Source organism: Clarias gariepinus, chromosome 22, assembly GCF_024256425.1.
Source record: "Clarias gariepinus isolate MV-2021 ecotype Netherlands chromosome 22, CGAR_prim_01v2, whole genome shotgun sequence".
Classification (NCBI taxonomy): domain Eukaryota; kingdom Metazoa; phylum Chordata; class Actinopteri; order Siluriformes; family Clariidae; genus Clarias; species Clarias gariepinus.
The window spans coordinates 4338475-4482653 of NC_071121.1; the positions used below are offsets into that span (position 1 = coordinate 4338475).

Consider the following 144179-nt stretch of genomic DNA (forward strand, 5'->3'; position numbering starts at 1 on the left):
TTTTTTTTCTCAAGGTCCAAATTTTATGTTTGTGTTAGTGTTTGGCTGTAAGTCTATAAAAATAAGCAGTTAAAATTTTTCCACAGCATTTCAATGATAATTTTTGTCAGTTTTCAATGTCAACTATGTGAAACGTTTAGTGAATCTTAATTTGCACACTGCTGGGCTGTAAATGAATGTGAAAGGACTCTGGTTGCTCTGTCACATTGGGCTCTCGGTTCGGGTATTTTACTCGCCCTCACCTCAGACTGCTGCGGATATGCTTGCTTTAACGATGAGTGTTTTATCTCATGATGGAAACCTGCAGTTTTGGATCACAGCAGTTTTGGGACATATGAGACAAACTGGTTTAAATTTAATTCCTGCAGGAAGAATAAACATATATTGATCCGTCCGTTCATCTATAAAGGTTCAGTTTTCATTGGGTACTTGCCTTTTTTGGAGTAAGCCATGCTGGGTCTCACTTTCATTTCTCTTTTTCAGCACACTCTGTCTATACACGATAAACTATTGTGTTTCAATAGTGGTTCAATTGAGTGATTGGAGTCACTTAACAAAAGGTTTTTAAGCAACATAAAAACAATGCAGTGAAGCTTTTGCTTTTCAGTGCACCAGGTTTGCTTCAGGGTAATAAAAACTCATACGTTTTTGTAATATTTTTCACATTCTTTTTGTTTTTGCATGGAAGCTTTCCTTTAGCAATGAATTGACCTCAGTTTGTCATTTATCTAAAACAAATAAAAGATTTTCAATTATACATTTTTGAATTATGTTTAGAATTCCCATAGTTTTTTCTGATGGAGTATTTACATTAAAATGCAACCAAAACCAATAAAAACAAAGCCAAAGGATTTAAACAATGTGATATTGAACAATTGTTTAACATTTGAACAACAGGATTGTTTGGATTCATTGGTTCAATATGATTACAGCGTTTGTTTAGAATTGACATTCATTAACAGCTTTAATGGATTCCATGACGTCACAGAGTTAAAGACAGACTCCAGTGATGTAATGGCGTCACACTGGGTGGCAGAGAAACAGTGACCTCACAGTGTACTATAGTTTACTTAATAGCCACATGAGTTACTTACCTCCTTAATTTGTACATTTGTGCACTGCCTATGGTGGCCTAGATACATTATAGCCTATCTTTAGAATTTAGACTTCTAAGGGATATTACACCATAAGATTTAAGAAAGTGTGCATATCCTGTGTTTAAGTAAGGGTAAAGATTATATAGGACAAATATTACTCAAGTACAAGTAGGAGTCCTCCATTTACACGTGTACTTTCAGTAAAAGTGCAAAACGTTCAAACATTTCACATCGCATTCTGATTTCCTTATACGTTATTAGGCGTGTCTCAAGGGAAAGGGCGAGTCACACAATTATGGTTAACAGTCAGCAGGTGATGAAATTCTCTTGTCAAATTCTACATGTCATGGAGAAATGGAGTGAAGTAGAAGTACAAATATTTGCTGTTGTATGTAGTGGGGAAAACGTAAGAACGATAATCTAATAAAACTAATTAATTGAATTACTGGTGTTTAGTTCAGTTTTAAAGTTGTTAAATAAGGCTAAGGTCTAAAACGACTCAAGTCGTACGAGTTACGATGCAACTTTTTATTATTTTAAGGGTTCAAGGTGTTAAAATTGTAAAAAAAAAAAAAAAAATTGGAAAATATCAGGATTTTATATATACAATCATGCCATTTACTGAATTATTATATTAACTGAATCAGCACCTAGGTATTGTAATAATAATCCATATACAAATGCACTACAGTAGATTAGGATATGAAATAAGAACTTTTACTACTTATTTGTTTTGCATTAAGTGTCCAACAGGGGGCATTAATTCTACAGCTCCCAATGGCAAGAGAAGTGCACTTCATTGTGTATGACAATACATACTGTACATCCTTTTGTGTAGTGCACTTTGTCTTGTAAGGAGCCATTAAGGACACAGCCCTAATTCCCCCATACAAGTGCACTTACAGTACATTAGGGTTAAAATACTAATACTAATTTCCAGATCCTTATAGAAGTGCACTACCTACAATATACTAGGGCATGAAACAAGGGCTTTCTGACACTTTTTAGTACACTCTATGTCCACTTGGAAGCAATACAGGATACAGCCCATGCATTCCTATATTAGGGTGCAGAATACACTCTACATGGTGCACCAAGTGAGAGCAATTCGGGAGTCACTTCCTTATTCCCTAGATGAGTGCACTCCATAGGGTGGAACATAATGCATCCTGGGGAACAGGAGGGTGCATTTGGGAGTCAGCCCACACAGGATGGGAGCAGACTCTAGGAAGTGACGTGTCAGAGCCGGACAGAGGAAGTGTGTGTGTGTGTGTGTTTGGGTGTATGAGAGAGAGAGGGAGTATGTGTATGAGTGAGTGAGTGTATGAGTGGTGCTTGGACGGAGGAAACTTTTTTCTCTCCCCAGGATCAGATTGGGATTTGGGATTAGAGCGCTTTGTTTCCAGCTGTGAGCGCGTGAATGCGCGTTTCGGGGCGGCGGCGGCGGTGGTGGCGGAGGCGCGAGTCGGATCTTCTTGTGTCTGCCCGGTTTGGTGTGTCTCTGCTCGGCTGACATGGGGAAGGAGCAGGAGCTGCTGGAGGCGGCGCGGACCGGGAACGTGGCCGCCGTGGAGAAGCTGCTGAGCGGCAAGAGAGCGACGTCCGGAGGGAGCAGCGGCAGCGGCGGCGGAGGAGGAGGGGGGTTTGGAATCGGAGGAGGCGCGGGACACGGCGCGAGCGGCGGCGGACACAGCGCGAGCGCTCACGCGCTCTCCAGCTTACTCAGGTAGCAAACGCGATTAGCCTGGAAGCTAATATGAAAGGGAGCGGCTAATCTAATCTCATATCATCTCATCTAATCTCAGACACATTCTTAATTATTTCATAAAATATGGAATGTGTTTACCCAGGAAACCAATATAGATATTTAAATATGAATATATATACATATATATAAAAAAAACAAGTTTTAGTATTTGTTTACTAACTAGGTTTATCCTAGATTTATTTTTAATCTTTTAAATATTTCATTTAACAACATTACAACATGCTTTTTTTATTTTTATTTTTTACTCCCTTCACAGTTTAAGGAATCAAAATTCCTTAAAGTTTCATCTCAACTCCCAATCATATCATGTTCGATAAGGATCTATTCATCAAAAACAAACAAAACAATATGTTATGTAAAGTTTTTTATTTTTAGCCTTCATTTTACCCGAGAAATACAGCGGAATCTTGTCATATGAATTTAATTTGTTCTTAAGGTGAAAATTTGCAGTCGTATTGCGCTTAGAAATGTTGTAAATGCAGATAATTGGTTCCAGCCACCCAAAACTAAAATAATACAGGTATAAAAAAAAATGAAAGAGAGATAAAAACTAGGGGAAAATCAATAAGCTTTTGAACGCGTAACGAAGGCGACGTCAGTGTCGTGGTTTGACTTTTTTTTAGTGTAAGGAAGCAAAATTCCTGAAAGTTTTATCTCAACTCTCGATACCGTGTAACATCGCAATATTTCAGTCACAGGAATTCAGTTAACGTTAATTAAGCGTTAGTGATTCTGTCGTATCATGTTCAATAAAGATTTATTGATCAAAAACAAGTAAAACTAAATATTTTAACAACTTATTTTTAGTCATTATTTTATCCCATTTTGTAAACTTTTGTGGCTTTTGACTGATGCAAAAATGAACATAATATGAATGGTAAATAATAAATACTAGAAAGAAAACTCAGTGGTTTATCGATTAAATCTGATTGTCGAGACAATAAGAGAAGATTTGTGGTTTTCTGTTAAAATTTAACGAGTGTAAGAGGTTTTGGATTTCACAGAGGAAAGGCGATAGTTTAGGAAGTGATCTAAAAAGTTTACACTTAAGAATGTAGAATTTGGCTATAAACTTTTTTTTGTTGACAGTGTATTCAAATGATTTGTTACTATGTCGAAAAATAAATATTTAAACATAAAAATATTAGATTCTTAAATAAAATAATAATATATATATAATTTTCAAGTTGCCGCCAAAAAAAGATTGTACCGGAATCTGAATTACTGAAACTTGTATTAGAACTTTCGATACACTGTAACATCGCGATATTTCCATCCCAGGAATTCAATTACAGATAGTTAACTGTTAGCGGTCTTGTCGTATCATGTCTAGAGAGAGCTGATTGGTACTTAGTGCTTCCACATTAATCACTGCTTTACAGCCAATCAGGGGCGTATGTGAGCTCAGGCAAGCGGAAGGAGCGGTTAGCGCCGTCCTCCGAGTGTGTAACGCCGCCCCCAACAGTGAGTGAGTGAGCAGTTCGAAAAGAAAAGAACAGATTACGCATGAAGAGTAGTTTTGCAGAGACGAATGTACCGTATATCGCTCGATTTGTGAAAGGTTTCAGTAAGGAAACATTAATATCGCATTTGTAATAGGAGTTTTTTACTTCCCAAAGTCATCAGAACTGGAATTTTTTTTTTCTGATGTCTTTATTCTTTTTAAAGTGACAAACTGAGTATTTTATTAATCTTCAGGAAAATACACATAATTACAGGTTTATATCTGTTACATTAGAGGTAATGATGGGTCTTATGGATGTCTCAGGACTTTAAACATAACTATAAATTAGGGCAGCAGAAAAAAACATTGCGATCACATTTGATGCATATTGCGATCGAAAATTAAACTGCGATATTTAACTATTAAATGCATTTTGTGTTCAAACATTCATCTATACTAACATGAAATAATTGGACAAATGACCTCATTAGGAGGATGTTTGCCGAAGTTTATTTATCAACTTTAAATTATAAACAAACGTTAAATAAATTTTGCGCTTAAATAATTACGTAGGTCCATATGCGATTTTTTTTATTTATTTATTTTACGTGATTGTGCAGCACTACTATAAATGGATAAAAGTAACACTTATTTGTTTTATCATTAATTCAAATGTAAGTGTTTGGAAACTTGCATTGGTATAAGAGTAATTAATCACTTTGAGCTCGAGGCACATCACACCACACGGTTTTGCACCATCATGAAATTTTTTTTTTTTAAACGGCAACATGTTTTATGTTGTTCCAAAAAAAAAAGCAAGCCGGCACAAACTCTCAAAATCAAGACAGTTAAAACGAATCATTTAATTTACCATGATTAACCGCATAAAAATCTGAATCACAGTATGGACCTTTGTGATTATTTAATAGGAAAGGGCTACAAGTTATTACAAGTAATATACACATAGTCGGGTATTAAATATGAAGTTTGTCAGTAATTTAAGTACCTGATTATTATTTATTTTATAAAATTTTTAAATAAAATTTTCTAGCCAATTACCACTTCTCATCAGGGAGGCTGTTGTGAAGGCTGTTACACGTTTCCTTTGAGACACTGCTTGAACTGCTTGTTAACGCACCATCGGGAACGGGGTAACACCCTCCGAGGATAGTGCTATCCACTTCATCCGCTTGCGTGAACTCGACGACCCCATGATTGGCTAGAGACGTGATTGATCCCGCCTCTCTGAGAGAGCTCGGCCAATCAGATCTCTCCAGACTCCAAGGGTTCAAACTTGCTCAATCTCCGGATGATAGAACGAACTCGTTACCTCAGCGCTGTTTAATTTATTTAAAATACTTTTGAGTAATAAATAATTGTTAAACATTCTCAGAAAAACAGTCTCAGAAAAATGTTTGAATCCAAAATTCAAGAACGCTTAATAATTAAATATTGCAGTTTAAATCGCAGTTGCAGTTTGTATCAAAATAATCTCGATGTGATTTATTTTGATCAAATCAAATGCAGCCTTAATTCAGTTACCACCGAAGAAATGGCGCCATACAAACGTAGGATGAGCCGCTCCGTCTGTGAACAGCTGTAAACCTTAAGCACATCAGCTGAAGAAGAATTTAGCGCTCACTTCTTCTTCTTCGTCTTCTTCTTCTTCTTATTATTATTAATATTATTTATTATTCAGTGTTTTTTCTGGCATCAACTCAAAATGAATCCCACTTCCTCTTTTTTTTTTTAGTCTTTACCCCGATTGCTCATTTCATGCTCCCAGCTTTTCTGTGCACTTTACCTTTTATGGAGATTTGTAGGCGTCGCCAAATATAAACGCATTCCTGTTTAAAGAACTCGCTTTTTCACGCACTGATCATACAGGAAATTAACACATGCAAGCAAATATATATATAAAAAAGTGTTTTTATATTCTGAAAATCTGTTTTTTTTACACAAACGTTTCCTCAGTGCTGATAAACGAGGACAAGTGTCACCTAATTCGCAGAAGCTCGAGTACAGCGTAAGGAACTGATTTTCCCCTGTGGTATGCAGTATTTCGCTTCCTCTCCCCGTTCTCTCTATTATACCGAGACGTTTTCGGAGATTTTGCGCAGGCGCCGTGTGCTGACACTTGCATGTTTTTCTCAGATTTTGCCGACACAGAATTATGAATAAAATTGCAAATATGAGAAGAATGCGTGCTTGGTGAACAAGACTTGAAATGGTAATCTTCATGCACAGTATATTTTTGACAGGATTGAAACAATTTGCAGCAAAAGGAGCAAAAAAAAAAAACATCTTTTAAAAAGTTTTCTAATAATATCGTTTTAGACGATAAGTCACACCTGCGTCCTGACAATAATCGAGCTGGACTCTGCGTTAGCGTTATGTGAACCCGGTTATGTGGTCCGACCGCACGCTTTTAGACCAATTTGCGTCCCGGTTGTGGCTTCTGCATGGAAAAATGCGAACGGTCAGGTATCGCTTAGTCTCGTACAGTTTCAGATTAATTCAGGCTCAAAATGGTGCCTGGACATTTAGTTTTATTTAGAGCCGTGAGGTTTTTGGATTTAAATGTATTAAATCAGGTTTATTAAAGTTCTACGTTGTTGTCGTGAAACGAACAAACACAGACGCTTATTGTCAAGATTTTAGTTTTTGACGCTATAGTGTACGTGCGTCTGGACTTCCTCGACACGACTCTGCGCTTCTGATCAAACAAATTCTAAGAACATTCTTAGACGTGTAAATAAAAAGTTTAGGATCAAAGAGAAGCGGCTCTCTCTGATAAGCCGCTGATTCTGGAACTAGGTTTCAGGACTGGTTTTTGGAATTATGTTTGCGGTTCTAGAGTTGGTCCAATCAGAGACATGCTGTGGAAGTTTAAGGAGGGTGGAGGACGGTTTGCGTTCACTCGCAAGGTACAATTATTGATGATGATGATGATGATGAAGAAAATATAAATAAATAACAAAAACCAACTTGTATAGATGTTTGTATTAATGGTAATGATAGTCGGGAACCTGTATATGAACCGTATAAGGATATACAGTACGGATAGAGACTTTAAAAACAATAATACTAAGAGTAATAATAATAATTTATTGGGGCTCTGGGTTGCTGATCAGAGTGTTCAGCCTCACCACCATCTGGTCCCAGGACAAGACCCTTAACCTTACACCCTATACAACCCAGCCGATGCATGCACTACCGGTTCCAAGCCCGGTTAGAGAATTAGGGGTGCCAGGACCCGAAGGGCACCCGGCGTAAAACCCGCACTAGATCTCACCGCATGATCAAATGATCCGGCATGGTCGATTCCTAGGATAAAAGTGACCAAGCTGAATTAAACAAATTGATGATGATGATGATTATTATTATTTGTTTTAACATAGTCCTGACTTGTATATAAAATCTGGTTCGTACGTAAAACAATGGACAAAGCCGTGGCCTTAGAAGAAGTGTGTTAAAAACCCGTTTGACTAAACGCATCTCTGGTCCTGGAGGCTTGTTTGCGTCCTGACTATCATTTTCATGGCGACATTTTGAACCCAAATATAAATCAAAGATCTAATGTTAGAGGGAAAAGACCAGTCTAACCCGTCTTTAATCTTTTGACTTTTGACTCTAATTTTATATTTATTATAATGCAGATTATTTTGCCACATACTGCAAGAGCCATTTAAACTTAACAATTAAATTTACCATTTGCTGTTCACACTCACTCATAAGGATGAAAAGCAAATGATGACACCACAAGTATTTTTTCCAGTTTTGTGTTTTTATACGTTTTTTTTTTTTTAAATCCTGCTTTCACCACACGGCATGCGTGAACCTCTTGTTTCTTCAACATTTTTGTCATTCAGCAAAAATTTAATTAATATTTTAAACTCACACACACACACACACACACACACACACACACAACATGCTCAGGATACTTCAGTCTACTCGTTCAGAGAGAGAGAGAGAGAGAGAGAGAGGCGGTGAGGAAATGACGCGGGTCGCAGTCACAGCTCCTGTACCGAGAAGCCCAGATTCTGTGATTTCAAGTCTGGGGATTTTTGAGGAATCTCAGCTAGACATGAAAGTAGTGAGAAGCAGCGGCACGAGGAACTCGCCTGGGTATAAATACAGCGGGTAATAAGTCAAATATTAACAAGTATTTAAAAAAAAGAAAAAAAAAAGTCATGGATGAGGTAAGCGTCTGATTGTACGTCGTGACTAACTGAGGGTGACGCAGTGACACACTGATCACATGACCATATTATTAACCATTTATTAAACAAATTATGAAATAAATCAAAACAGGTTACATCATGGCAGTAATTTTAGTGTTTGACATCAGTGTAGTCATTTTTGCTGTAAGGAACTGCATGCATGCGTGCGTGTGTGAGAGAGAGAGAGAGAGAGAGAGGCTGATGAGGTTCATTAAGGACCACAACTCGTGTAATAAACAGTGTTAAACATGATCACAAATGTAACACTCTTCTAGATTTAATGTCTGTCTCTCTGCCCATCTCTGTCTGTCTGTCTGTTTGCCAAACTACTGTCTCTCTGCCGGTCTCACTCTGCTTCTCTGCCCGGCTCTGTCTGTCTGTCTGTCTGTTTCTTTGCTCATCTCTCTCCACCTGCCTGTCTTGCTGCCTGTCGGCCTCTCTGCCTCTCAGCCCGTCTGTCTGTCTGTCTGCCTGCCTCTCAGCTCGTCTGTCTGTCTGCCTCTCAGCCCGTCTGTCTGTCCGTCTGCCTGCCTCTCAGCTCGTCTGTCTGTCTGCCTCTCAGCCCGTCTGTCTGTCTGTCTGTCTGCCTGCCTCTCAGCTCGTCTGTCTGTCTGCCTCTCAGCCCGTCTGTCTGCCTCTCAGCCTGTCTGTCTGTCTGCCTGCCTCTCAGCTCGTCTGTCTGTCTGCCTCTCAGCCCGTCTGTCTGTCTGTCTGCCTGCCTCTCAGCTCGTCTGTCTGTCTGCCTCTCAGCCCGTCTGTCTGTCTGTCTGTCTGCCTGCCTCTCAGCTCGTCTGTCTGTCTGCCTCTCAGCCCGTCTGTCTGCCTCTCAGCCTGTCTGTCTGTCTGTCTGTCTGCCTGCCTCTCAGCCCGTCTGTCTGTCTGTCTGCCTGCCTCTCAGCCCGTCTGTCTGTCTGTCTGTCTGCCTCTCAGCCCGTCTGTCTGTCTGTCTGTCTGCCTCCCTCTCAGCCCGTCTGTCTGTCTGTCTGCCTCTCAGCCCGTCTGTCTGTCTGTCTGTCTGTCTGCCTCTCAGCCTGTCTGTCTGTCTGCCTGCCTCTCAGCCCGTCTGTCTGTCTGCCTCCCTCTTAGCCCGTCTGTCTGTCTGTCTGCCTCTCAGCCCGTCTGTCTGCCTCTCAGCCCGTCTGTCTGCCTCTCAGCCCGTCTGTCTGCCTCTCAGCCCGTCTGTCTGCCTCTCAGCCCGTCTGTCTGCCTCTCAGCCCGTCTGTCTGCCTGCCTCTCAGCCCGTCTGTCTGTCTATCTGCCTCTCAGCCCGCCTGTCTGCCTGCCTCTCAGCCTGTCTGTCTGTCTATCTGCCTCTTAGCCCGTCTGTCTGTCTATCTGCCTCTCAGCCTCTCAGCCCGCCTGTCTGCCTCTTAGCCTCTCAGCCCGTCTGTCTCTCAGCCCGTCTGTCTCTCAGCCCGTCTGTCTCTCAGCCCGTCTGTCTGTCTGTCTCTCAGCCCGTCTGTCTGTCTGTCTGTCTCTCAGCCCGTCTGTCTGTCTGTCTGCCTCTCAGCCCGTCTGTCTGTCTGTCTGCCTCTCAGCCCGTCTGTCTGTCTGTCTGCCTCTCAGCCCGTCTGTCTGTCTGCCTCTCAGCCCATCTGACTGCCGTCTGCCTCTCTGCATATCTCTTTCTGTCTGCCTGTTTGCCTCTCTGCCCGTATCGCTGCTTGTCTGCCTTTCAGCCCATTTCACTGTCTAACTGCCTCTCTGCTCGTCTCTCTCACTGTCTGCCTCTCTCTGTCTGCCTCTCTGCAAATGTCTCTGACTGTATCTTCTGCCCGTCTCAGACTCTATAGAGCAGCAGATAATCAACTCTTTGACACACGTGCACGCGCGAGCTAGCTGGCTAAAGGGGCCGTTACTCTTGATTGGATTAATGAATTGCAAATCTAGTTCTGAGGCGTTACACAATCTCGTTTAAGAGTTGGAACAGGTAGAGGATGACAACAACAACAATAACATCAACAATAACAGCAGCAGGAGGGTTTTAATTTATCCTTTTAATCCGTTATCGGAGGATGGAGGTATGTATGGAGGAGTGGGCTGCATGAGGGAGCAGCACCAGGACAAATTATTCAGAGTAAATCCAGGTCTCCTCAGTCACTCTAACAGTATAAACGATAAACACTATGAGTAACACAGCGACGCATTTTATAGCTTCATACACCTGTTGGGGCCACACCTACTGTTTCTTAAACTCTGATGAACAGGATTACGGGATGGACTGTCTGATTCGGAGACGTGATCTCGCACCATGTCTCTTAAACTCTGACGCAACACCCAACGTTTTTTTTTTTTTGCCCAGATCGTGTCTGAGTCTGATGAGCTCGGCATGCCGCTGTGCCGCTCCGGTTTCTTAATTCTTCTTATCAGGAATATGAGGCGCTCTTTGTGTTTTTATGTTTTTTTTTTTGTTCCTCACTCCTTTGCGGCGCGCAGCGCACTTTCATGTCCGGACTTGCCGAATTGTTGTGCAAGACCTGAGCGCAGAGTTAAAAGTACATCCCAAGGAATGTGTTTCATTCCATCGTGCTAAATAACAAACTCCAACATGCTGCGTGATCAGAAACTCCTCCACAGGTGCATTGTGGGTAAACAAAACAAACAGACTGAAATAGAAGCGTGGAGGAATAATTGGAGGGTGGAGATGCTGACACGGGCCGGACATGGCCTCGAATCTGCGTAGGTCACTTTGAAATGAGTGAGCTTGTAAATAAGAAGCTTGTTTATCAAATTAACATAACGACCTGATTGTGATTTATGGCAGGAAGAGGAAGTGTTTATAAAACACTGGATTGTTTTGTCCCTCAGCTCATTAACGTACACCGCCCAGGTTTTAACCACAGGACGGGCACGCCACCGTGACTGAAATAAAGCCAGTAAAATTAAAGATCCCGTATTTAACTTCTTTTAAACATTTTTTTGTGTTTATGTAAATGAGCTGGTGCTGAGCCAAGGCCATCTAAAGATCAACAGCAAGCGGAGGGGGGGGGGTGCTCTTCTTATATGAGGTCACAATAGGGTGTAAATGTAATTAGCTTGTTTACGCTGCCGAAAGGCGGCACAGTGACTTAGTGCTTTTCTTTGGTTTGGTGATTCACATATCGCGACACTGCCTCCAAAATCGATCTTTTTAAAAACTGATGAACCGGTCGGTCCTCCATAACCAGAATATCGCCTGGTTTTCAGTTTGATTGGCCGTGAATGGATATAAACGATTCTGTTCCGAGTGGCGCAATAATAAAACTTATTCGCTTACTCTTAGCCCGTCTGTCTATCTGCCTCTCAGCCCATCTGTCTGTCTGTCTGTCTGCCTCTCAGCCTGTATGTCTGTCTGTCAATAATAAAACATAAAAAAAAATAGAACTATGGAAAATATAGAAAGAATTTTAGCTGTAATAAATGTGGAACTTATATTATTTACAAACACTCACTCACTCTCACTCATCGTCTATACCGACCACTTTGGGTCGCAGGAAGCTGGAGCCCATCCCAGGAGACTTGGGGCACGAGGCGGGGTACATACTGGACAGGGTGCCTATCCATCGCAGGGCACACACACACACACTCATTCACACAGTATGGGCGATTTGTGATCACCAATTAGCATAATCTGCATGTCTTTGGACTGTGGGAGGAAACCGGGGTACCCGGAGGAAACCCACCAAGCACGTGGAGAACATGCAAATTCCATGCACACAGAGATGTGAACCGAGTCTGGCAGGGAATCGAACCAGGACCCTGGAGGTGCAAGGCGACAGTGCTACCATGCAAGACATTGTGCAGAATAATGTGCAAAGTTTAAAGTTCCGTGGTGTGCAAAATGTGCGAATGTGCGTTCATCTGTAATGTGTAATGTGCATCACGATGGGTTGTGCGATTGTTTTGTGTGAGAAAGAAGATTGGAGTCTCTTTAGGGGCGTGGCTCAGCACTAGCTCATTTACATAGACACTAAAACAGCGTGTTTGAAGAAGGAGCGAGTGGATTACAGTATAAAAGTATCAAAAACTACATTTGTGCCGGATGGCGTGTGGGCGGACCAAAATACCAAAATAAGAAAAATAAAAAAAAAAAACTAAAATTTTATTAAAGTCTCCTTTAATATAGATGACACAATTAAATTACGTTTTAATTTAATAAAGTGTCCGCTCTGATACAACCGTAGATAAAAATATCTAGATTTGTAAGCGTTGGCGTAACGACGTGTCACGTGACCGTGAGTGTAAGCACGCGCTCGGTACGTCATCATATCTTTGGTTTTTATCCTCTCTTCTTCAGCCACACCACAGACTTTACACCCCGTAACCTAAATATCTGGTGCGAGTTACAGAGCTGCATAAAATACCGTATCAGATAACTGATTAACGCTGGTGTAAACTGAAAGAGGAAGCTGTGTGAAGAGGAATTGGGAAATGTCCTCTTTTAACAGTTATAAATTAAACCACTGAAAGAAAAAAGCCGCTTAAATTGTTTTGGGAAATAATTATGTTGATTGTTATTTAATTCCGGCCCGGTGTCGAACAGATCATTTTCACCCTGACGCGGAACGAGACCCGAATAACATCTGCTGCAGGAACCCGGTCGAGTTTACTCCAGTGTACGACGTCACCCTGAGTGTTGTGTTTTTGACCCCGTGGTGTTCTGAGAACCTCTGACCCGTGTTGTGTAAATCAGTGTGGAAATGATGAGCGGGTGAAGTGCATGAGGCGCTCTGTGTCCAGCTCCGACGGGAAGTGGTTAGTACTCGGTTGATTAATTATTTCAGAATTTCCTGTTTTTTTTTTCTTTTTTTTTTCAGCTGTGGTGAGTTAAACCTTGTGTGTTTCAGACATCTGAAGTGCATCAGACGTACAACGAGCACGTACAAGCGCATGAACACACGCACATATAAACACAGACATATCCAGAGAGATATGCAGGTAGATATACATTTAGAAAGACAGACAGACAGCTTCGCTAACAGGCAGACAATCAATAAGACATGCAGCGCTGTCCGAAAGATGGACAGAAAGACCGGTGGGCACGCTATCGAAAAGACAGACAGACGGGCGTGCTGTCGGAAAGACGGATAGACTGACAGATGGGGGTGCTGTCGAAAAGACGGACAGACGGGCGAGCATGCTGTCGGAAAAGATGCACAGACAGACAGACAGACAGACAGACGGGTGTTCTGTCGGAAATACCGATAGACAGTCAGATGGGCACGCTGTCAGAAAGGCGGCTAGACAGACAGACGGGCACGCCATCTGTAAGATTGACAGGTGGGTGCGCTGTCGAAAAATACGGACAGACAGACAGACGGGCGGGCGTGCTTTTGGAAAGACAGACAGACGGATAGACATAATGTCAGAAAGACAGACAGACGGACATGCGTTTGGAAGACAGACAAGTATTTTGCTGAGCAGACAGACGTTCTGCCAGACTGACGGGGCTTATCAGAGTAAACGCTGATTAACAGTGAGATTTAAGATTCACATTCTGAAGTGCACTTTTATTCTAACGTTAATGACTCACACAGGATATGATGCTCTGTACTCGAGGTCCATTTTGTCCCCTCTGGTCTCCCACATTCAGCCTCAGCATCCTGTTTTGCCTTTTTTTTTTTCTGTCACAATTTCCTGTCTGTAAAAATGTGTCTGGACTTAGACGTCTGTTAGACGTTTTGCCGCCATTCTCTCTCTTTCTCCTTCTCTCTCTCTTTCTCTCAGTTTCTCTCTCTCTTTCTCTCAGTTTCTCTCTCTCAGTTTCTCTCTCTCTCTCTTTCTCTCAGTTTCTCTCTCTCTCTTTCTTTCTCTGTCTCTCTCGCTCTCTCAGGCTCTCTCTCGCTCTCTCAGGCTTTCTCTCGCTCTCTCAGGCTCTCTCTTTGTCTCTCTCTCTCTTTCTCTGTCTTTCTCTCTCTCTCTCTCTCTGTCTCTCTCTGTCTCTCTCTCGCTCTCTCTCTTTCTGTCTTTCTCTCTCTTTCTCTCTTTCTCTCTCTCTCTCTCTCTCTCTCTGTGCAGTTTTTATTGTATTACTAAGGATTTGATTACGACCTTTAAAGTTGCCCGGCAGGACAGACTGCACAGCGAGCGCCTCGTTTGTATACAGAATCTGTGTAAAATGTGTGTATACGTGTACTCGTCTCGCACGCTTTTGGTGTCTCCCTGCCAGAAACCTGGATGTTTTGAGAAGGGCGTGAGCCAGGGAGCGAGCGAGCGAGTGAAACCTGTTGGGTGTGTGTTTTACAGTGGAAGAAATCCTGAAACTCAAACACGCATCTAATCATCACTGGTGATTTGGAGTTGAGCATATAGTATGTAGTGTGTGTCGCATTCTGTCCACATGTGTGTGTGTGTGTGTGTGTGTGAGATAAACATGCGCTTCTTGAAGGCATGGTCTTATGGTGAATCTTTAGCATGTGGGCAGAGTCATGTGTGAAAATTCACAGCTCTGTGTCTGTGCGTGTGTGTGTGTGTGTGTGTGTGCTTGTGTGTGCGTGCGTATGTTTACTCAGAAGTTCAGAAATAAAACTTGGTCCATTCTTGCCTGAGAAGATAATGCTGAATCATCGTGTCTGAGGAGTGAATTCACCTCGCTTTACTGAGGTTTCTGTGTTAAAGCTTTAAAAACACACACACACTAAAATCGTGCAGATTTCTTTTTCTCTTCAGCCCAAATTTCACCGACAGGAAGTGTGTTTTTGGTTAGCGATGGCACGCGTACATTCAGCGATTCCTGATTTTCTTGTTCCTCAGCCCGTCACCCACCCGCTGTTTTCAAAGCCAGACCTCGGAGGCCCCTTTTTTCCTGCCTGCGCACTTCAAACAGTTCTCTTACGTTTTCACCCTCGTAAAGCCCTTATGCTAACTCGCTGCTTTTTGACCTTTTCTTCTGCTCGCTGGCGTAATTCAGCACCGGTGCGGATGTCGTCGACTTGTCCGGGGCAGCAGTTGAAGTGAAAATGGACCTGGACTGTTTTAATTTGATGTAACTTGGGATCTGATTAGGGAGGAAAAAAATGTCCCTCTTTTGTACTATAAGGCCTGGTGTGATGTAGAAAATTTAAAGGCCACCTTTTATGCGTCTCCAGTGTGCATGAACAAACAAAAAATGTGAGAAACATACATTCCCTAAAGCCCGATTCGGACGGGACTAGTTTTACAGGGGGTCGTTAGGGAAATTTCTGTTTCACAGACGTACTTTGTGATTTTAATCCCGTCTGAATCTGCCATGTCTGTCTTTCTCTCACGCGACCTCTGTAAAAATTCCAGAGCAAATGACCTACTGTTTTTCAGCAAACTCGGCGGTTCTCTAAGAAATCTAATCTCGTACGAATGCAAATGTCTTTGAACGCGTTTTCTTTTGTGTTTTGGTCAACGTGAACTACCGTACTATCTCTAGCGCACCGGTATTCAAGTTTGCGCACCAATAATGGATGTAGAATCCACACATCCCGGACATGTGGTCTTGTGCAACGCCCACATGTAAAACACAGACATGTTAGTCCCGTCTAAATGCATTGACAGACGTCGTGTAAAAAAAAAAATTCTAACTCGAACGTTGTTTGGAAAACTAGCCCCGTTCGAATAAGGCTTAAGGCATATATTTTTTTCAGGTTTAAACAAACAAGTTTAAGACGTTTCCCTCTAATACAGTATGACCTCATAAAAGAAGAGCCCCTCCCCCGGCATGTTGCTCAGCCCTGCTGTTCTGTGCAGGGGCGTGTCTCTGGAGTAGCTCATTTACATGGACACAGAAATGGCACATTCGGAGAAGGAGTGAAGTATAAGAAAGTTTGTGATGTAAAAAAACAACTTTATTTTTGTGCTACTTCAGCTTGATCGTTAACACACACTCGAATTTTGAGGGAGCTCTGAGACCTGTGTTAACTTGTTTAAAAATAAAAAAAAATAGTAATAGTTAAAAATAGTTCCCCAGTTGTTGGTACGATGCCACTTACTAGGCTGGAGTGTGGAGCAGAAGAGATTGACGGGTACAAAATCAACTGGCTTTTCTGATCAGCCTTTGGCACGTCCGTCTCTTGATAGCAAACCACTAAAGAAGAGAACATTGGCCACAATAGACTGATAGAAGAGCACGAAGAAGTCTTTCAGTCTTATCAGTCTAGTCCAATCCGTTTTTCAGGTAGACCCCCGTGTCCCTGTTGTCCATTCATGGGGACTGGCTGGACAGGTTACCTAACAAACTGGAAATTCACCCCCAGGTCCTTGCTGATGTTTGCAGCTGCGGGTGTTTGTTCACCATCCTCCTATATCTGGAATGATCTCCATAATAAACACACCTTACAATAGACGAGTCAACAACTTCTGCATCTGGCATTTTGGGACGGTCACTTGAGGATGAGTGCTTGGCTCCAGCACGTTTTAGTCAAATAGTCCGCGATTCAGAAGATCAGCAGATATCAAACCTCGTTCCCCAGTCGGAGAGGCAGGAACATATTGAAAACACTTGAAGAAACAAAAGATCTTGATCATGGCTCTGGTTGTGTCTCAGTTAAAGTGAGCTAAGTGAAGAAGTAAAAGTCTGGTTGTGTATCAAGCTTGAGTAAGCTTTGTTGAGTAAAAGTTTGGGAGAACTCGATGTGTTGCTGTGCTTAAGTGTGCTGGAGTTGCGTAAAGAAAGAGTTGTTTAATGAAACTGCACAAGCTGTTGATCTGAGCTTAGAAAAAAAATTATATATATTTTATATTAACTGTTTATTGATATAAATTTCTAGAGTTTTTTTTAATATGTAAGGAAAATGTAGTTTTGCTGTTAACTGGAAACTGGAAACTGCGACCTTGTCTGTTCTCCTTTTAAAACTGAAGACCAGGGACGACCCGATACGATACCATCGCGATACCCAGGTGCCGATTTCATTTGTATTGCGTCACAATATTAAAAAGGTCCCAATTTTATACCTTTATTTTTTTTTTTCAGATTTTTTTTTTTACAACTCTAAACAAACTTACCAAATAATTGTGTCTTACCACACAGAATGCTGTACTGCCCACCGGTTTGTGACTAGTCTAGAGTGCTCCACCTGTAGGATTATAGAGGAACTGCAACATTTGATCACCTCAAATCAAACGTATTTAATTAAATAAAAAAAATCTATCGTCACAAAAAAAAGAGATTTTGGAGTCAGTGTTTCGACACAAAAAAGAATGTGACTGAAACAATCCCCCCCATCTCTATTACACAGTAATTGGTTGTTTTATATATTTGAATGAAACAACCTACATACTTGCAGTTACTCATCATTTAATCCATTTAAAAAATAAAGAGAGCAGTTTTGTTCACGTTTATTCTCACGTAACCCCCTTTTTCTGGACGTCTTATAGTAACACTTCCTTTATCTAGTCTTCTTATTTGAGTGTCCGTACTCGAACAGAAACTCGGGCTCCGTCCTAAACACTATAATCATTATTAGAGAAGTCATAAAGTGGTTTGGAATGTATGCCCGTGATGGTTTTACACTTGTGTGCTGATCTGATTTCTGTATTTATTACCCATAATGCACTCAGCATTGTCTACTTGTATTGAGTCAATTTAGGAATGTAACATTCATACGTAGAATAATCTGCAAAAGGATTGTTTGTGTTTTCTGCTGCACTGATCTCATATGCGAACCGATGATTAGCATGTGATTACTTGGTGAATAAGTCGCTAATTGTTCTACATCCAAAACTGCACTTTTTTTTCTTTTTTCCTTTTAAGGTTCCTTTCTGACATTTTCTTGGAAGCTGAACTCTAGAGCTTTTAGGATGCAGCCCTTTTTTTTCTTTTTTTTTTTTTTTTTAGATAAGAGTCATATGTTCTCGTTTAACACTTCCTGCGTTGGAGCCGTGTCACTGACCGATTAAACTATCTCTTTGTTCAGCATGTGTTTTATGCTATTGCTTACTTCCTGTGTTTTGCTTGTTGGTCTTCCTGATGTGGATCCTACATCTGGATCTGAAGCAAAATCAAGCTTTTAAATTAAAAGTATAATTAGTAATAGCAGTAATAATAATAATAATAATAATAATACAATAAAGAGGCAAGCATGTATGTGACTGGGCTTGTAGAGTTGGTGAGTGTCTTAACCAGAGATGAGTCTGTGGTTTCTCACACTGTTTCTCTTACACACATACAAACACACATACACAATAGGCTGGAAAATAAAAGGGCAGATTCGTTTGGTTTTTCAGCAGCAGCTCATCGTTCGGCAGGAGGTGTGGATTTCAATGTTGTAAAAATCCTAGTGGTTCAGCGTTCCAAAGTGATTTATGTATTTGAGTTTAACCATCTGTGTGTTTGGGGTCTGCTAATCTAATGTGAAAGAATATCACGCTATTAATACATGACTAAAAAACACACAGCCTGGTGGTGAAAATGAATGAAGACATGCATATTGCAAGCTGTTTTTGCAAACTAGAATGCTGGTTAAAAAGATAAATATGCATTTTTTGCTGTGCACATTGGGCAACGGATATATATTTGTCATTTCCTTGGCAGTTATTTACAGGGTCAGGGTCCCAACCCGAAACCCTATTGTATCTGATCAATTTGGGGATTGATGGACTTTTTTCAAGGGTCCAACAGTGGCAAACTCGGTGGTGTTGGGGCTTGAACCTCGGATGGTTGGTTGATTGGTTAATTGTTTGGTTGGTTGATTGATTGATTTATTCGGGTAGATAAAGCTATAGAGAAATAGGTTTGTGGGTAGATGGATATCTTAGAGACTTTTTCCAGGTATAAAGATAAGGATGAGTGGATTTAGAGAGACATATGGTTACAAATATGTTGAGCTGGTTGGATGAATGGAAGTATCAAAGTGTTGATAAAAAAATAGATGGAAAGATATAGATACTGAATGCAGAGATATGCGGTAAATACAAATATATAGAGAGAACAAGACAGATACAGATATATAGAAAGATAAATTTGATATATATAGACAGATACAAATGAAGTGAAATAGAGATGGATGGATCGATTGATGGATTGATGGAGGAAAGGATATCTAGATACAGATCGAGATGGATGGATGGCTAGATATAGATATAGCTATATAGAAAAGGATGGATAGATAAATAGATATCAATAGATATAGATATAGAGATGGATGAATGGGTATAAAAACAAAAAGGAAACAAAATAAGTTCTTTCTTAAGTCATAAGTTCCAATCATATATCTGGTTAAGTAGTAATGCTGCCCGTAGAAATTCTGCTAGTTCTCAGAGAATAAACATGGCGTCGGTGTCAGTGTCCGTCTTCGTGTCCGTGTCAGCACTCTGTCCCCTGCTGTCCCTGTCTACAGTTTTTAGGTTTGGTTATCACTAAAAGAAGCAGCCGGACAGGCAGTAAGTCCCACAGCGCCGGTCGACCCAGTTCTTCCAAAAATAGTTTGGTGTGTGTGTGCATGCGCGCATGTGTGTGTGTGCGCGCCTGCTACTTGAATGGCCAGAAATGTCAGGAAATGCTGCAACAAGCCACAATGTAGAACAACTAGATTAAATGCACGCACTGAACTTCAAAACGTATTTGATCAGCACACTATGGACATTTTTCAAGACGTGGTCCATGTCTGGACTGGAGTGTCTCTCTTTTAGCAAAGATGTTTAGGTGGATTAGTGATGCCATAGTCATACTGTATACTGTGTGTTCTCGCTCCACCTAGAACATAGTAAATTTGACATGGGTCAGTTGGTCTAAAAGCGCGAGAAACGACGGACAGAGAGGAAGAGAGAGAGAGAGAAGAAACGTTTGGAGGATGAAGAGGCTGTGATGAGTAGAAGAAAAGCAGTCTCAAAGAGGCAGTGAGTCAGATCTGCACGGATAAACTCAGCTAGACTGCTAGTTAATTCAGGACTAATTAACAGTTAGCACATACGATAAGGTAATGTAACACTCTACACGCCTGAAAGCGGATACAGGAATGCTAATGTTTGCAGTGCACCATGGGAAAATTTCTTGTAAGCTGCACCCTTCATTGGTCTTGATTCCTCTGTAGGGGGATATTAGGGATTAGAGTCTTCTTTCAGTGTGCACTTCAGTGTATACACACACACGCACGACTGGCTGTGTGCTTTCTCTATGTCAAGAAGATATTTCAGGAAATCTTTAAATGAAAGTGTTCCTGCATCACTTTTGCTTTCTTTCTCTCTTTCAGTCTCCTTGTCACTCTTTTATCTGTCTCTCTTTTCCTTTTTTCTTTTTCTCCCTCCATATTCCTTGTTATTTCTCATTAACACAGCATCACAGTGAATATGTCTCAATTGTGGCACCACAGCTTAGTCGCCATGGCGATACCAGTGCATGGGTCAACGAGGTTGGGATATTAAAGCAAGGATGTGGATGATGTCATTACACCATTACACGAGAGAGAGAGAAAAGGAGAGATGGATTCCTTTTTTCCTCCCTTCTCAGCTCATCTCATTTTTCATCTTTTTCTCTTTCGCTGCGTTACTTTTTCCTTCATCGTCTTCCCTTTCTCTGTACTTTTCCTCTCTTCGCATCCGTCTTCATACAAGCATAATTCTTTTTTTTTTTTTCTTTCTGTCTGATTAACCTTGTTCTCCTTTCCTCATTCTCCTTTCTGTAAGCTAGGCCACTAGCATTAGCAGTTATCATTTATGAATGCAAGTTGGAAATCATGCCATCTCATGCCAACTCTTGGTAGCATTTAGGGTTATATAGATTGGAAATATAATTATTTTAGGAATCCTGCATGATCAGCTCATGTAAGATAGCCACTCAGAGTTAGCACTGAGCATTATAGATAAAATAATTGATAATTTAATAAATATAACCTGAAAAATCCTGTTGGCTTAGCTGATGGGAGGTGGCTAACTTTTATTAGCACATTTTTGAATATTTCTTAAATGTAAATTAAAAATCTTCTCAGAAATCCTGTCAAACTACCAGCTATGTTGTATTTGCAGTGATGATTTTGAACACTTATGAATGTACTCAAAAAATTGTGGGAATGTATGAATCTGGAAATCCTGTCAGGAAATGTGTCAGGTTAGCTTGTATAAGATAACTGTGTATTGTAAGCAGTAAATATTATAAATATTTAAGAATATAAAATAAAAATCCTGTCAGGATACCTAGTTAAAGTTTACTACATTAAAGCTAACAGTGAGCATTATTAACATTAATGAATTTAGCCTGAAGAATCAGTTTAGCTGATGTAAACTAGTTAACTAGCATCAGCAGTGAAAATATAAACTGTCAGGTTATATAATGTAAGATAGAAAACTAGCATTAGCAATGAGAATTGTAGACATTCATAAATAAAACAGAAAAATCCAGGAATAAGTTGGAAATCCTGTCAAGTTATCAAATGTAAGAGTGCTAACTAGTGTTAGCAGTGGGAACTTATGAGCATTTATTAAATATAAGATGGAATTCCTCTCAGAAATCATTTCAGCTTAGCTTGTTTAAGCTAACTATGTAATTGTTAATGGTGAGGGTTATAAATCTGTATGTATTTAACATAAAAATCCTGTCAGGATGCCTGATTAAAGTTGACTATCTACAGTTAACAGTGAGCATTGTGAACATTTTAATGACTATAACTTAAATGTCCTGTCAGTATAGCTGATGTAAGCTGGTATTAGCAAAGAAATTTCTCGAGAAAACAAGAAAATCCAGGAGTAAGTCAGAAATCCTATCAAAGTAAGAAATGTTAAGAGAGCTAACTAATGTTAGCGATGACAATTATAAGCATTCATGTAGGCCTATATAATCTGGAAATCCTCAAAGAGTTCATAGCAGGTTAGCTAGTTTAAGCTAACTACATATCATAAGCGATAGGGATTTATAAATGTTTATGTATATAACAAAAAAATCGTATTATTATACCTAAATAAAGTTTGCTATCTAAAGTTAGTAGTATGGATTATAATCTTTTATCAGTATAATCTGAAAATTCTGTCAGAAATCACATCTTATAGCTTGTATACATTTGCTGTGTAGCATTAGCACAGGAAATGAAATTGTTTATAAATTTAAGGTTAAAATTCTGTCAGGTTTGTACATGTAGGCCAGGGGTTCTTAAACATTTTCTGTCATTCCCCATTTAAGGGGAGGGCGAATTTTTTAAGCCCAACTTGTCAACAAAATGATAAGACACAAAACACACATGGGTCTTTCCTCTGCCCCCACCATCCCCACAATGAATCCAAGCGCAAGATAGACTTCATCATATTTTCTTTTTGGTTGATTAGGCTGATAGTGCTGAATCGCCTGCTTCTTTGTGGTTCATGTAAGAAATTTATCCATTGACGTTATTATGCCCATTACGTACGCTACTGACCCGGTTTGTGATCGCGCTAAAGTTAGTTTTATATTTGCATATTCAGCTTCAAAAGCTGCGTTAATAAACCGGCAAATAAGATACCCACATATATTTCCTCTCTAAATTGTCCTTAAACTGCACCGCCTTTTTCTTGATTAAGCGCTTAAATTATACATGTTTAAAAGCATAAACACCAAATTTCTTTACAGCGCAGCGATTGATTTAGGGATGATCGCAAAATGCCGCACACCAACAAAAAGCGTAGAACGATATTGATCTTCCCTTTTGTTCAGCGCCTGAAGGATCAAAAAGCAACTTTTTTGCCACACTGGAAACTAACTGATGGTATTTAAATTTACTTGTATTAATGATCAATTTCCTCGTGTGTGATTGTTTAGTTTTAGGTGTACGCTCTTCAGTGTCAATAAAGAAAAACATGAGTTAAAATAGGTACTTTTCTATTATTTTCCACTAATTCCCTCCCGTTCATTGCGCCCCACCTGTCGCGTTGTATTCCCCACTAGTGGGCCGCGCCCCACACTTTAAGAACCACTGATGTAAGCTTCCTATGTCTGTGTTTTTACATTGAAGATTATAAACAATGTTCATGAATAAAATTCTCTCTGGTCAGCGCATGAACGCTAACTGTTAGCAACTGTGAAATGACTAATATCTAAGGAACTAATGTGCTGTGTTTGTCTCCGCAGTATTTGGAGGGTCCCTAATGTGAACTGTGTGGACAGTAACGGATACACACCTCTCCACCACGCAGCGCTAAACGGACACAGGTGAGTGCGGTATAGAGCACTGGGGTGAGACGGGGCAGTTTATTGTTTATTTCCTGCAGTATGTATATACGTGTCGTTTAACCCCTTTTGCGTTGAATGTCCTTAATTTTCTGGCTGTCTCTTTGTTTTTTGTTTTTTTTTCGTTGTCTGACTTTTTGTATATTTGTCTCTGTTTTATTTCATTCTCTATCTGTTTTTTTCCTCATTTCTGTCTTTTTGTCTCTTTGCTTTTTCCTCGTGTCTTTTTGTCTCATTCCCCCTTTGTCTTTCTTTTTTTTTCTTTTGTCTTTTTCCACATTTGTCCCTTTGTCTTTTCCTTGTCTGTTTATTTATTTTTTGGGGGGTTCTCCCTTGGTCTGTCTCTGTTTCCTTGCTTGTCCTTTTTAAAAAAAAATATTTTTCCTTGTCGGTCTCTCTTATTCCTTCCTTGACTCTGTCTGTATCTTTGTCCCCATGTTTTTTTTTATTCTGTCTCTGTCTTTCTGTCTGTCTTTTTCTCTGTCTCTTTACCCTTTTCCTTGTCTTTTTACTTATTTGCCTTGTCCTTTGTCTGTCTCTTTGTTCTCTTGTCTCTTTCTCTCTGTCTTTTTGTCTCTGCTTTTTCCTTGTCTTCATTTGTCTATTTATCTGTATCTTTGTCTGTTTGTCATTTTCCTTGTCTGTCTGTCTGTCTGTCGGTCAGTGAGGTGGTGGAGTTGTTGTTGAAGAACGATGCTGTTACTAACGTAGCGGATTATAAAGGCTGTTATCCGCTTCACCTCGCTGCATGGAAAGGAGATCAGCGCATCGTCCGGCTGCTCATCCACAAGGGGACGTCATATCCCAAACTCAATGAACAGGTTTGTTTCAGTGCATCTTGTCTCACCTGTCTATTTATCGTCTAATCTGTCTGTTTGTTTCTATCTCCGTTTCTTGGTTGATCTTTGTCTCTTCTTCCTTGTCTGTCCCACTGTCAAACCATGAGTTTGCCTGTAAATCCCAAGCCAGAAAAAATTATACCAGAATAAGCAAGAAGAATCTGATGTTCTTTCTGTCTTTCAAACTGTGGATCAGTAAAACTTTTACTACATCTCAATTTCTCTGTAAATCCAAAGCTGGAAAAAAACATTTCTAAACAAACAAGAGGGAACTGATTTATGTTTTCTGTCCTCCTGTCCGTCCTTACTTTTTTTCTCACGCTGTTTGTTTTCATCTTTGTCAGGCTGCTGCTTTTTTCTTTCTGTCTCATGGTCAAATTATCAGTCAGTCTGTATAAATAAACAAACAGAGAGGAATTTATTTCTGAACAGACTGAGGGAATCTGAATTTCTTTCTCTCGCTGTCTATACATCTATTTCTGTCTGTCTCATTGTCTCTCTCTCTCTCTCTCTCTCCTAAACTGTCTATCAGTCTCACTTGCATACAATTTGTCTGTCTAAATAATCCCGGAATAAAACAGGTGGATCTGTGGTCTTTCACGCAATCAGTCATTCCTGGACAGATGGGAAGAATCTGTCTGTCTGTCGGCTTTTTCCAACCTAAAGCAAATCATTTTTGAGCAGAGGGGAAGAATACGATTATCTGTATCCCTCGGTAAAGCTCACGGTCTGTCTTGTCTGTCTTGTTGTCTGTCTCGCTTTGTTGGCCCTGTCCAAATCAGAGAAGTGTCTCGTCCAGGAGGCGTGTACAAGAGTGCGAGAGTCTGTATCTGTGTTTGTGGTGCTCATAGCGTTGGAATGTGTTACGATACTATCTTCAGGCTGCCGTGCATCTCTATCTTACTGTCATCATTCATTTTCCACATTAATTATTATATACTTTTATTTAAAATGACTCAAAATGAAATAAACCTCAGCATCAGATTGCTCTTTAGTTAAACAGATTTGAACACTCATTTCATTTTAAGCCATTTTCCACCTTGTAGTGTTTCTTTGCTTCTTGGTTCATGATGTCATCTTGATGTTTATTAATCCTTTGTGTGTGTGCGTGTGTAAGACGTTTGACTTCATCTCCATCCTGTTCTTTTCCTCCCCCAGACTCTAGACCACAGAGAATTCAAACGCTGTGGCCCGTTTGACCCCTATATTAATGCCAAGGTGTGTACCCAAGCTCTGCCTGACCTCTGCCCTCTCTGCATGCATGCTCTCTCTTTCACTTGGCCTTGCTTGAGTAGTTGTGTCTGCTGCTTGAGCTCTGATTTACTCTTTCTCTGCCATCCAGTGAGATGCCATTACGTCACTGGAGTCTGACTTAATAACTCTGTGGAGATAATTAAAGCTGTTGTGAATGTGAGTTATAAACAAACGTCGTGAAAAGGCGGTAACTCGTCGCACTCTGGACTTCCATGCATTTTTGTTTCATAGCGCCAAGCGCTGCTGTGTGCTCAGGAGACGGGGGTTAGCTAACTTGCGTGGCGACACTTTCACAAAGGATATCTGTAGTAGATATTTCACACCATAATGGCAAAAAAAAACGCATACGTCTTTGCTCTTGAAAGGCTAACAAGCTTAACAAGAGGCACTGACCTCTTGTTTTCCTCTTCTGGAAAAACTTTCCGCTAGATTTTAAGAATCGTAATCAGGCGCTGAGGATAAGATGTTAAAGATCATGTTGTTTAATTCCTGTGGCTTTATTTTTATTATTTTTGGTTGCATTTTCAATTCTAAATGATTTTGATTAAAACATTTTAAATGACAAACCTTTTATTTAAAGTTATAAATGATGTATCAAGTTACACTTGCAGTACCGTGTGGCCTACACCTTCTGGAACGCTGTGGTAAATGATCTAAAATTGAGGAAATAACAAAAAAAAATATATCACAGTGTTTGCAGGAAATTAAAAAGCACTTGTACATTCGGCAAATACTCGCATTTTACGAGAATATCTTGCATTTTGAGAGAGGGGTTTTCCCTCCAGTTTTAATTGTAGCTGATTCACAGTCTCTCTATTAGCGCATTCTCCCATCAAGGCGACAACTACCAACCAGGAAGGGCGGAGACTATCACTTGCTATTCTCTGTGACATCTGCTGCTCACGCGACACGCTCAGAGAAAAGAGATCCTCCCTTTTCGCTTGTGTGAGCTCTCACACACCCATTATTAGCGAGTGTCGCTAGAATTGATGCGAGAGTGCGAGAGAATACAGCCAATGGCTTCTGTAGACTCGAATTAGAATTGAACTCGTAACTTAATCTCTAAGATTTCCATAGGGCGAAATCTCTAACATTGCATCTCTCAGAAAGAGTATCGCATCATCTTCTTACTTAAAAAAAAGTTTGAAAAAGACGGGAAGAAAGAAAAAAAAAGATGATCACTTTATATGAGAGATGACATTTAAACAATGAACAACACAAGGTATGCAGGGATTTTAGTGTTTATCAGATAGTAGCTTTTAATGCTTTTAAAGCTACTTGAAAAACTGTTACCTTTAACTTTAGGGCTGTTGAGTTGAATCGAGTTGGAAATCACAACATTTGAAATTAATTGAATCGACAGATTGCTCACATGTATAAAAAGACAAAACTTACAAGGAATTGAGTCTAAACCCATATATGCAGGACAGCAGGTAAAAAAACGAATCCAGTACGATGGTACCTCGCCTCACGAATTTTCACCCTAAAAACTAAAATATTGCTAAAAATTTTTGTTTTTTTGCCTCCTCTTGTTGGCTGAGTCACACGCCCATACGTTCAAAACTTGTTTGCGTCAATACAAAGTTTCTTTTTTTTCTTTTTCCTTTTTTTTTTTTTGCAATTTGTGTAAGATTTAGTGAAGACTGAGCACCTGGTGTCCCACAAATGTTATGTTATAAAGGACGGTAGGAAGAAGAAAACGTAGCCACTTTGAGTTGTTTGTAAAGCTGCCGTGCCAAGAGGAATCATAAATTAAGGTTAAGCGTTTATTGTCTATTTATTTCATATTTTACTTCATTTGTATGTCTAAATGTTTAAAATTGTTTTTATAAGCCAAAATATGATCTTTGGAAATTGGTAAAAACTGAAAACTAAATAAGAAATTCACAGCTGATCTTGAGTGACAGGTGTCTCGTCCAATCAGTTTTTTCTTCGCAAACCCCACCTACCTCTTTTGGTCTGTTGATTTTTACCACTGATTGGACGAGACACCTGTCACTCAAAATATACAAGATGTACCGCAGCCTCACGGACGTTTAAATGCCGTGAGCGTGCAGTATTTCTTGCATAGCTTGAGTGACAGATGTCTTGTCCAATCAGTGATAAGTTATTAAAGATAACTTCACTCGCAAACTACACCTACCTTTTCTGGTTGGACTGAACTGTCATTGTCTTTTCTGATTTGTTAGTTTATTGTTGAATTTATTATGTTTTTTTCGGTTTCGTTATTTTGTTATCGTTTTTTTTTTTTTTTTTAATTTATTTTGCTTTTCAGTTTAGTTTTTTTTCCGCACTTCCCGGCCGCCGTACGAATGCATTCACTGTTCTGTTTTTAAAAAGGTGTTTAATACATGTAGTGAAGACTTGATACTGAAGTGACTCTGTGTCAGTATTCAGACCTTACACATAACTGTACAAAGGAGTTATGAGTCTAAAAGTTACATGAAAGTCACACACACACTCACACATGCACACAAAGTCAGTTATTCTAACCTTCAAGGTAAGCCTATTTATCATTCACAATATGTTACGCTAAAGTGTGTTGTGAGTTATAAATACACTCAGTGGAATGTTACTCGACATCTGCATTTAATAAATAACTATAACCGCTGTTCAAAAATTAATACTATCGTCACCTGAAGTCCATCTAATGTTTTTTTTTTTTTGTTTGTTTTTTTGAACCACCAAGACTTGACTCTGGAACGAGTGGTCCTTTTTAATGTTTAAAGCTATAAATGAAATGAACCCAATCCATACATTATTCATGCTTGAATATGTTTAGTGCACTTTGTCTCTGCTTACACACACACACAAATGCACACAATCGCTGGAAGGCAGGAAGCTTTTCCATATTTCTGTCTGTGTGCATCACCATCATCACAAAGTGTGTGCAATGTGGCTGAAGGAAACTAGAGAAAGTGTGTGTGTGTGTGTGAGTTTTCTGCTTCTTAATTGAGAGAGGTGGGGTGTAGCTATGGCAACGGTGTCACGGCTCACACGATCAAATAAAGAGAGATTGAAGTCAGAGGAAGATAAGGCGAGAAATAAAGGGAGAGATGATTTGTTTACGTGTGAGTATGTATGTACGTGTGTGTGTGTGTGTGTGTGTGTGTGCGCATTCACTGCCGCTTTCCCTTAGGCTTAAGGTGATGACATAAAACACAGCCTCTGTTCCCCAGAGGGAACTCGTGTTGATGATGTAAGAGGTCCATAGTTACAAAGCAGAGGTCAGTTGTCGGAGTGTGTGAGCATCCTGTGTGTATATAAATATATACACACACACATACACACACCGGTATTGCAGATGTTTGAAGCAGAACATCGAGAAAGAAAGAAAAAAGGCTTTCTTCTGTAGGGTCTGAAAATCTTGCTCCCCAGGTACTTTTGATCCATTTATTGGGCGCTTTTTGATGACATCATACTCAAACCGTCGTGTCGGTTCTTGCCGCTTGATGGGTATCATGGGATTCTTCTTCTCGCACCTCTCATGCTGCGACATGCTCGTTCTCACATATACACTCGTTTTCTCACATCCATTGTCACACATATACAACACACAAACACTCTCACTAAGGAAATCAAATATTGTACTAAAACTAGCTCTTTATTATTTCTTTAATCTCCGTCAGAGGTCAGTCCAAACAATCAGTGTCATGTGATGTCTGTTGATCTGTCATGTGGTCTTACAGTAACTCAACTATTTCGTCATGGTGTCCCTGTACATACCGTACGTGCACACACTCAGGGTGAACGTATGAGGAAGATGGAGTGAGTCAGTGGGAGTGTGTGTGTGTGTGTGTGTCCAGGCACAGAGATATGATGTCATTATTTTATACAGTATAATACGATGCAGCGATGCTTTTATCTTCAGAGATCAGATGACCGAACACAGGACGGACGAAGCGATGAGAAAAAGGGATCTGAAGCGTCTTGAGAAACCGTCTCAAAATCATAAACGCCGATTGATTGATTATGTAGAAATTATTTGTGCCGTTTATTTACAGTAAGCAAAGCACAATAAAAACAGGGTTTTGTTCTACTCAGCCTTGAACATGTCTTGGTGATCCAGTTAGAGCAGCTCCCTCTCGTGGGTAATTGCATGGACATCAAGCTGTGCAGATGATGATGTTACTACAAGGGGCGTTCAATTCAAACTGGGACTTTTGATTGTGTAGAATAACAGAACACAGTCTTGAGCGTAAAAATGTCTTTATTTCTCTATTTAATCCCCTGATACACTTTTCCTGGTGTTTAACTGGTGCATTAAGGTGGGAAGTATCCTTAGTACGAAAGAGCCACAATCACACCGCCTGTCTGATTCGCGTCCGAAACGCCGGCCTCCCAGGAATTCCTTTAATGGCCGAAACATGTGGAAATGGCTTGGTGCGAGGTCAGGACTCTACAGGAGTTGTGTGGGAATAACTTCCAGACAAATTCCTGTAAAGGAGTTCCTGGGAGGCCAGCGTTTCAGACTTAAAGCAGACATGAACATTTACAGATCATGGCTCTGACGTACTGAGAGAACCTTCTAACTTACAGTCAAAATAAGTTTTATTTATAAGTTCCTGTCTCTTTAAATTCAGTTCCATTTTATTTGTACAGCTCTTTTAACAATGGTTATTGTCGCAAAGCAGCTTTACACAATCAAAAGAAAATTATGGAAATCTGTAAGAAATGTGAAGAATACTGTATGTGCGTATCAGAATGGTCAGATCGTCCCTGATGAACGAGCCAAAAGCGATGGTGGGATGGAAAAACTTACTGACATGGCATGAGGAAGAAACCTTGAGTGGAACCAGACTCAACAGGGAACCCATCCTCATTGGGGTGATGACGGATAGGGAAGATTGATCTGCACTCATACTGTGTGTTAGGACTCTGGAGGTGTTTAAGTTTCTTGGTCTCGGGTAGAATGTAGGAAATTCCAGTCCTGTGGTACACGAGTCCTCAGAGAACAGCTGTCTGCACCAGCCGAGGCCAGGACCGTCTTCATGGTAAGGTGGAACCGTCCCCAGTCACCACACGCATCCCAGGCAGACCACACAAGGACACCATGAGACGAGATCTCCAATCAGGACGAGTCAGAGGGGGCGGTTTATTTCTTACAACATCTCCGCGCTCGGTTTTTGCTATGGATTCGGGTCTCGTATCACGTGATCGTGTGGACTTGAAAATTCCTAGTCAGGTTGAAAATCGATTGGAGAAGTTAGGAGAGTCCAAACTAAGACTGAGTCTGATTTCAAACCACCTTTGGATGTGGTTCAGATGGAATTTGTTTATTTTTGTTTTTTTGCTGTTCAGACCACATAATTAGCAGTGTGATTTTATAACAATGGTTGTTTACAGAATGAAAAAAAAAATTATCCAAATGAGTTTGAAAAGTATTAGGTAATGTGTGTAAATTATAATTCCAATCTGGATCTGCCAGAAATGGGATTGGGGCTGGCGGTGTGAACAAGGCATAGTGCCTTTGTTGTGTTAGACATGTATAACTGCTTCTCTTGCATCATTATGAGTCACTTTGTTTGTGTGTGTGTGTGTTTGTGTCTGTGTGTACTGTAGTTTCAGCTAAAGACATTTGTGTGTAGAAGGTGTTTATTGCTCGTTTCAGGTGTGTTGTGCTTGAAGAGTGAGAATAAAATCCCGGACTGAATGAGATTTTGGATTGGGAAATTCCACAGAAGTATTTTGCAACCGTGTTCTATTACCGTATACCGTATGGTATTGTGTTGTCGAAACATCGCTGCTCTCTTCTCTTAGTGTGTGGGTGTGAGTCATTGCTGGCATTCCTTATCTTGGAAGTGGGCTGGGTAAATTGCACTTTGGCCTTATGGGTTGATTAAGACTGTACACACACACAGAGGTGTTTGTGTCGCTTTTATTGAATCAGTTGTATGGTTAATAAATTCAATGAATTAATGATTAACTTGTAAGAGAGTCTGCTTCTTTGACTTTTTTTTTCATCCGATTGTTTTTTTTTTTTTAAATCAAAAAAATTTTTGTACAAATGTTTGAAAACACGTCATTGATTTAACATTATTATTATTATTAATGATTAGAAACTGCACTGTTTGTCTGGTACTTTCCCTTTTCTCCTCTGCTGTCGGTCTCTGTTTCTTTCTCTGCTACATGGGGTTTAAGGAACTCTCTCTCTCTCTCTCTGTCTCTGTCTCTCTCTCTCTGTCTCTCTCTCTCTCTCTCTCTCTGTCTCTCTGTTGGTCATCGCTCATGGTGTGCGCTGATCTGGTGACGGGATAGATCGAACACGGTGGTGTATAAGCCCGAGTTACATCCTCTGATCTCTGTCCTGGGGTTGGTGCCTTTTTAAGAACCGTCTCAGCGTTTATGTATCATCTTGACCTCATGGGTGTCTGCTAACAAATGATGTAGCCTAAAAAAAGCAGTACAGAGACATAATTATAGCTAACGGTCACCTGCGGGACTGTAGTCTTTTAATTTTGCTGCATTAACCTTTTCAGTCTGTGTGTAGGTTTGTCTTGTTAGCTTTAGTAGTTATAGCTAACGTTCAGTCCGTCTGTGGGAATTCTATAGTGTCATGAGTGTTCTCTCATGGTTCCCCATCAGGCACCAACTCTGGAACGGTGAAGAAGGGCTTACAGAAGATTAGCGAGAACCAAAGAACTTTATTCTTGTCTTTATATCCCCCATCTCTCTCTCTCTCTCTCTCTCTTTCCCTCTCATACATGTGTATCTGTAGAACAACGACAACGAGACGGCTCTGCACTGCGCGGCGCAGTACGGACACTCTGAAGTGGTGCGCGTGTTGTTGGAGGAACTGACCGACCCCACCATGAGGAACAACCGCTTCGAGACGCCGCTGGACCTCGCCGCGCTCTACGGTCGCCTCGAGGTCGTCAAGCTGCTGCTGTGCGCTCACCCCAACCTGCTCAACACAAATACGCACACCCTTACACACACACCGCTTCACCTCGCCGCACGCAACGGACACCTGCCGGTTGTAGAGGTGCTGCTCGGCGCCGGAATGGACATCAACTACCAGGTGGGTCAGACGTCAGGTCTTGGTTTTTGTTTTTCACGCGTAAGGTAAGTACAGTGTTACTGTAACCAATCAGAGCGCAGTTCCCATGCGGAGTGGAGTGGAGTGCATCTCGCACCCCCTTAGTACCTCTGTAACCCATTCGAGTGGTCTTCCCAACCCCATTTCCACTGTAACCAATGGAACCTCAATTATTTTACCATTTGGTAAAATTTTTCTGTTAAACATTTTACAAATGTTGATTGGTCTCAAATTTCCAAATTCTATTTAAAATATACCTCTTTTTCTGAAAATACTCATTTTGCTGTTGGTGCAATACCACCACCTACTGGACTGGAGTGTGGAGCAAAGGACTGGCACGAAGGAAAATTAAATGGCATGTCTTATGCAAAGTATTAAACAATCAATAACACAAGTAACCCAGTATTTCAATGTTTTTTAGATACTTTTAGTAGCTTTAGACGGATCAAACATTAAGATCAAACATTAAGATCAAACATGAAATTTCAATGCCCAAAACTCAACCTTTATCTACAGTCTACCCATGGACTCGCAGCTCTAGTTAACCAGTCGGTGGCCCTAACCCTAACCCATTCTCACCAATCAGACTGAAAATCCCACACCCAATCCCACTCTCACCAATCAGATTGCAAATCTCACTCCCAAACACGACTCCAAGCAGTCAGATTGCAAATCCCATCCCCTAATATCACACTAACCAATCAAACTGCCAATCCTGCTCCCTAAAAACCAATCGGATTGCAGATCTCACCCCCAATACAACCCTAACCAGTCAGATTTTAAATCCCGCCCCTAATACCACTTCAACCAATCAAACTGCAAATCCCACCACCTAATACCACTCTAACCAATTAAAACTCAAAATTTCACCCCCAAACATAAATTTAACCAATCAGATGGCAAATCCCACACCCCAGTACCACTCACACCAATCCACCAGTACCCACTCCCTAATATCAATTTTTTAAACAGATTGCAAAGGCCACACCCTAATACCAATCTAACCAATCGAGCTGCAAATACTAAAAAGAAGAGCTGAAGAGCTTTCTCCATCAAGGGTGGAGCAACAGGAATTTGGAATGGTTGAATACACTGTAGAAGTATTTTGGAGAATGGAGTGAGAGGATATGGAATAAAATATTTGATAATAGCGGATTTCAACTGAAAGGAGGATGAGGGAGATCCAGACCAGAAGGTGGCGGTAATGCAACTTATTGGATGCCAACCATCGTACAACACAAGGAACGAACAAACCAAGATTGCAAATCCCACCCCCTAAATATTATTCTAACCCGTCAGAATGCAAACCCCACCCCCTGATACCCCTCTAACCAATCAGATTGCAAAACCCACCCCCTTATACCACTTTTAACCAATCTGATTGCTAACCCCACCCCCTAATACCCCTCTAACCAATTGGATTGCAAACCCCACACCCTAATACCATTTCTAATCTGATTGCAGTTGTCACCTTTAACACCACTGTAACCAATCAGATGGCAAATCCCACCCCCAAAACCCTAGCTTGATATTACAACCTGCCGCTGCTTCCCAACAGAATGGCTAACAACATTAAACAATACGCCACCATTTAGTGCTCTTGATGGCAGATTTCCAACCCGAAGATAAAAAGCTATTCAGAGTTATTTTTGTGAGGGTTTCTAACAGATATATGGCGAATAACCGAGATGTTGATGTTGATCGCCTCTCCAGTGCCCCTGGATTGTCCTGTGTGGTAGCCTCACTGCCACTCACCCCTGTGGTGTCTCATTAATATGTCTTTATGCTCCACATACTCAGACCGCTGTCGTGTCTCTGTCATGGTTACACTTGACTTATTTGTGTGTGTGTGTGTGTGTGTGTGTGTGTGTAGACGGAGAAAGGCAGTGCCCTTCATGAAGCTGCTCTTTTTGGAAAGACAGAAGTGGTACAGAAGCTGCTCAGTGCAGGTAAAAAAACAAACAACACATCACGTTATCTCTTTTCATCACGTAGTGTTTTTTTCTTGTGCTCTACCGCCTCCTGCTGGTCAAAGCTTTAACTTGCACAAAGTTTTCCGTTACTTCGACAACTAATAACCATGTGGCTCCACACGCATACAGGACACCCACTGTTGCCCAGAATAACACCAACAAAGTTGATATGTGGCTCACATACGTGGGTCATTCAAGTCAAACCGGGACTTTTGATTGTGTAGAATAACAGACTCACAGTAATGAGAGTTAACAACCCACTTTATTTCTCTTTATAATCCGCTGCTACACTGATGCACTTTCACTTGTGCTTGGATACCATCAAGGTAGAAAGTTTTCCCAGTACGCCAGAGCCATGATCGGACTGACTGCTTCACATCTGAAACGCCGGCCTCCCAGGAACTCCAAAACATACGGAAATGCCTTAGAGCGAGGTCGGGACTGTAAGCGGGACGTGTCAATAACTTCTAGCCATGGTCCTGTAATGTGCAAGTGGTGTTTGCACCCTTCAAAAGTTTTACTGTGGCTAAGAGTCTGATCACCGTACTGTGCTTGATGTCTTCTGTGAATCTCAATCTGTTTCACACCTTCATTCGCCAGAAATTTCATCACAAGTCCTGGTTTGATTTTATCACATTTACCACATGTTATTATTGACCTGCTGCTTTGTCAGGGTTTCCTGTAAACCCAGAGCATTCCTTATTTACCGTGACAGGAAGCATAGTCGCTGTATCATGCAAAACATTAAAAGTGTAAAACAGGGAAAAGAGCAGACGGCGGGTTCCCTTATATGGATGCATTAAGGTTTCTGGACTCATCACACATTAAAACTTTCTTCTACACTCCTCTTTTCTCGTAATTTTTTCAGTTTGTCCTGGTTTACTGGCGGTTCTTAAGCATCCTTGCTAGCTTTTAAAAAAAAATCAGAACCTCTGGTCCTGTCTCACCTGTCTCAGGTATCAACGCGAACATTGTGGACAACAAGAACCGCACGCCACTGGACATCGTGAAGGAAATGCCGTCTCAGAAAAGCCGCCAGATCGCTGCTCTCATCCAGGGTAAGTCTTCGTGTGTGTGTGTGTGTGTATAATAAAGTGACGTAAGCAACTTAATCCATTTCTGAATATCTAACTCGCTGTGCTCCAAATATTCCAGCTTGTTTGGATGTTTTGTAGCTCTTATTCTTAAGTTTACTTGTTTTATCTTTTGTGTGTGTGTGTGTGTTGTAGCTCATATGAGCGGGCAGCCTCCCGATCTCCCACCGCCTCCAGCACCACCTCCCCAGGAGAACCTAAGAAGGGGTCAAGGTCAGGAGGCAAAATGAGCACCTTATAACTTCTAATACTTTGAGTTAGTGTATGCACAAACAAAAGGTCACCGTTTCTGTAGTATGCTGAGTGGAATTGTGTGTGTGTTTGTAGATGCGTGTGTAGATGTGTGTGAGGAGAGCCCGTATGAAGCGCTGTTCGAGGCCTCATCGTGTCACTCGTTGGACAGTCTGGCCAGCGGGAAATCGTCAGATCGAGACTCGGGGAGACCGGACAGTGAAGCGGGCAGAGTGAGTAGTCGTGTTGGTGGATACTTTTGACTTTTACTTCACTACATCCTTACAACAAATATCTCTGCTTTCTGCTAAACTGTAGATCTGCATGGTGTTGTGTTTAGTTCTGTGTAGCATTTGAAGCAGGAACCTTCTAAACACCTGATGACTATTAGGCGGAATTATGTGATTTGCCTTCCCTTTGTGAAATTCTTAATCACGTAGCAGGTGTTTGAAATCAGAAGCGGAGACTCTTGCATGTTCACGGTCTGGGAGGACACAGATACAGGGAGAGAGAGAAATTATTATTATTTTATTTTTATTTTTTTAACTATGATTTTAAAGTGAGCTAGTAAATTTGAGGGTGAGTTCTTTTGTACCTTTTCTACTTTTAGTACAAATGTAAATGGAAGACATCTGTTTTTGCATTAAGGTGGCATGGTTGTTTAGTGCTTAGGTTTTGAATAAGATTCAGAGGAATATGTTTATTAAAAAACAAAAAATTGTTTTTGGCTTAAATAAAGCAAGTAGGCTGTGCAGTTCCAGGCTTGTCCACTAGATGGAGACATACACAGCTTTAAAGAATGTTTTCTCATATTTGGTTAGTTTAAATGAAATCATTTAAAATCTTTGTAATATTCTAATTTATTGATCTTTAACATTGTCAAGTGTCACAAAAAGGAAAATAGGAAGGGGTAAATACTTTTTCACAGCACTGTAGATAGACTGAATGAATCACTTTTCATAAGTCACTTGATACAGTACATGTTTATTTGCCATTGCACATGACACTTTGACACTTTAAAACATTTTAATGCCACCTTAAAACATTTTAAAATTTTATATATATATTTCCACCCCATGTTCCTATATTCTATATTTTGTGACATTTTTACATGCCCTTATTTGTACAGTTTGTTTATTTTACTAAGTTACATTTATTTTCCTTTGTATTTTATTTCTTTTTATTAATATTTATTCCTTATTTTCTTTTTAAGGTCACCCCCCCCCCCCCCCCGCCTCCCTCCCAAAAAAAATATTACCAAGTATTTAGTTTCATATTTCTAAACAAATTCCGCTAATAATTTACTCCAACTACACAGGATGCTGTGTTGTCTGTTAATGTGTGAATAGGTTAGGATCTTAAAGGAACTGCAACGTTTTACCGCCTCAAATGCAAGTATATATCAATTAAAAATTTATTTAAAAAAAAATCGCCTTTAAAGTCAGTTTCGTGATGCATGAAATGCCACAAAAAAATGTTGAGATACGTAACTGAATAAATGTTATCCTCATCTCTACTGTCTGAACATTCGTGTATGAACCTTCACGTTCTCCATTCTTGTGCTGCTACCGTTAGTTATTTCATGCTCTGGCGTCAGCGTTCAGGGTGTCTCTGAGCTGTCAATTTTCCTTCTGTCTAACTTTCCCATGGTCCAAAGTTTATGCGCTATGGATGTGCGAGGTGCTCAACACCACATTGCTACTACAATTGCATTTATTCCAGCAAATGTCAAATACGTTTCTGTTAAAACATTAAAAAAACTTTGTGTCGTATTTTAAAACTCCTTTTATATGAGAGGAATGAAGGGCGGTTCTGCCACCAGCTTATGTTGGTTAATATATGGATGTCTCAGAACGGTGCTTTGAAGCTCGACTGGATGTTAAACAGACTGTGGTCTGTAATTTCTGTGTGTAAGTGTGTTTTTGAGGAAAAGAGAAGTAACCTTATAAACCGAGCCACAGAGTTATAAATAGAAAAGAGCTGAGCAGACGCGTGACTGTAACATACTGCATGTGTAATGCAGGGAATGTAAGCATGAGTATACAGTGAATTTAAACTGTGTGTGTGTGTGTGTGTGTGTTACAGTCGTTCGTGAAAGACCGTCCTCCCCCTCCGTCCCACTCTGGAGGAGCAGCGCACGAGGAAGACCTCAGTTCTGAGGTAAACGATACAGAGTTTCTTAATTTCCTTATTATAAAACGTTCCAGCCAATCAGACGCAGTCACGGACAGACACTCAGCTGGAGGGATGGACGGAGCGTACGAGCGGGAAGGCGTTTCATTTTCATTCATGCTTTTGTTATTATTAATACCTGACATTATCACAAAACGTGTAGCTTGTTTTTGCTCCCGCTCTCTCACTCGGAGCCGCGTTGAGCTGCAGTGATGTTTATGAGGCACGGGATGGTGAGGTTAAGCAGACTCCACAGTGTTTGTGTTAACTTAAACACAGTGTCCGGTTGTTTACTTCAGTATCGTCATGATCAGTGGAGTCTCATGTCATTTATTTTATAGCCACGCCCACAGGAATACAGAACGCGCCAGGCAGGGCAATGATTTGTCGATCTACCTGTCGGAGGCTCTGTGTCTCTGTCTCTCTTTCTGTCTTTCACTCGATCTTTGTTCCTTCTCTTTTCTGTCTGTGTATTTTCTGTCTCTGTGTGAGTCTCTTTCACCCTCATCCTCTCTTTTTGTCTTTCTGCATGTCTCTCTCCCTCTCTCTCCCTGTCTCTGTGGCTTCTTCCTCACACTTTTTCTGTCTCTCTGTTTACTTGTGTCTCACTGTTTCTCTCTCTCTCCCTCCCTCTCTCTCTTATCCTTCCTCCCCTTTCCTTTGTAGGCGGTCTACACCAGCAGTAGTTTGGATGAGAGACTGGAAGAAGACGAGGATCATACGTATGAAACGCTGCACACAGCACGGACCAAACTCCCCACTGACACACGTACAGGTAAAGCACACACACACACGCACGCACTATCCGAATGATGACACACTCAAATTTAAATTCACTGGTCTACCCCTAGTCTACTGATGGTCCATCCATTCATCCCTTTTGTCTTACGCCTTCCCTTTTGTTACGCATCCCTTCACTTCTTAATCATGATGTTTGTTCATCTTGTTGTTTTTCTGTGTAGATAAGGATTCTTCTGTCAAGTCTTCCAACCACCTCTTACCTCAGGTAACACCTCCAAAACATTCCAGTTTAATAAGGGCAGTTTCTTCTGGGCAGTGGAGTTAAGGGGTCGGTTCAGGAGCCGCGGTTGGGGTTAAAGGGTGTGGATAGGGTTTAGGGGTTATTGTTCGGATAGGGTTTAGGCATTAAGGATAGTAGTATGGGTACAGTGTAGAGGATAAGATTGGGTTGTGGCAAAAGGTTAGAGGAAGGGTTTGAGTGGCTGCCGGCATTCCCACCAAAGGATGGTATGGGGTTAGAGGCAGGATTTTAGGGTGGTGGTAGTGATTAGAATTAGTGTTTAGCGCTTGTAGTATGGTTTGGGGTTTGATTGTAGTGTGAGGCAAGGTTTTGAGGTTATAGGATGAGGTAAAGGCAAGGTTTAAGGACTGTGGTAGGGGTTAGAGTTGGTGTTTAGGGGCTGTGGTAGATGCAAGGTTTATGGGTTGTAGTATGAGATAAAGGCAGGGGCTAGAGGTTGTAGTATGAGGTGAAGGCAGGGTTTAAGGACTGTGGTAGGGGTTAGTATTTAGGGGCTGTGGTAGATGCAAGGTTTAGGGGTTGTAGTATGAGATAAAGGCAGGGGCTAGAGGTTGTAGTATGAGGTAAAGGCAGGGTTTAGGGGTTGTCGTATGAGGTAAAGGCAGGGTTTGTAGGTTGTAGTATGAGGTAAAGGCAGGGTTTGTAGGTTGTAGTATGAGGTAAAGGCAGGGTTTGTAGGTTGTAGTATGAAGTAAAGGCAGGGTTTAGAGGTTGTAATTTGAGGCAAAGGCAGGGTTTAGGGGTTGGGATGGTAGTAGTGGTTGGGGGGAGGGTTTAGGGTTTAAGATAGTGGAAGGGTTTAAGTTGGTGAATTTAGGGGTGGTAGTAGGATATAGGGGTAGGGTTTTGGGTTTGGAATGGAAATGCAGTACGATTGTATTAAGTGTGTTTGTGTGTGAGTGTGTGTGAGTAATCCCTCTTTGTCTTGATATTAAAGCAGTGGAAGACCACCACTCCTGGTGAAGTTCGACCACCAGGTTCAAACGCACACGCACTGAAGCCTCCAGGCAGCACGCTGCCATCTTCTGAAGGTAAGTGTGTATACGTGCGTCTGTGTGTACTGTATATTTGTGTGTGAGTGATGACTGACTGGCTGAATGCACAACTTAATATGACTAAACACGCCCATAAGCTTATAAATACACACACACACACACACACACATCAATCAGAGTGAACAATCATTATGATAATCAAAGCCATTTACACACTCTTTATAGCTCTGTGTGTGTGTGTGTGTGTGTGTAGGAGGTAGGTGTGTCCACTTTATCTGAATGGATCAGTCTCACAGGACACATTAGTACACCCCTCCACCTCCTGTCACTAAACTAACAACTGTATTAAAACACACATGTATACACACACACACACACACACACACACACACACTTCTCAAACCCTCTATTCCAAATGCCTGGCAGGCTGCACATGCTGTATGAGCTGTAATAACACTCTGCAGCTGCCACACACACACACACACACACACACACACACACACACACACACACACACACACACACACACAGAGCAGGGTGTAAACCAAATGCAAATGTCTGGGCAGTGTGTTAGTGCGCCTCACCATTTTCCTGACAGAAAGCTTCAAGGAAACAGGCACGTGTGTGTGTGTGTGTATATACAGGTGTGTATTATATATTTATATATGTTTCTGTTTTTAATATATTTATTTAATTATAAATTACTTCTCCGTGTCTGTGGCTGTGTCAGTAATCACATTCTGCACTTCTTCAGCAGTAGGCAGCCTGTAGTAATGAAGTGAGGATGTGGTTTGAGACAGGACCGTATATAAGCAAGTGATCGCTGCTGTAGATTTGCTAGCTTACACCACCTGCACTACTTTTTCAAGGCTGCTAGCTAATATGTGGTTTGGGGCACAGCCTATAACCATATGTTTTCCAAGTGCTTCATACAGATGGGATGTAGCTACAAATGGAGGTCCATGTGTTGATGTTTACTCAAGAGGTTGGATGTGCAAACCAAACCGCATGCTGTTCACTATTCACTACTGTGTGTATCTAGGTCTCGCTTTATTGTTTACGTGTGTGTTGTTTTCCCAGAAATCTATTTGTTTAGGCTAAAAAGCATCAGCTAACATAACGTAATAATGAACACATGCTTATTTTAGGTAGCTTCAGTGCTATAATACAGAGTTAATTAATTAAATTGCTATTATTTGGCAAAATAGGGTTGTATGATTTGACAAAAAAAACAAAAAAAAAACACGTGCGATTACAGGGTAGTCCCTGACTTATGAACATTCAAGTTATGGATCAGACCGCAGTTCTACTTTGGTTCAATTACGGAAGTAGCTCAAGTGTATTGTGCAAAAAAATAGACACTTCAGTGCACCAGATACCAATATTTACAATCATATGCAATATTTTCAGTGTGTAAGTGAATGTATAAAATGTAAATAACGAGTTCCGGCCTTTCAATGAATTACTCCGGGAGCACGATGATAGAAAATGTCTTTCATGTAAAGCTGTCCTGATAGTGAATAATCCTAATTTTGGAAAATGCTCAACAAGACATTGTTTACAGTCCAACGCAGTGGAAAACAGCTCTGAGACAAAATGGCATCTGTTTAAACACGCAGTAAACAAAGTTACATTCGTGATTTGTGAGATTACGTCATTGTTGGCCATTTAAAAAGGCTTGTATGCGGCTCATGATGGCAGTGTGTGGAAAGGGGACAGATTTAGTCAAGTGGATCGGTCTGCTTTACATTGTATATTTATGTCAAAGGTGTACAAGACTCAGTTTGTCAGACTTGAGAACAAATCCGACCTACGAACAGAACGCGTTTATAAGTCAGGGACTTGCTGTACTAAATAAAACCAGGCCTATCCCTGAGAGTGCTCCTTCAGTTATTCTCAACAACTCTTAATATCTCTATAATTTAAACAAAAGACAATAACAACAGGCCTTCTTCCTCTGACGAAGTGGTGTGTACTGAGGCAGACGGTGTATTGAGAGCGTATTGAATTTGCTTGGCATAAAGTAGAACACTCTCTGTACTGCGGTTAAAGGCGCTAGTGATGTCACCAGTGAAGAATATTGTATTTCAATTGCAAAATATATTTTGACTTTTAAATGTAATGGCTTCTAAAAGGCAGCACGAATTGTAAACACAGAGATTTATGGAAGAAACGTGTCATGTGACGCAACATCCAACTCTATCAATGCAAATGGTGTTTTGTCTTGTATCTGGTTTCAAAATATATATCAGTACACCTCAAACACTCTCTTTTTACCACTTAGTCGTAGGTTAAGGGTCTTTCTTAAGAGCTCTACAGGGACAGTTTGTTGGTGCAGGGGTTTAAACCCCATGACCCTCTAGTCAGTAATCCAAAGCTTTAACCGTTCTAGTGTTGCACAGTAAAATTTAGCATCCATCCATGTTAGTTAATGCTTGCTAAGTAATTCATTAATTAATTTACATGAAGAACAGGCTATGTATCTATGCGAACAAGCATTCTGTACTCTAAACGGCGATAAAACATTTGCAGTAACATTGCGTTAAGTCCCTGGTACAGTGCATTATTACAGTAATAAACCAAAGACCCATCTAGGTATTTTGAATATCGCAGGCCAGCCACTGGCAGCATCTCTCCAGACGTCGTTCCACCTTCTCTCGGCTTAGATAGATCTGTCATGAACATGTTTCCGTGGTCTCTTTTGCTATACACGTAAAATTCTAAGTATACAGTATGTCCCAAAAGTCAGGAGAAATCAGCACTTTTACACTATAGTTTGTTTTAAATGTATTTTATTTTTACATTGTCTGAAAAAATGATTATAGAAAAAAGGAAAGTGTTCAAATAATTCCCATGGCTCAATCAGGAAGCTCAACATCTCTTCCTGGGACACCCTGTATTTGCATGACCAAAGTAGCTCTGCTAAGGATTCATTATAATGCTAGTGTTCTGGTGTCTCAGTATACAGGTGGGGAAAAACAACAAAAAAAAAAAACTAGCCTCTGTGGTGAGTTGACCAGCGTGCTCTTTCCTGCCACACTCAGACCGCAGCATCATGCTCTTGGATTGCGTTATAAATTATGCCGTGACACATTCCTGACCGCAACAACGTGTGAAATCTTCCTCGTGAACCTAGAAGAGACGCAGGGTATGTTTTGACTTCGATACGCGAGTACGCGATACAACCCCCACCTGGCAAGTGCGAGATATGACACTGGGATGTTCTGGTTAGTCGTAAACCGGCTAATCCACAAGAGGGCAGAGGGACAGAGATCTGAAATGCCTCCTGATGAGGATCAGATGATTTTAAACACCACAGAGGGACAGTTTAGACAGTTTTCTGTTTTACATTTTAAATGGGATTCTGGTTAACTTGTGATGATCTTAAATAAGATCTAATCTCTTTGAAAGAGATCAGATGTTCAGGATTCGATAGAGATCTGGAAAGCCACAGAATCTGTGCGATTAGCAAGCTAGATAACTAGTTAAAATTAACTAATGAATCATGGATGATTGCTATGATAACGTTGGAAAACGATGCTGCAGATCAAGACTCTCAGACTGATGATACATGGCCAAGAAAAAAGCTCACACACTTTTCATTGAACCCCGTTTTGCTTTAATTATGACCGTGGCATCGTTTCAAGCAGCTTATGCAATGTCACAACATTTATTTCCGTCCAAAGTGGCATTAATTTCTGCCCAAGATTGTGCATCGATGGTGGGAAGGCCAGACCGCTACGATTTAGGTCGTCAACTGACTTCATTTTTTGCCAATGAAATGTTGCTGAGTCTAGAACTGAACAACAGAAGCAAAAACCACCCTAGATCAAAACACCGTCTCCACAGGCCTGTACAGTGGACACTAGACGTGATTAATTGCGTTGCTTCATCTGCTCCTCTTCTTGCCATGAGACATCCATCACTCTGGAATAGGGTCGATCTGTACTCATCAGGTCACATGACCTTTTTTCATTGCTCCAAAGTCTAATATTTATACCGAGCAAACTAAAGCCTTTCTTTTCCCCAATTAGACTCACTGAGAAATGTTTTACTTAAGGCTACACATCTGTTTAGTCTCAATCCCTTTAGTTCTTACTTCCACTGTTAAACATTGCCGTGAATTCTACTGTTGTTTTTTTCTACGATTTAATTTCACCAATCGTTAAGGTGATCTCCTATCTGACCACATTCTTTCTTGAAAATGATTTATAAAAATGATGGTGCACCACTATTCTTCTTGTTTTCTGCTCTTTACTCAATTTCAGTAGTTTCATAATTTTCCTTGGTGGTTTTCTTTGTGTAATGTAGGACCATAATTTGACCCTTCTGAAGCAGAGAAACATCTTTGCCACGACCACAGGATACATCTTCTGTCATAGTTGTTTTTACTGCATCATTTAGGGTTAAATAACTTGTTGCAGCTGAAATATTAATCACCATAGTTATTATCCAGTAAAAGGCTTTTAAAAATTTGCTTAGTTATGTTCAGGTGGTGACTTTTTTGTCATGTTAAGCTAGCTGAAAAGTAAAAGTAGGTAAATTTAGTGTTGTTAGCCTGGTAGGGATTTCATAAGCACATGAGGAAAATGAAGATGATGTTGATATACAGGTTGTCCCCTACTTACGAACGAGTTCCATACCGGGAGCATGTTTGTAAGTCTGATTTGTTCTCAAGTCTGACAAAATGTGTCTTGTACAGCTTTGACACGAATATACAATGTAAAGCTACCAATCCACTTGATTAATTCTCTGTCCCCTTTCCAAACACTGCCATCATGTGGCCAAAAAAACATAACTGCGACTAAGGAAATGAATCTAACACGTAACTGTTGTCTCTTCGCCTCTAAGTCGTGAGGGGAATCCTGGACACTATTTTGTCTCGGAGCTGTTTTCTACTGTGTTGAAAGGATTTTCCAAAATTGGGATTATTCACTGTCGAGACAGCTTTACAGGACAGACATTTTCGATCATCGTGCTCCCAGACTGATTTATTGAAACTGGTAAGGCCGACTCATTTCTTCCGGCCCTCCACGCGCATACACACACACAAGCACGCAATATACTGGATTTTATACATTCACTTACACACTGAAAATATTGTATATAATTGTAAATGTTATCTGGTGCACTGCAGTGTCTATTTTTTTACAATACACGTGAGCTAACTCTGCAATCGAACTGGAAGGAGAAACGTGCTCGTGTTCGTAACTCGAATGTTTCTAAGTCAGGGACTATCTACATAATGTAGAACGATGAGTTAAAATTTTTTACATTATAAATGTCATTGTCAGCTTACAATATCATAACGCCAGTCAGGAGCGTCACTTAAACTTGCATTTGGTGGAAGAGTGTGTTTATTATTACCTCAGAGGGGTGTGTAGAATTTACTGAGTAACTGGGCGCCAAAAAAAACCCAGAGTCTTCCATGTAGACGTTTTTTAATTTGCTGGAAATTTGGAACGGTTAAGTACATACACCGGGAAAGGTATGAAAGAGAAAAAGAGCAAGTAAAAAAGTATTTCACAGGTTTCTAAAGGCGACAAGACCTAGAAAAGTAAGACGAGGTAGATAAAGACCAGAAGGTGGCGATATTGCAGAATAGCGGATGCCATCCATCTGTAAACTCCAACAAGAACAAATAAAACCCAGAATAATGACGTGAGCGTGGTGTGTGGTGGTGTGTTTTAGTTCTTCACAAGGGTTTGGGTGGACCCCTGACTGCATGACTTCATGTAACTATAAACACACCCACGCACTTTTTCCTTTACACACACTCACTTGGTTTTTCAGTGGCTGCGTCCCAAATCACAAACAAACATTTAAAGTACGACTAAATCGCTGAAATCTAAAGTTTTATAATATGACAGTTGATTAATATGCGATTTGGGACACAGCCGATAACGTGATGCAGCAAGTGTGCGATTCTGCTGAGGTTCTTTAAAGCTTGTTGCTATGGTAACAAGTACAGCAGTGCTGTAAGTGCTTAAAAGTTAAACAGGATATGCACTACTATAGACGTTAGTGTACGTTGTAATTTGGGATGCAGCCCACGAGTACGAGGTGTTAGAGGCTCAAGATAAGAGACGCAATGAGTGTGTGGGATAAATGAGTTGACTTCCGGACCCTCCGTGGCTTGATGACGATGATGTCATCTAGCTCCTCCCATTCGGGACGTTGAAGAGGCCGGCGCTGTAACGTTGCGTTCGTCCACTGGACACAGCACGCGTCTGTTGATTTAGTGCAGAGGTTAGAGGTTGGCTGTGACATCAGTGCCTGTTACCAAACACCATGACCTTCTCACACACACACTCACACACACACACGCGCGCACACTTCACTTCCAGCCACTTCAGCATGTGTTATGGCTCTCTGCCCTGCTGCCTGGTGTGTGTCCAAGGTACAGAGCTGAGCTAGAGTTAGGTGTGTGTGTGTGTGTGGAGTGTTAAACGTAGAGAATGGCTCCTCGAGGACGGTGCTCTGTTTAAGGTAAGAGAATGAACAAGGGACTCACAGGAATAGAAAAATGCATAGATCGATAAAAAGAGAGCTTAAAAGATGGATAGAGAGAGAGACAGGTTACTACAAAGAGAGACAGATGAATTGAGAGAGAGAGGAAAATCAGTAGACAGACAGACAAGTAATAGAAAGACATGTTGAAAGAGAGACAGACTTTAATAGAATGACAAATAAATATTTAAAGAGACGGATTAATAAAAAGAGAAAGAGAGACGGAAGGGGAAGGGGAAGGAGACGGATTTATAGAAAGAGAGACAGTTTTTAGTAAAGAGAGACAGAGGGTTATTAAAGATTGTATAAAAAAAGGGTGGTTAGTCTGAGAGAGACAGATGTTGGTTCTGAGAGAGACAGAGAAGTTGGTTCCCCAAGAACAAGTCTCATACTACAAGAATGCCAGCTGTGTCCAGCTGTCCCTCTCTCTCTCTCTCTCGCTTTCTCTCTTTCTTTCTGTTGCGCTCTTTCTTTGTCTTACTCTTCGTCTTATTCTCCCTTATTCCAAACTGCAGACAATAGCAGATCTGTTCCACAGGGACGTGGGTGGATTCCTGTTAGCTGGTGTAGATATAGCATTCTGTAACATTCTTTCTCTCTGTCTTTCCCTCTCTCTCTCTCTCATGCTTCCGTCCTCCTCGTCTCCGTACCAGAGAGCTCAGCCGTGCCCGAGCAGTTCACCGGTCTTCTTCACGGATCTTCGCCCGTCGTCGACTCTCGGGAAGGACCGGAGCCTCCGCGGGTGCCCTCTGATCCCGCGGCCCCCAAGTGCCAGCTGTCGGTTTCCATGGCAGCCGTCCGTACGGACCCGGACCCCAAGGCCATCTACGCAACCGTGAACAAGGAGACGCGCGACTCGCCGAGCCGGACCCGTCCCGGGGACCTGAAGCTCTCCCGCAGCCTGTCCAAATCCGACTCGGACCTGTTGTCGACTCCGCCCACCGAAGAGGAGGTGGGGCTGAGCGGGCGCAGCGAATCTGTGTCCAACTGCAGCGCCGCCAAAAGGAGGATGGAGAAATCGCCGTCGTTCACGTCCGAGTGGGACGAGGTAAGTTAAATTCTCCAGGACGTCACTGAATCAGTGTCTCTAAAATATCTAGACCCTGCATCGCCTGTGTGTGTCGTGCGTCCACTAATGTTCTCTTTATAGGGTTTTAATATATATATATATATATATTTTATACATACTCCAGCATGGTTGTTTTTCCCTAAATCTTAAAACTGTCTCAGTGAAGGAGGTGTGGCCACTGTCACGAGTGTTAGTGAGAGGAGGCGTGGCCTCTGTGTGACACGCTCTGTGAAGGATGTGTGGCCTGTACCTCAGTCTAGATGGAGGCGTGGCCTCTGTTTTGAAGAGAAGGAGGCGTGGTTTCTGTGTCTCAGTTAAGAAGGGCGTGGCTACTGACTGCTTCTCAATGAAGGAGGCGTGGGCTCAGTCTGCTTCTCGGTGAAGGAGGCGTGGCCTCTGACTGCTTCTCGGTGAAGGAGGTGTGGCATCTAAGTTCTTGTCAGTAAAGGAAGTGTGGCCTGTTCCTTAGTCTACTCGGAGGAGGTGTGGTCTCTGACGGCTTCTCAGTAAAGGAGGCGTGGCCTCTGCCTTAGTCTCCATGAAGGGGGTGTGGCCTCTTACTCATTGTCAGTAAAAGGGGCGTGGTTGTTTTCTGTCTCCTGTCTTATGCCAATGTGTCTTATTATCAGTTTGTCAGTTTTCTTGGTCATGACTGGCTGGTTTGCTTAGAGACAGTGTGTGTGTGTGTGTGTGTGTGTGAGAGAGAGAGAGAGTGAGTGTGTGTGTGTGTGTGTGTGTGTGTGTGTGTGTGTGAAAGAAAGACAAAGCCTGCTTATGCTAATTAAGCACTTTTTCTTAGGGAAAAAAAGGGAGGGCACACACACACACACACACACACACACACACACACACACACACAGGGACATGTGGAGGCTGATATTCAGAGTGTAAAAGCTGAAGGTGAAGGAGTGTGTTCTCTGTTCCCTCACTACACCTTAATGATGGCTGCCGTCAGATCTGCGTTTGTGAGTATCTCCTTCACTGAGACAACACACACACACACACACACACATACACACACACACACACTACCCAGGTGGTGCGGTGCCAGAGGGCCAGTTAGCTCACTCGCACTGTTTACTTGCTCAGTGCGACTTCCTTAGAGACTGAGGTGGGCTGTGGTTTGGGACAGAGCCACACAACAGGTGTCAGGTGTAGTGCAGTACGTGTGTGTGTGTGTGTGTGTGTATTTGGAAGCTTCATGCGTAACAAGTTGGGTTCCCGAACCGTGTGCACTACAGACGCTACAATCTGCACTACAGCCGGCTGTGGTTTGGGACAGAACCTGCGATGGAGGTTTGGATAAAAATACAGAAGCTATAGTTTTACTTCATTTTGTAGATGCTGTTTTGTATTTGTTACTGTGTGTGTGTGTGTGTGTGTGTGTGTGTGTGTGTGTGTGTGTGTGTGTGTGTGTGTAAGGGAGAAAGAAAATGCCTCTTGACGTCTCTTTTGTTTCCAGAACCTGGCACACACGCACGCACACACACACACACACTTATTCTCTGCCCACGTCTACTGGAGCGCCTCAATCTCTCTTTCAAAAGCACACACACACACACACACACACACACACACACACACACACACACACGGCTACTCTTTAGCTGTTGACCTGTGAACTCTTTCTTGACCTTTGACCTCTTGATTGTTTGAGCCTGACTACATGGCGAGGCCTCGGTGGTTCCTCCTCTCCGTCTGTCTCTGAAAATCGCGAGTTTTCCTCCTTTGACGTTTTCCGTCCTTTTTTTCCTCTTTCTTTCCTCCCTCGTTTTTCGCTCCTTTTTATTAACACATTTTCTTGATTTTGCCTTCTTGATTGCTTTCAGTCTTTCCTCTTTGCCCTTCTCACTTTCTTTTATTTTTATTTTCCTTTCTTCCTGACTTCTTGTTGTTCTGTCTCCTTTTCTCATATTTAATTTTGTAATCTTCCTGACTTCCTTCTTCTTTTGCTTTAATTCTTTTCTCTCCAGTCCTTCTTTCTACCAACTTAAAAAAAAAAAATCTTTCTTTATTCTCTCCTCCCCTTTTTTCCTTTTATATAAAATTTTATTTTGTTAATTTGTTTCCCTTCCTTCTTTTCCTTCATCTTATCCTTCCTTTTTTTCTTTTTATTCTTTCTTCTTTACTTTCCTTTTTTGTTTACGTCCCTTTTCCTTCTTTTCCTCCAACATCATTTTGTTATTTTTCTGTTTCCTTCTTTCTGTTTTTTTGTCTCCAGTTCTTTCTAAAATTCTTATTTTTAAATGTAGTTTTTCCAAAACTTTTCCTTCCTCTCATTTTCCTTATTTTTTGCTTTTCTCGTTTCCCCATTTAATTTAATTTAGTTTTTCTTCTCTCTTTACTCATTCTTTACATCCAAATCCTTTTTGATATTTTTAGTTTTTTCGCTTTCCTTCCTCTTGTTCATTCTTCTCCTCTTTTTTTAATTAAAAATACACTTTGGTTATCCTTCCTTCTTTACTTCCTTTTATCCTTTACTTCTCTTTGTTGAGGTTTACTATTCTATTTCGTTACTTTTCTTCGTTATTTTTTCTTGTTTTATTTTTTAATGATTTTTGTTTTTCATTTCCCTCCCTTTCTCATCCATTTTGTAAATTTTTGCTTTCCTTTTCTCCTTCCTCCCTTTTCACATTTTTTACCTACACATCCCTGATTTTGATATTTTGATTTCTTTCCTTTATTCCTTCCTTTTTTTTTATACTTCCTTGTTTACTTCCCTTTTCCTTCTCTTTCTTTTTCTCCAACTCCATTTTTGTTACTTGTCTTTCCTTCCTTCCTTTTTTACTTCTTCTTTTGTTTCCATTCTTGCCTTCCTTCTTTCCTTTCCTCCCTACATCCCTCGCTCCTTATTTTCTCCCTCACTTCCGTTTAGTTACTCGTTAGATTTTCTTCCATCACCCATTTTGTAACCGTTTAGCTTTCTCCCGTTTCCTCCTTTTACGTTCATGTGAAAGTTGATTTTGTCCCAGCAGAGACCGAGACGCTACTCGTCCGATTGGCGGAGACACTCGTCCTCACACAACAACGTAAGGTTATTCCTGTCTCTCTCTCTCTCTCTCCTCTGCTGCCTCGCTCTACCTCTGTGCCTCTGAGCTCAGATCATGTGACCTGACGCATGGACGGGTGAAGGGCTGACGTTTCTCAGTAGGAGTGAATATTCAGACCTGCCTCTGAATATTGTTGAACGTGAACATCACTTCCTGGTTTCATCACTTCCTGGTTTCCTTGAGATGGCTGAACTGCTTATAAATAAATAATCATGAGGTGTGCTGATGATCTGCAGCGTTACAGTCGTGTATTCAGATCAGGTCCAGCGTTCCTGTTGTCTTCGGAACAAAACATCGTCCAGCTGTGAGCGCCGAATATCACGCGGGACCCGCAGTAACGTCCTCATCTTCTCAAAAGAGGAGTGAGGGCGTGTGATCACGTACATCTACAGTATAGATCTATCCATCTGTCCATTTCTGTGTTCTGTTATTTTTTTTCTCTCTGTTTTTGTATTACTTTAGTGCTTTAATCATGTCTTTCTTTGCCTTTATTTGTTTGTTTATTTAAACCTCCTCTGTCTGATTAAAAAAAATAATAATTATCACTTTAGAAGGGTCAAATTATTGGGTGGCATCATTTTCATACTAGACACCACACTGTGTGTGTGTGTGTGTGTGTGTGTAATCAAAGGTAAAGGTGACTAAATGAAAAGTGTGCAATGCCTTTTTTTTTTTTTGATCAGGCAGCGTATTTTTATGTCCTTCAGTCTGTCCCTGTTTTACTCTGTCCTCCTTCTGTCCGTGCCTCCTTCCATCTATCCCTCATGTACTTTGTTCCTCCTTCAGTCTGTCCATCCTTTACTCTGTCCCTCATTTATTTTGTCCCTCCTTTACTCTGTCCCTCCTTCAGTCTATCCCTATTTTACTCTGTCTCTACTTCACGCTGTCCTCACTTGACACTGTCTCTCCTTTAATCTGGCCCTTCTTAGGTCTGTCCATTTTTTCCTCTCCCTCCTTCAGTCTGTCTATCTTTTATCTTGTCCCTCCTTAAATCTATTTTTTTCTGTCCCTTGTTTACTCTGTCTTCCCTTCAGTCTGTCCCTCCTTTACTATCTCCCTCCTTTAGTCCATCCCTGTTTTACTGTCTTCACTTCATGTTGTCCTTCCTTTACTCTGTCTTTTATTTAGTCTGTCCCTCCCTCGGTCTGTCCATTTTTTTTCTCTACCTCCTTTATTTTGTCCATCTTTTACCCTGTCCCTCCTTTGGTCTGTCTATTTTTTCCTCTCCCTCCTTTAGTCTGTCCATCTTCTACCCTGTCCCTCCTTTAGTCTGTCCATTTCTGTTCTTTCCCTTCTTCAGTCTGTCCATCTTTTACCCTGTCCCTTTTTCAAGCTGTCCCTCCTTTACTCTCTCTCCTTCCGTCTGTCCCTCCTTTACTCTCTCTCCTTCCGTCTGTCCCTCCTTTAGTCTGTCTGTTTTTCTCTCCCTTCTTTACTCTCTCCCCTTTAATCTGTCCAATTTTTCTTTTAGTCTGTCTCCCCTTCAGTCTGTCTCTCCTTTTGCTCTGTCTCTACTCTCTCCCCGTTCCTCTCTTTCCCCCTTCAGAGCTGGAATAAACCATTGTGGATTATTAGCGGGAGGATCTGTTGTCTTCTCTCTCTCTCTCTCTCTCTCTCTGAAGCTGAAATGACTTTTCCCTGAATGCGCGTAGCTGCTCATGTCTGGCTGTGCTGCTTTAGCATGTGGGGTTTTAGCATGCAGCTAATACCGATGAAAAGATTGATGATTCTGAGAAATATGCCATTACACCAGCAGCTCTTTCCTCGGGCAGCTCGTGTTTCCTGATTGTCAGACGCTGAAGACGGATCCTCCGCTCATTAACGAGCAGCGCGTTGATTTGCCAGTCGGATCACGTCCTCGCCCGCGTGTCCCGTCCGCTCAGCGCCGAGTCTCACCTTATTGAATAAGCCTGAGATCTGATGCTATTCCTGTCGTCTGGTTCTCTGCGTTTCAGATCGAGAAGATCATGACGCTGATCGGAGCGGGGATCGACTTCTCCAAAGAGCAGGAGAGCGGCCTGGCAGGTAACGTCACCTTCTGACGAGGCTGATTTTACTCGACTTTCTCTCTTATAAATAAATAAATCTGTGGCTTTGTTACGTCACACTGCTGCTGGCGGGAACGTGAGTCACATTGATGGCTTTGCTTTTTTTTTGTGCATGTCCTTTGTGCCAGTGCAAAAACAAGGTCATTAATGCTTGTTTGTTTTTGGGTTTTTTTTACTTTAGGGGAAAAAACAAAAGGGCGTGGCCTAAGTCATGTACATGAACTTAGAACCATGTAGACATGTGGAGAAGCGGAGACATTTTGGTGTCCTGCATTTCCATTTTTAGCCACAAAGCCTGTGCTTTTAGCTCAATTTTTTTTTTAAGAATTAAACTGGCATGAATATTCTTCCACATGCAAATTTTAAATCATAAATGCGCATTTTAAATACGTGAATATAAAATTGGCTTGCTTGTTTCGGGTCAATATTGTTCCCAAAGTGCACAAGTTACTGATTTGGGGGCGGGGTTACGTATGGGCGTAGCTACGATTATATAAATTAAGTAGCTGTTGTGGATTTAAAGAATGATGGAGTAGCTATTGTAGCTTTTAGGTTCAATAAATACGGAACACTCCAAACCCCGTGAGCAAATTAGTCTCACACCCCGTTCATTACACACACTTCCATCAGCCTCAAAACATCGCGAGCATTATTATTAGAAAATCGTATGCATTAGAAGCCATTAGAAGTGTTCCTTAAGTGCCTCAGCTTTATTACGCTCATATTAAACTTTAATCTGGTGCCTCATCTCATCTCAGTCATTGTGAGTACATTTTTTTTTTCTTCTCTCAAGGTGTCGGGATGATATCGGATCAGTCGGTGGGTGACTGGCTGGAGCGCGCGGGACTGCCGCAGTACGAGAGTAAACTGCTGCTAAACGGCTTCGACGATCTGAGATTCATGGTAAGAGAAACACACACGTACAGTTTCATATTTTATAGCTTTTTACACAAAAATGTATGTAATACTACATGTACATCTTGGAGCATTCAACAAGCCACTGATGTGCTACTGGGTGTCGCAACAACTTCGTACTAGCTAGCCCAGTCTTACGCTAGTTAGGCACTAACTTTTTTTTTTTTTCTTTGTTTTGATTATAAGTCTACGGACCTCCTTAAGGGACATAGGTGACAAAGAAATGCAAAAAAAAATTGAGAGAAAAAAGAAAAGAAAAAATTTAAAAAAGAAAAAAAATCTGTGAAAAACAGGACATGAGACGCAAAAAATAACTAGTTTTAAAAATAAATTCTTTTTTTTTTTTTCAACTAATTCCCTCCACCCATGTACCATTGAAGGCTCCGTATAAGTCAAAGCAAGAAAGTTATAATTAAAAGTAGAGCTGAGAATTATTTAAACTTTCCTTAGTTGTACAGATAACCTCCAAATTGTGTCAAATGTCCAGAAAAGCGTTGGCGAAAATCAGAGCCTCCTGGAAAAGTTTACACAGTCAAATGAAGTGAGAAGGCTTTTTATAAACACTCCATGCATCACTTAAGATCCTGAGGGGCGGAGCCTTGTGAACGTGTGGGAATGGCTGAGATCATGGACTAAGAAAAAGAAACATAATTGAACCGTTAAACCAGCCTGTTTTTTAGGGGAGGGAAAAGTAATTCTGTGCTTTTCTCCAACACCGCTTATACACTTCTCACATTAGAACAGATTTTCGCGTTGCTCTTCCTCTCCTGCGTATTTTCACACCCAGATAGATATCGGCCCAGGGAGCTCTGAGGCCGTGATCACACTCGGGATTCGGGAACGTATCAGAGTACACTGAAACCTTAAATCTGGCACGTTTGTGTAGTGTCGAACCCACGGCGCTGAACTGATCTTGTCCCCTGAACTGCTCGGCCATAGCGGATAAAGAGAGAGGTCATTCTTGGTGAGGAGTGTGAAGGGCGACTCTGGTCCTCATTGTGAAAACGACTAGGTGCCATCTGCTGTATCAGAGTACGGAGTGTACTCGGATACGGAGGAACGCTGCTAATGTGAAAGATCAGGAAGCAATCAAACCTGGTTTGGTCCGAGCTGAGGGCGAGTGAAATACCCGAACTGAGAGTGCAGTAGGACCGAGCAACCAGAGTGAGGCCTTTCAACGTTCATTTAATGAAGATTCACTAAATAGTGATTACCGATTGTGGTTTGTGTTTTATACAAATGGTGGAAGAGGTGGAAAGTAACTAATTACATTTTACTCGCGTTACTGTGGTTGGGTAGGGTTTTTTTTGTGTATTTATTTATTTTTTTTAAGTAGTTTTTAAAATTTGTCATTTTACTTTTACTTAAGTATGTTTTGTTTGATGTATTGTACTTCGCAACATTTGAAATCTAGGCCCTCCCCTAGTGTGTGTGAGAAGGAGAGAACGGAGTATGAGCTCAGGTGTGCTGTACCCCCCCTTCCCTCGAAACGCTTTATTCTTTTACCCTTTTTTAAGCGACCACTTCGATGTTCAAGCACTAGAAAGGCCACGACTTTAGTGTTCCTTCAATTAAAAACAACTAGGTTGAGATTTATATCCATGTGTCTTTTTTTTAACTACACTAGAATCCCCCACCCCACTCGCAGAAAATTTTTAATTTTTAAGTAGATTTTTTTTAAACGGTCACTTTACTTGTAATTTAGTAGAATTTCACTAAAGTAACACTTTTTACACGATTTTACTTGAGTACAAAATTTTATTACTCTTCAGCACGGTGGCGTATTGGTTAGCACTGTGGCCTTGCACCACCAGGGTCGGGGTTTGAAACACACACTACCGTTCAAAAGTTTGGGGTCACTTGCAAATTTCTTTGTTTTTGTTTAGTGATTTATTTTCTACATTCTACAACAATACTGGGGATTTCAAAAACTATAAAATAACACATATGGAATTAGGTAATTACGTAACAACAACAACAACAACAGTTGGTTGTTATTTTAAGACACAGAGGTCAGCCTTTCTGTAATAGTTCTTGCAAGAACAGTATTGTCAAGTGCATTCGCAAAATCCGTCAAGCACCATAATGAAACCGGCTCTCATGAAGGCCGTCCCAGGAGGGCGAGACCAAAACCTACCTCTGCTGCAGACGAGAAGTTCATTTAGAGTTATCAGCCTGAAAAATGGCCAATTAACAACCAGCACCTCAGATTAGAGGCGTTATGAAGTCTTTACAGAGCAGAAGTAGCAGAAACATCTCACCATTAACTGTTCAAAGGAGATTAATGCATTTTTTGGACGCCTTCGGCATTCCTCTCCTACAATGTGGAAAGAACTAAAAATCAGGAACCATCATGGAGTTAGAAAGTGACCCTTTTGAACGGTAGTGTGTGTATGTATGTATGTATGTATATATATATTTTTTAATCACTGAAAATTGACAGTAAATATCATTAAAATGCCATGGAAATTTTAAATAGCATTTTTTTAAAAATAGCCTTACAATGACTGCGTATATAGAGATCTAATTCCTTACACGAAGATAAAATTGAACCTCAGCTCTGGGGGGAGAAATAACACTTTTGACTGGACCTCTCCCTAATGGTCCCGGGCCAGCATTATGAAAAGAATCATGGAAGGAAGACCGTGTTGGCCTACGCCCTTCCCTTCCCGATTATTAGCTGTCGATGATGTGGGAGCAGGACGTGTGGGAGTTGGGCTTCATTAAATTAGGGAAGAAAATCAGAGAGAATATTTAATGTAGCTCGAGTTAGAGCCTCTGAAGAAGAAAAAGCCGCCCTTTCCAGAAACACTTTGTTTTCTTCTCCGAGCTTCTAATCAGAGCTGCCTGGTGGTTCATCTGCGGTTTAATTAGTGTCGAAGATTTCAGCGGGAATCTGGATTAAAATAGACTCGTAAACAAATGAGTCATGAAAAACAAAACGGGGAATTCTAATTGTGTGTGTGTGTTGTGTGTGTGTAGGGGAGTAATGTGATGGAGGAGCAAGATCTGAAGGAGATCGGGATCGCAGATGCGACTCACAGGAGGAAGCTGCTAAACGCTGCTCGCACACTGCCAAAGGTATCACACTTACACACACACACACACACAAGATTATAATCTTCTCAAAAGTCCACAGAGCCACCTCTAATTAAACCCCGTTTTAAATTCAACACTCGCTCGAACAAAATACCCGTAGTAGATACAGAAAGACGATGTGTGTGTCTCTCTCTGAAGGTTAGAAGCTGTGACTGCAGTGTGTCCCTGTCCTCCTGGTTGGACTCACTGGGTCTGAACGAATACCTGCACAGCTTCCTGCAAAGTGGATACAACACCATCGAGGCGGTGAGGAACCTGTGGGAGCTCGAGATAGTCAACGTGAGTAAACCACACACACACACACACACTATACAGTGATGATATCTGGGTTTGAGGTCAAAACGGTAATCAGATACCATTAGATCAGAATTTGAGCTGATTTTCCGATTACTGAGGTTTCAGTAAATATTTCATGAGGTATTTCTGCCCCCTAGTGGCGTAACAGAGCTAGTTCTCTTTTTTTTTTTTTTCTCCCCGCCTTTTAATTCAGGTTCATTCCATGATGTGTGTTTTTAATAAGAAAAAAAAAAAAAACAATCTAAATTTATTTCCTGGACCTGAATGGAACTTTTCCGGAGTGGAAAACTGCCAAAAGTATCTGCACACCTGACCAATGGCACCCATCCTGTATGCCTCTGTTGAAGACTCGAGTCAGCTAGCTCAGTTTAGCGTTCCGAGGATAACACACAACTGTTCATACATATATGTTTGTGTGTGTGTGTAGGTGCTAAAGGTCACCCTGTTGGGACACAGAAAGCGGATTATTGCATCATTAACTGAGCGGATGTACGACGAGCCACCAGTGAAACCACCCCGACTCTCTCAAATCAGAGTGAGATTTACACACACACACACACACACACACACACACTGAATTTCTATATAATAAACACCTTTCTTCTACAAATGTCTGATTGTTTGCTTTGCTTCGCTTCGTGGACGTCAGTATCCTGATCCCACGCCTCAGACGTCATCGTCTAGTCCGTGTCACGCAGACTCGTACGCACATCGCTTGATGGATCCAGCCGGGGATTCTGGGAGAATAAAGGGGGTGGAGTCAGACTACGACCTATCAATCAAATTCAGAGCACAGGTACACACACACACACACACACACACACACACACACACACACACACACACACACAGACTGGTTTATTGTCTTATAAGGTGTGGGAACGGGACTTGTGGTTAATCACACGTTAGTTCCTCAAAATTCTGCGGAAATTGTCACGGTTAAAAAAAATAATTAATTAAAGCTAATTCTAGGGTTGAAAATTTTCCACACATTACTTAACCAAAAGTTAACCATCAAAAATGGATTAAGTTATTAACTATAAAGCACATTTTTTTTCTTAGTCTGTTTTATTTAAACCAATTTAAATGATTGAAGCTATTATTTATTAGCTTAATTTATTTAAGCCGATAAATGAAGACCAAACAGTAAATAATAATAATAATAATAATATTATAAGACAGTAAGGCTGTCAAAAATCCTGTGGTTCTCTCTCTCCTTTTGTTAAAAAACGTGACCGCTAACAATACTGCACTTGTTATTGCGCATCGCCTGAGATACAAGTATATGGTTTACAAGTTAATAGATATTAGAGCTACAAAGAAACATTATGCAAAACATTGTTGGTTAATACATTTTAATCAGTTCTAATCTTAACGGCAGTTAATTGACTTATGATTAATCATTAAACTCCCCCTTTTTTTAATATGATAAAATCATCTCACACAAATGTTAGTTCCTAAATATTCTGTGTAGGTAAAGTCCTCAACGTTAGTTTTTAAAAACAAAAAGATTAAGCTAATTTTATGGTTAAAAACGTTCCCACATTTTTTAAAACCAGAAGTTAACCCCTTAAACATGGATTAATTATAAGTTGAAGCTCAAATAGTGAATAAAAATGAATAATTAAATAAAACTGGCAAAAAATCCTGCTTTCTCTTTTCTGTCCTCATTCAAAAAATGTGACTGCTAAAAATACTGCATTCGATATTGCGCGTAGCCCGAGATACAAGTATATGGTACACAAACTAATAAATGTTTGAGCTACAGAGAAACATTATGCAAAACTTTGAGTTTGTTGATTAATACATTTTAATCTGTTCATTTCCTAACAGCAGTTAATTGACTAATGATTAATCATTAATATCTCTCGTGCTTCACTATGAAAATCCTGATCATAGCTAAAAAGTTTTCCTGTTGTCGTGGCCATATTCTTCCACACATATGTGTTCAACTACTGCGTCAAAATCGTGGAAGAAAATAAACTAGTTTTTTTAAAAATATAATATATAAAATAAAATGGAGTATAAAAAGAAAATTGAATAAAGAATGTAAAATATGAAATAAGCATATAATAAAAATAATACAAATGTAGAAAATCTTTAGCAAATAATAAAATAGAATTGAAATGAAAAAAAAAGCAATGTCTAGACATGAGCAGAACAATGTGCAAAGTTTCAGGTGTGCAAAATTTAGACTGTGTGTGTGTGTGTTTTAGGAGAGGTATGAGGATCAGCGTGCAGAGTCGAGGTTGACCCTGCGCCCCCCGAGTCAGGCAGCTCCGTGTGCTCCTGTGCAGAACTGGCATCACAAACCAGAGAAACTTATATTCGAGTCCTGCGGTTACGAGGCCAATGTAGGTCACACACACACACACACACATTTCACACACTATATCGGTCCCTTATCTGCTATTTCACTCTTGATGAATCAAGATGATATTGATGTTCAAGGCTGATTTATGCTTTGGTGTCAAGTCTATGCTTGCATCAAGTTCAAAACTTAAAAAAAAATCTTTACAACGTTAAATCATTCATCTTCATGTCAGTTTTTTCTCTTTCTCAAAAGGTTCATTTTGAACTTGGATATTCTTTAGCTTTGTGAATCATCCTTGAGATCTTAGTGTCTGATGTTCAAAGGTTTTTTTTTTTGTTAGTAAATATGAAGCGTACTGTATAAAAAAGAAAACAAAGTCCTGGCTTTATCACTTAAACAGATGAAACGTACAGAAGGTCTCTGTGGATGAAGGCTCCTGCCAGTGCAGTGAAATGTAAAAAAAAAAAAGAACATGTTCAGCCATTTGAAAGCTCTCTCTTCACCTAAAACCACACTGCCAACTAGTGGTTCAGTGGTGTAATTGCAGCACAACAGGTATAAACACTCGCAATGCACAAGACTCGACAAAGAAACATAAATCACGCTTAGAACCGTAAGACCAGGTGGACAGACTGTTAAACAGACAGATAGATAGATGGATAGAAAAAAAATGGACATGCAGACACCAAGATAGACAATGTCCATAAGTTTTTTTCTCCCTTTGCAAGTGTTTTTGTAAAACGAAACTATATTATAGCAACCCAGAAAAAAAAATATGTAAACAAAGTTTATTATTTAATTAATGTTAAAAAAAACAGACTGATGCATGTCCGTGTCCAACTGAACAAGAAGGGCTTGAATGAACGAACAATAACAAAAAAAACGATAAATATTTTCACATAATTATTCTTATCTGCATGTAAGAATCTTTCCCCGAGAAAATGACCTCGTGGTATAAATCAACACGAAGCGCTTCAGCTTTTTTTTTCTCTTTTTTTTTTTTTTTTTAATAATAATCATCACGGCTTGTTTTTTTGCTTTTTGTGTCCAACGTTGAACAATTATTTGACCACAAATATTGAGTGAAATAACGCTGCTCATTGCACATTTGCTTTGTAAAAGGCAGTTAGTATATATTTAACGAGTATATATTTGTGCTGTTGTTTTTCACGCTAAGGACGTGTCATAAAGGTACCTGGGACGTGTGTTTGCTCTCTCTGATTCTCTAATCACTCTCTCTTTCTGTGTGTGTGTGTAGTATTTGGGTTCCATGCTCATTAAGGAGCTGAGAGGAACAGAGTCCACACAGGACGCCTGCGCTAAGATGAGGGTAAGAGCATCCACCCTTCTTCTAAATGTCGGATTGAAAGACTCTCGTCTTTGAGTGGGACAGAGCGGCGTGTCTTTAATTTGTCATGAATCTACAGACTTTGTCTTGACCATTCGTTGCCTTGTGTTTGTCTCTGTGCAGAGGTCTACAGAGCAGATGAGGAAGGTTCCTACTATTGTCCTGTCCATCACATATAAAGGAGTCAAGTTCATCGACGCTTCTAATAAGGTCTGTCTCTCTCTCTCTCTGTTTCTCTTTCCTTCGCTTTTAATATCGTGTCACAGTCAGGAAAACGATTGAGTCCGAGTATGAATGTAATGTTTGTGTGTGTGTGTGTAGAACATCATAGCGGAACACGAGATCAGGAACATCTCCTGTGCGGCTCAGGATCCAGACGATTTGTGTACGTTCGCCTACATCACCAAAGACCTGCAGACTGACCACCATTACTGTCACGTCTTCAGCACGGTGGATGTGGTGAGAGACAAGTGCATGGACACATACATAATTGGAAATCCCATATTTTATTATTTAACAAAAGGTATCCAAGCATTCACAGGGTGTATGTGACTGACCAAGTTTTAATACTATAAGAAAACAATTTCTACCCGAACAAGATTTAAAAAACTTATTCTGCAAGACACAACCAGAAAAACTTCCAAAGTGCACCTAAAGTATCTAAAGTGAAATCTTGTTCTTCTGGCCAAGACCTTGCTATAATGTGATAGTAATTTATTTTTATCTATTATATTAAAGAAGATATCCATTTTTACTTTCCAACAACTCTCGAAATCACTTCAATTAGAACATAATATAATATTGGTTCGAATAAACCAGCTTAATATTTGATATGAAACTTGCCATGAAATAGCCCGAGAAACTAATATGGTAATAAATCCTAATACAAACGCACCATTTTAATGTCTGAGTAAATAAGCTCCTGCTAAGCCACGCCCCTAAAGACCAGCAGGGCCGACGTATCTTCTTATATGAGGTCACATTAGTGGGGAAATCTAATTGTTTTTTTTAAAACCTAAAATAGGGAAGAAGGGCAACATTCCAGGATTCCCTCGCCCCGCAATGTGTCCACACACACTGGAGATCCAGTCTGACTCAAAAAATGTTGCATAATAGGTCTTCTTTTGAGCACTTGTCGTTTTCCCTGTGCAGAATCTGACGTACGAGATCATCCTGACTCTGGGCCAGGCGTTTGAAGTGGCCTATCAGCTCGCTCTCCAGGCTCAGAGGACCAATCAGAAGCAGAAGCAAAGTTTAGCAGCAGGGACGGAGTCAGAGAGCAACGCCAAGAGTAGCAGACCAGTGCCTAAACCACGCGGAGGGGCGCAAAAGCCGGGGGTGAGTACGGACACGGTGGGGGCACGAATAAGCACACACTCTTCTTACTCTACAGTTCCAGTTTTGACTCCAAAATCATAATTTTTTTACATTTATAATAGAGATGAACTGGTTGACCCACTGACCAGGAGTGTCTGGTTTCCAGTTTGATCGGTTAAAATGTCGCTATTTACTTCATCATCCTACAGGTGGCGCTCTCTAAATAATTTACCCATTTTCATCCCGTGTGGTAGGAGTGAATTATTGGCTATAAGTTTGTGTAAGAATAATAATTATAGCGGATAAGAGAGATGCACGCGGTTTAGTTGAACATTAAACTCTTGTATTGTTTAAATGCTGCGTCTATAAGGTTATAAAGGTTTCAAACTGTACCATCAATTTGGGATATTTATAAAATCATGATATTTCTAAAATCCTGATTCCAGCTCTGACTTCTCACCATCCTTTCACCACAAAATATTTTTCTACATTCTAGAACAGTACTAGAGATTTCATAACGACCAGTCAGTTGTTATTTTAAGACACAAAGGTCAGCTGTTCTGGGACAGTTCCTACAAGAACAGTATTGTGTCAAGTGCACTTGCCAAACCCATCAAGCTCCATGATGAAACTGGATCTCATGAAGACCTTTTCAGGAAAACAAGACCAAAACGTTACCTCCGCTGCAGAGGAGACTTTCATTTAGAGTCACCAGCCTCAGAAATCACCAATTAACAACCTGCACCTCATATTAGAGCCGTTATGAAGCTTTACAGAGCAGAAGTAGCAGATACATCTTAAAATCAACTGTTAAAAGGAGATATTGTGTCTATAGGATAAACGACTTCAGCGTTGTTTTACAGTGTAGAAATAAAAGGAAAAAATTAGTAACGACCATGGAGGTGAAAGTTGAGTCCAAACCTGATGGTAGAAGTTTTCTGGTCTTATTCTCATTAACATCATGTCAAAAAAGTGATGTTAATGACGGAGCCGTGGTGTAACAGTATTTAAAGCTGGGTTATTTAATGACGCTGCGGTTAGTGTAGGAACATGTTGAACGGACAAGAGTTTGTCCTATCAATCAATCAATGTGGGCGGAGCTCATAAGTAATGAATTGTTTCTCAGTTGTCTAACAGCAGTGTGTGTGTGTGTGTGTTGTAGGTGGAGTCTGCAGATGACCCTTCATGGCTTGTCGAGCCCAAAGAACCCAAACACACTGTCAGCACCAAGTACGAGACCCCCATCTACTGAACACACACACACGCTTCCCTTTCTCTGATTCCTGGGTGCCTTCACTCTGACTGCTTTCCATATAAATCGCTCTTTCTCTCTCGCTGTGCTGTACATGTAATCTGCAATATGCACACAAAAAAAAAGAAACTCCGCCCACATACACACACTTAATATATACGTTCATACAAATGCTCTGACCGGCGCTCTCTCTCTCTCTCTCTCCCTTCTCCTCTTCGGTGCTGCGCCTGTGTGAGTAGCGGGCGTCGGCCACGGTGAGGCTCTTTGGGCGGGGTCTGCTGCCCGTCTTCTTGCATCCGAACACGGAAAATGTGACTGCCAAACCAAATACAAAATAATAATCAAAGCGACAAGTCGTCACCACAGCCAAGGACGTGGATTTCTTGTTTTAACTGGAACGAACTTCTGCGACATTCTGACGATGGCGTGATTTATTATTTTTTTGTTTGTTTTTTTTAAAGAGAAAAAAAAAAAAGATTTGAGTTGTTTCTCAGACATTTCTGCTGCAAGAGTTTCATCTTTTATCCCACACTGTGACGAAACACATCGGGGCGAAGATCACGGCTCTGTCCCAAATGCTGGAAATTAAAGATTTGAAGAAAAAAAAAAAAGGGTAGTGTCCCTTTGCGAACATTACAGTATCCGTCCTCCGGCTCCAAGACTGTTTTATTAGTTTATAATGCACTGTGACTCTACTACTGAAACATTCAGTTTGGTGCGTCATGAAATAATCGATGCTTTTAAGCAGCAGAGACGTTAAATAAAAGCTTTTAGCTTACCGGATTAGACGCTGCAAGGAGTCCATGATATCCGGCATCGTCTGGTCTGGAGGTTTTACATTCACGCTCGATAGCGTTTGGGACGGAGCCTGGTTTCTCATTGTTGTAGCGTTGATCGATTGCAAGGCTCTGAACCTGCAAAACACACTTCAACATATCAGTTTTACATTATGCTGGTTTTTTTTTAACAATACATATCGTTTTTACCGAAGTGTTTGTCAGATCAGCCACATGTAGCATCTGAAAGGAGAAAAACACACACACATATACAATTAGCATTATTACTGTGATACTAAAGTAAATGGAAAAATGTTCTGCAGTAACCAGAACTCACATTTATTTGTGTGTAAAGACTCATAACAAGCATCCCAAGTATTTTGTAAAGTATCCCTTACGTTAAACATTCTAGTGCAACATGTCCTAGTAGTGTAATTACTGCTCTCTCTCTCTCACACACACATCCTGTTCACGTCATATTTAAAAAATTAGATTTTCTAAAACCACTGAACTTCTCCTCTCGACGATACTGTACAAAAAAAACAAAAGTAATGATTGCATTACATGTCAATTCTATTCAACATCTATAGTAATATTTTTAGGATCTTTTAACAGCGGTACCTCGGCATACGAACGCACTCTGTTAGAATTTTCACCTGAAGAACAGAAATTTGCCTCGGCATGTGAAGCGTTTTCAGCATACAAGTGAATGAACGCAAAGTTGTACGTATGTCCGGGAAAACTTGTTCGCGTTTTTATAAAAGATTTAGTGAAGACGCAGCACCATGTGTCCCATGAATGTCATCAAGGACGGTAGGTAGAAGAAAAGGGATATCATAAATTAAGGTTAAGTGAGGTTTAATGTCTTTTTATTTCATATTTTACTTCATTAACACGTCTTTTCTAAATCTTTTGGTTATCTTTGTATGTAAAAAAATATGATTATAGTGTTTAAAGTTGGTAATATTTTCGGGTGGCTGGAACGGATTAACTGAATTGACATTATTTCTTATGGGCCAATTCGCCTCCCAAACGGATTAAAGTCGTACATCGAGGTACCGCTGTGTATTTAGGTTTGTAACGAGTTTGGTTTCTGAACAGGTGTCGTGTTCAATCGCCGTCGCATCACATCAGCCAATCGTTTTACATAAACTGTCAGCGCTTTATTCATTTCTTTATTAATTAATGAATTAATACCTAGACCTTTCTTATGAACTGGGACTCGTTTATCGTTACCGTGGCAACAAAGCAAATCATTTCCTGCCTTAGCGCTTTGCAAGATGCTTTCCATCTTCCTTTCAATGTGAGCAAAGCAGATAGTTGTCCGTAATTATTTAAATGATGTATGTGTATCTAACCTGTGTGTGTGTGTGTGTGTGTGTGTGTCTTCCCATAGCTGAACATGACGCCAAACCACACAGGAGCGGTAGCACAACTCTGTTCACCTTGCACATTACCACACTGGTCTTTCTTCTTCTGTGTGTGTGTGTAAAAAAACAGGCACTACATTCATCATGTTTTTTTTGTTATCCTTCCATCCATCAGCCAACAGCATTATTACAGATCAGTGTACAGTATCTCACTCTCGCATACACACACACACACACACACAGTGAACTTCATGTCCTTCTGCTACACTGGATACTTGTCACTGTTGTGTTTTTTTTTTTGTTTTTTTTTATTCCTGGAAATCATGTGACTTTAAAAGATTTAACTTAACATTAAATATTAATTCCTGTGCACTCAGAGTGCACTACACCGCCCCAGGGCGCCGTTTGGAAACGAACCTGCTGTCGTGACACTATACATTACTTTAAGTGTCGTGTCGTAGAAGCGAGGAACCCCCAGAGATACTGACTCGACTCCTAGGGCTCTTAACCCAGCGCACTCTGACTGCGTTTGCCTGCGTGGGCGGAGGGAACTTTAAACGGTACAAGGTTTTTAAATCCGAAGAATTCCCGTTCCTCAAGCCCCGCCCACAATTCGAGAAGCCGCCACGAGAGCAGGAAGAGGTTTCTAAAGACGCAGCATAAGATGACATCACAAATACGTTAGAAAACTTTCATGTGTAAGAACTTATAGGGAAAAATAAAAACTTCCGCAGAGCAGATTTTACTCCCCCTAGAGTCGGTACTTTTCCCCATATTAAAGTTTTTTTTTTTTTTATATGTTTAATAATTAACGGTACTTTTAATTACTTTATTATTATTTTTATTATAAAGTGACACTAAGATCTGCGTGTGTGTGTGTAGAATTCAGATGTTTTATTCTATTTTTTTAAAACAACTCGTAAGTAGCAAGGCTCGCTAAACAAGTTGAAGAAAGAAAAAAAACACGCTGTGTGTCTGTGTATGGACGATGCTGGATCTAGAACTGTGCGGTACGTCACACATCTAGTCTTAGTTTACAGAAAAAAAACAATTTCTAAAGTTATTTTAGACTTTGGACTCTGAGGGTGTTGGTACGGTGCTGCACACAGCCAGGGCGGCGCTGAAGCTAATGACGCTAACGTCAGCGCTCCCCCCCTTTTTTTTTTTGCGCAAGTATTTTTAATGATTCAGAGCATTTGTTTTTCTGTTAAAGATGTGAACAATAATAGACTGTAAAGTAATCAGTGTGTATTTTGATACTTGAATATGATTCTGCTTTTATAGCTGCCTCTCTCTCCCTGTGTGTATATGTATGTATGTAAGGGTTATTTTTTTTTTTTTCCTTAATTCTGCTCGTATTGTTTTTTTTTAAGCTCAGTGTATCAGGATGTGTGTGCGCGTGAGAGATCGGACAGAGTGAATTCTCACTACAGCATGAAAAAGAGCGAGTGTAAATAATCTCGGGCTTCCAGGCTTTCTTTTTATTATTGACTATTAATATTATTTTTCATAATCTGTACATCTAATAAATAAATGAAATCTTCATTTACTCAAACATTGCAGATTTTTGAACTTGTGTTAGAGTGATTTTTTTTCTTCCCCTTTAAACTGTTTTACTATAAATATGGAAACCTTTTTGCATTTAAACAATCACATCATCGTGTCCTCTCTGGTTTTACGTCCAAAATTATAGCAAGTTGAAGTATTTCATCTTACGATTTTTTATATATAGGTGCTGCTGACTTAAAGATTTGAGCGGAAAAGAAAATGCACAGTCCACGTTTTGTGGATATAATACCATAAGTCTGGTAATTTGATGAATGTTTCCTTTTTTCCCCCTTAAACTTTTCCCCCGTTTATCAGTTTCTCAAAAAGTTAGGTTGCCATTATATTTGCAGTGGCCGAGAAGTGCCAAACAAAAATGAAAAAACTAAAATCTGGAAACACAACGACAAATCCGGAAACAAAATACCAAATCGGCTCTTATGGCATTCCTGACCTTGTTTAAACTAGAATGATTTTGTGCCTGCGTTTTAGAAACCGAAAATTTATATTTATCCCATGATACACTATTAGCATCTCCAAAAATCACAGCCTATAAATGTCCGTCCTTAAAGTAATGTTGAATAACCTTTTTTTTTTTCCTTGCTTGCTAATTGATATTAGTTATTTTCTTAGTTTTACAGAACAAAAAAAAAATAGTTTAAAGTAAACACTTATACCAGAAATATAGAGTAAACTTTCTACTTCCAGTGTACTGTATCTTGAGTGACAGATGTCCAGATCGAACAGCGATAGGAATTTAATTCGTAAACTGCATCTACCTCGTTTTTGTGTACAATATAACTGCAAAATTCCTTGCACAGGGTTTTAGGATGGAGCCGCGGAACCCAGGCAAGTGCCGATAAAACTAGTGAAGGCAGGAGGGCTATTGAGTAGGACGATTTTCTTACACACACACTCCTCTCTGACGGGGTCTTTGTGAGGATTTTGCGAAAATGAGACACCGCTATGTTGTTAAACAGATCCATCTCCCGCACTGCTACAGCCCTTTTAACTTCACTACACAAAATAAAAAAAATGCTATACACGCGTTCGTGCGCGCACACAGGCACAATGCTACCAAAAATATAAATAAAAAATACACTTACGGATGTTGACCATACGAGTGCCGTACACGCACTGAGACAGAGCAGGGGAGACGAACACCCACAATCCCACAGCGTGAGATAAAAACGGTTCAGTTGTGATCACGTAAGGCTCGGCGGACAAAGCTTATGTGTACTACTCGTATATTAAGACCTTGCTCGTTTAACAAGTTCAAATTTATTTTAAAATGTTTGCTTGTCTTGCAAAACACCCGCAGACCAAGATTACACTATACATGTTTCATATACGTTTTTAGGATACAAGTACTTCTGCCAGTTCATCATATTATTCCCCCCTCATGGGAAACAGGCCTAGACTCCGAGACTGAAGCAGATACATGCCCACCTGAAAGCCCACACTGATACTGATGAGTATGCAGACTGCAACTACAATCTTTTTGTACATGTCCTTTCCAGCTTACCAAAGTATACCTCGAGCATTTCTCCATGGATCCGAAGCCTCTATAAGAATCACTGAAAACAGGGACAATAGATTCCATTAAAATAGTCAGTAAATGAAAGCAGCTCAGAGGGATCTTGTGGTCGTACTGGAAAAATTCTATTAATGACACATAAGAAACAGGAGACAGAGTTACAGAGGAGTCACAGCCCAGGACGTCTTTAGATAAAGACAATACAGGGGCAGAAAATGAAAACAGCGATGACAAACCTTAGGAATATCAGTAAGTCTGCAAAAAAAAATCAAGACTGGTAAAGTTTACATTGAAAACCCTTACTGTTTGTACTGTCCCATGGACTGCCATAAAATGGCAAGGCACTTGAGAAAAAAAAAACTGATTGAACTGCAGTTAATATTAACCGTGTTTTTCTTTGAAATCAAAAGGAATGAAAATGGCATTTTCACCTTTTAAGAAACTAGGAAAACCATGCTGACAATAACGAGGTCGTAAAAACTGGTAAAAGAGCACTAATCCCAAGTCAACAAGCTGCAAAACCAGTAAAAGCAAGTGACCACATGCACTGCAGGAACTCTCAGGCTCTGCTTACTTTCACAAACATGTAGAACACAACAACCAGGCAAAATTCCGATCCAACCTCTCTCTGTGTATACACACACTGTCCGAGATGGTGTCAGCAAAAAAGGTAGTGAATGCACCAAAATAAAGTCACAAACATCATCAAAGAGGGGGAAAAAACAAACATTTTGAGACATGGACATTTTTATGCCAAACAAGGGCATGACGAGACGAACCGCGAGTACATTCAACCAAAAAAATAAATAAATGAGAAATGGGGAGACTAATTCAGCAAGCAGAAAAAAGCAACGCTTTTAAAGACTTCTTTGTACCTTTCAACTTTGTGACTGAAGCAGTAAAGGATGTTGCTGGCTTTGAAAATGTACAAAAAGCCATCATTGACTCGGAAACTCAACTCGAACCCAGAGTCTTTGAGAAAAAACGTGGGATGTGTGTAGAGCACAATGTGCTACAAACCCTAAAAGAAGGTCAATTGAATAAGGCCTCATGTCCAATCGTTTACTGAGGGAGGATGTTCAAAACATGCAGGGTCACCTAAAGTGACTGAGAGGTCATCATGTTCAATCGCAGAAGAGAGAATGAGGAATCAGAAGTGCTGCTTAGCACATTCACCCTCAAACTCTTCGAGCATCCAGTCAGAGTTGGCTGTAGGATTTTTTTCTATATCCTGTATCCAGAAGAATGTACATCCAAATGGCTCGTTTGTTAGAACAGTTTTGTGCCACATCTGTGTCTAAAATATCTGTTCCCATTCAGTGTCAGTGAGGTTCTGTAACGCCACCTGCTGGGGTGGTGGGTACTGCACTTTGAATAACCACAGGGTGAATTCAATTCAATTGAACGTATATTGTAAATTGTGAAAAAACTGGAATGTTTCAGCTCTTCAGTTATGTTTTGTGGCAAAAGTGAAGAACAGAAGTCATGAATGTTGGGTCAAATCTGGTCTCTAAGATAAGCATCAACCCAATATGAGAATTAAATTAATTATGCACTGGATACAGCCACTGGATGCAGTGCCGGTCCCAAGCCCGGATAAAATGGGAGGGTTGCGTCAGGAAGGGTATCCGGCGTAAAACCTGTGCCAAGTTGTAGTGCTGACTGGATATTCCGCTGTGGCGACCCCTTGCCGGGAGCAGCCGAAAGACTAACAACAACAACAAATGGCTAATGAGAAATTATATTACCCCAATCAAAATAACTTTCCGGTCCCCTGACATTCTACATACTTTTAAAAGTACTGGAAAATTATTGTTCAGACTAAAATACACTCGTGTTAAATTGGCACACACCTATACATTGGGCAATCTCCCAACCACGACATGAACTTTTGCCCAGTATAGCGTCTTCCCCACAGGAACAGCACTGGTGAGGAGAGAGACACCAGGACACTGGCAGTGGGGAGGGATTAGAGAAAAAGGCGTCAGAAGCTGAAGACAACATGGAACATAATCCAAACCAAGAAATGAGTGCTGGAGAGGAATCCAGTGATAAAGATGATGGTTATGCTTCAAGTCAAAGAATGGGAACTTACCCTGGTCTTCATACCTGGAAATTAAGGTGGGCTTTCAGCTGAATACTTACCAGATACTTGTGTCCTACTGTACAGAGAAAAGGAAAAACGTGCTCCTGATGACGACAGGGATGACGCTCTGAGCTGTGAGCACCAAGGGGGACAAGAAACCCAATGCCATCCTGGATTCCACCAGAAACAAAGCCCGTGTGTACAGTGCGCGTGTACTGTTTCTTATAACACACATGTGCACGCGTGTAAAGCAAAACAAAGTCTCAGAGGTTGAAGATCCATTTTCTCCCTCTCTGTTTCAGCCTTGTGTGTGCACGGAAACGGAAACATCTGTCGGGATTTATTTTTACCTTTTTATTTTTTTAAAGGTAAAGTGCGGGCTAATTGGTTTCATTTTAACTTTATATTTTGTATTAATTATTTTTATGTAGGCCTATTTATTTTTTGGGCTGTGGAACAAATAATTTGAGTTTCCATTTTTTTAATGGGAAAATTTGCTTTGATTTATGAGTGTTTGAGAACACAAGCCCGCTTCCGGGAAGGAATTATGCTTGTAATCCAAGGTTCCACTGTACTCTTGTCAGAGGAAGACAGCACGTTGGCCCATGGTGTTTTACATCATCTTAGATGTGCCAGTTTACAATGTACTTGTGTGGATGGATGGAAGCGGGGAAAATGTTTTAAGAGAAGACTAATCCTAGAGGAGCTGGGGAAAGCCATGCCATATTAAACAACGGCAACACCTTCCAGCGCCAGCCTCTGCAGAATTGGTCAGAGAGATACAAGGGTGAAAAGCAAAATCACTTGCTGCAAGAGAGAGAAAGGTAACCAAAGAAAGAGTTGCAGTCTATGTGCACCAAGAGATGTGGAAACAAGCATAATGTGCCATATATGCAATGCAGATATTGTCCAACATGCAGCAATATTGTCCAACATGTGCATGAGAGGGGAAGAGAAAAAAAAGTTTAGAAGCCTAATGTCATCAGTTTTTTTTTGTTATCAGGCAAAACACGTCTACTAGACTGATGAATATCCAAATGTTATTATTGTTCTTAGTTGTTCTTGTCAAGTATAGTTTTGGGATCATTTCCTTTGTACACAAATGATACACAAATGATACTATGATTCATTAGATTTTTTTCTTATAATCAAAATAATCCAAAAATTAATAGTTTTTTTTAAATCAAATGCTAGATGTTTAATCTTAGATCAATAAGGTATACACGCCACAAAAATTGTTCAACACCTCTTTTCTTGTGAACAAAAGTTTACACAAGAAAAAAACAAATCTACTAAAGTAGTGACAAATGTAATATAACACTTTTTATTATAAGCCTTAATGGAACGATCTTTTTTGACTGGAAAAAACTAAACTGTTTGTCATGAAATAAAAATATTGAGCGAGGTACGTTTGGACATCTTTCTTCCCTAAATAAATGAAATTTTTTTTTTCATAGACCCGATTAAAACCCAGATTGTGCCGCGTCTAAGCACGTGTTTATTTTGAGGGTCTACGTGGTGCCTTCTCCGTCCCTAGGGGTACTGTTTGCTCACCTAACCCAAAGCAGTAGCGATATTCACACTTTTGCTGATATTTATGATGAGTGAGGACATGAGGATCTAAGAAAGACCTTGCATTTACCAGACTGATTTTTTTTTCTGTAACTATAGTGGTGTTCAGTAATGAAAGCATAAAAAGGATCCTGGATCTCTCCTTCGCTTTGTATGTACAGTAAAGCATTTAAACACTAAAGGACAAACCAAAGGACTTGTCTTTAAACTCTATTCTGCTCTGATCTTATGCGTCATACAGACCCATTCCCATCAAACAAATATAGGGCAAAGATCTCTCACCGTGTCTTAACACAGTGGACCAGACATTGGTTGGCCCTCCATCCTGGAGGCATCAAAAAACCATTTTACACTCCTATAATTTTTGAAAATTTATACACACACTGTTGGCAAAAGTATTCACTCACCTTCCTCCACATGCTTGAGTAGCATCCAATTCTTAATCCATAAGGTTTAATATGATGTTGGCCCCGGCCCCTTTGTAGCTATGAAGTAATCCTCTGGGACGGCTTTCCACAAGTGTGTTTATGGGAATTTATAACCGTTGTCCCAGAATTTGATTTGCAAGGTCAGACAGTGATGTTGGACGTCAAGCCCTGGCTTGCAGTCTACACTCTAATTCATACCAATCAGGTTGAGGTCAGAACTCTGAAGGCCGGTCAAAGTCCACACCAAACTCGCTCATCCATGTTTTTACAGACCTTGCTTTGTGCACTGGACGCAGTCATGTTGGAATGGTGTGGGGTTGTTTTTCAGGGAGTTGTGCTCGACAAATTACTTTTAGCTAAAGGAACTCTTCATGCTTTGGAGAATTTCAGGCTCCCAAATTTGTGGGAACAGTCCCTTCCTGTTCCAACATGACTGCGCACCAGAATCGGCCCAAGCTAAGACATCAAATTAAACGGGTTTCTCCTTTCAGGGCTTACACCATGATTAGTCACCCAATATTGAAATCCCAAACACAGCGAAGTAAGTAGTCACTCAGTTTTACTGGCTTGTACTAAAGATATTCAAGTTATGAGTCACGTTAGGCAATGCATCTCTATACTATATCAATCATCTGGGCAATATCTGTAAATATTATTACCGACGATTTATACATTAAAATGCTCCTTTACATCAGCAGGGTTCAATCCGACTCTCAGTAACGCTTCGTTCTCGAAGTGGCATAGTGTGTTTTAGAGAGACAAGAATAAGCCATGATGTAGGAACAGGAACCTCTGTCCCTTGGATTTTGAACGGCTGATAATACGAGTATCTATATGCTGTAGGAGAGTGGGACAACATGGGACAGGATCTTCAGGGAAGATATCCCTGGCCACACAAGCCAAGCCAAATACTTGGTACCTGATTATAATCAGACAAAAGGGGGGCTAAGAACAGTACATTACTGGGTATAAAATATATAAATCAAGTAAATGTTGAGGAGGTATAAAATCAGCTATGGAATGTTTTTACTTACAACATGCATGTTAGTGACATATTGCTAGTAACTCAAAGACATACACACGCACACATTTGTTAGTTGCTTGAACCTATAAATCTACCCTAATGTAGAGTATCAGTCAATTGTTTGGTCACACCGTCTCATACAGTGTTTTTTTTATTTTAATTGTTTTCAACATTGTACTTTAATACAGTAAGTCTCCGACTTACTAACATTCGAGTTCCGAATTTCTGCAGATAGAAACAAACCACGGGAAAGGAATTGGCAAAATGGGACAAAATGGCGTCCAGGATTCTCCTCGCGGTCACATGATTGTGAAAAGTGTGAAAAAAGGGGAGAGATTTAGTCAAGTGGATTTGTATGCTTTACATTGTATATTTATGTAAGGCAGATAAAACTTACTTTGTCGGACTTCAGAACAAATCCGACTTACAAACGTGCTCCCGGAACGGAACTCATTTGTAGGTCGGGGACTTATCGTACTAAAGACATAATGACAAAACATAGAAATAATGCGAGTAAACGCTAAATAACCCAGAATGGGTTCTATATTTTTTATTAAAGTAGCCACATTTTCCTTTGATGAGAGCTTTGCATACACTATGCATTCCCTTAGTCACCCGAAATGGTTTTCCAACGATCTTAAAAAGGGTTCCCAGAGCTGTCGAGTACTTGTTTTTCCTTCACTCCCCAGTCCAACTCATCCCAATTGGATTTAAATCTGGTCATCTGATGTAGCACTTTAATCACACTTGTTCTTGGACAAACAGCTCTTACACGACCTAGAAATGTGTTTGGGGTCATGTTTCAGTTGGAGAACAAAAGATTGTCCCACTAAAGGCAAACCATACAAGATGGCATGTCGTTGCAAAACATAGTGGTAGCCATGCTGGCTAATGTAATGTGTCTTTAACAAAAAAAAAAAAAAACACTGAAGATGAGGTTTCTAAACTTTTGACTAATAGTGTAGAGACACCATGAAGACACACAGAAAAAAAGCCAACTACTTTAAAAAAAGAAAAGAAAAGAAAATGCTGCTTGGGAGATCGTAAACTTAAAAGCTTTTCTTACCACATCCTTCTCTGGACATGTGCCCATGGATTGGTTGTGATCAATGTCTCCATTAAGGCATCAACGTCCAAAAATCTCTCCATGAACATACATCAGAGAAAGGCTTGTCAGACTGTATTCTCATTAAATGCAACCCTGTCCTCTGATGGCACAGAATGAAAAAAGCTCTCTCCAGTGTAGCAACTAAAAGAGAGGCACAAGTTTTTTTTTTGTTTTTTTTTTACGTTTTAAAAAGTTGCTTGTTTGTGGATAAAGACAAACCTATCTATGGCTATGCCAGTTAGAGCTGTGGGCAAAAGTCATCCAAGACATCTCCCAGCGTTTTTTCAGCTAAAGTCCAGTAGACCTCTGTTAGTGCAAAGGAAGATTTTTGGTTAATATACTTTTTTTTGTTGCCCCTTTTTGGCTGCTTTAACTCTAAACTGAAACACTCAATGTACCGAAATCATATGCCATATCTGTCAAAATAACCATTATGGTAGAACCAAAACTGCACAGAAGCAACTGCACATGATAGCTTTGATACTTACTTTGAAAGTAAGCAGAAATATTACATTTTGGGGAACATTTTTTTTTTTCCTCAAATGTACTCTTAAAAAAAAAAAAAACCTTACAAGTGCATGCACCCTTAAAACACACACACACACACACTATAGCCAGCATCAACTTTTCCAGCAACCCGTGCTACCTCAGGTGTTCTGTAGGATTGGACGAGACAGGGTAACCATCATTGCCCACCCTGTACTTTTTTGGGGTTGCTCTGACCCCAACATCTAGCCATCACAATTTAGCTCTTGCCAAAGTTGCTTAGATTCAAAAGCTAGCTCGTTTTCCTGACTCCTGACACATGAGCTGTTTAATATATCCCACCCCTTGATAGATTCCACTGTAAAATGATAAAGGGCTTTTTGAATTGGGAGGTTTTTATGCTGGATTTAAAAGGAGACGGGCTGTGGAGAACGCAAGTATTCTGAAACGGGAATTACAAAAAAAATTCAATTAAATTTGTTACAAAAAAAAAAGGTAACACTACCATGTCCTGTAAAATATAGCTCAACACACGTATTATTAAACGTCACTGTAGAAACGATTTACCAATGCATTGGTCTGGTCATCAGCATCAATGGTTTATTTAAAACATATCCATGATTACTGGAGAGAGGACCATATCTACTGTCTGGTAACATTCATGACAGGAGATTCTCCGAGAACTATTTCCTGGAATGTTCATGCAAGTTACCCAAAGAACTTTGTTACAAGGAACTCCAGACCGTGACAACCTGTTGGATACCAGACCACTTCTTAAAAAGGTTTACTGCCTGCTAAGTTCATTACTGTACCATCCAAAAGGGGAGACTGCGGTAGATGAGACGATAGTGGCAACAAAAGCAAAAAAACTTTGAGGACAAGCCTACAAAATGGGGATTCAAGCTTTCAGTTACCCATCTCCCTACTTCTACTCCGTACAGAAATTATTTGTGCATTTATTGGGAAAACAGAGGATTCGAGCAGAAATAGAAAGCATTGTGGCAGTCATAAATCATTACCTGGGAACTGAATACATCGTGCAGACAAATCCTTTGCCTTTCACAGGATTTGCAATGGCACACCTTGAAACTTGCAGGACACAGAGCCTATGGTGTATACTGTCAAGTAGATTTGTTGTACTATTGCACTTTTACATGACATTTTATTGGTACTGGACACTTAATCGTACAGCAGACGTAAGCAGAAGTGCTCTGGTAGATGGCTGCATTGAGTTTGGGATTCATAAAACTCGATGAACCAACACCAGCAAATGACATGGCACCCCAAATCCTCACTGACTGTGCAAACTTCATAACTGAATTCTGTGCCTCTACCCTCTTCCTCCAGACTCGGACTTGATTTTAATGAAATGCAAAATAAAATTATCTAAAAATTGAATTTTGCATGAATGAGCAATAATCCAGCTCTTTTTCTCTTTCGCCTAAGTAACGTGCTTCTGGCATCCTGTGGATCTCCGTTTGTGGCGGCTCTAGATTCACTGACTACAGCCATACTCCACTTAATTTAAAGGTCTTCAAGTTCTTGGATCGGCCGTGCTTGACAATATTCTCATGGTTGTGGTGATCCATGCTGCTTGGGCACCTTTTCCTACATTTTTCTCTTCCAGTCAACTTTCCATGAACATGCTTCAGTATAGCACCTTCTGTGGCTTACAGTACCTTCCTTGTGGAGGGGGAAGATAGTTGCCTTCTGGGTAATTGTAAAGTCAGTAGTCCTCCAAGTTAAGTTAATTGAATTGATATGGAATATTACAATATTTGGACATGCTGGATTTTTTATTTTCATGAGCTGTAAGCTGTAATTTTCAAATATTTTTGACGTAATAAATCTAAGATGATTTTCACAATATTAAAATTTTTCGAAATGCACTATAATACAGTTGTGCCAAAGTATTATTAAGAAAATTATAAATTGCATCTTAAAAAGTCAAAAGTTTTGTCCTCTGGCTGTCTTATTATGAAACTCAATCCATATTTTCGTAAAGCTGCTGTAAGCATGTGTTTCTTAAATTAGTGTATGCAATTGATGGAAACTTCGAAGCACTTTTATAAGTCACTCTGGATAAGAGCGTCTGCCAAACGCCTAAATGTTAATTGAATTCACAAAGCCAACAGACTGTTTTGCTTTCAGTTTGTGCTTTTACAGGACATCGATCTTGGATATGTTCCGAGATTGAGTCAGGGCGGGTACAGGTCCAACATCAAAAGCAAGCTTAACAACTGCATTTACTAGAAAGCTTCATCGATTCCTAACATAGAATATCGCATCACACAAAATGTGTCAAAGTTTATTCATGCTCAGTAACTCAGCAAAAAAATCACCAGACACAGTCCATGTTAAAGTGAATTAAGCTCTAGTATGAACCGGAGATAACCTTGAGACAATGTGAAGATTACATCAGAATACACTGCTAGATTCCAACAGCATTGACAGTGTGGTGTTTAATGAGTTTTGTATACTGTAGTAAAGTATTCCATACACGCACATGCTTGCTTATTCACAGCATTAAGGACGTTGTTGAACAGTTGAGGCAAATGAGTGACAACACTGATTCTAGTGACTGCATAACGGCAAACATTGCTAAAGTTGAAGATTAAATTAAGGAAGATTTGCTCGTAACTCTGAAGCATCTTGCGCTGCTATCTGAAATTTTGTTTAACAGTCGGCCATTTTTGAGCAATTATCCGCCACTTTGTGCAAGTAGCAGCAAAATATATTCATATACGTGCTATGCACAATCAAACAAGCATACAAAAATATACACAAATGTGACAACTTTGACTTGTGACTTAATGCTTTAAAAATAAATGTCATAAAAACACAAAAATTGATGACATGCCAGCTTTAAGCTTATTCTAAAAAAAAAATTAATTAATTAATTAATTTGGGGTTGTGCTAATCCGCTCTGTATCACTTCACCTATTAGCATCTTAGCTGGAAAGCTAACTGATTTTAGTGGGAAAATGGGGTAGAAAAACAAGCTGTAATCGCCTTAATTGTAAGGCAATTAACTTTGAAATAATAAGTTAAGATAAGTTAAGATAGTTAAATTTAATTAATTTGGGGGAAACATTTAATAATTAACTGGAAGTTAGCTTCTGGCTAGTTGTCTGTGTAGTTAAAACTGAAAAAATATTTTTAATATATTTAACATATAGTGGTCATGTAAACTTCATTCAGAGTTCTTTTGACTTACCAGTAAGGATATGGGTGATCTTTTCTTGATACATAACCACTAATTAAAGTCAATAAAATCAGAAAAACTACAACATATAGCCTCAGCACCTGCACAGGTGGCATGAGAGAAATAAGAATGGCTGCCAGTGGGTCACATGACTGCTAAATCCAATTTCATTGGTTAATATTTAGGCCTCCCTGTTTAATGAAGAGAATAAACAAATTAATATATCAATTAGCTAAAACTAAGCACATTTTGTCATGATAATTTGAGGCAACATTGTGCCATCATTTAAAATTAAAATGATAATTGTTTTAGGTAAAATTCTAAAATTGTTTAGATAAAAACTTCTGAACTGTCCAGTTTTGCTGAGTCTATGATTGTGATAGTGATTCCTGGTCTTTGGGCCAACAGTTTCATTTGAATGACTTGCTAATTGCCACTAGAGGGCAGTGCTTTATATCATTTGTACACCACTGTCTGTTGAGTTTGCTGTAAAAGTGTTGCAAAGGATTGCACAGGGTTTGTACAGTACAGAGTCTGCATGGGATGGTCACAGTACATGAAGTAAAAGCGTCTAAGATGTACTCGTATGACCTTCTGGAAAAGTTTTTTAGACATCCAGACGAGGAATTTAAAACTATGAACAAATGCCGCAAATTAGATCAAATGAAACAATGTAGCCAGAAATCTAAATCAACCCTGATAGTACTTTGATTATGATGATCGTTGTAGAAGGTTGCTCAGTGTATTAAATGCACAAGTGGCAATAATTATTGAATATCGTACAAAATGTTTCATCTTATTACACTCAACTGGAAAGAGAGAATATAGAATAGTTTATGTTTACATTAGGTTGTATTTCTTTCGTCGTCAGCCAAATACACTCCCTGTTCAGTAGTGGAAGAGTGATGAGAAAAGGAAAATGTTTTAAAACATTTTAAAAACGTATTAAAACGAGCTTATTAGTAGCTTATTTTAAAGTAGATTATTAAAAGCACATAACTGTTCATAACATCACTTTTACTCAACGTTTTGATTTCATTTATGGTGCAGGTTGAACCTCAGGCAGATATCTAAGTAGTGCAAAAGTTTCATTAAGTTCTGTCCAGACAGTTTTGTGTGATGCTGTGACAAAATCTGGCTGGACAGACATACAGACAGACAGACGTACGGAAAGATAAATTTTCGGAGACTAGTTTTGGGGACGACAATGCATGGATCTTTAAGATATCCCTGAAAAAGCGAGTTCTGACCAATGTACACACATTTTTCTTTTATTTATGTAGATATAACGTGTATACTGCCATTGCTTATTAGTTGCATGAAGTCTGTAGCTGTAGCACCAATGATCCTTACACGGCTTTTACAGATCTGAATATATGAAACCAATCTCTAACAGAAAACTCTGTATAATATCTCACCCTGTCCATACATTTTTTATCGACAAGGTTCAGAAATAAACATTTATTACTTTAATGTAACTAAAACCTGCAATAGATACACATATGGCTGCCTGTAAAAGCCTGCCAAAAATCATTAAGGCTGAAATCTGGCACTGGGCTCTCTTTGGTGAGCGCTGTGATGTCACCTTTGGTTCTTTCAAAGCTAGAATAGGTCATCAAATGTCGTCATTCATATTCTAAACATGAAAAACAAAACGTTTAGTGGAACACCTTGTTCTACTTTCGTGATCACACGGTGGATCAAATGAACTGGGTAATAGCAGCAATTTTTTCCGGGTTTTAAATTGCTGAGGCCTTAAAGTCTGGGAAATTTAGTGGTTAATGGTCAAGTTGACAGCTACCTCTGAGATGTGGTCACTAGTATGAAATAGTTTGATGTAGTTGCTGCTCAGTGGGCTGTAGTTTCAGTCATGTGGTATCGCACCAGTCCTTCATTAGTGCGCTCCTTGGGATTCTCTCAAGGTGCAAGTGAGCTGGCAGAGCCACATCAAGGCCACTGATTTGGTTGGCTCAGGGATGACTTAGAACTTCCAGCCAGGACAAAAATGTTCATTGTGTAGAGTTTGCACCAATGCATCTTAGTAATCAGGGTCTACTGATCTAATGAATTAAAATTCCTTCACGGCTGCTGAGATTGGCTCAACATGTAAAGCACACTGACTTATAACACCACCGTGTCATTGAGAAGAGGATGAGTTTTTTTTTTTTTATCTGATTTTATCTTAAGGTCTCTTCCTTATGTCTTCTCAGGGAGTTTTCCTCTTGCCACAAGTCATTTGGGATCTAAATTAGCCCTGTGTAAGTTAGCCCTGTTTACAAGAACGTACTTTATTCATATTATTATTATTTATTTAATAGTCCCCTTGCACAGCAATACAGTGTTCCTGCCAATTCTGTCAAAATGGTGATCTTTGAGCTGGATCTACATCTTCGGGAAGAGGGCACCTAGTCCCCAAGAGCCAAATCTGGCAAGTAGGGTGGGTGCGGAAGTGAGATCGGTGACAGGATGCATTGTTGTCATGGAGCATCCAGTTTTCCTGGTGTGATCACAACTGACACACACACACACACTAACAGAAACACCGCTCTGTCGGGATTCTTTTCAAAGATAAAATGCAGGTTAATTCGTTTTTTTTTTAACTTTCTATTTTGTACTAATTATTTTTATACGAATATTTTTGGGTCGTGGAACGCATCGTCAAAGTTTCATTATTTCTCATGGAGAAATTCACTTTGATATACGAGTGCTTTGATATACAAGCATGCTTCCGGAACAAATTATGCTCACAATCCAATTTATGTAATATATATTATTTTTTAAATATTTAAATTATATATTTTTACTAAATTGTTTTAAATGCATTAAAATGGATTTTCACACTAGCTTAGCTGATACCTTCATCAAAAAGCTTTCTGACAACACGTACCAGACATCCATGCTTTATTTAAAAATATGGTAAGACACTGATGGCAAAAAAAAAAACTAAACTAAACTATCCTTTACACTCTATACACTATGCTAGGTAAAATGTTTTAAATATTGTACTAGGGTTAGATATCACACTGAAGCATTTTGGCACAACTACATGTGATACATTGTTTACCACAAGATGTCACACGGGCACAGTAAAACTGTACAAATATTGTTACAGGCATAAACTGTGCTGTATGTTGTTTCACTGTATGTAATTTAACCATGCATTAACATTCGGGTTGGTGTGAAATGAAAGGAAACACGTAATAATTTCGGACATGTACAGTACATGCAAAATGCGGTATGCAATTCCTGCAGCTTATACAACAACATAATTACACACACATAATGTACAATGCCATTACTCACACAACATATCCACTGTTAATACAGTAGGTTAGCAGATTCAGTGTGTTGCAGCATCCATAAATTCACAATGTAATACATACTGTAGTTCGTAACATACAGTATGATGCTCTACTCGCAATAATATCCTCAGCACAAACACTTGTGCCTCTCAGGTGTATTGAATCTGTTTTTATTTTTCTTTATCTGGTCATAGCATTGCTTTCATAGTAGTGTCAGCTGCAAGGACAATCACAGGTATGCATAAATGTGCAGATCATAACACATTATCATTTCCATATCAACACAGTCAACAGTTATTTTATAATACTCATCCATAACTCATAAGTACCTATGCAGGAAGTAAGCAGAAACAAACGTCTAGTTTTTTTATTAATTAACACTTATGTTACTCCTATTAACTTATAAAAACGAACACTTGATTGGCAGTTACAGTATAATTCGCATTACCCTTACTACTTTATACTTTACAAAGTCGTACAAAGCACATATACAGAACGACTAGATACATTTTATAATAAATACTAATAACCACTGAACACATTAACGTTATGTCCTCTTGGAGATCTATTACCTAATATATCTTATAATATTGCAAGAACCCAGTCTCTAACATGTGCAGTAAATGTCTATATGAATTATTACTTCTCACACAAACAGGTCTTCCAACAAAAAGGAGTACAAGGTCAGTGAGTTTTTTATTATTATTATTTTATTTAGTGACTAGTCAGGGGCCCACAGAGAAACCCTATAAAAACAGTCCAGCCATCCATCTAGGAGCCTCTGTAGCCCAACTAGAATTTATTCCCATTTTTCAACCATGGTCAACATTCACACACTACGGCCAGTTTGGGAATGCTGATTAGTACGAACTGCATATCTTTAAAGGAAACCCACCAAGCACTGGAAGAACACACAAACTCCATGCACACAGACCCCCGAGGCGGGAATCGAACCCTCTCCCCTGGAGGTGCAAGATCACAGCACTAACTAACCACTACGCTACGGTGCCGCCTTATAATACTCGTACAAGGCTGTAAAATAGAAACAGGTAATAAATACAAGTTCTTAGTAGTTAAAAGTGTAACATAAGTCTTAATGAAAAACTATTCCTTCTTTCCTGCTTAGGGACTTATTACTTATGAAACACTTTTTTTTTTTGTTGAGTTTAAAATCCCTTAAATAAATTACCTTTGCAAATAACTCAACAGGGTTTCTTTGATTAAAAAGTGTAGCTTAAACATTCCTAAAGAAGCTTTCTGGACATTCCTGTCCCAGCAGCGTGAGACAGTAAACTGAAAGTGAACTGTTCCTATACGGTATGTTTCGCACTTTAGGGAATGTGTTTAGTTTGTTTATATATATATATATATATATATATATATATATATATATATATATTTAAAAAGCTGCAATTTCTTTGTCTTAAGATGAAACGAGGCTGATGAGAGAAACGACTATTAACACCTCTTATATCACAAGGGAAAACAGGAAGTAATGTATTTCAAAGATGTTTCCGCAACATTAAATCTAAAAAAAAAAAATTATAATAAAAAAGATAATTAAATGGATTAATATAGTTTTTTGAAACGTTCTTATGGAATATATGTCATAAAACAATTTAGGGTTTCTGCTTTACGGGCAAACAATGTCTTTAGTTTTTCTCTTTCTCAACAGTGCCTGTTTAATTTCCTTTTATAAAATGTCCATTTAGAAATAGCTGCACTTATTTACACCACTGGTTCCCTCTGAGTATATAAAGGGTAAATATATACGAGTTCGAAAGCTGTCTTAAAAGAATAAAAAAAAGAGTGAAAAGAAAACGACTAAAGAAGGAAATTGAGATCGAGAGTGTTTTAACGCATCAGTTTCGAACAAATATCTACAACATGTAGGAAATCCATACAGTGCTGTGATACATCCATAGATGAGAAGACATTACTTTAAACCTGAGTAATTGCAAACAGATGACAAACAAGTTTATAATTACCGTTAAAGGGTGACGTCACTACATACACCGAGACTGTATTAGATATAGGTACTGTGTTATTTTTGTCAATATTGAATACATTTAAAATGGTTATATCCAGATAATATGCAGTGGGATCGAGTGCTTGATCAGGGATCAGAGATGTACATGGATGTGCGGCGTAGGAGAATGGGAGAGCGCGGGTCTGGGTTCGATGCCACGGCTTTTCATAAAAGACAGCAGCTGTTCAGGGATCTCAGCCAGTACGTCCTTGGCCAGACGCGCCATGCTCAGAACCTGATTTCCCGAGCGGTCGATGTAGTCCCTGAACGGAACAAACTGAGAGAGACACATACAGGACCATGATGGAGATACAGTACCAGTCAATAAGTCACACCTACTAGTTCTATCATTTCACTTTTTCACTGAAAAAATACGAACGATGAAATAATAATTACAGAATTATGCAATTGAGAAAGAATAAAAAGTCAATTCAAGAAAATGCAAGAACTTGCAAGTATTGTATCTTCAAGCAAAATCACAAAAAACATTAAATGCTATGAAAAAGCTAACTCTCATGACGCTCATTCCGTGAAAGGAAAACCAAGACTTGAAAAATAAATTCCCGACTTATAAAATGCATGTAAACACGAGTCGATTCTAGTTCAATCCTTCACTTTGCGCTTATTTGATATCTATTTCCTCTATATGATCAAGGCAGAAAATCAGATTTTCAAGTTGTAAGTTGAACATAACCAAAGTTATGGAAGAAGCATAAAGGATACTCTAAATGCGGATCCAGAAACAAGACTAATTGAAAATCTCTGATTTATATTTTTATACTGTATTCCAGGAAATGTAGTGCGCATCCATAAAAGGCACAGTCGGAACAACCGAAGTTGCTTAGAAAAATGCAGGGTTGCATGATTGTGTTCTTGTTGCTCACTGGATCAAGCTATTGAATATTAAGCTAATTAGATAACAATCACAAGCAGATGTGCGTAATAGAGCAATAGAGAGGGGTAATGTAAAATATAAAAGAGAATTTCCATATCATCACGAGCACCTGAACAATGTCTCGTTCAGCGACACGGCCCTGGGAGGACACCCGCACCTCGTCACCGTCCAACTCCTCCATCGCTGGATAGAGAGAGAGAGAGAGAGAGAGAGATTTCTTCCCGTTAACAAGCAAATGGCCAACAGCCTGGCAGTCACCAGCGCTGGCCAATGAAACAGAAACAAGTACAATATCCAAACCAGCAAACACACCGAGCACGCATCTGGAGTGAAGACAGTCTGGCCTAGATTTTTGGATAATCATGGCTAAGTATTGAGGTTGGGGATATATACAGTATAAATGAATCAAAAATGAATTTATTTCACTTAACATTTACAAAACACAAAGCTTTAATTTTTCAACATAATTTCCTTTCTCACTGTAACGAGCACTGTTGATTGCTGAACCTTTTTCCTGATGGTGTTCCAATATTTCTGGCCCTTGAATATCCCAGAAAACTGTAAGCATTGATGGATTTTCCAGCTGATCTTTTTCTCGGTCTGTGATTGAGGATGTTTCCGTTCCGTACTCTGCCGTTTATTCTCAGGCTCGTGGTGATCAATCGGTGCCCCCCCCCCAAAAAAAATACGAAATCACTGCATGCTGCTTTTCTTTTGTGCAAATCATAAGCGGGGCATCCATTTTTGCTCACACTGCAGTTACAAATGAACTGACGTAACACCTGCACAACGGTGACTGGGGAGACAGGAGCCTTGAACAGAAAGCGCTGATAAGACCAACAGAAGTTTTAATATAAGCGGAGTGCGGAAACTTTTTCAATTTCAACTGGAACATTAACACACATTTTGGAAATCTCTAGGACTTACCTTATTTTGCTTTAAAAATGATTAATGTTTCCTTTACTTTATTGCATTGAACCTGGGCAGGTTTATGAGGAACGAAAACATGGGACTGTGCAGCACATTAGATTTACATAATATATACATAAATATATACACTACCGTCCACACCAAAGCAGATCATAAATTTAAAGTCTTCAACACTCACCGTCAAACTCGGCAGGTCCCACCCCGACGATGATAATTGACATGGGCAAGGAGGACGCCTACAGGAAGAGAGAAATACTGTAAGAAGGACGTCTCATTTTACTTAGAAGCGATAGAGATGAAGATGGAGGAGACGCACGTTGACGACGGCCTCTTTAGTCTGCGCCATGTCAGAGATGACGCCATCCGTAATCATGAGCAACACAAAGTACTGCGAGCCGTCCGTCACACCCGCTGCCGACCTGCGAGAGGAGGAGGAACAAACTGTTACACACCGGACATACTGTACGATCATATACAATATTTTTCCTGCTCATTTCTTTTATGTGAAATCTATTCATAGAATTTACTTTCAGTCACTGATTGAAAAAAGACACGTTTAAAGCTATTAGGCAGATCTGAAGTTTAAACCAAGAGCACAATCTGCCTTTCTTGTTGATTTCTTTCTATCCGAGACGACGGACTTATGACAGCCAAAACGGAAATGATCTGCATTAATGGACTAATATCTCTCCACCCACTGACACATCCGTATCACATCATGAGCAGTGATTGAGAAGCTGAGTGTGAAATACAGTCATGGGTTTAACAAATACAAACTGAGCAGATTATCTGAGAACTGTAATAGAGAACATGGTGGGTTGAATCCCACCTGCATCCTGTGTATGTGAAGTTTGCATGTTCTCCAGGTGCTTTGTGGGTTTATTCCAGGTACTGTACTCCTGTTTTCTCCCAACAGACCAAAGACAAAGTGTTCTAGGTTAACTGGGGTTACCAAATTTCCCAGTTTCCAACAGTATGTGTTTTTGCGTGCTATACACCATATAGTAGGCTACAACCCTTTAAGGATGTCCCCTGCCTTTTGCCCCCAGTTCCCTGGGATAGGACAAAGAACCATCTCTGACACTCGAGTACACGCACACACTAAGAGAGAGAAAAACATTGGCTCAGTTGTGATCACGTGGCGCTCGACATCAAAACATGCGCATGTGTGATACATGATACTCGGTACTCGTAAACCAAGACTTGCTCGTTTTTCAAGTCAAATTTTTGCTCGTCTTGCGGAACACTCGCAAACCGCGTTACTCACAATCCAAGGTTCCACTGTATATATGTAGATAATGGATGGACAGAACCATAAGTTGATGTTTGTCTTAATTTAAAATTTTTTTGACTACACGAGGTCATTATGGTAGAAATATACAGCAGGATATTCATAAAGTGGATTCATCACTACGAGCCTGAGAGTAAACGCCAGAGTATGGAACAGAAACAAAAGTTCAAAAGTCAACCAACAGCTATCAACAGTTTTCTGGGATCCTCAGTGGCCAGTATTGGAACACAATAAAAAAAAGGTTCAACAATCAACAGTGCCCGTTACAGTGAGACGCTTAATGAACAGCTGAATCCTAAACTTTAGATTAAACACAGAATCTTGATCTTACATGACGATGTACGTCTGCACGCCTGCACGGCTCCCACATTAAGGCTACTACGACCACTCAGTCGGGAGGGCTGAAGACTATCACGTGTTTCCTCCGAATCAAATGACGCCAGCCGACCTCATCTTTTCAAACTTCTCGCTCACGCACCGTTGGGGCGGAGTAACACACTCAGAGGTGTCTTACATGAGGTTGCGTGAGCTCACAGATACCCCTGATTGGCTGTAGAGCCGTGATTAATGTGGGAGCACTAAGTACCTCTCATCCCTCCCCTTTAAGGGAGCTCGGCCAATCAGCTCTCTCTAGACCTCCGGCTGCGAGAGGTTACAGCATCACCCGGGAATCGAACTTGCGATCTCCGGATGCACTGCGCCACTCGGAGGCCCCCTAGATTCACTTCTAATGAGGAAGTGAAGACAGCGGTGAATTCGTGGATCGCAGCTAAACATTTTTTTAATAAAGGAATACGAAAGCTTATTAACAGATAGACAAAGGGGAATTAAACAGCACAGAGATTATGTTTCGAAAAGTTAATAAGTTAATTCCAAGAAACTTTACAACCAGAGTGCAGATCATTTTTGTCTCACTCTCACCATCTTACATATTAAATGCAATCAAATAAATACGAAAAAGAAAACACTAAAGTAGTGAGTAGTGAAATCTTTAAAACATGATTAGTTTCAGAAAAGAAGGGCTCAAAAGAACATTGGTAAGAGCTGTAAGCCCAGCCTCGCAGTGATTCCCTTGAACTATTCCGCATCAATAACAATCTCTAAATCTTCCCTCACCTAGCAGGAGCACTGTCCTGCTGCTCTAGTGCTGTTATTAAATGTAAATCAGTCAGGATTGATCAGTAGGGCCTCCTAAACTCCCTTTGCTACCCTGCAGTCAGGCAACGATCCGACAGTTTCAGCCTCTCTCTTGATTGGGGGGGATTTTCTTGCATCTGATAAATCTCTGCACCAAAGATGATTCGAATGAAATCCAGAAAAAGAACCGACGCCTACTGCATATCAGTCACGCCGAGCAGTTCCGTCTGAGAGGATACACAGTACACCGGCGTGCACCAGTCTGAAAAACGTGAACGTGGTATTGAGCGCGTGCCCCTTTGGCTTTACTTCAACCTTCAGGCAAATAATAACGACACCGACAGCGCACTCAGTATTCAGACGGAGTTTTTCGGCGTATGCGAGTGCGGAGAGAAGCTGCGGACTCGGGGCTGAGCTTATTACTCACACTAATGGAGAGGGATTGAGATTTAGCCACAAATAAAGTGGATGAAAAAGACTGTTAGAGAAAGAAAGACGAAGAGGGAGCGTCGCTTACTCAGCCACCTGGGTGATGACGGGAGCGAAGTTGGTGGGTCCGTAGAGTTGGACCGTACGCAGACATTCGTAATAGGCTTCCAGGACTCCCTCGATTCCCACACAGTTAGAATTCTCACAGTCTGAGTTCTGCAGCAGGGGGGAAATTGATTACACCAGAAACATAAATTTTTCATTTACAATTACAGTTATGAAAAGAGTAAAACCCTAGTGGGCGTGCTGTTATAGAAATAATTATTATAAATGATGGAGTGACGTGATGTGGCCTGACAGCTGAATAATGCTGCTTTCATCTAACCTTAGAAGTGGAAAACGTAGAATTTAAATTTTGTCATTTTTTTCAGGGGAAAAAAAACCAAGGACGTCTATATTTTTATCTTTATTAAGAAAACAAGCTAGACAGATAACTGTAATGACTGATGTATAATTTTCAGCTCATGTATAAATGTTATATATTTAACAAGCGAACAGTGGCCTCCGGTCAATAAGGGGCGCGGCCCCCTTAAAGTTAGGCAGAGAAGAATGCTACTTTAACATGCAATTATTAAACATAATAATTATTTCTTTTAATAATGAAATAAAGTCATTTAGTCACAATATTTCGCTGTATTTCTTAATATAATTTATTTACAATAAAAAAAAAAACTGTTTTACATTTAGTTGTGTTTGTGTATGCGGGGCGCCGGACAAACAAGTGTCTATAGAGGCACGTACATTTTTAAAAAGCATGTGATTTGAGGCTGGATTTTTTCAAACCATCCCTGGGGCGGAGCACTGTGCCGCACTGTGCCGCTCCCCCCGAACCCTCCCACTTTTGTTCTTAGTAAATCAATATTGTTTTTAAATATTTGGGCTCATGTGATTGGACCATTCTTAACGAGTCTCATTAACGGTCAGCAGATTGTTAGTTAATGTATTGAATAGTGATTGATGTGAAGCCAGCTAAATATGGGAGAAAATTCTGTAACTTCTTTGCTAAAATACCTCTTCACAAAGAAAGAAAAAAAGTTAAAGAGCTTGGACCAGATCGATCTGATGTTCTAATTAAGCAGCAGTCACGTGATCACGGCCGAGCTTACACTCGGGGCTTTTCCATCACTTCTTATGGCAAGCGGAGCTGGATGATTGGATGCGATGTGAGTCATGCCTTTTTTATACTAGTAGTGATGATGATTAATCACCTGATTAATAGCTATTTACAATCGATTATTAAAAGTTGAATTTTTATTTTGTTTGCGCCCCACCAAAAATTTTTGCACGAGCCGCCACTGATTGCGAATATGTCTGCGTAGATTAAAATTCTAAGTAGATGAAAATTTGTATTCATAACTCATTTAATGGCAAGAACTGCTGAACTCAGTTGAGTTAAGGACACTATCATATGTCAGCGAGAAGGAATTTCAAATGTAAAAATTAAAATGTACTTTTTAGTAAAAAAAATTCTTGATTTTTGTTGTTTTTAAAAAAGATTTTGTACTGTCCAGTGGACTATCCCCCCTAATTTGACTTCATATGAGAGGGGTGTGGCTCAGAAATAGCTCATTTATCCAGACACCGAAATGGCGTGTTCGATAGAGGAGTGAAACAGAGAGAGTATTAAAAAAGGTTTATCTTATGAGTAGTTCAGCTAAAACATTAACAGAGACACTTTGATTAAGCTGTGAGTCCTGTGTTAACTATCTTACAGAAACAGTAAAATATGAGATAATTAATTATTTAGTAAAAGACAAACCTTCATCATTCATGTGTGTCTGAATCCAATAAACACAAGTTTTTTAACTTTTTTCAGCTGAATAATTAACAAAAATACAGTGCAAAGGTCTTAACTACTGTAGAGCGAGGATGTCTAGGAAAAATACTATAGAAAGCAATAAACAGTAATTAATGAAACAAGGTCAATAATAGGTGTGACGAGTGTTTGCTTGAAAAACGAGGTAGTATGACTGTAGTTTTACTGAAAATTCTGCAGAACCAGGAACGGTCCTTCTTGTCGCACCTGCTTCTTTATTCATGAAGCTTTTTTGCTCTTTTGGTCTTTTACATAATAAGCTGCTCTAAGATTATTTCTGTTGCTGAATAATAATGTTTGGAAATCAGAACCTTTTTATGTTCTGATTCAATGATGTCATAAAGTAAACATGTATAATAAAGTTTATATTTAATAAACGCAGATAACTAAAGACTTGTGCACAGTACTGTAAGCATATACTTAAAAAAAAAGTATAAAATCACAGAAATCAACAATAACCTAATCAACCAATATCATCCTTGATGTGTTTTGCGTACACAGTATATTACTGTAACTCTCGGGTGTGGCTCACCAGAGGAAAAGCATGCGAGACGTTTCCATCAGGAGGAATTTTAGCCCCAAACCCATAAGCAGGAAAGAGTTTGTCGCTGTCATAATCCTGAATGATTTCACCAACCGCTTTTAACGCCATTGCGTAGGCATTCATCTGATACGGACTCATGTAGTGGAGAGACGTGGGCTGAGCCGGGTTACCTGGAATTTATACAGTATGCACATGCACACACACGTGCAAACACACACACATACACACACACACTGCATGTTGCAATATACTGTAATCAATACCTGAAGTTAAAAAAAAAAAAAAACAGATCCAGAAGGACAGACGCTTACCGTTGGAAGCTGTGAAGTCTATGGCTACTGTGAAGTTGAGCTGAGTCCTGTAATAAAAAATTATATTATATTATTAAAATTATATTATTATTATAATAAACAGTTTTCAGTCAGGAATTTGGAAATATTTTGATTTGATCTCCTATGACAGACAGTCTGAAATATCTTTCCTTATGCATCATTTTTTCATCAAGTTTTGCGCAAAGGTTTGCCAAAACCAAACTGAAAAAACAGTTGTTTTCCCCAGATTTATGGTGTAACATACGAAAAATACACCAATCAGCCAAAGAAAACTGTTACTATTTTCATTCATTTTATTGCCACATTTATTTTATGGACCTCAGTTGAACCAAAGACAAAATGACAATAAAATAATAAAAAATACAAAACAAACATAAAACGCGGTCTCCGAGTGGCGCAGTGGTAAAGTGCTCGCCCTATCATCCAGAGATCGCTGGTTCGATTCCCGGGTGATGCTGTTACCTCTCACAGCCGGGGGCCAGGAGAGAGCTGATTGGCCCGAGCTCCCTCTTAGAGGGGAGGGATGAGAGGTACTTAGTGCTCCCACATTAATCACGGCTCTACAGCCAATCAGGGGCGTTTGTGAGCTCGCGCACGCGGAAGGAGTTTTCCTCCGAGTGTGTTACTCCGCCCCTAACGGTGCGTCAGCAGGCAGTCCGAAAAGATGCTGTCGGCTGGCGTCACGCGGTTCGGGGGAAACACGTGATAGTCTTCGGCCCTCCCAGCTGAATGGTAGCGGTAGCCTTAATGTGGGAGCCCCCTAGTGACGGGGAGGAATTGGCCACGACTAAATTAGGGAGAAAATCCGGAAAAAATCCAAAAATGGAAATGCTATCACTTTCACGATTAAACATAGCTCTTGTTTCTATCACAATTTTTCGTGAGTTTTTTTTTTCTGGCCACGTTTCTTCAGTAAAGGTGACGGTTCAGCACTATCCTTCCAAGATTTAATAATGTGTTAATCAGTTCCTAACCCAATCCCAGGCAAAATGATTAAATGAATAAATCCGTTCACATTCAGCTTGACAAATGAAGCACAACGAACAGAGTAATGCAGGTGAATAAAACACTTCTACTTCATTTAAGTTGAAATAACTTTGAACAAAGCTCTCACCCGCCCCTGATGAAGTCCACAAACGTGTACTCTGATTCCACTTTGAAGGACAAAAGCGTCACCTGGAGAGAGTATGAAAGATTAGATAATAAGGGTAATTATGAAAATTAATTTCTAGGAGACGACAGTTTGACAGGCCATCCTACTTACTGTGCCAGAGTTTATGTATTTCTTTTTCCTGCCTTTCTTTTTGGGGTTGAGGACCTGAAATTAGACACAGCAACAGCTGGCAAAACAAGGCTGATGGCTGCAGGGTTTTAATGCTACAATCAATGAGCTCAAAAGGTTTGTAAACTTGTATTTAGTATAAACGGTGCATGAGCTTTAATCTCACCTCATACACATTAAACTGGCTCTGGCCTCGAGACAGCTCTCTGTAGCTGGTGGTAAACTCGCCAATAAAATCATGACTAAAGAACAAAACTTAAATTAATCAAATAGTTACAGCTAAAAAAATAGAATAATCTGCTGCCCATCATGTGTGCTTTAAGTAGGATCAGCATCCTTGCAATGTTCATTTTATCCTTAATGATCACTGAATGATCGCAATGATGTCATCAGTGTGTGCAGCCAACACTTCCCTCTCTTGAACATTTTATACAACCGAAGTCTGCATAACAATTCTTTCCCTCTCCACTCGTCCTCCAGACTCTAGGACCTGTCTTTAGTTTTTTTTTTACCTATATTTGAATCTGAAAAGAGGACTTTTGTCCAGTCCTTTCTTCCCTAGCCTAGGTAAAATACTTTTGAGAAAATACTTCCATTTCCTGAAGATGCCCACTTGTGGTGGCTCTTGATGCACCGACTCCAGCCTCACGCCACTTCTTATGAATTTCTCTCAAGTTCTTGAAACGGCTTTGCCTGGCAGTCTTTTTAAACCTTGCAGTCACACTCTTTCCTTCTTTTGATACAGCACTTTGTGAATTCAGCACCATGTGGAGGGAGTAGATCATCGATTCTGGATAACTGTCAAGTCAGAAGTCCTCCCCATGATTGTGGTTGTGCGTACTGGACAAGACTGAGAGATACATGGTATTTATTCTGTATAAATTAAAATGTATTAAAACATAATAAATTTTGAGATACAGCGGAACCTCAGCATCCAAATTTAATCTGTTCCCGAGGCGAAATTTCATATTGCGAAGTACTGCGAAATGTGTTTCCCCATTAGAAAATAATGTAAACGCAGTTAATCAGTTCCAGCCACCCAGAAATATTACCAATATTAAGAATTTCCAACACTTTAATCATATTATTGCATATATAAACAATAAAAATGTTTAGAAAAGACATATAAATTGAGTAAAATATAAAATAAATTGACATTAAACCTTATTTAATCTTAATTTATGATTCCTCTTGGCACCAGCTAAACTCACTTAGATTGGCTTTCCACTGACGCAAACTAGTTTTGATCACCTGACTTGGCCGATGTTCGGTTTGGTCGCTCGTGTGCCGAAAATGCTTCATATGCCGAGACAAAATTCTTGCAAAATTTAAATTCTGATTTTGAATTTGAAGCGTGGCGTTCGTATGCCGAGATACCACTGTAATAGATTTTTGATTCTTCATGGCGCTGTACTCATCGAAATAGATGCAAAAGAATTGAATTAATATACATTACGTGTTATGAATACTTACTGGGAACTCTAACTCTAACCCACTTGTCCTTGTGTGTTTTCTCCCAGATTTTGTTAGTTTCCTCTCGACTCCAGCATCACGACTGCCTAAAATAAAACTGCTTGTTCTTCTAAACAAACATGTGCAATGTGTCTCGCAGTGGTCTTGCATCCCTCCCAGTGTTCCCACTTCAGTCCTGAGCTTGGGTAACCAGTTGTCTGAAATTTCCATCTGTCTGCTCTTCCAGGGTTCTTCCCACATCCTACAAGGGGGACGGGTTTCTCTAAATCGTCCTTAGGTGTGAATGTGTGTTAGTGTTTCCCTGGTGTTTCTGGGACAGGCTCTGGATCCCGTGTGTCCCAGACTAGGTTAGAGAGATACTTGAAATAAAAACTGACATTATGCATCCACTGTGGACTACTGCAAGTAAAAAAACAACAACTAAAAAATCCATCTAAGCATGCGTTAACTTTAGATCCTGTCAGCACTGCTAGCTACAGCAAGTGAGGTTTAGTCAGGGGACTAATTTAAAAAAGGAAAATAGAGGAGAACTGGAACAGCTGCCTTTATAGCAAACTGTTTTACAGCAGTAAAACATCGCATCATCCCACATTTAACATCAACAAACAAAATCTGTAAATTATTGCATGTCTTTCTTTATTCTTTCAATTGAAGGCTATTAGGGTTTTGTATTTTGGCTTCTTACAATATTCTGCAATAACTCTCGTACTCCTCAGCATACAGAGCTTCGAACACGCCGGGATGCACCTGAGTCAGACTGATAAGGTAGAAGTGCCAGGCAGTAATCGCACTGTGTAACGCCGTACCCCACTCACAAAAGTGAGTGCACCCTAAGTGATAACAGCTGTACATCTTTACCCTTGCAAAGTCACATGACCTATTCATCATATTCAGGGTGGGGGGACGTTACTTTTTAAAGTAACTAATTACATTATAAAAATTACGGTCTTCAAAAAGTAATCAGTTACATTACTTTCTGATAAAAGTAACTAGTTCGAGTACTTTTCCATTGCAGAAAATGAAAACTCCTTTGTGATTCCTCATGCATGTTGTTTTAGTCGAGACCTTATAAATATATAAATATTCTACCATCATCACTTAGCGAAGTTTGTCCCATAATCTGTTAACTACTGTACTAATCTAACCTACGTGGTTCCACGCGGTGGCCGTAGGTACGGTTCATCATGAATCACCGCGAGTTTTGGCGCTGTGATTAGTTTTCCATCTTTCCGCGCGTCGGTCCTCGCATAGTCAAACCGCACAGGTGAGATAAAGGTGTAACAGCAGGAATAACAGAGGGGGCGGGTTATCGGGGGCGGGCCTTGTAGGACGACTTTCACACACACACTAACGGATTGGAAATGACTGATGTCTGGCTCACGGATTACAAAAATTGTCTGAATAACGGATAAAATTTTTGAAAAAATAACTAAGTACTGTACTTAAATGGCGAACCTAACGCGTTAGATTACTCGTTACTTCTTTGTGACATGTTACACCCAACACTGATCATGTTCATGTGTTTGTCAGTGGTCGAGTTTGTCTCCAGACCTGAACCCTATTGAGCACCTATGTGACGTCCTTAAGCAGAAGGTGGCGAAGCGCGGTTGTGTCTATCATCCAGCAGCGTTGTGATATTATTATGGAGAAGTGGATCCCAGCAACAACATGTGCAGCTCTGGTGAATTCCAGGCCCAGCCATGCTGGATAACAACATTCCATATTGCATAGCAACATGCATATTGAGTAATTGTTAGAGGACAGTAAATCTATACTGTTATACAAGCTGCACACTGACTACTCTAAAATATATCCATGTTTCATTTCTATAGTATTGTCCTTTAAGAACGTATAATAGAGTGGTTGCTGAAATGTGAGGGGTGTACTAACTTTTGTGCAATACTGTATGTTTTTGGTTCAGATTGCGCCATCATAGCGAGACTTACAGTATTCCCGAGTATTCAGGGCCTCTTTCGAGTGAATCACCCTGTACTAAACCATAGTGTAAGAGTTTGGAAATGGACTGATGACTCTGGAGGAATCGTTCACCTGGTTCAGGAGTAGGAAGTGTAGGACTCACACATTAATCACATCATGGACGGATGTCTGGTTGAAAGAAATGTTCCAGAAGGGATAAAGTAGTGTTGAAACATGAACATGTATTAAGCTGAAGTAGCAGGTTTAAACTAAAGGTCAGTGAGAAACACAGTGTCAGGAGATACAGTACAGTCGTTACCTTCCGTCTCGGTCCCAGTCGTAGACGTCGATTTTAACCGTTCTGGATAAAAAAAATAAATAAACAAACAAACATCTCCTTTTAAACACTGCTGTTAAATAATGTCACTTTTAACAGTGTAATAACATCACTATTTCAATTTCTATACATTTACGCTTACCGGCCATTTTATTAGGTACACCTTGCTAATACAGTACTGGCTTTAACCCCCTTTTACCTTCAGAACTGCATTAAGAGATTTTGGTCCAGACTGACATTATAGCGTCACACAGATGCTAGCAGAACACTTACCGGGTACTTATGGGGCCAAAGTGTGCCAAGAAACCCCCCCCAAAATTATACAAACACCATAAGCCTGAACTGTTAAATACGTTCTGAAATAAATAACTGTTGAATGATTGATCCATGTTGTTTATGCCGAATTCTGACCCGATCTTCCGACTATTACAGCAGAAATTAAGATTCATTATAGTAAACGTTATTCCAATCCGTTATTGTTCAATTTTTGGTGTGAACTGTCCTGTAGTTTCCCGTTCGTAGCTGACAGGAGTGGTGCCTAATGTGGTCTTCTGCTAATGCAGCACATCTGCTTTAAGGTTCATCGTGTTGTGTGTTCAGAGATGCTCTTCACCCTACCTCGGTTGTAACAAGATGACAAGGTGTTATTTAAGTTACTGTCGCCTTTCTATCAGTTTGAACCAGTCTCTCCGTTCTCTGACCTCTTGCATCAACAAGGCAATTTCACACAGAGAACTGCCGCTCTCTGGAAATGTTCTCTTTTTTTCAGACCATTCTCTGTAAACCTAAGAGATTGCTGTGTGTGAAAATCCCAGCAGACAAGCAGTTTAGGAAATATTCAGACCGACACGTCTGGCAACAACAAAAACGCTGCATTCAAAGGCACTTAAATCATTTTTTTTTTTCCATTCTGATGCTCGGTTTGAACTCCAGCAGCTCGTCTCGAGCATGTTTCATGCTTTAATGCATTGAGTTGCTGCCATGCGATTGGCTGATTAGATATTTGTGTTAACAAGCAGTTGAACAGGTGTACCTAATAAAGTGGCTGGTAAGTGGTTCATTCTTTAAGGCCTTAGATGTGTTAGGAATCCTTCATGCTAAACCAACAAGTTATGATTATATATACTGTACAGATATATATACTGTATGACTAAAATCTAGATAAAACAAACAGGTATCATAAGAATCCCTGCGATGGATTGGCACCCTGTCCGCGGTGTACCCTGCCTCGTGCCCTAGCCTTCTGGGATTTGCACGCAGTGCATTCAAATTTAGTTAATTTCTATGAATTTATTGTCTATTGTTGTGCATTTATACACCTTCATCTTGTTCTGTATTGTGTTTATGTTTATATTGTTTTCCTGTTTGTTTACTGTTATATTGTTTTTTAATGCTGTTGCAGAACTGTAATGTCTCTAAGGATTAATAAAGCTCTATCTATCCATCCATCTATCTATCTATCGATGAGATTCGAACCCCCAGCCCTGGATGTGCGAGGCGACTGTAACCACTAAGCCACCATGTAGCCGAAACTCATTTTAACCACCTTGCACCTTCCCCCTTTATTAGCACCTGATAAATATAAGTTTAATTAATATCTTCATACAGGAATAAGTTCTGCAAAATAAATATACTGTACCTGACAATCCTTTTATGAGAATAGAGCAAGGATATACAGTATATATAGACAAAGTCGCTGGGAGAAGATAGAAGATTCTCATATGAGGACGATCAGTTCTCAAGAAGTTAAATTGGTGCTCGATAGTCAGGGTAATATATATATATATAACATATATAACACAGAAAGTAATACAAGGAGGATTGAAGTTATTTTAGAAAAAGACCCTTATGTACTATATATTGTAATAATCTGCACACTTTACAGGATGATCGAGAAGTCATTTTATTCTAACAAAAGGTCAGTGTGAGCCGGAGACAGGAGTGAAGGCGTCCCCCACTGCTCGCGGTACACTTGGTGCCGCTGAGACACAGCGCTCAGGCTCAGCGTGGCAGCATCCGAATGGTGCAACGTTTTGAGGCGAGCCAAAGTACGAAACATTTAAAGCTACCAGTTCAGCAAGAGGGCTTAGACAGAGAGAAAATAAATCACAATGCGGTAGATAGCAACAGCAACAAGAACAGAAAGTAAAACTGGGAGCTGTGTGTGTGTGTGTGTGCGTGTGTGTGTACATGTGTGTCAAATGCATTGCCCACTCTCCTCACCTGTCATAATCTCCATTACACAAAGCACGTACAGGGATGGTAAAGGGCTGCCACACTGGATTCAGAGTGTTTTTGATCACCTCAGTTTTATGGCAGATAGTAAACCTATTAAAAATAAAAAAAAAAAACACCATGACGAGTTAAAACGACTTTGGCCAGAAGTTCATGCAGACAGCAGTCGTATTATTAGCAATGGAGATTTTATTTACCAAAAAGCTAATAAAAAGATTGCTTGAATGAACACTTTTTACCAGGTCCATGCTGGAGTCATATTATAGTACAGCGGTAATTTTAGTAAAACAGCAATCGTTTAAGCTGGTACTGTAACTGGTGCTTACGTGCCGTCCTCGTTGCTGCGGTAAAACACCAGGAAAGGATCGGATTTCCCAAAGAAATCCTTCTTATCCAGCTTATTGGCACAGAACTGCATGGTAGCAATATCCTGTTTAAAAGTAAATAAAAAGATATAGTTTCAGCCAAAACATGGTATCAAAAGTGTCTTACCCACAGTAGGTGAAAAAGTTTATTTTTTTACGAAAAAAATCATATAACATTTTTTTTATAACATTTAACGCTACACATTTATTTTTATCAGATAAAAAGAAACATATTTGCTGAATACAATTTCATGCGCTTTTATATCCATGGCGTCCGGAACCTTTTTGAATTCAAATTTTTCAACGATCTTAACTGTGATTCAGATGAAACTTGGGCAATCTAAACTTCACATGAAAAAGACATAAATCTAAAAAAGTGTATTATTCTAAAATACAAAATCGTTAAGATATTGCAACATGAATTTGACATGGTTACGGACACTACAGATTTTTTCACTTTGCACGGGAATGCTTTAATTTAAGCAAATTTAACAACCTTACACCAATTTTAGGATTAATACTCATACAGAAATATGGATAATTTGCCAGTATGATGCTGAAAAATGGCCACTTTCGGGGCACATATAAAATCATCTCTCCAAAACAACTGAACTTGAATTTTTTAGGGAAGCAAGATTGGTTTCATAAACTTCAGAAGTCGCTTCTTAGGCAAACACATTTTCTGCTTTATATGTATAAAAAAATGAAATCAGCACCAAACCTGTGTCATAGCTCTTTGTACATTTAAACTGACTCACAATATTCTGTCGTCATAAAGTTATAATTGCTGCAGTTTTTGGACTTTCAGAGCATACAAAATTGCAGACCCATCTCAAGCTAAAACTGACTTTGACACTCAGTAATGTTCTGTTCATCATCAGACACACACCCGACAGTAAATCACGCTGTGTCCTAACTCGCACCAGCAGATCTGTCTGTCATAACTGACGAAATGAAAGTGGTTTAAGGCATACAGTACGTTGAGAGGAAAAAGTTTTTAGTTAAGGCAGACGTTTTTAAACTTTTTTAGATACATAATTCTCTTAGTCCCAGAAGCAATTTCAGACACCAAACATGTCTCTGTTCGGGCCAAAGGGCAAAACAGTGTAAATTCAAATGTTCCCAGATCTGTATCTTTATTAACCTTTAATCACCAGACACAAGGTCTGGCCGAATCTTAAGCTTAGTGTGAGGGGAGATAATATTCACCTCTCACTGACGGTGGCATTTACTTTGTACGCACCGGCTTTAACGGATGTTGAATAAACCCAGCTCTCCTTGTTTGAGCTTAGCAAACTGAGAATCATTTCTGAAAAACCTAAGACATCCATTCTTCCATCCATCTATTTTCCATAGTGTGTAGAAGGTAGACATCGCCCTAGATATGGTGCCAACCCCATGCTGGGCACCGGCACAGATTCATACACCACAGGCGATTTGGAAACACCAGCCACAGCCTGTGGGAGGAAACATAGTTTCCAGAGCAAACCCTGCAATACGCACACCAGCAGCAAGATTCAATCCCCAGTGCAAGGAACCAGTGCTAACCTTTAAGCTACCATTTTCCACCCTAAAACAAATTATCCTAGAAATAAACATATCTTACGGCTCAGTCATGGACTAGGATGTAAAAGACCTGGACTGAGACTGGAGATTGTAGAGAAGAATAGCAAGCTCCTCATACATACTAATGGTCTGTCATTCTGCCTGCATACAGTGATGTGTTGATCCCAGGGGCAAGTCATGTCAAAGAGGAAAGAACAAATGGGTAGCGGTTTTAATTGGCACCCAGTGGAGACGTGCTGTCAGGGGAATAAGGTACTCTCACACTCTCATACCGATGAAGGTTCACAAGGATACAGTGAACCGTATTAAGAACTTTTATCAGAAAGATACAGATATATGTATAATTGTGTTGGGTATATTATGTATATTATGTACTGTATGTACAATAACTAGTTTTTTAGAAAAAAAAAAATAATCTGATGAATGATAATGTTTTTTATTAACTACTATACAAGAACTTTGGCTTTTACCAAATATGGTGCCATAGTGGTTAGCACTAAATACGGTGCCATAGTGGTCCGGGTTCAATTTCCGCCTCGAGGTCAGTGTGGATGGAGTTTGTTTGTTCTTCCTGTGCTTGGTGGGTTTCCTCCGTGTACTCTGGTTTCCTCCCACAGTCCAAAGACATGCATATTAGACTTATTGGTGTTATTAAATTGCCCCTAGTGTGTGTGTGCACACAGCAATGGATTGGCACTCTTTCCAGGATGTACCCCGCCTCTTGCCTTAAGTCTCCTGGGATGGACTCCAGGAGGATACAGGATAAAGCGGTATACTGTAGGTGATGACTGAGTTAGTAAGTAAGTGAGTCCCTAAGCAGGTTTCATCTTTAACAGACGTAGACGTCAACAAGCTTCTGGGTGGATACTTGACCACTCGTTTAGGTATAATTTATATTGGTTAAACTCAAATTGTTGGTTTCCTGGCACGAGCCAGTCTTTTAAGCACGGCCCACGAATATTAAATATGCTTGATGATACCAAAGCTTAAAACTGCCCGGCTTAATCCATTCCAAAACCAGAAACAACAATCGATTCTGTCCATTTCAACCGGCTTAGCTGATGATTTGAGGTTATGCTAAAGACTTCCAGGGTAGTTCACTTCCATCTTCATTATTCCATCCCCCTTGTGCAATACACCAGTTCCGTGGGCAGCAGAAACAGCACTTTTGGGCCGTCGTGGGTCAAACGGTAAAGGCTGTAGGTTACTGAGTTTCTGATTGGAAGGTTGGGGGTTCGAGTCCCAGCACCGCCAAGTTGCCACTGTTGTGGCTTTGATCCAGGCCATTAACCCTAATCTGCTCAAGGGGTGCTGTAACCCGGGGGTATGCAAAAAACTTACAGTTTCCCTTTGTGATTACTAAAGGACTCTATTATTATTTAATTCTTTAGCACAAACGTAAAAAAAAAGGAGAAAATCACATATCAAAGCTCCAGAAACAAACAGCAAGTACTGTTTATTGATTTAATTACAGTTGTCAGGCATTGATGATGGTTGCAGTTGCAGGTGGTATCTATCAGGTGGTGACAAACAATCCAGAGTATGAGAGACAAAAGCAAGGTCAAAAACAGGCGGAAATCCCAGGAATCAGGAAACCACTTGGACGAGACAGAATCCAAAACCATGGCTCTGTCTGTGTTATCAGTAATCTGGTGAGTTTGGCACCAGATTAGGTACTGACATGACAGCATGTTTTCAAATGTATAAATAAATGAATGAATTAATTAATTAATACAATATAAACATAATAAATGATTGAAAATGAGGTCTATATTCATACTCACCTTTATTCATAGCTTTACAGCTGTTTACAGCCACATTTATTTCATATTTATTTAGCATGATTTGTAAGATAGACTAATGAAATAAATAAATAAAAAACTGTTCTATTTTTATGGAATTAAATATATTTATAAAAGAAATATGGAGATTTGTGATGGAAAACGTACAATTTCATTAAAAAGACATAGTGACATGACAAGTGTTGTCATTTAAGCCTAAAGGTGGCGCTAGATTGCAGCTGAATTAATTCCTGTTTACGCTGGCCATGAGTCTTGTTTACGTTTTTGTTTTAAATGCTATTTACAGTAAGTTCCGGGTTTTGAGTTTGCCTTTGATGTGGATGTAATGTGCGTGCTGTGCCGTCTTGGTATTCCTAGCAATACTGTTTAGCTCCTGTTCACAGTCCTACAGTATGTTCCTAATTAGTGTTCCTGTTCGTGCTTGTTTTATGTTTACTGACGTGATTAAAGAGGGTTCCACACTTGTCTTATCTCGGGATCCTGACAGAATGCGCAACATCCCTACGGATGCAGCGGAATTCTTGAGGAACTTCCATGCACCGCAGGAAATGTTCCGGGAGATCCAGATGCACTTGGGGTTTCACAGGGAACCGGTCCAGGAGCACTAGAGGAAGACAAATCGGTTCCAGAGCCAACTAGTTTAATTGGCGCCGGGGCTTCCCCGAAGTAATTTTCAGCGGCGTCTCAGCCGGAAAACCAGATGGAGGCCTCCTGTTCATTCCGCCTCGGTCCTCTGAAGTCACGCTGTCTTACCGTCCCGTCTCTGACATAACCGCTTTCGCCTTATCTGACGCTTCTGAGGATGTAACCCAGCCTTCCCGCTCCGTTCTTGAAAGCAATACTCCGCTTCACTGCCCTTCTGAAGCCGTCACCCACATTTTAATGAAGATCCCACTGTAACAGCATCCATATAGGCAGGATTATCTCCTGCAACATGCCCACTCTATGAACATTTAAATAGACCACCAGGCGTAGGCACGAAAGGTCCCATATTTTACTGTTTCTGTAACGAGTTAACACAGCCAACAAAGTCTATCGTTTAATGCTCTAGATAAAAAACTTTTGTTTCTAATCTCTCTCGGTTTTACTCCTCTTGTGAGAGAGCGGGGTGGAACTGAGCAAAAATCTAGAGGGAGGGGCTTTTCTTCTATGAGGTCACATCAGTAGAAAAATCCAATTGACTCATGGAATGTTTTTTTTTTCAACATTGTCATATTTCTAGTATTTTTGTACAGTATATGCACACTAAAGACCCATCTGAAAGTTTTGATTTTTGCTTAATAGGACCCCTTTAATGACCAGATTGCCTGTTGTTTAAAAATATGAACCAATACCGAGATCTGGTTTTATCGCAAGTAATCGTAAATATTCACTCAGTCCGTCATCTCCTATACCACTTTATCTTGTATACAGGGTCATGGCGGGCCTGGAGCCTATCCCATGATCCTTAGGGCACAAGGCGGGGTACACCCTAGCCAATCTATTGCAGGACACACACACACACACACACACACTGTGGGCAACTTGGGAACGCCAGTCAACCTAATCTGCATGTCTTTGAACTGTGGGAGAAAACGCACCAAACATATGCAAACCTTGAGGCGGGAATCGAACCCGGAACCTGGAGGTGTAGGCGACGGTGCTGCCTTAAGTCAAATACATTGTTGCAAAATGTAAAGATGTAAGTTTATCTATAAGGAACATTTCTCTTGTAAGGCTGTGGTCAGGATGAAAAAACCCTATACAGGTTTACAAAGAAAAACTAACTCTACACAGTAACCTTATATCCTTCTCCCACAAGGTGCCAATAATTCTAGATCGGACTGTATACGGATTTCTTCACAACAGCTGCAGACATGGCATGTCCTTACAGAGACGTGAGACGGAGTGTCACCTGGAAACGATTCAGACAGTGGAGTTATTTGAAGCTATACCTGAAAAGCGCCGGGTGACAAAGGAAGCTCCTGCTGGTTAGTGCAGCTGTCAGTATTGATTGTACCAGGGAACGGTGACAGTGTGCACTTACAGTGACAAATGTACTTGTTAAAGTGAAAATGGAAAGGAAGATGGTCTCGGAGTAATTTGCGCTTTCACTTCTCAACCTGTTTGCTCTAAATGACTTTCTTGTCCGCTGAGATTTCTAGACGTATATGATCAAAAGAAACATGAAAATCTCGTCTTTCTAATGGCTTGGCATGTGAAGTGTGAGTGTGTGAGTGTGTGTGTGTGTGTGTGTGTATAAGTAACACTGACCCTGCAATTGCTGAGCTCCTCCGCTGTAAATACGATGTTCCCGCATTTTTTGCCTGGGATTCCCCTGGAGGAAAGAAAAGAAAGCGAATGTAATTTTTTTTTTCCTTAGAAAATCCTGAGCATGAGTCAATGTCAAGAGTTTAATGTAGCCTTTGGGAAGACAAGGTAGTGAAGGCATGAACAAGACTGCAGTAGAGGGAAAAAAGGTCTACTTTTCTACAAGCAGTGTTTTCTGTTGGAAGAATTCAGTTATTTGCAGTACAAGATGACAGCTTCTGTCAAAAATACTGGACCGTTCTTGAGTAGAGGAGATAGAAAAAAGGCATAATGGAAAAAAAAGACAGCAGAAATTGAGGCGCTGGATGGGAAGAGCAGCGGGGTGGGGGGTGAGCGGTGAAGAGAAAAAAAGGAAAGGAAAAAAAAGGAGGCCATGAGGAAAAAAAGAAAGGTGTTGAATAAGAAGTGGTGGCTGGGTGGAGGGAAAAAAAAGCAAAATGAGGTGGAAGATACAGTGGGTTAATTAAAATATACTCGGATTATATCAAATCTGAACATCACATGTGAACAGTTTCACAGCAAAATGAGATAAATCCATTGTTGAGGTTTCGAAGAAAAAAAAAAAGCTTTTTCAAATGAAGCAGTGAGTATCGAAAAAATATTTTGTGCATTTTTCCTTTGAGTCACAAGAGTAACCCCTAAAACCTCACCTGGTATGGATCCGTGCCGGCAACACACATCGGTCAATGACTGATTTATAATAAAAAAAAAACAGATGCTTATACAGAAATCCTGCCGGTGTGTGTGTTGACCGCGAAGGCTTCAGACTCAACCTGTGCAGTCAGGTTTTCAGATATGTCAGGTAGAATTAAAGTTATCATTAAATGTATACATTTTACCGCTACTGGAATATGGGAATGAATATTATTATTCTTTTGCTCATGGAAACGAACGAAAAAGAATCATAAAAAAACAGATGATTATGTATATTTGCTTTTTCTTTGCCCATTTGTTAAACATTTTCTCAGTTATGTTTGCATAGTGGGTTTAAATTTACATAAAATTAGATTCATCATATTGCTTAGGTTGTGCTGAAACTAAGCATATGTCACTCTATACTGAAAAATACTGAGAATGTATCATGAGAAACATTATAAGGAATACAAACTGTTCGGTTTCATCAGCAATTTTTTTTTTTTATTCCTGACGACTATCCCACTACCTTGGTCCTGGAGGAACACTGTTTTATTTCACCCTCCACTGTACAGTATATGGCTGAAATGATGATAAAAAGCCTACTTGACCTGACGACACCTCCCTATCATAGTACAGCTACAGTATACACCGTATAACCAACAGCTTCCCACACAGCGCATCAACCTCTTGTCTTTTGGACACAAATCGCTCTTGCATATTTTATGTTTTTGTAAGATTATTTCTCTGCTTCAGCACAGTGCTTAGACTACTGTATTCCACGTAGGTACTGTATATAACAATGTGTTACATCCAAATCACATAATGTCCTATTTTACAGAATCTATAGTGGACATTAAGAGACACATAAGAGACACACCGTCACAGGGTTTTAGCAGGTCGCTAAAATCCCAAGTTATTATTCAATTGATAATTCTAAAGCATTTTATTTACTTATCACAGTTACATATCTAGGAAAATGTGTGAGACTAAGAAATGTTAATATGGAACCGGCTATATGCTGTCGTTTATATTTTATCCTTAAAATATCATAAAATCTCCAGGATTTCATATACAATGATACCAAAAAATTTTAAAAAAAATTCTATATTGCTTTAAAATACTCTTATTCTATTCTTATCTTATTCTAGATCAGTAACTCTTGTGCTCATTCTATATGTTATCATTTCTATTTTTAAATCAATGTGATATTTCCTGTAAGGAAAAATTACGGAAGGAGTCTCTCGTGTCAGAGGTCAAGATGTAGATTTTAAAGAAAGTTATTAATGACAGAGCAGAAAAGACAAAATGCAATTGAGAAGAAAAACTAGAGCCAGGCTAGGAAACCATAAACATACTGTAAATGGTTTCAAAATATGGATAACTGACTTTTGGCATAGTTTCAATAATCAAACTTAATCTGGGGATATGGCTATAAATTGCAGCAACATATTACACACAGACATATATACACATTCCTACACGGCAGTCACGGCTCAATAACAGGGCAGAAATCCAGCTCAAGGCTCTATGGTGTCAAATATGATTATGATTTTGAAAGGCATCCCTCAGACTGACAGACCCCCCGCCCCTTCCCTCGTCTGCCTCCTCCTGGGGCCAGTGTGTGACACCAATATGCAGGTAGGATGAATGCGCTAAGCCAAGGCAGCCAAGCAAGTGATTAGAGACAGCATGCTCACAGGACAAAATGTTTTACTGAACTAGCAATTAACATGAAGGTTTTGAGTCTAGCACTTTAGGAAAGATTTTAAAAATGCAGTAAAAATCTCTCAGAAACGAGGACACCAAGGTGTATTTTTGGGTGCTGCTGAGATTAACTTTTAGAATAAAGCTTTAAGGGTCGATCAGTGGCCCTTAAGATTGGAAGGTAGATACTGTATAGTATAGTAAAGATTTCTCTCTCTCTCTCTCTGTATATATAAAACCGTATATATATATATATATATATATATATATATATATATATATATATATACTGTATATATATACACACAGTACAGTGCAAAAGTCTTAGCCACTGTATTAAATTTTGTTATACTGTTTATCATTAGTGCATTGTTATGGACAAAATTATTTACCTTAAAAATTAATAAATATATTAATAAACATTACAGCAGATTATGCATGCCTATAAAGGAAAGCAACATATTACAGAACAGACCAGCTCCTGGCTTTTGCATGAAATTACAAAACTAGCAAGTGTGACAAAGTTAGTAGAACTTACATTCTCCAGCACACTCAGTAAAACCTAACAAAATTTACACTAAAGAGACTATTGCACAATCCTATATTTCAACCAGCTTTGATTACGGTGTGTAATTTGGTAACCAAATCATGTATAAAATGATTCCTCAAAGCTCCACTCTGTCACAGTTGGATTTCTGGAATATGGTCATGCCATCAGGGAAGAAAGACCCCAACGATGTGATAGCCAGATCATTCAGTACAATAAGGTTCTTTAGACTGATGAAATCAAAATTACCATGTACCAGAGTAATACGAAGGGAAAAGTATGGAGAGGAAAAGGAACAGCTCAAGATCCAAAACACACCCCTCATCATCATCTTGTTTTGGCACAAGCGTGTCTGGCTGCCAAGGGAACCAGGTGTTTATACATGATGACCTGACTGCTGATAAAAGTAACAGGTCTAGTTCTGAAGTCTATAGGGCTATTCTCTCTGCTAAGATACAGTACAGCCAAATGCTGAAAAACTAATACAATGCCACTTTTACTAATAAATAATGACTTAAAACATCCAGTGAAAGCTACCCAAGAGTTTCCCAAGGCAAAAAAAATGGCTTATTCTTCACTGGCCAAGTCAGTGACCTGATCTCAACCCAATAGACCATGTGTTGTCTTCACTTACTGAAGACAATACTGAGGCTGGAAAACCCCACAAACAAGCAGCAGCTAAGGTGGTGATGGGTCGTTCATGAACGTTTCGTTCTTTTTGAACGAGTCTTCAACATGACTCAGAAGAACGAGTAGTCTCAGAGAGTGATTTGTTCGTTTTCTACTGGGCACGCCATTATGCGCAAAGCATCGCAAAACCTCTGTGGGTTAAATTTACATTCAGGCATTTGGCAGACGCTCTTATCCAGAGCGACTTACATTTTTATCTCATTATACATCTGAGCAGTTAAGGGGTAAATGGCCTTGCTCAAGGGCCCAACAGTGGCAACTTGGTGGTTGTGGGGTTTGAACCTGGGATCTTCCGAACTGTAGAACAACTCAGACTAAAAGATACGAGAGGTGAGCTACTCATTCTGTTTATCATAATATGTCCTTAGCTGTTTTGATATATTTTCATTACTGGAACTATAGCTAAAATTTGTGTTTGTGGAGTTGTCTCAGGGAGTTTTTCCTTGCCACTGTCGCCCTCGGCTTGCTCATCAGGAACTATCTGACCATTTTGATTCATAGACATTCACATTCCATACAAACATAAATAATTCTTTTGATTTTGTAAAGCTGCTTTGTGACAATGACAATTGTTAAAAGTGCTATACAAATAAAATTGAATTGAATTGAATAGATCTGTTGGGGGTCTGTTTATTGAAAATGTTACATTTTATTTTATTTCCAATCAAAAGAACAAAATGAACTAAAATATTCGTTCATTTTGATAAAAGAGATTCAAAGAACCGAGCCACTAAAATGATTCAAATTTCTTATCACTAAGCTGAAGGCAGCTGCAGTAAAGACCTGGCAAAAGATCTTGTACAAGGACACTCAGCACCTGGTCATGTTCATTGGTTCCAGACCTTAGATATTAATTAACTGGAAAAGATTCTCATACGATTATTGAAGACGATCCTCATGTCTGGAATTATGTTAGTTTGTTCCATTATTTATGAACCCCCAACATAGGGTGTGTGTGTGTGTGTATGAAAATGGCTATAATTCCTGAATGATTAATGTCTTAATGTCACAAGTTTGTCAAACCCCTCGAATTAAAGCTGAATGTCTTGACTGTTCAAATTTAATGTGGTGGAGTACAGAGTCCAAATGGCAAGAAATGTCTTATTAAGAGGACATTGTATTTAACTTCTGTAACAAGAAAAAGTCCAGTTTGCTACACATTACACTAATCATTAGCCACTACCATAAGTGTCTACAGCAACCCACTCACCCTGCATTGAACTGGCCTTTAAATGGACAGGCATTTAAATGTCAAGCACATTATTCCATCTCTAGCCTATTATTTAAACGAATAAAATCCTTTTATTACTGTTTAACATTTAAATTTAAGGTCAAGACTAATTAAACAATTATGACTTAAATCGCAGTTTAATAGCCAAAGCAACAAATTATATATAAAAAAAAAGATTAACATTATAATAAAATACTCAGCTATTAGTGAATTGTTCTAGCACTACAGTACATTGTCGAACACATTAACTGTAATTTGGACTGAGAAGAGCGAGCACAAGCACATGTCTAAGATGTTGCAGGGGTCGAGGAGAGCCAGGCAGTTAAAGCTTCCTCATTGCTGTGTGTGCTGAATATATAACAGTACTGACCAGAGCTGGTTTCCTGTACAGGAGATGGAGTATACAGCACTAATGCAATTTGTTTTCAAGTCACGAGGAGTTACGGGACATCCTACCGACGCCATCCGACATCACAAGCGTCGTCTTAACATGAAATAAAAAGTCGAAGTTGGATAATGTCTCGCGTTCAGACAAGGCTAACATTTTAATACATGCGAAATTATAATACTGTACACAGCAGCGCTGAATCCACAAATCTGATTAGTCAGGAGGTTCACTGATTCATTTTCTAGATCAGCGACTCTGACAGTAGTGTCGGTTGTAATTCCAATCACACTCTTCTACTGTATTACTGCCCTCGTTCTAATACGTTACTGTTTCTATAGTAACAGCTCACTCACAGGGACTTGTACGGTGAACACGGCGCAGAATCTAACCCGAATGATGATGAGAAAAAGAAAAGTCTAAGAGCGCATCGGGTGAAGTTTTCTGTAAGGAGTAAGGAGAAACTTATTTATCATTTTCGGAAGGAAACAGATCAGTAGGAGACAGGACATGAAATGGTTTTTTTTTTTGGGTCTGTCTTATTAAGTGTATGAAGTGTGTATAATTTCTTTTGGCTGACTCTATATAGAAGAAGAAACTTTATATAAAGAAACTCTCTCTCTCTCTCTCTCTCTCTCTCTATATATATATATATATATATATATACACAGCATATATACAGTCTATAGTATACTGTATATATATATATATATAGACCTCTTTATAATTATGTTTCTGGACTATAAAAAAACGTAGTATTATATATATATATATATATATATATATATATATATATATATACAGTATAATACTAAGTTTTTATATGGTCCAGAAACATAATAATAATAATACCAACAAATTTTGATTATTTTCTGGTTTCAATTCGCTGTGCCAAAAGAAACTTTCATCAATTCCATTACCACAAGGTCGGAGGGTCGGAAGATGTCTGTGTGGTACACAAAAAATGTTTTTAGAAATGGCTCTGTAGGTTCTGACTCACTGGCTCATCTCCAAGCCCTGCTGCGATCACGGAAGCGTTTCTGCTCCCTGAAGGCCAACACATAAAGAATAGAAGAGGCTTCTTCCCGCAGGCCGGTCAGGCCCTGAACATAGATAACACTTTGGCATCACGATTAATTTAACATTTTACTTCGATTAGGATTAATGAATGAATGAATGAATGATTTTTGATGAATTTTGAACTTTGGTTTTGTTTTTGGTCGTTATAGCTCACTGAAATAACTGCTTAACTATTAAACCAAGGAAATTATTCTCTAATGAAAGAGGTCTCTTCCATGTTGGACTACGTGGTAAAATGGTTTTAAGGGGACAGTACATGAATACACACAGTGAGGATAGTATTAACAGAATAAAAATAAATAAATAAATAATAATAAAAATATCAATAATAGTAAGTGACCTGGGCAAGATTATGTTGATTAGAGGTTCTGAATGTCAATATTTTAATTATCTTTGATTAGTTGCCCAGCCTTAAGTAGGACACGTCCCCTGGCCTGTTCAAACCCTCACACATCCCAACATTCTCTATATTACAACATGGTTTTACCACCAAATGTAATAAATAAATAAATATTTATTTCCTTACTAATGATGCAATTTCAATCACAACTACCTCAGCTCAATGTTCCACTCCCATAATCTACTTGCACTGCTTTTCTCTATTTGCACATACAAAAAAACAAAAACTCTCTCTCATTTTTGACATTATTTTGTCTTTTTTGTGTGTGTGTGTGTTTTCAGTCCGGTCCCTTTACATGAGCAGTTTTAGAGGAATGTTTTTTTGTTTGTTAAGCCACACAGTGACCTATGAATCATCCAAGCATAAAACACATCTAACTTAAGGCATGAACCAGTGAGAAACAGGTGCAGATGATAACAGATGATCAGGCCGGTGATTAGTATACTGGTGATGCTGAATGCTGAGTGGTTGGAACAGACAAGAGGGGAAATAAGGCTGCTGTTGAGGTTGGTACATAACACAACCAATATTAAAATAGAATCTTTAGGCAGTTTGCAGCCTGTCGCAGTAAAACATCTGTTCTTGTTTCTCGAATTTAATCTACATAATTAACTTAAATTTAATTTAATTTATTCGTTTATTATGAAGAAATAGGGGGTGGCTCAAGAATGTAGTAAAAAAAAATATATTCATTTTCCTTACGTACATTTTATTTATCCTTGATTTTTGATTAATTTATTAATTTCTATTCACTGCAGCATTTCACTGCATGTCTTAATGTGTACAGTTCTGTGTGTGATGAACAAAAGCTTTGATTTGCCATAGAATTTGAATAAATAAGCACTAATTCTTGGTCAATTGGCAAATACAAGTGAAAGGGACTTTCTGAAATCACTATTGCAAAACTAACACTATAAGATGAGTATTTACTCAAATGCAGTATGAATGAGCACAAGTTAAAAAGACACAATATAAAATGTTCCCCTTAAGGTTCTACATGCCTCCTCTATTCTTTTCCTAAAGCTTAGTGGATATTACTGCTGCCTTCCACCTCCAGGGTCCGGGTTCGATTTCTAGCTCAGTGTACTGTACATGGAGTTTGCATGTTCTTCCTGTGCTTGGTGGGTTCTCTCCGGGTACTCTGGTTTCCTCCCACAGTCCAAAGTTATGCAAAATTAATCTCATATGCAGGCTAATTGGTGTTCCCACATTGCCCGTAATGTGTGAGTGTCTACATGTGTGTGAGCCCAGCGATGGATTGGCACCCCATCCAGGGTGTACCCCGCCTCTATCCTAAGTCTCCTAAGGCTCCAGACCCCCCGAAAGACGGTATAGACAATGAGTGAGTAAAAAGTTCACTGGCTATTTTATTAAAACAACCTGTTATAAGTCACGTAGGCATTCAATTATTGACTGCAGCACATCTGTTACTATTTTTCATCCTGCCCCGCCCCAGCATCACTGACTAACATCTGGTTAATGGTGGTCCTACGGTGTCCCTGTATGATAGATATATCTGATGAAATGGCTAACAGGTGCAAAGAAGGTATAACTAATACATTGCTAATGTGCACACTGAAAACAGTGACATGAATCTGAATGTGGTCGAAACAGCTTGAGCTACTTACATTAGTGAATCTCAAGTGTCTCTTCCTGGCACACTAATCACAGATGTTCATCCTTTTTATAAATTCCTAATTACAGCTTTCAAGAATGCACAAGAAAAAAATAAATAAAACAGGACATACTGAAGATCTCTCATATTCTCTCAACTGCTTCGTACATGCTGTGTTTTGCCTCGAACTGATCCCATTCGTAAGAGTACAACCTTATTCAAATTAAAATTCAATTAACATCACTTTAAAAGGTTAAAAGACCAAAAGGCGCCGATACGACTCGAACCCTTGCGGTGTTTTCTCGCACGTGTTTTAGGAAAGGAACACAGAGCTGTAATTTACATGCTGTTCTGTTTCCCAATGCTCTGGGATCTGAATGTTCTTACACTCTTAGCTCAAATAAATAAATAAAAATAAAAATCAATGTTATGACGTTGCTATGGCATTGGCCAGCTTGCTAAAATCACTGCATCTAAAAGCAAGCTGGCTGGCAAAAGTATAATTCGATCATTAACTACTTTTGCTTTAGGCTGTAAATAAAATAAATGATCTTAAAAGCATTATTTGTCTGTATTTGTATCAGATATACACATTTAAAAATAAATATACTGTACATCAATACATTGTTATGATCTTTTTATAATGTTTAACTATACTGTAATTATTAGTTATAAAAAAGGACACAATATATCAGAGTTTCTCAAAGTTCGGATTCCGGTCTGCATGGCAAGTTAATTCGCACTCAGCCCACTTTTAATTAGGAATACACCACGCCTTTTGGAAGGAAGGAGACACAGTTATGAGATGTGATGTAAACGGCCCTGCATCACTTCTACTTCAAAATCATTAGGATATTACATTGTCTTGTTGTGTTGTTCTTTAAGGTCAGTTTGTTTAATCGGTTTATTCAGGCCCGACGGGTTAGTGTCGCCCTGCACCTCCAGGGTCTGAGTTCAACTCTCGCTTCGGGTCTGTGGAGTTCGCAATTAATCCCATGGGTTTCCACCAGGTACTCTGGTTTTCTCCCACCGTCCAAAGACATGCAGATTAGACTGTGTGTGTGTGTGTGTGTGTGTAAATGTTGACTGTAGGTCCTACCACGGTTTAAAAAATGGGAACAAATACAGTGTTCACCATTGGCGTCCACAGTTCCTAGTTGGACTACAGACCTTCCTAGATGGACGGATAGGAAAAGCAAATACACTTTGCTTATTCAGTTTCACACAATAAAGACTTTTCTCTTGTTTCATCTAAAAGACCTGTAAACGTTGTATTGTTAAAAGTTGGAGCTGTTGGGGCTCCAGAGTGGAAGTGATGAAAGTAACTTTTACTACTTACGTCTTTTCATATTGCTCTTACTATCACTACACCTCGTTTTGATGCCCTTGGGAGCCAGGAAGGAAAGGAAAATTGAGCCGAAAAATAGCATTACAGCACTAAAAAGATGCGCTAGCTTTTTGTACAACATCACTCCCTCCTTTATCAGATCACAGACACATACTGCATATACATACAGTCGAACAGTACACAAAAGGGTGATAGACAGCACCTCCCTGTACTATAATAATGATGTCCTCAATTACCGAAGTGAACCTGTAACATCTAGAAGATGAGGCTGATGATGCTATAAACTAAAATTTACATTTTGCTCATAATGTTTTTAATAATCTTCAACCATCTTTGTCATTTAAAAGGATTTCTGTGCAATAAATCTCGACACCTTTTTCCCTGTCTCAGTTTGCTGCCAGTGACTCACTATACAAGCATATAGCATATAGAGTTTGCTTTATTTTTTATTAATACTCAACCGATATATTATTCATATCAAATAGCATATTTAAATAACGGCAAACACAACTGCAGGCTGATTCATCCATTCTGACAAAACTGGGGGATGTGGAGTTAATCATACAAAATTCAAACTGATATATAAAAAAAAAAACAATCAGCATTGTACTTTTTTTAAGAGCACTGCAACTTAAGAAAATCTGGCACAAAATATTCTCTATTATTTTGCAATACTTCTTGCTTCATTTGAATAAATAAATAAAACTGCAGAAATGGAATTACCTCATTTTGCCATCAAACTGTTAATATTTAGTCACTAAAAGTCAGACTGTTGGTGATAACCTATATCAAAGTATGGATTTAAAACCTCTACAACACCCCTAATGTAAAATTATGACAGACATTATACCTCCTTTAAAAGCTGAGAAATAGCTTGGAATGGGATTATTATATTATTATTATATTATATTATATTATTATTATATCAAAGGTCGTAACAATTAATAAGGCTAAAAACTGACTAAGTAAACAATATAACCAAAACAATATTCCAAAAATAAATTATTCTCTATATGAATTAAGGAAAGAATGGTTTGTCTGCACATTGGTCAGAACTCGCTCTTTCAATGATATCTTTGGAATTAAAAGTTTTGTCTGAATGTCTGTCTATCTGTTTGTCTGTCCTGCCAGATTTTGTGACAGCACCATCAAAACTGCCTGGACAGAATTAAATAAAACCTTTGACAGTTTTTTAGTATTTGCCTAAAGTTAAACCAGCGTCATAAATGAAATCAAAATCTTAAGTAAAAAGGTAGTAGTTATGAGCAGTTTTGTGACAGATTATAAACCACAAGTTTCAACAGCGTGCTGCGCATGTGTCAAACCGTTTAATGAAACTTTCGCAGCACTTAGATATCCACCTAAATTTTAACCTGCACCATAAGTGAAATCAAAATGTTGAGTAAAAGCGATGTTATGAACAGTTCTGTCCTGGATTTAATAATCTACTTCAGAATAAGATACTAATCGCTACTCACTCAATGTAAACAAACACCTGCACCAACAGATATTAATTGGAACTAAAACTAAATAAAATTAATTAGAATAAAACTAAACTGAATATTTTTACCGGGATTAGTTCATATTTTTAACTTCTGTACAGGTAACAGCATTGCATTTACATTTAGGCATTTGGCAGACGCTCTTATCTTACATTTTATTTTTATTTTTTTTATCTCATTACACATCTGAGCAGTTGAGGGTTAAGGGCCTTGCTCAAGGGCCCAACAGTGGCAACTTGGTGGTCGTGGGATTTGAACCTGGGATCCTCTGAACCGTAGTCCAATGCCTTAACCACTGAGCTACGCCTGGCCCATCATTGACGTGATATAAGTGAATTTTACCTTGCTGTAGTCGTGTAAAAACAAAACGTCATCTTTATCCGATTTACTTTTTCCATTTCTCATCTGTGATTCACTCTCCGATTACCGAACAGGGAGTGTATTTGTCTGACGGCGAAAGAAGTACAACTAAGTGTTAAACAAGGTGTAAGATACTCAACCTTACAGAATGTGATTTCTTTGTATTAATAAGTTAAGCAGAGTGTCCCTCCATACAGAGTGACGACAGACATGTATGTGGGTGTCAACCTGAAATAATAATAATATCATTGATTACATTAAAGATCATCAGATTATTTTGAGCTTTACCCCTTTAACTATTTCTACAAACTCTGTTCTGGTCAACAATGCTAGTATGATTTAAAATTATGTCTGCACATGGGTAGCAAAACATTTTATTGTGTATTATGTATTATTTAATATGAGACTGGAAAACTGAAGCTGTAAACCAGGAGACTTTGGCCATGGAGATTGTGAACATGTCTCTTTTCGGTAATCCTTAAGCGTAGCGAATGGTCGACCTTGATCTTATAGACATCTATTTGTCTTCACTTTATACCTCAGATAAATTAATAAACAAGTGACGGAAACTAATGCAACTTTCAGGCAATTGTTTGGTTGCATTTAGCTCCTTAAAATACTGTATAAAAGCAGAACTGAACCGTCTCCAAGTACAGATTTAGCGTACACATTCTCCCTTATTATAGCTGGCCTTATGCTGGAGAGCAGAATTATACTGCAAAATAAACAAAACAGCACTGACGCCGTGGGGGATCAAGAGGATGAATCTGTTTTCCTTAATTAAAGACAAACACGATCAGTAATGCTACAGTATAATCATAATACATTCTCAGCAAATTAAACAGCAACGATCTCATGAAACATTTCCCCCCTTTTCCATTTAAAATAGAAACTTTTTAGTCCCAGCGTCTCTGTGCAAAATTGATTTGGGGAACATTATGAGCTCGGTTAGTTGTCTCATTAAATTTGTGTCAAAAAAAAAAGTTAGAGCAGTAATATTGATGTTGACGGAAACTTTCAGCCAGAGAAACTGTGTGTTAAGCTAGAATGCTAACTTTGCGTTTTAATGATGACTTATAATCGTGTAGGTGGTTGTGGATTACATTATACTTTAACAAGGATGCCTTGAGAAAATAATGATGTGAATCAAGACTGATGAGGAAATGCCAGTTTTCAAGAAGATGAGCTGATAGTTAAGATATACTGTATAAGAGTTGTGGACATTTTATATTTGATCTGATTTTTCATCATTGCATTTTTCAATTGGATTAAATTCAATAGCACTTATGCCCACTTTAGTGCTGTTAATCAATTTAAAAAATTAATCTAGTTAATCACAGTCCCTATTCTGTTTTTTTAACACGCCCAGAGTGAATGAGTGCAGTTGTCTTCGATTCGATGACAATCAGATGTGTGAGGAATTTTTCAGCGTCTTACATTTTACGTATTCTTGTAAAAACATTTCCCCTCATTGTTTTTATCCAATAGAAGCTTTTCAGGTGTTTAGTAAAAATGTTTTAGATTAATCACACGCGTTAATGTGTCGATATTGACAATCTGTCTGTATACTGTCTATTGCATCAATCGGCCAAAAAGTCAAAAGAAAAAGAGGGATCAGTCTTCTAAACTGTGAGTTTATGTGGGAACTGGAAGAGATGGTATATTTTGAGGTATTTTGTTAATTTCAGGCTGTATACCATTAGTAAGTTTACAATTTAGAAAAAAGTCTCTGAATCAAAAAATGTTGCAGTGATTAAATTAACTTAATTGACCAACAAAAAACTAAATTATATTTGTATAATCAATTAAATCACACAGCTCTAATAAACAGACATGAGAGACATTTCAAATTAAATAATCAATTGTTGTACTTTCGGCTACTCCGAATTGAACCCGGGCTTTCCACATGGCAGCTGATTGATCTACCACTGAGCCACTAGTGCCCTGACATTAAATAACCAAATATATTCATAAACAGTCTGATTTCTTTTAAATGAGGCTCATTATTAAAATGTATTAAAATAGTAAATATTGCCCCCCAAGTAGCACAGCGGCAAAGTTCTCGTTCTCGTAGCCTTATGAATAGATGGGAGTAATTATTCAGGTATAAATAATACCTAAAATATAAAACATTTTTTGGATGTTTATGTGCAAATTTACATTATTCATTTCTTCAAAGGCACTTCACTTACTCACTCATCGTCTATACCGCTTCATTAGTGTAAAGGGTCGTGGGGGGCCTGGAGCTTATCCCAGGTGACTTAGGGCACAAGGTGGGGTACACCCTGGACAGGGTGCCATTCCATCGAAGGGCGCAAACACACACATACACACTATGGGCAATTTGTGAACACAAATTAGCCTAATCTATTCTTTAGACTTTGGGAGGAAACCGGAGTACCCGGAGGGAACCCACCAACCCCGTGGAGAACATGTAAACTCCATGCACACAGAGGCGGACTGTAACCTGGCCAGGAATCTGGGATCATTTAAAGGCATTTTGTATTTAATTATTTGGTATACAGTTGTGTTCAAAATAATAGCAGTCCAACATCAGTAACCAGATCAATAATTGTTTTTGGGAGAAATTATATTTCTTTATGGTAAATATTTTACTTGTAGGTGTAGTGGAGTAATAGAAAACAAACAGACCCAACAGTCATGATTGGATGCACCTGATTCTGTGTAATTGAATCATTAATTGAAATGGGGCGTGTTCAAAATAATAGCAGTGTGAAGTTCAATTAGAGGGGTAAATTATTCTGTGAAAAACAGTTGTCAAACAAGTTCCCCTTATTTAAGGATGAATGCAGAAAAGGTTTTCCTGTGCATTTCCCTCTGAAAATCAGAGTAAAACAGACATTGGTCAGAACAACAACGTACTTTGATTTAAAAGTTGATTAAAGATGGGAAAACATACAAAGACATGCAGAAAATGATAGGCTGCTCTGCTAAAATTATATTAAATGCAGAAGAAAACAGAAAACTACCATTCGAATGGATCGAAGAATAACAAAATTGGCAAAGACTCAGCCAATGATCAGTTCCAGCAAGGTCAAAGAAAATCTAAAGTTACCTGTTAATACTGGTACTATTAGAAGATGGCTATGTGAAGCCAGGCTTGCAGCAAGAAGTTCCATTGTTGAAAAAAGACATGCTGAAGAGGTTACAGTTCGCCAAAGAACACATTGACTGGCCTAAAGAAAAATGGACTGATAAAAGCAAGATTGTCCTTTTTGGGTCTAGAGGCTGTAGACAGTTTGTCAGGCCCCCAAACACTGAATTTAAGCCAAAGTAACCGGTGAAGACAGTGAAGCATGGAGGGACAAGCATCATGATATGGGGATTCTTCTTGTACTATGGTGTTGAGCCAATTTATCACATTTCAGGGATCATGGATCAATTTGAGTACATTAGAATACTTAAAGAGGTCACGTTGCTTTATGCCAAAGAGAAAATGCCTTTAAAATGGGTGTTTCAACAAGACAACGACCCCGAACACACCAGTAAAGCGAGCAGCATCTTGGCTCCAGACCAACAAGATTGACGTTATGGAGTGGCCAGATAACAAATATTTGTTTTTCATCACTTTCTGTAAACTAATAATCCATTTAGCACATTTTCTTCATGTTGTGATTTAGGATGGAAGGTGCAGGGCGTCCAATGCATTTATGTGATTTAAATGAAAAGTTATTACATGGATATGGAGCTTTACTCACTTTTCAACACACTGCTATTATTTTGAACACCACTGTAGGTTTTATGTAACAGCTTAACATGTTGAGAAGTTAATATAGAGAAAAACTAAATACCTTCCTTTTAAAAATACTAAGAGAAAGAGAAAGGGGCAGAGAAATACTGCGCGAGAAAGAAAGAGAGAAAAATATTATGAATGAAAGGAGGAAAAATACCGAAGGAAAAAAAGATCCTGAGCGAGAAAGAGACAGAGAAAAATATTGTGAGAGATAGAGAGAAAAATATCCTGAATCATGCTGTGAGAGAAGACAGCGGGGGATAACAGAATGTGGCCAATTAGGCTGTAAAATGCTAACAATTTGGAAAGAACATAATGGCAATCAAGCCTAAGTGACTTCTGACTCTCTTACACGGTACAGACGTCATTATTGTTCCTTATTATATCTCTTGGAAATATACAGGCTGGGAGGGTTTTTTTTTCCATCAGATGCATATGCTTGAAAGGTTGGAATGTGTATAACCTCATTGTTACTGCAGACGGACATTTATATAAATGAAAAATCTAATCAAATAAAAAAATTACTAATAAATGATTAACACAATGCATATATTTCTAATCAAGTACAGTATGAGTAGAATATACAGTACCAGTCGCCCTGAGATGGCGTACAGGTGTCTAGTTTTGAACCACGGCATGTGAACAATCGACTGCAAAGCTCTTGAGAGAGTTTCAAACTTAATTCTTGAAGCAGCTGGAGGGTAGTGATGTGAACTCGACAGGGAGGTTACTCAAATGAAGTTTGGGAGAGTATGAACCTGACGGGGAGCAGCAATCTGAGTGTTTTATTGAGGAGACATGGCACAGGAAATGAAAGTACAGAGTCCCAAATGGAATGCAAACTAGAGTTGGAATCAATATTTCAGTGGATTTTTATATACCAGTGGGATATTTGTATTCAAGAAAAGGTTTTCTTCTTTGGCTGTCATAAAGCAAGAATCTCCAGGATCTGGCAGTTGATTAGACTCTCAGATCACACACTCTGTGGCTTTAACCGGATGTCCAGCATAGGGAAGTTCTTAAAATAGTTTCAGGGGAGAAACTGAAGTGTGATATCTTTACATTAGACCAGCAATAATGTCTGGTCTGTTGTACAAGGGGGTATTAAAACGTTTTGATCGTTTTTGCCCAACGTCCTCCCTCAGACACCTTAAATCCGGGCATTGGAATTCGCTATTGACGGCCTTGCCCATAAGGACGAATATTTGTTGCACCATGCCCAAAAAGACGATGAGCATGCACTTGGTCGAGTTGCGGACCTGCCTTGCCTTTTATAATCTTGGAGATAATGGGCTTCACCACTGTGAAGACTGTTGCTTCGTCTCAGGGTCCACCCAAGTTTCTTCACCAGTAATGATCCTTGAAACAAAGGACGGGTCATCTGCAGCATGCTGATGGAGTTCTTGGCAGACTTCAACGCGATGTTGCTTCTGCTCCTGGGTCAGCAGTCCAAGGATGAACTTGGCAGCAAGACGGCAGACTATTCCATATGACACACCGACAATGACAGTAAGATTATTCTCGGACGACCATCATGCACGAGTCGCTAAATTTCAACATTTTCAGGGATTGAGTTCTTTAAGGGTCTTCCTGATCTCTCATCATCTTCCAGTGATGTTCTTCCACTCTTGAAGCATGCGTGCCTTTTGAAACACCTTAAACGACTTATTGCAGCATTTCTTAAACTCGCCGAATCATGTAAAACGTTTCTGTGACAGATTTGCCCAGTTTCACATAGAATTTCACGTCCTCTCTTTGCTCTAACTTGCTGTCCATGATAAAAAAGGAGACGTGGTAATGCACATAGTCGGAATAGCATCAGCTTCCGATGTACACAGAATGATGTCTTTTGGCACACTGACTTACGAAGGTTGGTGCTTCCTGTGACTGTGTGTGCAGCCGTGTGCTGCCATGTTACAAAAGTAACAGTCTCAAAACTTTTGATACCACCAAATATGTCAATTTTCATCATTCCAATTACTGTATCTTGAAATTAAAAAAGTCATTTAATTTATATCCTTCAACAATCTAAAGTTTATGGTGAGAGAAGTGTGTCTGATCGGAGTCTTCTGGGCTTGAAGGATAAGGGTACAGTCGTGAGTAGTCAAAAGGATTACGGAGAAATTGTAGAGCTGTGATACAAACAATAGGTAGACTATCAATTCAATATGATATGCTTTGTGGGCTTTGCAATTTTTGATTAGAGTCATTAGCACTAATGTTTATTGTCTCAATTGCTTCTTACAGCTCTTAAAATAATAAAAACCACTAAAAGCATCTATTGAAATGCCGTGTATCTTGTGTTGTTAACTGTTTAAATGCCATGTCTCTTACAAAGCAATGAACCTTCTTACTCCTTCTTGAGCAAACTTCTTTCTTACACTTTTTTTACTGCTTGTCACTCCAGTCCAGTAGGGTACTATATGGCACAAAATGCCTCATAACTCATAACCGTAAAAGAAGCCATAATCTTGCAAAAGGGAAGTATGGCTGCATTCCATTCTAAGGTGTACTTCACAGGGTGCTCCCTACTCCCTGCTCCGTTCAGCGTGGACATCACTTCCTCCTTGCGTTACCATGGTAACATACAGTAAGCCCCTTGATTATGTACAGAGACTTATTTTTTATATATTTAAATCCTTACAACACTAAGAATGTGATTAAATTAAAATGTAATTTTTTGTGTCCGTTTAATATGATGTCCTTCTCGATAATAATGATAATAAATATAAAGCCTTTTTCGAGCTCTATTTTTTTCACGCTTTAGCGAGACTTAATGCCTAATAGGATTTTTTTAATTTCCTTTTCCAGTGAAGTGAACACCTGCTGTGCTCTCGTTCCCTACACCATTCCCAGTTCCCTTTGAACTGAACATTTTGGAATCACACTTAACATGGTTGAACACCCCATGAAGTTACTTCGCAGAGTACTTCAGGCCGTTTGGAATGCACCAATCATTTCAAATGCATTAGAGAAGATGGAAGTGGTTTGTATTTTCTGCAAAACCTGTGAGCTCCAGTTGAAGTCAGAAGTCCGACCATAGCCAAATACATTTATTGTTCACAATTCCTGACATTTAATCCTAGTAAACGTTCCCTGTCTAAGGGCAGGTCGGATCACTGCCTTTTTTTAAGAATGTGAAATGTCAGAATAAATAGAATTATTTCAGCTTTTAGTTCCTTCATCACGTTCCCAGTAGGTCAGAAGTTTACATACACTTCATTAATATGTGGTAGCATTGCCTTTAACCTGTTTAAATTGGGTCAAATATTTGGGGCAAAATATTTGCAGAAAGTTTAACGGAACTGGTATAACTCAGTTAGATTGTTAGGCCTCCTTGCTTGGACACGTTTTTTTAATTCTGCTCACTAATTTTCTATTGAATTGAGGTCAGGGCCGGTCCAATACCTTGACTATATTGTCCTTAAGCCATTGTGCCACAATTTTTGAAGTATGCTTGGGGTTATTTGGAACAATTTGAAAACCCATTTGAGACCAAGCTTTAATTTCCTGGCTGATGTTCTTGAGATACTGCTTCAATATATCCTCATAATCTTCCTTCCTCATGATGCCATTTATTTTTATAATGTGCATCAGTCTCTCCTGCAGCAAGGAACCCCCACATCATGATGCTGCCGGCACCATGTTTCACGGTAGAGACCGCAAGCGCCCCCCTTTTTCCCCCCTCCAGACAATGAGGGTCATTATGACCAAACAGTTCAATTTTCATTTCAATAAACCAGAGGACATTTTTTGCAAAAAGTGATTTTGTTTTTACAAGATCCTTTGCTGTTGTTCTGGGAATGATGCGCACTTTTCAGATCAAACTATGTCCAACACTAGAAGTCACAACATGTATCTTTCATAAGCCATAGTTTGGTTGTTGTTTCTAGTTGCTTGGTATTGTTTGTACTGATGAACGTGCTACCTTCAGGCATTTGGAAATTGCTGCCAGGGATGAACCAGATGAACCAGACTGTGCAGGTGCACAATTTCTGTTTACCTCGATTGTCGTGAAATGTTATTTGAGTTACTGCTGGCTTTCTATCATTTCGAACCAGTCTGGCCATTCTCCTCTGACCTCATGACAAAATATGGCATTTTCACACAAAGAACTGCCACTCACTGGATATTTTCTCTTTTTCAGATCATTCTCTGTAAACCCTAGAGATGTCCATGCTTGAAAATCCCAGTAGATCATCAGTTTCAGAAAAATTCAAACCAGCCGGTCTGGCACCAACAACCATGCCACATTGAAGGCCACTTGAATCATCTATCCTCCCCATTCTGGTGGTCGGTTTAAAGCTCAGCAGATCAACTTAACTATGTCTATATGCGTAAATGCCAATGTCATGTGATTGCTTGATATTTGTTCGATATTTGCGTTAAAAAGTGGCCAGTGTGTGCACATGTGTATCAGTTTTCTAAATTGTCAAACTCATGCCATTTAATGTTCGTCAAGGTGCGAATCGATTTCGACTCAAAAACTGACCTATCAGTTCAATGTTTCGAATCGAGCAAGGTAGGATTGATCGAACTGCATAATCAATTTAATTGCACAGCTCTTTGCACCTATAATTAGCATTCCTATTCAGAAGAGCAGCAGGATGTATGTAATTATGTACTTAAGGGTGTTTTATACTACCCACACACACAGCAGCACAGAAAGAAATCCCATCATCTTACTCCCTTATGATTGAAATGGCTGATTTTCCTCTGAAAGAATCCCACAGGCACCTTCTTCTAGAAGTCAAAACCATCAGCTGATTAAAATTAGAAAAAATAATAAAAAGAAAAAAACTGAAAGTCTGAACCTCTGATAGGAGACACCATGAATAATAAATAAATAAATAAATAAAAAACTCGCAGTTCTTCCTGACACCCTTTTATAGCATCTTCAATTGTATTTCTGTGCAGTGCAGGCACAAACACGAGAACTTTCTACAAGCACTGAAAAGTTTTATCATTATGTGGGTAAAATTAAGTCGTATTGCACTGACTTTTCACCTTGTATTAGTCACTAAGGGAGAGAATAACAACTCATTCGGACTATTGATAAATTCGCAATGGGTTTAGGCCGGTGCTACAGTGCTTTTGGCAGATTATTCAGTTCTGTTTCTACCTCATATATCTCAATACACACCTGTGACAGGTCTGTGGCTGTGATAAATGGTCTGCCTCTGTTGGAAGGGGAGTGTTTTGGACAGAAAATGTCAGGACTTTCTTTCTCTACCTAATTGGGCCATGCTGCTCGTGCTGCTAACTTGGGTGCAATCAGCAAGATGTTTCTAAAACAGACCGATGGGGGCAATCCACAAAGATATTGATTTAGTACCACATAATTTACCGGGTCTTTTGTCACCTCTTCATTCTAATGAAAAATTATTTGCCCCGTCCTGAATTTAAATATATATATTATTTTGCATCTTTGTCACATTTAAAAAAAAAAAAAAAAAAGCTGTCCAAATCTCCCTGGCCCTATGAGTAATACCCCCCCCCCCCCTACCCCCCGCCCCCTCGCACCTTGCTAAATCTTGAATGACCTGTGATTTTTGGAAAGCTAAGTTACATTTCACTTGCCACACCCAGGCATGATTACTGTCAGACTGGTTGAATAAAAAAATCACTTAAATAGAACCTGCCAGGCAAGGCCAAGCAAATTAAAAGATTTAACAAAGCACCACGATCTAAAGCAATTTAAGAGCATAAGAGAAACAAAGTAACTGACAGGTGTCAGTCCGGAAATTGTTACCAAGTCATTTCTAAAGCTTTCGGACTCCAGTGAACCACAGTGAGAGCCATTATCCACAAACTAGGTCCACTGGAGATCCTTCCCAGGAGTGGCCAGCCTACCAAAAATACTCCAAGAGCAAAACAACGACTTATCCAGGAGCTCATAAAAAAAAAAACCACAACAACATCTAAAGAACTGCAAGCCTCATGAGCCTTAGTTAAGGTCGGTGTTCCTGATTCAACAGTAAGAAAGAGCCTGGGCAAAAATAGCTTCCATGGGAGAGTTCCAAGGTAAAAACCACTGCTGACCAAAAGGAAAAAAAAATTAAGTGTTATCTTTTTGCAATATTAAGATTTGTTTGATGATCTGAATCATTTAAGTAAAATAAATATGCAAAAAAAAAAAAAACTTTTTTATGGCACTGTAAATGATATACAGAGTGGTACATCAGAGTACAAATTCCCCGCCTCAAAAATATTCGCCTTAAGAACTAAGATTTTGCAAGACATTTACCCTGGATGGAACACTGGCTAAGTTGCTTGTACATAAAATTAGTTTGCATCCATGGAGAATTAAGCGAAGTGAGTTTTCGTATTTCTTTTTTTTGGGGGGCATTTTGTGCAATATTTGGTAAGGACATAACACCATGGTTCTCAAGAATGTTAGCAAAGATGATAGCAAAGAGGAATCATAAATTAAGGTTAAGTGAGGTGTAGTGTCTATTTATTTCATATTTTACTTGATTTAACACATTTTTGTACATTTTCTTGTTTGTTTTTATATGCAAAAATATGACTATAATGTTGGAAATTAGTAAGATTGATAATATTTTGGGTGGTTGGAACGGATTATCTGCATTTACATTCATTCTAATGGAAAAATGCATTTCACAATACAAAATTTCACCTTAAGAACTCGCCTTCAGAATAGATTAAATTTGTATGCTGAGCTACCGCTGTACTGTGGTTTCTGAAAAGTTATTAAAGCATAATATTTCAACTATTTTATTATTTTTTTTTTACAAAAAACAATAACATTTTGCACTAAAAATATATTCCAATTCTATCCGAAGATCACCGAAAGAAATTTATCTGAGTCCAAGAGTTGGAGCTAAACTGAAATCCAGGCCTCAGGCGTGATACAGAGGCCTGTCATGTCCTGAAGAAACTGCTGCCTTATCTTAGAAAAACATGGGGGAAAAAGAAGATGTTTTTGCTCAACTGCAGTCCCAGCCTCCTGTGCACAGTGCACAGACCTTGGTGAGTTGCCATAGAAACCGGCAGGTAAGAAAGTCGTGATTCTTTTCCTTACTTCCACACAGCAGTGACACTCAGTACCTGCCTACCAGCTCGGGAAGACATGATGACCTAGTAACAGATGCCCGCAGCTGCCCACTTCTCCCAACCGCTCTCGGCTTACACGACAAGGGAACGTCGCAGCTTAAAGGCCATGAGGATCGTGGGGGTTTTACTTCCATGCCGTGTTCTATACTCACAAATACCACTGGCGCTGTGTACACCGAGCTGGGCTACAAAAGCATCTGGAGTTACAGATAAATCGGATTTCGAAGTGTGACTGCGGTCGAAATACCACCGTCGACATAATCCGTCTGATCCTTCAGCGTGGTTCTCATTCAGCTATGTTCAGCGAAAAGAACAAAAATAATAGAGTCAGATAGAGTTTCCTAAGATTCAGTACAGAAATCCCACTATTATTCCAATAATCTTCCCCGAATGCATTGTAATTAAGATGTGTTTGGGTATCTAACATTTTCATACACTACTACCATAAGCTCATCTTATAAAATTCCCTCGTCATACATACAGACCTGAGTCTTTTAAGGAATCTAATGTTATTAATACATACATAAGCAATTTTATATACAATCAATTTTATATACAAGCTCTTAAATTGGAGTATCTTAAAGGTCCCATATTTTGTTCCTATTTGATTAACACAGGTCACAGAGTTTCACAAAAGTGTGTGTCTTAACACATCATGTCAGACACATCATGTCAGTGTCTAATACCCCTATCTCAACTACGGGGTTTCGCATGGTGGCCATAAGTACAGTTCATCATGATTCACCGCGAGTTTTTTACGCTGTGAGTACGTTTCCATCTTTCCGCGCGAAAAATTAAACGTTTTTAAATTTTTTGCCGGTCCTCGCTTAAAACTTGCGGTCCTTACAGAACTTCGCGGAACACCAGCGGAGCGTCGGCGGGCAATCGCGGCGACTCACGGTGCCTAACTCCGCATCTCACCGTGAGTCAAACCGCATAGATGAGATAGGGGTATGTCTAAGCTGAGCCATGCCCCATTACTGACAACTGCAGAGCTGACTAAGCTGGGAGTGTTTCCCTTATATGAGGTGTTTAAGCTTCGGGCCTAATGCAGAATTGGAAAAAGAACAAAGAGCAGAAAATGTTCCTTTCCTCAGGTTTTATGTTTGTGCATTCACACTGGAGACCCATCTGAATGTCTAAAAATAACAAAATAAATAAATAAATGTTGCACAAAAAATACATTATTCATAAATTAAAAGTTGGTACCCAGTATGGCTTTGAGTCCAATCCACCTGTCACCACTTGCTATATTAAGCAATATAATTTTAAGCTTACAAATTTTCTAAAATGTATTATTGCCAGTCATAATCGGTGATTACTGTAATTACAATTAATAACAACCTAAAAATTACTTATTATTTACGTGCAATGTTGGAATAAAGAAATGCCTGACATGCCTGGTTAAAAGAAACAGATTAATCAGTTTTATAATATTTTAAACATTAACACATTAAATTGAAGTCTTTTAATTGGGACCAGCTCTGCATGCCGTGGCTGGGGAGTATGGGGGTGTGGCAACCCATCGATGGCTCGAGTCCGGATCAACCTAGCCGTAGCCATAGCCGCCTGAGCCACCACTCCCACGTCTTACACGTATTGTTTTTTTGGTAAAAATAATTTCCCTTCGAAGGTAGCTCGAGCACACAACTTCAGTTTTATTCAAACTTTATCCAAAGCAACCTCTGCCTCTCCACGCAGCGGACTCGACAGCCCTGCTATAAACAAAAATAGAATTGCTTTGTTTATGCTGTTCTCTATGACCGATAGCCGTCATGTGTGCTAAACTTATGTCCGTGCTATAAGTCTCAGAAGAGGTATTAATGTAACATCTTTATACCAGAAACACATGATGTTTGATTTGATTAGTCCTGGAATTACTTTAAATTGTCACTCTTGATCTCAAGTGTGTGTATGTACGAGTGTGTATTTGATGTTTGGAGTTTATCTAAATAATTTAAAAGTGCGAATCAATTCTCAATCCCAAACTGACCAAGCAAATCAACATTTTAAATCGCACAATATGGGATCGTAACTGATGTAATTGCACAGCTCTGTTCACTTAAGAGAAATGTTTGTATAATTAGCATTTATATTCAGCAGAGCAGCAGGATGTATGTAATTATGCATTTAAGGGTGTTTTATTCTACACACACACATAAAGCAGTGACAGAAATCCCATCATCTTATTCCCTTATGATTGACACGGATTTCAGATTTCTCTCTGAATGAATCCCTCAGACACTTGCTTCTAGACGTCAAAACCATCAGCTGTTTAAAAACAAAACCAAAAAAAATTGAAATCTTACTAAACTAAGCCTCGACTTGACCGACTTTAAATCATAAAGATTTCCTCCGGGTACTCCGGTTTCCTCCCACAGTCCAAAGACATGCAGATTAGACTAACTGGTGTTTCCAAATTGCCCTTAGTATGCGAATATGTGTGAGTGTGTGTATGTTTGTGTGCCCTGTGATAGATTGGCACCCCGTCCAAGGTGTACCCCACCTCGTGCCACAACGTCCTTCCCCAGCCCCCACCCCCCACCCCCAACCCTGTATACAGAATAAAGCCATATAGACAAGAGGAGATAAGATGAGACGAGACGTTATTAAAAGAATGTACACAAACACACTCTAAGCTAGCCAAAACAAACCCATAAATAAAGACAAACAAATCCCAGCATTCAGCTTTACCAATAAAAAAAGAGGTCCGATCCAAAACCAACGTCCTAGCTAACGGAAGGTTTATCACTTACTTATTTTTATTACTAATATTATGTATTATTAAATATTCTACTGGCATAGAAGTAAGTCCAGACAACATCTTTACTATTTTAAGTGGGCGTCACTAAATGCAAATGATCTGAGGTCCATTAGCGTCGGGCATTCTGGTGCCTTTCTATCATGTGCAGCATTATATTCTTTCTTTTTTCTTTGGGATTTTTCAGATTTTTTTCCCACTAATTTTTTTGTAGTCAATTCCTACCCATCATTAGGGCACTCCCACATCAAGGCTTTAACAATCAATCAAGGCCGGGCTGAAGACTATCACATGTTTCTTCTGAACCATGTGACACCAGTCAACCATATCTTTTCGAATTGCTCACTCATGCACTCAATAACACACTGGGAGAACAGCATTATCTGCTCGTTCCACATGCATGAGCTCACAGATGCCCGTGATTGATGTGAGAGCACTAGAGGGTCTCCCATCCCATCCCTCTTCTCCCCTTCCCCTCGGCTCTCTCCAGGGATTCGAACTTGCGATCTCCGGATGATAGGGCAAGCTTGTTACTGCTAAACCACTTAGGCGCCTAAGCAGTGGATTTTTGGAGGGAATGGGACATGACGCAGATTGGTCGGACAAGGTGAGCCTTCGGGTGATTGGTGTATATAAGGCTTTAAATGCATAATTACAGAATAAGATTTAAGTCACTGATATATTATATTATATTATATTATATTATATTATATTATATTATATTATATTATATTATATTATATTATGTGAAAGAGGTAAGTGGTAAAAGGATGTGGCAAAAAAGTTTCTACCAGAACATTTTCTACAATCATAAAAAAAATAAACTCTCTTTACAGTTAATTCTTGTAGTTTCTCCAATAATAAACACGTCAGACATTTCTCCATTTCTTCGGTGCGGTGTAGAGGAGAGGGACAGCTGTAACAGGCATGTTGGCCGCGCTTTATATAACCAGTGAAATTCCACGGTTACTCAGTGCCATCCTCACACATCTCTCTCTGTGTTTTTCACATCTGCCAAAGCTGTGCAGTCTAAGCATAGAGCCGCTGGGTGGACGGGCATGATAAGGCATACACACACACACACTAACACACACACACAACAAAAATGATCTGTGAAAGCCCAAAGAGGTTTGGAATCTGTCTGTCTGCCGTGTTTGTTTAGAAAAATAGAATAATCCGTCACGCCTTATTTAAGCCTGTTTTTTTTTTAAAGGAGGTCATTCAAAGGTCATTTACATTGTCCAGAACTGGGTCATGAATAAAATAATAGTGAAGCAAACTGAACCATTTTCTTCTTATTAAATGCAATCATAATGTCGAGGCGTAGATGTTGGATAATCTTTCGCGTAGTTTGCAAACAGGCCAAAAAAAAAAAACGATCTTAATTACATGTGGATATTCAGTGATACACAAATGAAATGTGCTGATGTGGTTTAGGGCACAGGGTGAATTCCTGCTTTTAATAAAACACAAATATATAGATAAACATTTGGTCTCTAAGCACAACTACACTTATTCTGTGTAAGCAAGATAAGGAAATGTACAGTATGTACGTGCATATGTGACATTTTGGTAGTGATGATTATACCAGGTTATATTTATACAGTATATACAGAATACCAGATACTGGCTGGTATTTACGTCACTGTGAACGGGTGAGAAAATATAGCAGTTATTGACAAGTCATGAACTGTAAGGTGTCATAGGTCTTGGACAGTTCTTGTTATTTTAACATGAGTTTGGGATGGTTTGTAGGTTTCCTGGGGAATTCCTTAAGCAGGTGATTAGGAAATGTGACATCACAAAAGCTGAGCAACCAAGAACTACTGAGAATGAAAATTTTCGCAAAACAGTTTTGCGAACAATGCAGGATTGACAGATGACAGTTAAAGCAGTGAATATGAACATTTTTGGGGGGGGTTTTGGGCAGGACTATTAGACTTGATTCTCTAGGCGAATTGAAAATGCAATATGTAAAAAATAAATGAAATGAAATAAAATAATTAGTTTAAATACTTAAAATTGTTTAAGTTTCATAATTGGCTTGTTTCAGACACATTATCACACACAGACGGGTAAATTCCCTGCGATTATGGAAAGCCATTAGTGCCAAAATTTAGGGTCATTTGGTTAATTTGAGCTAAAAAAAATTATAATGCGTTAAAATTCCTAGATTAATCACATGCATTAACACTTTAATATTGACTACCTTTAATAAAAAATATTTATGCATGTGTCTCATCCTGTCAGTATTAAAACCATATGATTTGGTACGTCTTCTGATATAAAATTCAGACAATAAAATCTTATTTCTTTGTTTGTTGGAATGTATGGCATACACAGTATTTTTTTCTAATGTTAAAATAAAACCCTGCTGAGTTCCAGAATAAAACTTACGACAGCGGTCTCTCCAGACGAGCGCCGGATGAGCCAATGATCTCTCCCAGGGTGCAGAAAGTCTGTCCCAGGAAGGACTGAGAAAGACATGTACTCATCAGTTACACAGTAATGTGGGTCACCGAGAATACACAGTGGCAGCGATGTCTAGACCGTATCAGCATTCTTATAACAAGCACTCACCTCACAGAGTTAAAACACAGATGATGCCTAACTGACGCAACCTAAAAGCAATGGATTTGATGAGTCGATGACAGTGAAGGCATAAAAAAAGAATCACGTGACGAGGCGGAGCAAAGGGACCGTCTCTGAAACGGACCTTTATGTCTCTGCTTCGACAACAGGAGACGTGTTTGTTTGATGGGGAGAAAACATGGCGAGTTGAATGAGAAGGGCAAAGATTACAATAATGTACATAATATAACATTTACATGACTTACTTTCTGGTGTCCACATGTCCAGAAGAGCAGAAAGAAAAAGAAATCAGAGTAATAACACCAAAAACTACTGAGTGATGAGTTATACTGAAGAGTCAACGTCTTATAACCGTGCTTGCTTACATGCTTCGAAATGTTTGAACTTCTGGAGTCCACATTGTATCTGTAACAAGAAAAAGGATGTTGTTTAGTCCAAGAAAAACAGTTACACACACACACACACACACACACGCACACACACACACACACATTGCAGCACTACAGAATAGAAGCAAACAATGAAATAACAACAAAAACACATTTGGTCTTTAACTCAAGGGTCAACAAGTGTTAAGGTAGGTGTTGTACGAGGAGAAAAACTGAGACAAAAAGTAATTTAACCCGTTCAGACCTACATTACAGACTTTCTGCTTCTACATTTTTTTTAAGTTTAAAATGTTTTACAGTATCTTAGAAATCCTGATATTTACAGAACACTTCCTTTTAAAGTAGATTCAATAAAACTGTGCATATTACACTGAAAAAATAAATATATAAATTCATGCATCAATATATTTAAATTATGCACAGGCTTTTCACTTAAGTAAGAATTCTTTATATTATAATACAGTACGTTGAACAAAATATAATCATTTGAATAATAATTTATGTCAACCATTTATAGGAAATCCATTGAAAAACTTCCAAATTCAACATTTCAAAATTTCAAGACTTTGTCCAAGACCTTAATTATTATTGTTATTATTATTATTATTATTATTTTTTGATTAGTTCAAAATTTTTCATTGTTGTCAATTTTTGCGTTTCAAATCAAGGTCAGTCAAATCCAAGTTACTACAGTATGTTTGGTTCTTCACCTAATATGTTTTTTTTTAATAACACAAAATTTATGTAAAAATATGCATTAACATAAATTATACAAAATATGCAGTAATATAAAAAAACATAAACTTAAAAGCACATTTATTTAAAGATATAAATGTGCAAAAAATACAAACACTTATTTGCTTCAAATGTGTTTTACTGATACTTTAATTTACCAAATATGATGTTCACCAGATTATGAGTTTAATTTAATAAATAAAATTATTGACAAACTTAACTGTAGTAACATTGATATCAATATGTTAAGCTTTACAATACTACAGTATAATCACTTTTTTAAGTGTAGCATCTCTGTGAACTCCTACAGTAACTTGAACCTTTAGGGCTAAAAGACACAATGTGCCAATAAAATAGAGCATTGATGTGTCTCAAACTTAATAATTAAGGTCAGTCTTTAAAGAAACACCTAATAGTGCTGCTCTGCGCTGTGTCGAAGTAAAATGGCTCACCATGCATGCACACACACACACACACACATGCAGGATGAGCAGCTCAAAAGAAAATAACCGCTTCTCTAAGCCTGACCTAAAAAAAAACGAGACAGCAGTCTAAGTGTGTATTGGAGTGGGGTAAGTCTGAGCTGGTGGTGTGTGTCAGTGGCTGGGAGTCGCTGCGCTCTTATCAGTCGTGTTTCAAACAAGAACTCAATGGAAGATTCTCCAGAGCCGGCTAGCCTGGCAACACCGCATTCCAGCGGGCCGGCGAGTTGTAAACTGTTATAGTCTTAAACTTTAAATTATAAACTATATTATTAGTTTGAAACAGCTGGTTCCTGCATAGATTTTATGTTAAAATAAGTGATAAATTTATTAGCTGTGCTTAAAGGAATGCAGATGATATAATTCTATATATTATATATTATATAATAATATTAATATTCTAATATCATTATTTCATCTCATGAAGAGGCAATAGTTTATACGATTTATTACAAGTATTTGTTTATTAATAAAATTATTCACATGGTTGCTTAACTTGACACTTTTTAATGTGGGAAATTCTTTATTTGTAAAATAAATATTTTTTATGATAAAATGCTTGAATTAAAGGCTGAAAGTTAAAAAATCATATTATTTAATGGCAAGTTTAGAAAAATGATTAATCATCCAACCAGAAAATTATCGCTACAGTTTAACAGATTAACAGTGAAAAAATAATGGTTAGACTAAATGGGAAAACATATTAATAACAATAATCGATAGGTTCATCAATAATAATAATAATAATAATAATAATAGGGTGCAGCCCTATAGTTATACAATATGTATCATTTTATTTATAAACATATATTTTTATACTGTATATTACATACTGTATAGAATACACATTTAGCTAATTCATATATACCGTATTTTACAATATCTACAAAAAGAAAATTACAATCCAATTGATCATGATATCAATATTATATCGTCTGTTTGTTATAAAATATATATTTATTCACAAATAGAATAAAACAAATTTAAGATCTAAAATGCAAAAGTTAAAATGTCTAGAATGAATTATCATCATCTTAAAACATAGATCAATTTGACTGTATTCAATTCTCACACTGTCCATTAAACATTTACAGTTTTTACTGTGAATATTTCATATACAGGAAAACTATATTGTTGAGAATTTATTGCCTACCCGTTATAAGAAAATAATAAAATGTAATGCAAATATCTACAACTCACACATCAAATCGGAGATTCTGCTTTTCCTCAAAAAAGTAGTCCAGGACAAACTTCCTTACAAAGTCAGGATTCAGAGTGTTTTCGATCACTTCGGTCCTGCCAAACTTAAAAAAAGAAACAAAAGGACATATAATATAATAAATAAGCATACACCAAAATGCTACATATTTGGATACATTTGGATACAAATATAAGTAATGTAAGCTATGAACATAAAAACACTGTATAGTCTATTCTGAGTATGTTGAATAGCTAAGGCTGTTTAAAGGGGTGTTTAAGTTGATTTTGACCCTGTAGTTTGTATCCATCTCCATCCATCTCCATTTCTATACCACTTCACCCTGTATGAGGTGTTAGGAAAGGCCTGGTACACACTCTGTATACTCTGGATAGGATGCCAACCCATTACAGGACACAAGCACATACACACACAAACACACACATACTCACACACACACTAATCAGATTATGATGCACAATGCTATGCAAATGTCTTGATCCACCCCGCATTTCTTCATATTAAATGCAATAAAATGTTTGGTTATATTAAAAACAAAACTAGAACACATGTCTTACTGTAACATGCTGCAAAGTGCATAAAAAAATAGCTTGTTTAACAACCTCAGCAGCGACCTCATTTTCCCGCTCGTCTGTTCCACCCACTCAGCATTCAGCATCAGCAGTATTCCAAACCCCCAGCCTAATCATCTGTCATCATCTGTACCTGTTTCTCACTGGTTCATGCCTCATGTTGGATAATTTTTTCACACTTGACTGAATTATAAATCACTGTGTGGCGTAGCAAACTAAAAACATTCATCTGAAATTGCTCAGGCACAGTAAACAGATTGGACTATAAATGAGGACCAAAAGGAAGCCTGGAGAATGATTTCCTAAGCTAACGTTAAAAATACATAAATCTCTGGACTGGGGAAGAAAACCAGGACGTGAAATCCGAACCGTGGAGGTGGAGGGCAACAGTGACACTGTGCCTCCTACAGTATATTAACAGCATACATTTTTTTAAAGTGTGTGTGTTTGTACACAAATTGCGTAAATGACTTTGAGGATGATGATGATATTTTTGTCGTATCACCCACTTCCACATGACGTTCTGAGTTAATGGCCTTTCTTCTTGGAGCCAGCATCCCCGACCAGCAGATTGTGCTCAGCGTGAGACAGGAAGCTGAATAGACTCTCGCAGTGATGGTGTGGCAGCTGGCTGCCATCACACGTCCAGCAGATCCTCGCTGCTTTTCTCTGATAACCCACAGCAACGAGCTATTGATTCTTCACGCCGCCCACATCCTCGTTTCCACACTTAACACACGTAATCCCACCTATTACTTCGCTATCCACCCTATCTGTTACCAGCTTTCCGAAAGAGGTCTAGGGATCACTGACATCTATGGCCTTCTAATCTTGGACACAAGTCGATTTTAAAGCACTGGGGCTGATAATAAATAACGTAAGTAGAACAGAAACGACATTTTGGCCTTTAAGACTGCATAGAATTTAAAGTTCAATACAGTTCAGGCTTGCTGCTCAGGGATACGTGCACAGATTTGGTCTTGGCGTGTAATCCGTCTGCCAAAATCCTGCAACTCCCTGCAATGGATGTTGTGCTGTTGTGAACAAAGGTGCAAAGTATGAATACTTTATGATTCCTCCTGGAAAATCTCTGTCGAGTGCACTGACAGATACGCTGGCTGTGGCTTCCAATCCCTGTAGACAGTCTTGCTTTCCTTTTCTTTTCTTTCCTTCTCTCTTTTTTCCCCTTCTCCATTCTGCCTTTTTAGGACAAGCGTCCGATTTTAAAAGAGAAACTGTGAAATTGGGAAGGATGTGCAAGCGTACTCAGGTGCAACCCTGCATTCATTGAAAGTGAAATTATGTTTTATTTAACAAACTCAGACGAGACGGCAATCTGGGTCGAAAGGAGGGCGTCAGCAAGAAAGAGAATTAAGCAGCAGACCGAGGCGAATCCTGAAATCACGAATGCTCCAGCAGACAGCCGCTATAATGACGGGAAGAATAATGAAAGAATGGCTCTTTTTTTAAACCATAATCCTTTGCACCAATCACTGGCTTTTACCAAACCATTTAATAATGTCCAAGCCACCAATTCACCACTAAATTATTTTTAACGACGTAACTATAATTATATTTCTTCACCAGTGATTGCAAGGCAAAACCCACAAGGCCTGCAAGTTAGTCAAGCAAGCAGAGTTCGCCAAGTTCCCTTTTTTGAAAAGTGCAAGAGTCTGAGTTAAGCCCTTTTCTTTGAGGTAAAGCAGAGTACAAATCCTCAAGTCACGTAAGGAGATTTAAACCTATACTCCATCTCTTCAAATCAACTCTGCCCCATCAGCCATATTCTGCTTCAGAGGACTCCACCAACTGGGGGAAATAATAAAACGCTTGTATTTGACGCTAAGTGCCACATTTTAGATAGCCAGCCAGACAGCCAGACAGCCAGACAGACAGACAGACAGACAGATAGATAGATGGGTAGGTAGGTAGGTAGGTACAGTAGGTTTGTAGGCAGGTAACCAGATTATTGATCCCAAAGAAAAATTTTACTTATGATGATTAGACAAAATATGCAGGTCAAACACTTACAGTAAGAAAACATTTTTATATAATAAATTTTTAAATGGTGGCAAATCACAAATCTGAATTCTAAGTACCTCAATTGGAATCAAAAGCAATTTTGTGAAACACCCCATGGAGAAATCCCTTAAGACAAAGTAATTTGATCATGTAAAATATAGATGCTCTCACTTATCGATCGGCGACATTGCCTTTAAATTTCTGTCCGTTAGAGACTAACCATCAAGCTATAAAAAATTCTAAAAAAACAGGTTTTATTTAATTGGTCTCAGGAGACTGAGATAGATGTACTGTAGCTCAGTGGGGAAGGTGTTGGACTAATGATTGGAAGGTCCCGGGTTCACACTCGATCACCACCAAACTGTTGGACCTCTGAGCAAGGCCCTTAACCCTCAACTGCTCGTACAGTATGTATAATGAAATACTGTAAATGTAAGTCGCTCTGGATTAGAGTGCCTGCCACGTGGCGTAAATGTAATTGTGTTTTCCAAAATTTCATGGTTCTTTAACAAAATATGTGCAAAAAGAAGAATCATACAAAATAAAAAAATCTAAATAGTCAACCTTTTTCATAAAGCACAAATTCTTTTTAGCAAGAAGGCTCCTTATAGGAAATAAAAAATTCAATATGGTACAGACAGGTAAATTTTTTGAAGAAAATGTAAGTCAGGCAAAACTCGAGCTGCTGGGCCTTTTATAATGAAGTCTACGTGATCAGTTGCCAAGGTGTACTAAAGTGGTTGCTGGGCGTGGCTTGACACCTTCACAATGATCCTGAGAGACTGAGTGGTTGCCCGAGTAAAATGAGCATGTCTATGTGATTAGCATGTTGCTAGCATTATGCAAAATACGTTGCTAGCAACCATCATTAACGTCATCGTCACTAACATGATGCTAGTGTTATTAGCATGTTGCTAGCTAGACTCTAATGTGATTAGCATGTTGCTTGAATGATGCTAACATGATTAGCATGTTGGTAACGTGATGCTAATATGATTAGCATGTTGCTAACATGATGCTAGCATGATTAGCATGTTGCTAGCATGATGTTAAGATAATTAGCATGCTGGTATAACTATATTAGCATGTCCACCCCCATGTCTATGACAATGGGATCCACAGGTAGGTTCAGTTTCATAGTACTTCCTGTTTTAATAGGAAGTACCCTCACCCTATACAGTATATACTGTAATATGCAATATTTTATAGAAATATAGAAAAAAAAACCCGGGTGTCTCTTTGGAATGCGTCTCGTGTCTGGGGATGGTTCTCTCTACCTAGAAGACGGTTCTGACCTGGACAGGTGTTGACAGCTGTTTCTCTGAGGACTTGACAGTTCGATAGTTCAGGACTGGAACTTCATACAAGTCTACCTGAGTTTTCAATAACTAGAATAACTGGACTCCATATTACCATCAATTAACATCAACTGTTATAGATGAACTGCCTGTCAACTAACACACAGTATGAATGCAGATCAATTCCTGCTCTCTGTTTCACCCAGATGAGGATGGATTCCCTATTGAGTCTGGTTCCTCTCAAGGTTTCTTCCTATTACCATCTCAGGGAGTTTTTCCTTGCCACTGTCGCGACAGGACTAAACACTAAGTCACTGTGCTCTTGACTGATGGTAGGACATTTTTGCATAATTAAGTCATCAGTACAAGTCCCTGTGAATGAATTGGAAAAACCCTAAAGTATCAGAACAAGTGCATGGGTCAGGGGAAGCTCAGTGGTTAAGGCACTGGACTAGTGATTGGAAGCAATACCAAGTTGCCACTGTTGCCCTTGGCTTGCTCACCAGGGACAAACTGACCATTTTGATTCATACAAATTCAAATTCCATACAAACGTAAATAATTCTTTTGATTGTGTAAAGCTGCTTTGGGAGAATGGCAATTGTTAAAAGCGCTATACAAATAAAATTGAATTTAATTGAAATATAATACATATTATATATATATACAATAATATTCTCCAGGAGTACAACTTATACCCTCTTGCGGGGTATGTTCTGACACAGCTTGCAAGCCTTTTTTAATGTGGTAATTTTTTTATTTCTAATAAATTCTCTGCGCTAGAATCCATCACAGTCTATGGGATTTTTTTTCTTAGAAAAGTCATAGCACCCCATTCCCGAATAAGCCGCACGATTTGACCCCTCTTTTATGGGTCTACGACAAACGGTACGGGAATAGTTTATAAAAGTTAGTAAGTATGAAAGAATTGAAAAAAAAAAAAAATATATATATATATAATAACCCTGCAAGATAATACAAGTTAAGCTTTGCTTCGTAAGCACCACAAATTATTTTTTTCAAGATTGTTTGTGAAAACACCTAGCATTAGCAGTACCTCAATTCTGAAGAATTTATTTTATACCTTTTACTGAAAAACTATTTTGAATAACCAATATATGTTATACACTAACATAGATTTATTAGTTATTTTAATACTACGGTTTTAAAAATTCTACATTTTGCATTCTGCAGTGTAGATAAATCCAAATAAATAAAATAAGATCCAAATCAATCAATAAGGTTTTTAATTGCATAAATATGTAGTTTTACTACTTTTTAAAAAAATACAGCTAATTTACCCAGCTTTTAGGGCACTGGTGAAAGTTGGCCGATTCAGTGGTGTCCTACAGTACAGTACAGTAGCAGCTGCCTTCCAAAACCACATTTCAAACCAGTCACGGTAGCAGCAGCAAAACACATCAGATAGCGTTATGTCATCTTAAACAACACTTTGTCTCCTTATTAAATGCTTGTAAGTTATTCCGCATTTCCTCCGAACCATACGTATCTGTCGTCCTGCTGCGTAAAGTGAGCTTGAGCTTCCGCTAACGTTCTGCAACTGACTGATATCCAGTACTGTGGAGTTTTGGCAGGCAGAGGTTTGCCGCAAAATCTCCCAAGGAAAAAAATGTGTCGCAGAATAAATTGTGATGGCTCATGATATTCTCTTTTATTCCAAAACCACAGACAGCAGCTCAGACAAGCTGTGTGTGCGGTGATGAACAGGGATCCTCTGTAAACGCTACGTGACTGTGCATTTGCGCCGTTCTTTACTTCCTGAACGCAGCACCTGTGAAACGGTTCATGCGGCTTATTGTTCTGGGACATTTATTTAAAACAGAACAAGTCATGAATATTTTGAAAGTTATGTCAATTTCCACATGAAGGACGCATGGAGCCACAAAGAAATGAACAATATAAAGAAATGAATGTTGTGCTAGCAGTACCGGCGAGAATAGAAAACTGTCAGTGTCACGCTGCTTTATGAATGCATTATGGAGTTTGCTCTCCATCGGTAAACACTTTACTCTGTTTTCCCTACCAGATCTACTGTATAATACAAAGAGCTAATAAACACCATCTGATTAACTCTAGAGTGAACTTTCAGAGACAAAAACCTCAGAAGAATATTAAAATCACCATTCTGTACATCGCTAAAGAGCACTAGCAAGTAAATTTGATTTATTTATCGAACAGCAGGGCAGGAAATGTACCAGGTGGCAAAACAGCATGTGTTGAATCGGATACAATGATGCTAGAAATATGAGAAAGTATCGATTTACAAAACTCAAAAGACTCCAAAACTATGTTTGCATTTGAGGTGGTAAAATGTTGCCATTTCTCTAGAATCCTACAGGGGGTGCACTTTAAACTATTCACACCCTGGCAGGCAGCACAGCGTCCTGTGAGGCAAAAACTAATTCTGAACAACATCTGAAAACCACATTGGGATATTTAACCTGCTACTTTAATAGGAACACCTACATACACCTAGTCATTTATGCAGTTATGCAATCAGCCAGTCATGTGGCAGCAGAGCTTCACTTATTGTTCAAAGACAAGCTGGTTTATGTATGTAAGAAACAATCCGCTGATCTCATGGGATTTGGCTGCCCACAAGTGTTTCGATTTAGAGTAGGGCTGCTAATATTAACGCGGTAATGCATGTGATTAATTCTAACGCATTACTTTTTTTCCGCAAATTGATCCGATCAGGTTTGACCCTAATGGCTTCTCATATTTTCAGTGCAGTTAACCGTAGCGCTGTGTGTGATAATGGCATGTTTAACGCGGCTAAGATAACCAAGGAAACGTCACCAGGTAATGCTGAATGGCAAGTTTCATTATAAAAAGCTTCAAGACTATTTTTATAGTTTGGATAAAACCAAAAAAAAGGTGTGTGTTCAAGCTGCCTTCAAGGGGAGTAATTTTCTTACAAGCACACATTAAATGTAAAATGTGGGAGCGGCGGATCAGGCGGCTAATGCTCTAAGTTGTTGAAATTAATTTCTTAGGATCTGGGTTTGGACCCCGCCGTTGGTGAGCGGCTACACCCTATAATATCCAGCCACTGCATACATTCGAGAGATTTTAATTTAATGTTTGAGATGTTATAAGAGTGCATAATCTGGTTCCTATAACCAGTTTGTCATGCATTTCTCTATTCCAACATTGCACATTTATAATACAAGTAAATCTAAGTATTTAAAAATTTTAATTAATTATGATTAATTACAGACTATGACTGTGATTAAGTAGATTAAAATTTTTAATCGATTTAACAGCACTAATTTAGAGTTTACACAGAATGATGGGAAAAACAATAAACATCCAGTGAGCTATAGGCACTCTTTGCAACCGTGGTGAACAGAAAAGCATTTTGAAACACATAGGACACCTCAGAGTAATCGGTGGATGTGCAACAAGAGCTGGAGGCGCAACAAAAAAACAGGAATCTGAGGCTACAGTAAGCACAAAAGTAATTCACCAAAACCTGCACTGGAAAAAAAACTGTTGTGATAAAACATTGTGATAAAACAATCAAAAATTATTTTCCCTTCATTTTCAAGACTGTATCTTTCTGTATCAATTTTATTTGTATAGTGCTTTTAACAATGGTCATAGTCACAAAGCAGCTTTATCTTTCTCTATTTGATTCATTAAAAGATAACGATCTCTACACCCCAAACCTCTCACCATCTGATCCAGCTGGACTATTCAGCCAGTAACATCATATCTGCGTAGACTCACCTCTCTCCATTCTTTCGTCCCAATTCCTTGCACGTATAAGACAACAACTGCAAATAATGAAAGAGAGAAAAAACAGATATTTACTCAGACATGCACGTGAACCATGAATCCATGGTGAGAAGTTTGTATTAAGGATTAAACTCATATAAGCTGAAGAGCATGTTTATTTTTGCAGTCAAGTTCATAAAAATGCAAACAGCATTCCAGATACTCTGGCCAAAAAAGTGGACGAAATGACAAGTGGAAAAAAAAAAGAGGATGAAACGGAGTTGGGAATTGTGGCGGACATGAGAGAAACGAGAAATGGATGAGAAACAGATGGAGCGAATGAAATGCATATGATTGTGATGAAGATGAAGCTTGGAGAAAGTGCCATGCCAAGTGGCTCTAGTGTCTGGAGATAGATTGCTTAATGAAACGTGACTGACAGAAAGGAAAACTGGAAGCTCTGTTTGGCCTGACGGTGGGACACCAGGTTACAGGATGCATGCAATCAATTTCTCCAGTCCATCGGTTAGACAACAATCTCCCGCTACCTGGTTTAATCACCTCCTTAAGATGCCAGTAGTTAAATGTGCGCAGGTTTTCATTTCACAAAAAACTTTCATAATAAAAAGAGCTGAACCTTTATTAAAAGCTCATTAAAGGGCATACAGAGTCATGGCTGTTTTATTCCTCTATGCTCATCTGGTTCACTAAAAATAACCAATATGATATTAGGTATGAATATGTATATCGCCTTGGTTGCTTCATAATATTTAATACTGAGAATAAACACAGGTTTATTTTTTTAACATGCATGCATATCACATTTTTAATAATGATGATGAAAATTATATAATGTGCATCTTGTTATATGAATAACAACTGAACCTATAATAAATAAAAAGCTTTGCAGTGAACAAGACACACAATCTGCACATGTGAAAGCTACTGTCTTTATTTTACAATAGAATGCACAAGGTATATTCGCCATATTACCCCTTAAAGTCACATTTTATATTAGCTAATGTTGTAAGGCAGACACAATTATAGGTTTAGCAGTTTTAATAAATCTTTAAATGTTTTAATTCTCATATCCAAGCATTTCTTCCCATTAGTGAAATATCAAGAGAAATCAGGAAGCTTAACACTTAAATGTTCTCTCTCTCTCTCTCTCTCTCTCTATATATATATATATATATATATATATATATATATATATATGGCACCCGAGGGCCACCACACTCCATGTTTCCCAATATAATATTTATAATATTATTATAAAAGAATTGGCAGCATTGCCTCAGGCGGTTGAGACTCTGGGTTTTCTGATCAGGGGTTCAGCAGTTTAAACTCCACCACTGCTTTGACACCACTGTTGCCACCTCGG

General features: G+C 39.2%; 2 protein-coding genes and 1 long non-coding RNA gene across 11 annotated transcripts in view; 1 reads left to right on the forward strand and 2 right to left on the reverse strand.

Annotated features, from left to right (window-relative positions):
• Positions 1-2403: 2403 nt before the first annotated feature.
• On the forward strand, positions 2404-67161 carry LOC128510047 (ankyrin repeat and SAM domain-containing protein 1A-like). 8 transcript variants are annotated; one of them, XM_053482005.1, is made up of 28 exons: positions 2404-2823; positions 23510-23590; positions 24273-24429; positions 25606-25665; positions 32420-32722; positions 34614-34689; positions 35670-35771; positions 35943-36020; positions 36135-36271; positions 38124-38198; positions 38877-38985; positions 39173-39216; positions 40190-40283; positions 47411-47805; positions 50799-50855; positions 52832-52901; positions 53718-53827; positions 56822-56920; positions 57077-57217; positions 57663-57770; positions 57885-58031; positions 59452-59589; positions 60808-60879; positions 61021-61107; positions 61219-61356; positions 62050-62235; positions 63377-63444; positions 65639-67161. In XM_053482005.1, exons 1-28 carry the CDS (start codon positions 2612-2614, stop codon positions 65640-65642), a joined length of 3348 nt encoding a protein of 1115 aa, XP_053337980.1. In that variant the 5' UTR covers positions 2404-2611; the 3' UTR covers positions 65643-67161. The 8 variants fall into 8 exon arrangements, with proteins under 8 accessions (XP_053337980.1, XP_053337977.1, XP_053337975.1 ...); XM_053482002.1 differs by lacking the exon at positions 65639-67161 and adding an exon at positions 63706-64790; XM_053482000.1 differs by lacking the exon at positions 65639-67161 and having other exon boundaries at positions 63377-64790.
• LOC128510048 (uncharacterized) lies at positions 63955-78691 on the reverse strand. Its single transcript, XR_008356095.1, has 3 exons — positions 78616-78691; positions 64246-64380; positions 63955-64044 (listed from the first exon to the last, which is right to left on the reverse strand). It is a non-coding gene; the product is annotated as an uncharacterized LOC128510048 (long non-coding RNA).
• Positions 78692-83307: 4616 nt separating this feature from the next.
• Positions 83308-144179, reverse strand: part of cpne9 (copine family member IX) — a 78305-nt gene continuing 17433 nt past the window's right edge. The window contains exons 3-21 of one of the 2 annotated variants that reach the window (XM_053483150.1): positions 142808-142854; positions 135144-135247; positions 132703-132742; positions 132583-132585; positions 132143-132219; positions 104599-104662; positions 98939-99042; positions 98601-98705; positions 96360-96401; positions 92817-92892; positions 92633-92686; positions 92483-92544; positions 91348-91394; positions 91025-91206; positions 88705-88832; positions 86076-86178; positions 85938-85995; positions 84939-85012; positions 83308-84211 (exon numbers count right to left, since the gene is read on the reverse strand). In XM_053483150.1, the coding sequence (XP_053339125.1) occupies positions 84029-84211; positions 84939-85012; positions 85938-85995; positions 86076-86178; positions 88705-88832; positions 91025-91206; positions 91348-91394; positions 92483-92544; positions 92633-92686; positions 92817-92892; positions 96360-96401; positions 98601-98705; positions 98939-99042; positions 104599-104662; positions 132143-132219; positions 132583-132585; positions 132703-132742; positions 135144-135247; positions 142808-142854 (1553 nt within the window). In that variant the 3' untranslated portion in view covers positions 83308-84028. Of the gene's footprint in view, positions 84212-84938; positions 85013-85937; positions 85996-86075; positions 86179-88704; positions 88833-91024; positions 91207-91347; positions 91395-92482; positions 92545-92632; positions 92687-92816; positions 92893-96359; positions 96402-98600; positions 98706-98938; positions 99043-104598; positions 104663-132142; positions 132220-132325; positions 132537-132582; positions 132586-132702; positions 132743-135143; positions 135248-142807; positions 142855-144179 lie in introns of those variants that run through there. The other variant, XM_053483149.1, reaches the window with a different exon arrangement.

Bases quoted from the DNA above. Each gene is read 5' to 3' on its own strand.
- LOC128510047 (XM_053482000.1), top strand. From the start codon at position 2,612: ATGGGGAAGGAGCAGGAGCTGCTGGAGGCGGCGCGGACCGGGAACGTG. The intron at 38,199-38,876 runs GTAAACGATACA...TTTCCTTTGTAG, and splicing joins AGGAAGACCTCAGTTCTGAG to GCGGTCTACACCAGCAGTAG. The intron at 61,357-62,049 runs GTGAGAGACAAG...TTCCCTGTGCAG, and splicing joins TCTTCAGCACGGTGGATGTG to AATCTGACGTACGAGATCAT.